Source organism: Lupinus angustifolius, chromosome LG15 (genome assembly GCF_001865875.1).
Source record: "Lupinus angustifolius cultivar Tanjil chromosome LG15, LupAngTanjil_v1.0, whole genome shotgun sequence".
NCBI classification, from domain to species: domain Eukaryota; kingdom Viridiplantae; phylum Streptophyta; class Magnoliopsida; order Fabales; family Fabaceae; genus Lupinus; species Lupinus angustifolius.
In genome coordinates this window covers 862,103-1,006,281 of record NC_032023.1, presented here as the reverse complement: position 1 = coordinate 1,006,281, position 144,179 = coordinate 862,103, and the positions used below count along the sequence as shown (strand labels likewise).

General features: G+C 31.1%; 11 protein-coding genes across 20 annotated transcripts; 3 read left to right on the top strand and 8 right to left on the bottom strand.

Moving 5' to 3' along the window:
• Nucleotides 6,240–21,416, bottom strand: LOC109328370 (calcium-transporting ATPase 8, plasma membrane-type-like). 2 transcript variants are annotated; one of them, XM_019561807.1, is made up of 33 exons: nucleotides 20,968–21,416; nucleotides 18,422–18,538; nucleotides 18,291–18,339; nucleotides 17,193–17,305; nucleotides 16,972–17,103; nucleotides 16,772–16,861; nucleotides 15,105–15,174; nucleotides 14,653–14,723; nucleotides 14,461–14,544; nucleotides 14,292–14,369; nucleotides 13,976–14,047; nucleotides 13,642–13,725; nucleotides 13,480–13,562; nucleotides 13,275–13,383; nucleotides 13,111–13,166; nucleotides 12,782–12,824; nucleotides 12,618–12,701; nucleotides 12,104–12,241; nucleotides 11,944–12,001; nucleotides 11,757–11,863; nucleotides 11,500–11,610; nucleotides 11,017–11,187; nucleotides 10,478–10,537; nucleotides 9,489–9,653; nucleotides 9,284–9,400; nucleotides 8,857–8,955; nucleotides 8,523–8,660; nucleotides 8,341–8,441; nucleotides 7,543–7,588; nucleotides 7,214–7,348; nucleotides 6,794–6,901; nucleotides 6,609–6,700; nucleotides 6,240–6,446 (listed from the first exon to the last, which is right to left on the bottom strand). In XM_019561807.1, exons 1-33 carry the CDS (start codon nucleotides 21,139–21,141, stop codon nucleotides 6,332–6,334), a joined length of 3,270 nt encoding a protein of 1,089 aa, XP_019417352.1. In that variant the 5' UTR covers nucleotides 21,142–21,416; the 3' UTR covers nucleotides 6,240–6,331. The 2 variants fall into 2 exon arrangements, with proteins under 2 accessions (XP_019417352.1, XP_019417350.1); XM_019561805.1 differs by having other exon boundaries at nucleotides 6,241–6,446; nucleotides 11,757–11,855; nucleotides 11,936–12,001; nucleotides 20,968–21,415.
• On the top strand, nucleotides 30,078–35,151 carry LOC109328472 (60S ribosomal protein L7-4-like). 2 transcript variants are annotated; one of them, XM_019561954.1, is made up of 6 exons: nucleotides 30,078–30,326; nucleotides 30,457–30,554; nucleotides 31,074–31,131; nucleotides 32,064–32,143; nucleotides 34,650–34,752; nucleotides 34,846–35,151. In XM_019561954.1, the coding sequence occupies exons 1-6, from the start codon at nucleotides 30,144–30,146 to the stop codon at nucleotides 35,059–35,061; spliced, it is 738 nt and encodes a 245-aa protein (XP_019417499.1). In that variant the 5' UTR covers nucleotides 30,078–30,143; the 3' UTR covers nucleotides 35,062–35,151. The 2 variants fall into 2 exon arrangements, with proteins under 2 accessions (XP_019417499.1, XP_019417498.1); XM_019561953.1 differs by lacking the exons at nucleotides 30,078–30,326; nucleotides 30,457–30,554; nucleotides 31,074–31,131; nucleotides 32,064–32,143 and adding exons at nucleotides 32,506–32,752; nucleotides 32,883–32,980; nucleotides 33,500–33,557; nucleotides 34,490–34,569.
• On the bottom strand, nucleotides 36,201–42,521 carry LOC109328471 (pentatricopeptide repeat-containing protein At5g39710-like). Of its 4 annotated transcripts, none has more exons than XM_019561949.1 (7): nucleotides 40,044–42,521; nucleotides 39,154–39,197; nucleotides 38,898–38,981; nucleotides 38,818–38,819; nucleotides 38,036–38,268; nucleotides 37,746–37,925; nucleotides 36,201–36,930 (listed from the first exon to the last, which is right to left on the bottom strand). In XM_019561949.1, exon 1 carries the CDS (start codon nucleotides 42,310–42,312, stop codon nucleotides 40,078–40,080), a length of 2,235 nt encoding a protein of 744 aa, XP_019417494.1. In that variant the 5' UTR covers nucleotides 42,313–42,521; the 3' UTR covers nucleotides 36,201–36,930; nucleotides 37,746–37,925; nucleotides 38,036–38,268; nucleotides 38,818–38,819; nucleotides 38,898–38,981; nucleotides 39,154–39,197; nucleotides 40,044–40,077. The 4 variants fall into 4 exon arrangements, with proteins under 4 accessions (XP_019417494.1, XP_019417496.1, XP_019417495.1 ...); XM_019561951.1 differs by having other exon boundaries at nucleotides 37,746–37,878; XM_019561950.1 differs by having other exon boundaries at nucleotides 38,898–38,976.
• On the bottom strand, nucleotides 48,409–52,681 carry LOC109327560 (protein SMAX1-LIKE 4-like). The gene is made up of 4 exons (XM_019560743.1): nucleotides 52,388–52,681; nucleotides 51,109–52,238; nucleotides 50,361–50,568; nucleotides 48,409–50,177 (listed from the first exon to the last, which is right to left on the bottom strand). The coding sequence occupies exons 1-4, from the start codon at nucleotides 52,487–52,489 to the stop codon at nucleotides 48,513–48,515; spliced, it is 3,105 nt and encodes a 1,034-aa protein (XP_019416288.1). The 5' UTR covers nucleotides 52,490–52,681; the 3' UTR covers nucleotides 48,409–48,512.
• Nucleotides 67,522–82,542, bottom strand: LOC109328274 (DNA ligase 4). 3 transcript variants are annotated; one of them, XM_019561668.1, is made up of 28 exons: nucleotides 82,127–82,542; nucleotides 80,673–80,764; nucleotides 79,870–79,955; nucleotides 79,657–79,793; nucleotides 79,138–79,212; nucleotides 78,601–78,692; nucleotides 78,294–78,365; nucleotides 77,059–77,138; nucleotides 76,939–76,976; nucleotides 76,852–76,858; nucleotides 76,528–76,683; nucleotides 76,224–76,299; nucleotides 74,778–74,902; nucleotides 74,652–74,686; nucleotides 74,504–74,562; nucleotides 73,587–73,670; nucleotides 73,321–73,416; nucleotides 73,192–73,240; nucleotides 73,000–73,087; nucleotides 72,710–72,913; nucleotides 71,993–72,118; nucleotides 71,816–71,915; nucleotides 71,607–71,712; nucleotides 70,705–70,835; nucleotides 70,402–70,563; nucleotides 68,529–68,684; nucleotides 68,072–68,379; nucleotides 67,522–67,999 (listed from the first exon to the last, which is right to left on the bottom strand). In XM_019561668.1, exons 1-28 carry the CDS (start codon nucleotides 82,457–82,459, stop codon nucleotides 67,641–67,643), a joined length of 3,432 nt encoding a protein of 1,143 aa, XP_019417213.1. In that variant the 5' UTR covers nucleotides 82,460–82,542; the 3' UTR covers nucleotides 67,522–67,640. The 3 variants fall into 3 exon arrangements, with proteins under 3 accessions (XP_019417213.1, XP_019417212.1, XP_019417214.1); XM_019561667.1 differs by having other exon boundaries at nucleotides 67,522–68,379; XM_019561669.1 differs by lacking the exons at nucleotides 79,870–79,955; nucleotides 80,673–80,764; nucleotides 82,127–82,542 and adding an exon at nucleotides 79,295–79,353 and having other exon boundaries at nucleotides 67,522–68,379; nucleotides 79,657–79,773.
• LOC109327629 (putative clathrin assembly protein At5g57200) lies at nucleotides 107,368–113,393 on the top strand. The gene is made up of 15 exons (XM_019560803.1): nucleotides 107,368–107,454; nucleotides 107,864–107,939; nucleotides 108,364–108,461; nucleotides 108,845–108,983; nucleotides 109,628–109,755; nucleotides 109,852–109,944; nucleotides 110,070–110,120; nucleotides 110,331–110,396; nucleotides 110,497–110,562; nucleotides 110,675–110,755; nucleotides 110,836–110,913; nucleotides 111,573–111,752; nucleotides 111,988–112,066; nucleotides 112,297–112,409; nucleotides 112,614–113,393. Exons 1-15 carry the CDS (start codon nucleotides 107,368–107,370, stop codon nucleotides 113,070–113,072), a joined length of 1,794 nt encoding a protein of 597 aa, XP_019416348.1. The 3' UTR covers nucleotides 113,073–113,393.
• On the bottom strand, nucleotides 113,736–116,544 carry LOC109328779. Of its 2 annotated transcripts, none has more exons than XM_019562397.1 (3): nucleotides 116,127–116,544; nucleotides 114,598–114,757; nucleotides 113,736–114,048 (listed from the first exon to the last, which is right to left on the bottom strand). In XM_019562397.1, exons 1-2 carry the CDS (start codon nucleotides 116,491–116,493, stop codon nucleotides 114,627–114,629), a joined length of 498 nt encoding a protein of 165 aa, XP_019417942.1. In that variant the 5' UTR covers nucleotides 116,494–116,544; the 3' UTR covers nucleotides 113,736–114,048; nucleotides 114,598–114,626. The 2 variants fall into 2 exon arrangements, with proteins under 2 accessions (XP_019417942.1, XP_019417941.1); XM_019562396.1 differs by having other exon boundaries at nucleotides 113,743–114,040.
• LOC109328761 (TBC1 domain family member 5 homolog A-like) lies at nucleotides 117,319–122,606 on the bottom strand. The gene is made up of 5 exons (XM_019562372.1): nucleotides 122,118–122,606; nucleotides 120,908–121,011; nucleotides 120,249–120,425; nucleotides 118,121–119,898; nucleotides 117,319–117,540 (listed from the first exon to the last, which is right to left on the bottom strand). The coding sequence occupies exons 1-5, from the start codon at nucleotides 122,312–122,314 to the stop codon at nucleotides 117,397–117,399; spliced, it is 2,400 nt and encodes a 799-aa protein (XP_019417917.1). The 5' UTR covers nucleotides 122,315–122,606; the 3' UTR covers nucleotides 117,319–117,396.
• On the top strand, nucleotides 132,571–138,279 carry LOC109327453 (oxysterol-binding protein-related protein 4C-like). Of its 2 annotated transcripts, XM_019560602.1 has the most exons (7): nucleotides 132,571–132,702; nucleotides 134,425–134,577; nucleotides 135,220–135,465; nucleotides 136,384–136,480; nucleotides 136,684–136,978; nucleotides 137,488–137,590; nucleotides 137,907–138,158. In XM_019560602.1, exons 1-7 carry the CDS (start codon nucleotides 132,700–132,702, stop codon nucleotides 138,156–138,158), a joined length of 1,149 nt encoding a protein of 382 aa, XP_019416147.1. In that variant the 5' UTR covers nucleotides 132,571–132,699. The 2 variants fall into 2 exon arrangements, with proteins under 2 accessions (XP_019416147.1, XP_019416146.1); XM_019560601.1 differs by lacking the exon at nucleotides 132,571–132,702 and having other exon boundaries at nucleotides 134,413–134,577; nucleotides 137,907–138,279.
• LOC109327839 lies at nucleotides 139,369–140,042 on the bottom strand. Its single transcript, XM_019561011.1, has one exon. It carries the CDS (start codon nucleotides 140,006–140,008, stop codon nucleotides 139,448–139,450), a length of 561 nt encoding a protein of 186 aa, XP_019416556.1. The 5' UTR covers nucleotides 140,009–140,042; the 3' UTR covers nucleotides 139,369–139,447.
• On the bottom strand, nucleotides 141,295–142,819 carry LOC109327872 (aspartic proteinase CDR1-like). The gene has a single exon (XM_019561046.1). The coding sequence runs from the start codon at nucleotides 142,778–142,780 to the stop codon at nucleotides 141,329–141,331; it is 1,452 nt and encodes a 483-aa protein (XP_019416591.1). The 5' UTR covers nucleotides 142,781–142,819; the 3' UTR covers nucleotides 141,295–141,328.

The window sequence follows — 144,179 nt, the reverse complement described above, 5'->3', positions numbered from 1 at the left end:
TTAAGTCAACTTTCTTAATAATGATAATACCAAATCTGTTAAAACCAAATATACTCTTGAATATCATCATGAACATGCCTATGGGTCATTCAAGATATACAAAATGGTGAACACATATAAGAATTTCATTAGATATAGAATCTAATAAAGTGCTCATATATCTATTGATATCTAGCTTTTCTTCAGAGATGAAACAAGAGCTTAACCACAACAATAGCTTAAACCTACTTCCAAGATGACGAGATATATTCTAATTTAAACCTACTTTCAACACTCTATCATGAACGTAATGTATTTCTGATATATCTCTTGAGAAAAACTATTCATATGGTATCAGTACTCATTTAGTATCAAGTCACATTAAAGATAGAAGACTTTGTAACACCCCAGTTCTGACATGCGACGTCTCAGACCCATGAATATACTAAGTGTGTCATCGGTAACACCTCAGTTCAGACATGCGACCTCTCCGACCCGACCCATGAATACACTGAGCGTACCACCCACTAGCTTAAATACCCCTGCAAGCCATAATCTTGGTTTTCATGCTAAAAGTCACCAATGATGATTTAAAGATGATAAGAATACTGAATGTTATACACAAATACTTATAATAGGTGTAGAAACAAATCAGTCCAAATAAAATACAGAGAGATACAAGTATGGGAAAATTCTACTTTAACATATGTGTATCTTTTGTACCCAGGTGAAGTGAACTATTATGAGGGAGTGTATAGACAAGTGCACCAACATAGATATGGGTAGTCGGACAAGGATCCTCTGTCCCAAAAAAACTATGTCCCCCTATCTCTATCCAATCATATTTCCCAAAATAATATAAAATATTAATTCATGTTTTTTATAAAAACAAATTCCAATAAAATAACCTATTTTGATTGGCTTGGTACACCATTGGAGACAACCAATAGGTGCAGGTGATCCTCCTCCATGGGTAGTCACTATAAAATTATTTGACTAACTAGGAATAATTTTATCTTTAATTTTAGAAATTCAAACAGATAAAAGTGTATTGTCTTTGTGCCCAACACAACTATAAAATCTCATATTGTTAAAAGGGAATCGAAAATGTTGAAGAATAATGCAAATTTTAGTTCTCATACTATTTTTCGGCATATTTAGAATGTTTTCAACTTCCCTTAGTCCTTCTTAGGCTATAGTATAGGCTAGAAATGATATGTAAAGGTAAGGGAGTATGATTGATGGAGTTGATATATACTCATAAATGAAGTATCATATGATATACTGCATGTATGAGCATACAACAACTTCATCAATCATACTCTTTGGATTGTTATTTTCTGCATCTTTCTGTTCTTAGCTTTGTATAAAAATGCTAGCTAAATTTTTCATTTATTGTAGTTGATTGTAATGTTTATTTGAAGTATATTTTTTAAAATGATTAATGTTGATTTTGAAGTATTTATTTGTATGAATTACCTTCTTGTGTTTAATATTTATTTGGTGAATTATGGTTCTCTTAAGTTGATTCTAGAAGTGAACTCTTGAAATTATGGTTCTATAGCATAAAACATATAATTCATCATTTTAGTGTAATACAAGCGTAGTGTTATGCTTACTTGTCACATATGTGCCTATATTTCTATGATTGCTAGACATATATTTATATGAGCATCAAATAATTCTCAAACTTCTTAACATAAACTACTAGACATAAAGGTGTGATTAACAGTTCATATAGCTTAATCTTGTAAACTTAGTTGCTAGATATAGATCTAGTTTAATAAGTTATAGTATGACCAAGACATTGACGATTAGTAAAATTGAGATTGCTTCCACTTAACTCAACTAAACATGTATAGACTACTAGACATAGAGATATGTTATGTGGGTTATAATGCTTAATCTTGTGCGTAAAGTTACTAAACATAGAGCATTATTACATAAGATTCTAAATTGATTAAGACATTAGCTTTTAATAATTTAAAGTCCATTGTCGTGTAAGAATCATTCTATAATTATTTGTGTGATCAATTGGTGAAAAGGAAATCAATCCCACATCGAAATTCAAACATCTTATGTTTCATAGTAGTTTTATGTTTCACCAATACAAACCATCAAACACCCTTTTGCAAATAGCTTAAGATACTAATTTACTTTTTGAAAGGTTAGATTTAATAAGTCTCTATGGATACAACAACCCCTTATTCTTTACTTATTTGTGACATCATTTGGTAATTTCTATGCTATTTTGTGGGTTAGCAACTCTTTAGTTGAAGGGTAGGAATATTCTCTTTGGTACTGAAGGACGGGAATATGACACATGGCAAAAAGAATCTTTATCGGTCATAATTTTAAGTTATTTTTCAACCAAAAAATAAAATAAAAATTGTTTCTCCTTATATTCCAACACTGGAGAGGAGTTAAACTAAAAAATGAGAGGGCACGAACGCGCACTATTTTCTTTTTGGCTAAGTTTTTCATGTGTTTTGCCTCATTTAAAATAAGAGTAAATTACACTACATTTTATACTTCTGCAAAAAAAGCCCTAATTTTTATACACACATCACACTGACTATCCCTCTGTAAGAAATATATGTGATTTTTTAAACAAAAATGAGTGATAAGTATAATTAAGTTAAAAAAATATGGTATATTGTGGAAACAATGACAAATATATACGAATCAATATATTTTTATTCGTTATAAGATAATATAAGAGTAATTTAAACAATATCTCCTTAGAATTATTGATATATTTTATAATGAACCAAAAATAATGAAAATGTATTGACTCGTATACTATTTGGACTTGTTTATACAATATATCATATTTTGTTTAACTTAATTACATTTACAGTCTTTTTGTTTAAAGGGATCACGATTATTTCTCATGCAAAGTAGTTGGTGTAATATATGTATAAAAATCAGGGGTTTCGTAGGTGTAAAAAATGGAAGGATGGTTTGTGTAATTCCATTAAAACTCATAGAATGACAATGTAATTTACTCGTCGTAAAATAATAATAGTATAAAACTTAGTAAATTTATTTTTAAATAAACCAACAACATCCGGAGTTATTAATATCCAACAAATATCCAATAGATAAAAGCATTATAATTGTACCGGCTGAATCACATAGGTCTAAATTCAAATATCACACTCAACAATAACAACACAATAGAAGGGACATGTGAGTATAACCTAATTTCAATGTGAGGACTTATTTTTTACGGAATAGTATCATGAGTATATTAAATATGTCTATTTTATTGGAAATACTTTGACTATGTTTTAATGTATTTTAATCTTAGATGATACTTATTTCCCTTTGCTTTAAAAGAATTCATGAGCTTGATGTATTTGATGTGCTTAATTATATTTTTGTATATTTTATATATTTAAACTTAATAAATCATCAATTTATATGATTATTTAATTGATATAATTTTACTATATATATTTGTGAATCAATTGTTTTTTGCTTTGTATGCTTGCATTTCTTCTATCTTTGAAGGTTCAAATTCAAGAGTTTGAATTTGAAGGGTTGATGATTGAGGAGTACACTTGTTGCTATAAAATAGCATGATTAGTTGATTGTATAAAATACTATGAGATCATGGTGTAGTAGGATCATGTGAAAAGAATCACACTTCAATACTTCATCCTCAAATATTGAAATAAACCAATAATCTTGCATCTTAAAAAACAACAAAAACTAAAACATGAATTGTAATAAGATTCAATAACCACACGTGATATATTCCTCTTTTCATTAAGTAGGATATATTGGACAAAAATATGCATGATTTATTATAGATTCTTGGGAAATCAAATAAACTATGTGTATAATATGAGATTTTCCATGATGACCTAGAATGATCAATTTGATGGTTTTTAAGAAAATAAGAGAGAAAAGATGTGAGAGTTTAGGAAATAATTTTCATGGATGAGGGCCATATTTATTTTGAATGACAAAGAATGAGAAAATAGTGTGCATGAGTTGTTTGACAAGCTAAGGTTGATTCCTTTAGGAGTGTTTATATGGATAATGATCAATTATCTTAAATTGTGTTCTAAACTATGCCCCAAACCAATGATATTGAAGTAAAAATAGAAAAAATAATGAATATTTAATTTTTTTTAATTAACATAACATGTTTTGTTTTATTTTCATTGGTATAGGATATGATTTATGATAGAATTTGGGATAGTAGACCTTGTCGGTATTTATATGCACATTTTGCTTAATAAATATAACTTATTTCCTTTTACAAATGTAAAACATGCATGAATATGTTTATTGAGTCTAGATCATTGCATTAATGAAATTGAAAATATTAGAAACTACCTAATTTTCCTAAACTCATTCCATTATTATTTTTAGAAAAGAAACTACTACTACCCTTATTTTAGATGATGGGATTCCTTATTTTCATGTTTTTAATAGGAAAATAAATAATTCAATAATTTTCACCGATGGGTAATTTTGACAGAAGAAAAAATAAACTTGTGTTTACCTTAGTAAAATTGTATTTCATGATCTCTAAAGTTTGCCACTGTAGAAACTAAGAATGAAAATATTATATCTAATACATTTAGGTGGAATGATATTATATTAACTTTATACATTATATTATTTTATGGTGTATGGTAAAAAACTTCCCTTTATTTCTATCATTATTTTTTTATGTTTTTTTTTTATTTGTGCAATAGCAAATGATTTAAGTCTACAACAATAAACAAATATTTGTTTATTAGGTTACATGTATATACATTTGGTTCATAAAACACTATCTTTAATTATCTTGTTAGTTATTATTTGGGTTGTTATTATCTTATTGCTTATAACAACTTTTGCCAATATAATAAATTGTTGAACTAACTCATATTGAAATTTGACCAAATTTTTACGATTCATAGACTCTATGTAGTATCAGGGTAGCTTCATCCTTCGTAAAAATTTGAAACTTCGATTAATTGTATCTCTTTCTCGTATCATTTTCTTGTTAGAGTGAATTCTTTTCTTTCAACCTCACAATTCTAAATTGCATACAATAATCATTCAAACAAATACTCTAGAATACAACAATTTACTTCATTTTATATATATTTGTTTATGTTCTCATGAATAATTTATCTTCAAGTGATGAGTTATATCAACATTATTTTTTTTCTCATTGACGAGTATATACTTATGATTATATCATTAAGTCTTCTTCCCACCGACAATCATTCTTGTGATACACCTTCATTCTTGTGATACACCTTTTTACTAATTGATGAAACATGTTAGTAGTGATCTTTTTTCATCGGCGATAATTCTGATGATGATTATACCATTGTATTCTATTACCACCGAAGATCATTTTGATGATACATTTTTCTCCAATTGAATAATTATGTCAATAATGACTTCTTTTCTGACAGATAATCATTCTAATGATAATTAGAATAATAATTTATATTGTCATTGATGATCATTTTAGCCATACTTTTTGTCACAATGATAAATTATATTAGTTTTGTTTCCCTTTGACATGATCATTCTATTATTGACTATATATGCTCATATCCTTCAAAATTCCTCGATAAGGTATTCCCCAACTACTTTGAAACATTATTATAGTTTTAATAAGTGTTTTAAATTATACTCCATACCTAATGTATATGTAGATTAATTTGTAATATTAAAAACAACTCCTAAGTTCTATAGAAAATTATTTGTCAAGATATTTGGTAACTCAGTAGTAAATGGTAACCATAACGGGGTTGAGGTTAAATGACAGAATGCACCATAACATAAAAAAATTACTTTCACATACTGAAGAATATTTGTAAGCCACTGAATTGTAATTAAACAGATTATTATGTCTTGAGATTAACTTCGGAGGGCATATTTTTCACAGAAGTAACTAAAACCCAAATTACATTAAAAAAATAAACGAGAACAAACACCAAAAATGAAATTAGCATTCGATATATTTTCAACCTCCCAATCCTACTAAAGTAGTAAACCAGCATGTGTCAAACTTACAAAAAACAAGACTACCTGAAATCTGGTATACACTTGTTAGAACCTATGTATAAACCAATTCGAAATTTGTCTTCAAACTAACATGTAAATAATTTTAGATCAGGAAAAAAATAAATAGAAGTTTTTGTGAGTAGACCCATATATCACTTCCCATTACCAGTTATAGACAAGAAATGGAACCAGTTATAGACAAGAAATGGAACAGAAGAACAGGTCCGGGAAGGCTTGAAAGTCACCTCATGAGTGTATTTCATTCATAGTTCTCAAGTCTTTCATTTCACCCATTACCTTCCAAAAATCAACTCGCAGACAGACCTTAAGAAGCCGTAGGTTCATCCTTCCTTCTTCCTCGACCAAGCAATCTCGAAAAAACATTATTAATGGCAGTTTCTGGAACTGGTATAAATTTTCCAACCACAGCAAGAGGCCAACTGAAAGTAAAAGGAGGAGAAATAATGTTAGCACTGGTGATAATAAAGCAACCCTTATATCCAGTGCAAAACGTGCCTTAATTCTATTTGAGGACATGACATTTCTCATTAAGGACGTTATCTTTAGACACTGAACATTCTAGTGCTGAAGATTTAACTGACCTGATCACTCCAATGATGATAGAAATGAGCCACTGCTGCCAATTAAGCCTGACAGTTGTAGTGAACTTGCCAAGAAATTCAATGATGATAATCTGATAAATAGTAGAAATTTTAATGGTGGTGACCTTAAGAATAGTTCATAAACAAAGCCAAACAACAAAAGAGAACATCAACTAAAGACAAACCTGAAGCACAACAGTTAATCCTACTATTCCCATAAAGAGAAAGTTTTTAGTGACTCCTTTGAATATGTTGAACTCATCTGGCTTCCGTGCATTAAATTCATTAAAGACCTGCAGTTTTGGAAGCATATTTATCATCATTTATATAAGAAAAGGAGAATATGTCAAATGGAGTTTAGTCTATTTTCTAGAGGCAGATGACCCAAGAAAAACCATAAGCAATAAGATCAAGGAAGATTTAGAGATCAAAGATTTGTCAATGAACATGATTTATAATTATGATATAGCATTATGGTCCATGTATTCCCCATTCCCACCCTAAATCCCTCAAAAACAGAAAATTAATATTTAATATGAAATTACATCCCTAAGCTCAGAATTATGTATTTTCCCATTAGTTAATGGGTGAAGACAAGGGCTTACTTGAGAGAAAACAAATGCATTGAAGATCAAAGTGTTTTTTACTTTGATCGCATGGTCATGCTTCTCATGACCCAATCCCAGAATGCTCACACCTCGGAAATTGAGAACAAGCAATACAGACACTTGGTACATAGCCTGAAAAGTTCCAATCATTGTTGATATTTCAGTCAGAAAAACAAAAACTTTATTCACAGTAGTAATGGTGACGCAAAACATTCTACGAGTAGTTTCAAAATCCTTTACTGGGCTGTTTCTGGGTAAGCCACCTGATAAACAAATCTATCTCAAGTACACAACAAGGGACTTAATAAATGAGGAACGGAAATCACCTGTATCAGTAAATTTCTCCACATGATATTTGTTATGAGAGGTTCTCTGAAAAGCATACAAGATACTGTCATTTCCATCTCATAAAAACCATCTATTTTCATAATAAAGCTTCAACCTAATGGTAAGAATATGCTCACCTAATGTGCATAATGTAAATAAAAGCTATGGTGTGTGAACGGTGCATATAAGCACATTCTCAACAAGTAACTACATGCATGCATACTCAAATTCAGCCTTCACTGGCATCTTTATGGTGGCTATTGGCAACTGCTTTTTTGGGAAGAATTTGAAGAGCTTGACTTAATAGTCCAAGTGAGTATACCCTTCTGTTTTATTATTCGTTGGTCTTGCAAATTTTGTTATATCTTCAAATTTATTTCTTCTATTAAAGGAACATGGATCTATGGTTTTGAAGATATTGGTGCAAACTAAACTGGCCCATATTCAATAACAAATTGTGTCAATTTAAGCACGCATACAGAAATTTAGCTTCACAAGCATATTTAAGGCTACTGATAATTCTTTTTTTGGCATCAGCTGAATTTCAATTTATTACACCCTACTATTTTTGTATTCCTTAAAGGTATCTCATCTCTGGTTTTGCACATTGCTCCTTTAATCTTTAAATCAATCTTCTACTAAAAGAACAAAAAAAATATAAAAAAAAAGGATTGGCTTTCCTAATTGTATTGTATCATCCTTCCTAATTATCCAAGAAATGCATAACACTAGAATAACAAATACAAATGTCATGACCCACAGTACAAAGTATAAATCATAAAATTGAAAATTCTGACCTTCGACCCACTGGAGGACGATCCATGAGGTGATCAGTTGGTGGTTCAGTAGCCAAGGCTAGTGCACCCAAAGTATCCATAATAAGGTTGACCCAAAGGAGCTGTAGAGGAAACAAGGAGATATAAGGATGTCCTCCTGAATAAACAAACGAGTGAGCACAAGCCAGAGAGAGAAAGCAGACCTGCACTGCATTCAGTGGGACATCACCAGAGGAAACAGCAGCAACAACATTTATAATAAGAGCTGCTACATTGACAGTAAGCTGAAACTGGATAAATTTCTGAATGTTAGCATATACCGACCGCCCCCATCTGACGACCTACATTGGTGGAGAAAAATGGATGTCATTGCCACCTATACTTCATATCTCAATTTATTGCCAGATCAGACAATATAATATCCAAAGCTAAGCAGTGCCAGAAATAGTTCTTCCAGTTGAATGTTAAACATGAAATATTCATTAAGAATGAACCACCTCTCCACTAATTAAAAAATTACAATTGAAGAGAACTAACCTTCACAACTGAAGCAAAATTGTCATCCAAAATAATGATATCAGAGCTCTCTTTGGCAACTTCTGTACCTTGAATACCCATTGCAAGACCAATATCTGCCTATATTCCAAATATGAAAGAATTTAGAAAACACAATCAGAAAATAAAAACTTGTGTACTTCACAATAATGAATATTATTGCATTGGAGTAATAGTAGATTCAAACTTTGAAATTACAAAACCATGATAGTATTCAACAGAATCATTTCACATAAGGACTTGTCATCATAACATTACATAATATCAACACACTATAAAAATATGATAGACAGCAGTTGCATAACCATACTCACCTATTGTACCATTAAAATATTGTCATCACTATAACAATACAAGCTCAAGCTCTCTCTCTCTCTCACACACACAAAACATGAAATGCTATTCAAACCTCATGTAGTGCAGGAGCATCATTTGTTCCATCCCCAGTTACAGCCACAACATGTCCCTTCCTCCTCAATGCTTGCACAAGCAATAGCTTGTCATTAGGAGATGATCGTCCCATAACCTATTATGCAGTATTGACACTCAAATGTTATTTGCCAAGTAATCACTATAAGATCATGAGTAAGGTTATCATAATAGTAACATTCTACCGATATCTGTTCAGCAATTTCTTCTCTCTGAGCATCTGACAATGCACGAAATGTTTTCCCTTCAATGATGTTTGGCTCAGTGGCATCAGCAATTGAAGCAAGTATTCCACATTCCACAGCAATAGCTTTCGCAGTTTTGACATTGTCACCAGTCACCATTTTTACCTAGGAATAGAAACCCAAACCAAAAACAAAAGTGAACACTTTTTGGAACATGCAAGGCATGTAGCATTTATTAACTTAAATGCTCATTTTGCATCTTACTTGCTGAAAATCAGATCAGATAAAGCTAATAATAGAACAAAATGGTAGTGCAAGTGAAGGTGTCCTCGCCACTATCTCAAAGCTGATCTTATATTTCTAATAATGTAAAGCTAAAATCACTAATTATGAGGATTTGTCTTCTAATTCGAAAGGGCAGATGGCATTGCTACTGTTGAATGAGACCAATAGAAGAAAGCGGACTATCAGTTAGTGTCTCTCCTATGGTAGTCTATTGATCCAAAACTTATGGTTCACTTCCGCAGCTACAAGACATGTTGTGACATATGCAACAAGGCTAAGACAGTTTACTCAAATGATGTTCAGAGACTCTATAATATTATCCACAAGTGGGCTACATTGTAGATGATAGATCATGACCTCCCTGCTTATCTGAATAAGGCACAATCTACAATTGAAGAAGTGAAGTGGATTCTGACAGGTGATGATCTTCAAACATGCAGAGTAAATTGATAATATGTGTATGGTGTATATCCTGCCCACTGCCCAGCCTTCACAAAGACATGGAATCTCAACAGGAATGTCATGGCAAGGCAGGTTTGCAATGGTGACGCCACAGATGCAGTGCTATTCAATGCTTTGGAGCGCATTTTTGATAGCCATGGTCATGGCCATCAACAACACTTTTGTGTTAAAACATACTATAATTCAACACACGTAACATGATAGTATCTTTATGGAACACCAAAATCAAAGGTTGAACATACCTTAACACCAGCTTTTTGGCAAAGCTGCACTGCATCCTTGACACCAGGTCGGCATGGATCCTACATTTCAATACAGAAATGATACAACAAAAATAACAATACACAACAAAGAAAGAAATTTAACATGTGGAAGCATATTTTAGAGCCAAATCATGTCATAAACTATAGTTTACAAAACCCTTAAAATTGTGAAGTCTAGATACAGAACCCTCCCATAAGATTTAGGTAGATCCATGTAAAATAGCAAGGTCAAGAGATAGAAAAAAACCCAATAAATAAAATACAGCAGCAACAACAACTAAGCCTTAATCCCACTAGGTGGGTTGCCTAAATCTTATTTAAGAACGAGACAAAATTAGGAATCAATTTAAGAATGAATAAGCAAATTGTAGACAAAATTGAAAACGACCTTCAACTTTATTTAGAGGAAAACAAAACCATAAGTATGTCGGTGGATATGACGAACATAGTGAGGATATAAAAAGTGCAAAATATAACAAAGATGAGTATGACAGGCATGTTTCAAGAGAAATAAATACCTTAATACCAACAATAGCAAGTAAAACAAGATTATCCTCTGGTAAAGACCAATGAGCAAGTTGTTCTTCACTAGTTGGAACACTCTCCTTTTCATATGGTCTATACGCAATGGCAACACAACGTAGACTATCACTAGCCATGTCTTCAATAGCTTTTTTGTAAAATGTCATCTGCAAGCCAGAAAGTTTCACTTATGAGAACTTACAAAAATCAACCAAAAATAATTAATAAGTATCAAAAGCCATCCAAATTCCAAACAGCTAATATGCTACTTCTTTTTATTAACAATCTTTTGAAATTCTATAATCATTAAGAAATTATAGATGTATAGATTTCCCAAAAGGACGAGACAGAAAGTGGGAGGGGAATGAGAAAGACAGGGTGTTTCTCAGATGATTTGAAGAGAGATAAAAATATAAACACCAATAAAAACAATGCTTTTATTTAATCATTGATCCTAATATGTAACATGTTTTTCAAACCTTCTCCTCATCCAGCTCCACCAACTGCTCAGTTGCATCAACATACGCTGTACAGCAGGCTAGGACTATCTCAGCAGCACCTTTCCAATGTATATGGACATCAGAGTTAGTCTGCAAATAAGTAAAAACTTATTGGTTTACAGAGCATATATAAAATATTGTTTTTTATAAGATTAGCTACCTAATAATGCATCAGATAATCTAGAGCAGAAGCAAAATATCCACACAAATGATTTAAAATGGCAATTAGAGAGTACCGTCTGTATTGCAACTCCACCTCGTTTTTTCTCTGAATTGAAAGGAAAGACATGAATAATAGATGATTCCGATCTGGCTGCCGCAAAATTCATCCCAAGCTGAAATTTGATAACAGACATAACTAGTAAGCAAGTCCCCCAAGAAAAGTATGGATAAAATTTGGAAGTTACAAACAGACCTTTAGTGCCCAATGTAAAATTGCCTTTTCTGTCGGAGATCCAGAAACCTCAACATCATTACCACCCTGTAGATGAAATTATGCAAAAAGTAGCTGATTTTATCTTTGTTTTTTATATTATACAATTTTTTTTGGGAGAGGAGGAGGGCTTATCAATTCAAAACATACCTCAGGTACATAAACACTGCCATTGGTGTTCTGTGCAACACCTTCAATGAGCAAAGAGTGAAGCATTGGAGAGAGCTCTGACTTGTTGTGAGGAGGATCAATCTTCTTCCCACCAGCATAAGCCTCAACCACTGTCATCTGTTTCAGAGCATTTATAAAATTAAGAGAAAAATGAAAACCTTTTGTATAGACAATTGTCTCAACCAACCAAAACAACAGATATGAAGCTCTCAAAATATTCTCCTAAATTCCATACTAAAGCCAACAGACATGAAGCTTCTCAAAATGTTCTCCTTAACCCCCTACTCAAAAATGTTTTATTGGATATCACATTGACAGGATAGTTGGAACTGTCAACTCCTAGATTAACTTCAAAGTTGAAAGGCATCTTACTTGACATAAACTAGCAAACACACATACCACTAGGATGAAATACATTTGCAAGAGATCCCTCCAAGATTGTATAACTTGCTATAAAAAATATAATTTAAATCAAATACTGCAGCAAATTAACCTGATTCATGGTCAATGTGCCAGTCTTATCACTGCAAATGGTTGTTGCGGAGCCCATTGTCTCACAGGCAGAAAGCCTCCTCACCTGCAACTCAATTGTTAAAATAGACTTTCCCATAAAGTCACGTAAAAAGCAATAAAGAGTATAGACATCAGTTAGCATACCAAAGCTTTATCGGCCATCATTTTTCTCATTGAGTAGGCCAGTCTGTAACATAGTTGAAGGGGAAAATGTGTAAGCACAGATAAATCAGATTAGAACATTAAGCAGCAGCCTTGGATTCTATGCTGGACCCATGTTGGGATCACTGACAGTTCTTTACCAAAATAAAGCCAATGAGAGAAATAAGAAATCAAACTTATAAGCCATTTTAAGAACAATGACAAATTCATCCACAATGTGCAATGGCAATGATATTAAAACACCCATTTATTACTAGGCAGCGCTAAAAAACAGTAAAACTAGAAGTTTAGATCAAAATTAGCATACTTACGTTAAGGTCACTGCTAAGGGAAGCCCTTCAGGAACTGCAACAACTACAATGGTGACCTGAATATATTCAATGGGTTACTATCACTGCATAAATAATAATTGTGAAGCGTACGAAATTCATAAATATAGAACAGTCTTTGATTGTATCATGCATGCTGCACATACCGCAACAGTTACTATCTTAATTGCTCCATCAATAGCATCACCAACTTTAGTCTTGCCTGCTTTAAATGGAACACTCCCATCTGGGTTTTTAGTATGCCCAGAGAAATATCTGCAAATAAGTTGCCATTAAAAACATGCATAACAAAAACTATTATTGAATTACACAGAGCAACATATAGCAACCATAAGCCAATAACGAAGTTACCTGGCCAGTAGCACAATCAGGACAATAGCAGCAACAGAAAGTCCAACTATACCAATGAAGGTGGCTACACCATTTAGGCGGACCTATATTGGGAACTTATATAGGTAAATAACCTGTAAGGAACAGAATCATTCAGTAAGAAACCACAGGTAAGAAGAGGACCTGCAAAGGTGTTTCTTCACCAGTGTCTTCTGAAATGCTAGCCATGAGAAGCCCCCATTCGGTATTAATACCAACACCAGTTACCTTGACAACGAAGAAACAAGTATAATTAATAGGTGAGTAATCAACATACATAACAAAAATAAAATTATAAGGAAACTTTCTCCAGCTAGTCCAGAATATTTTGGCCCTTGGGACAATTATCACCCACATTTAGTGCTAAGCAACAATTTCTCATTAACTACCTCCACAATCATTTGAAAATTCTTATTTGTTTAACCTAAATCAAGCCAGCATAAAATTACAAATGGAAGGGAAAAGTAAGTAAAATTACAAGCATGGTGCCACTGCCATCTGCAACTTTACATCCAGACATCAGAAAAGGGTCTTTAGAATCCTTATGAACCTGCACAAAGACAAATCATTACAGGAAGAGGGGAAAGTAGTTTTTTATTTCCCAAAATGGCCAAATGCATGAGGCTCCCGCCTAGTGGGGTCTAGAGAAGGTAGAAGTACACAGTCTTACCTCCGCAAGCGGAGTGTCCAGGATTTGAACATATGACCTCATGGTCATTAAGCAGCAACCTTACAGTTGTGTCAAGGCTCACCCCTAATATTCTATTTCCCATGAGCAAGAAATGAATACTTACAATTTTGCTCTCACCAGTCATACTTGATTCATCAATTGAAAGAGAGTGACCAATAATCAGGATTCCATCAGCAGGGACCTAGAAAGAGCAGATAAGAACTTAACAAGAAAAATGAAATGCAATTTTTAGGTATGATAAGCGAAAAATAGAAATAAAGAAGCACAGGTACCTGGTTACCAATATTAAGTGGTATAACATCACCAACAACAATATCATATATTGAGATCTCAACCCTTCTACCACCTCTAACAACCTTGAATCCACAAAGCCAAATTTAAGTTTAAAAAATGACAAGAAAATCACTATAAAATATCAGGTATCAAAATAAATAAGTTAGTCAAGCCCAAAAAAATCAACAAACCTCCAGGTGGATATTTCTCTTCTCTTCATTTAGGTCTTGAAATTGAAGTGACTGCTTGTAATCACTTATAGCTACAAAAAGAGAAGCACAAAAGAGTGTCAAGGACCCTTCAGAGGACAAATTACTAAACATATAATTGCTATAATAACTTCTGAAGTAAAAGATGAAGTGGAAAGGGAGAAATCCAAAATACAACCATCAACTATACCCATGAGCACATTAGTCCTTCGACTTTCAAAATGGCAATAAAAAACTACTTGCAAAATGTGCAAAGGTCCCTAAACTCCCAAAAGAAATTAATGACTGTCGCAATTTTGGACCACTTTTGGAAGTTTATACACTACACATTTTGAAAGTTGGAAGATGGAAGTTAAAGGGTGTAATTTACACTTTTCCCAAGAGACAAATAAATGCTTACTGCATGATAAACCTTACAAGACAAAATACAATACCAGTAACAACTATAACAAGAATAACTGCAAAAGCAATGCTTCCCCCATCATACCATCCTTCCTTAATACCCTGCAGCAGAAAAATATTTCTGAATTTAAATGCATAAAATTTATTCATTAAAAAGATATATCCTTCCATATACAATTTTATACAAGTCTCAAAGTACCAAGGGAAGGGAAAGAAGTATGTATATATCATTTGTTACGGTTCCATCTCAAAACCAATTGTCTTAATGAGGGAAATAGTCCAATGAGTATTTATACCATTCTCAATACAATAAGGCAGGTGATGTCAAACTTACTTCCCAACATGCCCCCTCCAAATAAGCATGTTAGACCAGGCGAAAGGTTACCTTTGACACATGACTAATGGACAATTTTTGGTCCATGACAATCACACAGAAGTTGGGTTCTGGCTTTGATACCAAGTTAAGGTTTCATATCAAAATCAATGGCAACAAGAGGAGTAGCCGAACAGGTATTTAAATCATTTCTCAAACAATGAGGCAGGTGTTGTGAGACTTACTTTCTGACAAGATTCAAGCGGGGTAGATGAAACGGCGAAGTGCTTCAGGTATCATATATAATAAAAAGGTGTCCTCAAATTTAACAGAAATTTTATCTCACAACTATAAGACTCGCAATGATATATAGGACTAGATTTTGGGTGGGAAAATGTCAAGAGCATACACTCTATGTAACAGAGATGAGAATATAGCGTTGGATGAGTGGACACACCAAAACAAAAAAATTAGAAATGAATGCATTTGGAATAAATTTAGAGTAGCTCCTATTGTAGAGAAGATGGTAAAATTGAGCCTTAGTTGCTATAGACATGTATGGATGAAACCATTAGAAACTCTGATAAGGAGAGTAGACCAAATAGAGGTTAGTCCAATTTCTAGAGGAAAAATGAGGCCAAGAAAATCCATAAGTGGTACGGTTAAGAAAGATTTAGAAATTAATATTTTGTCAACAAATATGATTTATGATAGAGCAATATGTAATTGATCTCACCTAGTAGGATTAAGGATTGTTGTTGCATACAATTTTATTTTAGCCTCCCATGAAGATATTTCATTAAGAATTTATGAGGTCTGGAAACTCCCCTAACATTATTAGCACAAAATTAAGTTCAAGAGCCATAAATAAACTCCAAAAGACCAATAAACTGAAAGATTGTCCTTCGGGGACTTATTAATGACATGCATAGTTCTGTCAAATTAAATATTTATGCAATGTATACTTAAAACCTATGCTGGTAATCTGGTATATAGATAATGGCTACTTATAGAAAAGCTACCAAGCTCACAAAAGGATTTTGCACTCACATATATTAAGGATTGAGCCAAAGTAAGACAACTAAATCACGTAAGCTGTGACAAAATCCAAGAATACCAACAAGGAAGAATTACAGAAGCAAGTGCAAATAAAAAAATCTTCATTTTTTTGGTATCATTTAGTTGATAATAGAAAGTAATGTAGAGAGCAGTGCAAAGTGGAGGATAAGTATTTGTTCAATGAAGATTGATTTTTTGTGTGGGGGTGTAATAGTCAAAAACTAGTGTGAGGTTTGGAAATTGTTATTTATAGGATGAAACAGGTCCATGACTTCACTCTTCACCAAACACAAAAAATTGAACCATAACTTCCACAGGCAATCTCACCTCAGATTTTATCCCTAGTGCCAACGAAGCTGCAGCAGCTACTATTAAAATAATCAAGGTCAGATCCTTGCAAGCATCCCACAAAAACATCTGTAAAACACCAAAAAAAAGTCAGTGCAATAATCCCTCAATAAATAAAAATATACTCTCACAACAAAACCATTAAGCACCCAGGGGAATCAAAGTGCACTAAAATTTACCAGAAAATTTCTTCCCTTCTTTCGGGGATAATTGTTAGAACCAAATGCGTTCCTCCGTTTCAGTAATTCAGTGTCATCATCAAGAACACCCTTCTCTAAATCGGTTTTCAACAAATTTGATATCCCTGCAACCTGATAGTGGTTCAGGAGAAACATGTGAAAACTTACTACTTTGATCAATACTAGTACCAGGTAGAAAAAGTTATTCAAGGCAAGCTTACCCCTCCATATTGTTGCAGAGCAGTTGTATCATGATCCCTTGAAATGGACGCAAGTTGCTCTTGTCCAATTGGAAATTCCCCAGTGGAGGTGGTCGAAGGAGGTTTTATGGTTTCTAATATTAAAATAAATAATCATGTGAATATTGAAAAGGAAACACACAAAAAATGAGTGAAGGCAAATGGAGGACCAAGCATCACTACATAAAAGCATATTTAATTTTGGTATTTAGTCCAGGAAAGTAACAATATAGGCCTGTGCAACAAGATTGTCTGAAATGATATTGGATATATCTTCGAACTGCTTAGAAATAAGATAGTGCTACATACACTACTTATCATGTATCATCACAAAAAAGGACAGTGATAAAACCCCCATGACCAAGTTGAAGAGAATGACAGTACTCTCATTTGGCACACATGACCATTATAAATTTCCAGTAAAAGCCCTTCAAATTCACTGGAGATTGATAGGCTATAGACACTTTAATGATGTTAAGTTGAACAGTTGATATGTAAATATATAGAACAGATTAAGTGGGTGTGAACTTGTGTTAAAATTACAGTTGAATTCTTAACAGAAAATCATCATTTTGATGCCATAAAGTGATAATTGGTCCATGTAAAACATGATGCAACACAAACAGATCACGCACAGATCTCTGAAGTACTGTACAAAATTAGAACATGAGGTTAGACCTTGATCCTAGAGGTTTTCCAGACTATATAGTTCATCATATGAATACAAGAGAAGTGACATGATAGATCAGTTACTATTTATGAAATATACGCAGACAAGGTTCCTCCCATTACCCAAGAATAATAGCAAACATCAACTGAGTTTGTTCCTAACCATTGGAACAGGTAACATGACTAGCCAAACATACCAAATACCTCATGGGTCACTTAATGAATAAAATTAAAAAGATAGCTAAAACCAGAGTAAATTAAGAAGATGCCTCACAGGTCACTTAAGCCAGAGTATTTTTTTTAAATAAGACTGCTAAAATCTAGTTACGTCAAAGGCACGTCTTACAAATCAGGAAATAGGAGTACAATTCAGTATCCACAAATAATAACACACATAACCAAATAACTCACCATTCACTTGCCCCACAGGTACAGCTGCTGCTTTAAACAGGTATGCTGCCTAATGTAACAAAATGAATAATTAGAACATGTCATATGTGTAACAGGGGCATAATAAATAAAGTACAATGGAAGGAACATGCCCTGATGGCTTGTGCATGTGCTCTTATCTTTCTCAATATTTGCTTCTTTTCCTCCTCTTTTTTCAAGTCCAGAGTGTAACGAAATCGACGAGAAGCATTAAGCACAAGAGCCGCTTGCTAAAAAAATTAAAAGAGATCTTCAGCAGTCATTGAAAAACTATTATCTTCCAAGCAACCAAATCACATACATATAGCCTCAAAAATAGCAAGGCATGATAGCATAATGATATAGCAACTGATCTTAACACAGTAAATAACAGGGTCACTCATCTTTGCCCAATTGTAAAGTTTCTTGTTTACTTTAGAATGATCTTACTGGATTATATTGATGTATGTTTCTCTTCAAGGAATGAGAAAAGGAGACAACAGTCAATTGAGAATAGCATGATAGGAATAATGTGGTATAAAATAGGAACTTTGCAGTTTTATTTATGAAATAACTAAACTTTTAAAGCCTAATTAAATAAAAAAAAATCAGGAAATGTTACAATAGAAATTGACATCCAAGATTATTTCCTTCATTAGATGTCTAATTGACTATACACTACAAATATTCTGAGAATTAACTAATATGTTCCAAAAAATCCAGTGAAGATACTATGAGCAATTTTCTAAATATTCTTAACTAACATTAAGAGAAGATTTGATTAGTGTTTCATATAAAATCTTTACACATCAAATTGTCCAATTTTATATTATCAACTGGCGTATTTTTCTCTTGCTCCTTCACCACCTTAACCCTTTAACTTCAACATGGTATCAACTCAGTATCATCCATCTTAAGAGGGTCTGTCTTTCTGCTGGATCAAGTTCTACTGAACTCCTTTGTATCTAGTCTCTCTTATTGTTATCACTGAAAACCAATTATTTCCTCTGTTTTCTCCTTAAATTTAAGGTAAAATCGTATCTCAAGTTGTGTGCTCCATTTTTTATTCTGTGAAGGTGTATGCAGCTCTTACTTCACGTGATTGTCATTTTGTTCTATTGTCTGTCCAGCTACAAGAATTGCTGTTTGTCACAACCTTTTGAAGTTTCTCTCTCTAACTGTTTCTGTTCCTTTATTCAGTGTCCTCTGTTCTTACCACACTTCAACTTTTCCATACCAATTCTGTATTTTTCCAGCTAATTTTCAGGCAACTATAACCAGCACCTAGAGACTTCCCCCATAAAATTTTGTTTAAAACAGGCCAGCTTGATCATTCTTGTTAAGCCCAGACATGATTGGAGCCCTTTTCTTGCAAGAATCTAAGCAACTCCCATTGCCGAAGAACTCATCTAATTGTCCTTGCAGTTTTACACTTTCAAGGTCACTTTTGTTGGCAATTATCACAGCCTTGGTCACCATTTAGTTTCCATAAAAGTGTGTTGCCTTTTTCCTTTGCTATTACCTTCCAGAGGTTGTGCAGTTACATGTATCTACTCTTGTTGGCTTCAATTTGACAGGTTAAGAGGAGATTGTTTTTACTTTCTTCTTTTTCTCTTCTCTGCTCATATACACAATACTGTTCAGAGCAATAACCCTTTAATCTAAATTACATTCTTGCTTTTTTGCAACCCTTGAAAGCTAACTATATCCCTGAACATTTTTTATAAGCATATTTATTAGACAAAATCGCTAAACCTCAAAGCTAGGTCTTCCTGAATCCTTCAGGGTCCAGTCAAGAAAAGAAAACAAATCTTTCTGAAATATAAAATTTTTGGAATGACAAGGTACACTTCAGATCAATAGTGAGTTAAACCAAAAGCAATAGACAAAAGATTTTACCTCTGACCCCTATATGTGGATGGATGCAACCGAATACTGACGTTTAACTAAAGCAAGGTAATATCTGTGTCATAGCTTCACGAATGCTAAAGCTTCTAGTCTTTGTACTCACACGAAGGAAACTTTTTCCGCATGAAAGTATAAACTGTTCCTCTCATGATTCATACAATTAAATATAAACCTCCAATTTCCATTCTTAATGCTCCAGAAACCTTCTCTCTCCACTTGCATGATAAGGCATATACAAATCTACCCTCCTCGGACCCCACCAGGTCAGAGCCTCGTAAATTCGTCCTTAATTTCCATTGCTATTCCTATATCAGATAACTAGCGAAATGTTGTAATAGTTTCTTTTCTAATCACTTTAGAGTGTCTCTCTTCTCTCCCAAATAGTTTGATGCAAGATATATAATATCAAGTAAAAGCAACAAAGAATCACAACAACTACAATAACTAGAGACATTATTCAAACAAAACTACACTACTCCATGTTTATGGCATTCCCGTTATAATTTTAATCCACAATAACAAAAATCCAAATAGTTCTCCACCACACAAAAACCCTATCAAAACAATCTTCCTCAAAAATCTACCCTCACGAACATCATATCAAGCTTTATTCTACAAAAACTACACATACACACTCAAAAACAAATCTATCTGCAAATTCAAAATTCAACTGAAAAGTGAAAACAAAACAATTTCAACAACAAAAACAATCCAAACAATGCAAAAACAGATGAACAAAAATAAACGAAGAAGACAAAAAGAGAAAACGTACTCTCCAACGCCTGAGGCGTTCAACGGAAGCGTTCTTAGTTCTGGTAATATCAAATGGATCATCCAAATCGGCGTCATCAAACTTACCGGAGCGGTTACTCGCATGGCCAGCTTCAATATCATTTTCCGGTCGCCGGCGTCGAGGTGAAGAACCATTCGCGAAACCGTTACTCATTTTCCGTCAGCGTTAGATTACTACTAATTACTACTTATTAGTAATAACTGCATAATAAGAAGAAGAAGAAGAAAAATCAGTTTCTCTCTACTGCTTTTATTAGTAACAGCTTTTTGTTCTTCACGGTTTTTAAGTGACTTCAACAACGGATAAAGATTTAAATAGAGTTTGTGTTTTGAAGAATCAGAATCAGAATCAGAATCAGATTTTGGAATAAGTTAAAGCGGTGAGGCATGTTTGGAAGAAAAGCATTTTGGTTCGGTTTTTTAAGTTCCGTAGTCTTTATCTTTCAAACAATATCCTTCACTTGCATTTTTTCATATATATAGTGAAGGGACTCAAGTATAGTATCTAAATAAAAGGAAATTGGTCAACAAGTGATAAAAAATGAAAATATATAAGTATACAAGTTCAAATATATAAGATATTGTGATGCATTAACACAAAAATGAGACCTAAACTCTGAAGTGTAATATAGCTTATTGAGATGTACATGTTAAGTGACCATGTCGGCACTTTTGGAAGGGTATAGGTCTGATATCCCACACTTTGTTTCATAGGCATGTAATTGGTCAGAAAAAATATATTTAAGTTAAAATTTAATTATTAAATATTTTTCTAACCAATTATAAGTACATGGAGCGACATAAAGTGTAGGACATCAGATGTACTCCCTTTTGGAAAGGGTGCAACGTGGGTTCATTTGTTATTCTTTATATTTTAATCTTTACTTTACCAATTAATTTGTTTATAATATGCTTTCGTGTCACTGTGATGAAGGAGACAGTTGTGCCACATGCAGGTAATGTGGTCGACGAGGAAAATTATCCAACCGAATCACTTCTTCAGCATCGAAAAAATCTATAAATAATTTTTGTGAAGACAAAATTATATAAAGATAATCAATAAGATCCTGAAAATATATTAATATCTATACTATTAATAAAGGGAAAATACAAAATAACCACCCATCATGGTGTAATTTGTGTTTTCCTATTTTGCCCTCAATATCTTTTTATTTCTACCAAAAAACCATATAATATTATTTTCTTATTTTATCTTTATTATCTTCTTATTTTAAAAGTGTATTTAAAAAATTGAATATTAGACCAATCGAATAAATTCAACCGTAAATTTAGCGAAAAATTTATATTTTAATTTATAAAATACAAACTACACATTACAAACGATAGGAAAGCGGGTTGACAGGCACGACAGTGCATGTCAACACACTAGTTTTAATTAAATGATTATCAAAAGTTATAAAATATATTTCTTTCCAAATGTGACATGTTACCTACGTTTACATCAAAAAAAATTCTCTGTTTTGGGTAAAGCTAAGAGTTATAGTACTTATTTTGCCATTCATTACCTCATTAAAAATTATTTTTAAGTTAATATGTGTCTAATGATGTGATTATTTTTTTGTTAAGTAATGTTAATCCTCCTACTATATCTTTATATTAATCTTCTTATTCACAAAAAGTGTGACATATATATGAAAATAAGAATTCACTTATTCCAAAAGTATATTTTTTAAATTTACTCTTCATTTTAAAATGTGAAATATATTTAAAAAACTTACTCGTAAACCATTATATGTCAACTCATATATGAATGGTCATTTTTTATAAGAACTAGTAATGTGAATGATGATTTTTGAGAAGAATGATTTATGAGATGGGATTGCTTTGGTAACAAGATACCCTAAAGTTTTGAGTGTTTTGAGAAATAAGTGTTTGATGTGATAAGAATAAATAGGGTGAGGTGAATAGTGGGGCAACCCCTGAATATACGTGGTGGGTCGTAAGTGACACGACGTGAATGAAATTGACTTAAAGAAATGTGTAGTACAAGTCAATTTGGAATGTATTTATTATATAAACTATAAAAATCAACAAAAGACACCTGATAAATGAAGTGGTGTGGGAGGAAAAAATGTTCATATTATATTTCCTTTAGAAAAAATAAATGTAGGGAACAAAAAAAAAGAAAACAATGATAATGGTAAAAGAGATTTGTATAAGTTATTTTCCAAATTAAGCCTGCACGTGGAATTATATATATATATATATATTCATATATTATTTCAGAGTAAAAAATCTTTAGTAGTTTAGATAAGTCCTACAAAAACAAAACAAAAATCAAACGACCCCATTTTCTCTTTATAAATGTGATGAAATACATTTTTATCATTAAAAGTAAAAAGAATTTGAAACACTCATCCCTGCAAAAATTGTTGAACTCTTAAGTTAACTACGATTAATATAAAAAATCATGGTTAAGCCTCTGAATTTAAGTTAGAGGATAGTGTTTTTTATTAATAAACAAATGGTCAGTGTATCATCTATCATTCATTTGGATTACTTTTTTTGAAAAGTCAATAATGTTTGAAAATAAATGGTGAATGATAAAGTTATAGTATAAAAACTCTTACATTGTCAGTGTATACATTTTTTTCTCTTTTTATTATTAAAAGATTATTTTGATACAAATTAAGTTCATGTCTAATTATTGTGTGTTTCACGGGGTAAGAAAAAACCTAAAGGCATCAAAGTTAATTGAAGATATTCATCTAAGTGTTGTTGGGGTTCAAGTAGCAGAAAATTTAACCTCAAAATTAAAACTTTGAAAGACCATATACTTCTAGTAGCCTTCAAGATTAAAATATATTTTACTTTGAAAAAAAAATATTGGTGAATAGTATTACTGCATATATGGAAAAAATTAAAGATATTAGCAAAACTATTGTAAGATAAACATTTCAAAATAAAAATCACATCATGGAAGATCAAATGAGTATGATAGAGACATCTTGTCATGTCTTATAAATTAATGAGTGATCCTCGTTCAACCCAACCAAGAAATGCATTATATTCATTACTAACATGCTCTTAAGAAATAAGTCAAGAAGGAGAAACCAACATTTTATGGATATGAAAAGATCCAAAAAGATATTGTTTGAAGAGTATATATATTTATCTATAAGCAAGACTTATTCCTCAAATTAAGTTCATAAGAAGTTAAGAATGATACACTTCCTCTTAAAATATTAAATTTTAGATTTTGTAATTAGTTTATTTACATATGAAAGTTTACTACTATGTGTCATACCAAAGTATCAAACAAATTGATGTATCCAAATATAATCAAATGAATATTAATTGATCTAAGTGTTCAAGATTAATGGTCGAAAAGAACATTTTTTGTCTAAATAATGGAGAAATATGTTGTAGGATGATAGTTATATATATATATATAGATTCTTAACTTGCAAGGAGAAATTAAGTAGATAATAAAGTTATAAACCTTTTTTGGCTTTTGAGCAATAGGATCAAGCAAAGAAAAGTAGGAGCAGAATATATTATTAGCTTATTTGAAAGGGAAAAAGTGGAAAGGAAAAGCAAAAATGTTCCGTAATTATTAGCTTATTTGTGAGTAGTATCTCATTAAAAATAGAATTTGAAGTTCACCTATAGCTAGAAGAAAAGGTAGAACCATAGAAGAAGAAAAGGTAGAAGAAAGTAATAGAATAGCTTTAAGTAAACACCAATGGTTAGTTTTACTATTTTCCTCTACATCTTTGTGTTTAAAGTGAATGTAAATTATATATCTTATTTTTGATGTCTGATTTATGTCACAATTCAATAAAATTGTGATATTTAATTAAAAAATTCATAAAATAGAAAATAATTTTTGATATTTCTTAATGAAATGTGATTGAATTAGAATATAGAGACATGAGTTTTTAGGATCTAATCTAAAGTCGGAACACGGAAATCTGACACATTGTAGAGCGATGTCAATTTATGTAATCGCCAAAAAATCCAATGTTTCAAAGTAAGATTATTATTTATTAGTTGCCAAAGATATCATTTAGTTATTTCAAAATGGGAGGATTTACTTACTTCAAGAATAAGTTTTTTAAATTTATTTTTCAACATAGTCATCAATTCTAGAAAAATGGTGTACCATTAAAACTTAACCGTCTTATTTGAAGAAAAAAACTTAAAAGAAGTGTATAATAACTTTAAAAATGATTTGTGGGAGTTGAGGTTTTTCCTATAAGATAAATATGAATGTGAGTATTAATAAAGTTATCTAACATGAATTTCATTGAAACTTGGGGTCTCTTTTGCTTTTAACTTTCTTGGGTTGGGCTGGTTCTATTGTGTTAGAGGATGAAGTAAGGTATAGAATTATACACAAGTTACCAATTAGGACATGAATGGAGCCTCTAAATAGAAAAGCAACGAAAACATATCCCAAATCATATCCTAGAGTATGTCTAAGTGTCATATACCAACGAAAATATGTTATATCAACTAAAAAATGGTATAATATATTAACAGTGTAAAGATTTGTACACAAGTCAGTGTAAATTTATACATAGGTAGTGCATCGTTCACTCTTCATTCAAAATACATTTTTAAATGAGTTTAAAATCTGTACAGTGTACGCTCACAGTGTAAAGTTTTTTGCACTGTCAGCGTATCATATTTGTATTACTTTTGTTTGAGAATCAATTGGGGCTAATAAATTAATTGTGGATGATTTGTTGTATTACACTATCGTGTATACATATTAAATCTTTTTAAATAGTCAATTATGATTGAAAATAAATTGTTAATGATACAATTAATAATGTATAAAACTCACACAATGACAATATATACATATTTTTCTCTTAAAAAGATTAACATTTATCATTTTTATATTTTTAATTTATTATCATTGGTTTGAGATATTCTCTCTCAGAAATAAACTTTATTTTTATTAGGGTTAGGTGAATATTTGTTATTGATCTTGTTGGTAAACATTGATATCACTGGTTGATATCATCTCTATATATGTAATAACATTGAATGTAGTACTAGTGTATTAACAAGAGTTATATCATATTTATGCTATATGTATAGTTCTGTCACAAATAAAGTTTATTTTTATATAACAAATATAGTTGAGAAGATTATAAAAGGAAATGCTTAAGGATTAGAGTGCATTTATAGAAGTTTAAACTCATATGTTAGTTGAATCTTTTTCTAATTTTTTTTCTTAGGCATGATTTAAGTTTATTATAACCTAATTAATAGGTCACATCTATAACACTATTATGTATTTGAAGAATTTTTGGGGATGTTCATCTACTCCAAATTCCATCATGAGTTATTATGGGAATTGGACTAGTACGGTGAGTAGATTAGTCTGATCATTTTTTATTAGTGATGAAAATTTTATTAATCAAAACGTAAAGAAATTAGGAGAATAATTGGTATTTATATCCACAAATCTCTATAATTAACAAAGTGAAAGACAATTTGAAGGGTATTTCACTCAATCAACAAAAAGATAAGAAAACAAGGGAAACCAAGTGTTTCGAAGATTCCAAGAATTCAGAAAAATAAGTTTCATCACATTATTTAGGTGAAACCTCTATCTATTAAAAATGACTTTGTTCCTGATGTGCCAAATGGTCCAAATAGTGACAAAGCAAAGAGATACTCACTAATGTTGTTTCTTGTTATCCAACTTTATGACATTTTAATGGAATGCAAATAAAGTATTGACATCATTAAGGATAATAGAGATTAACCCAAAGTAAGAATAAAGCTTTTGTTAAACAACATATGACATAGAACAGGAAAAAAACAAGTGACTAGAGGTTTCCTCAAACTCACCATAAAGATAACAAAGAATGTTGTCTTTGAGCATTTAAACCACCTTTATGAGCAATATTCACTTTAGATGGAACCCCATCCAAAATAATCTTCCAAACTAAGTACTTCATCTTTGTTGGAACGTTACAATACCAAAGCTTTTTTTGAAAAAGCAAGAGCACAACAAGCTTCCACCTTTTGTAGAGTTTGTAAGTATTCCTAACGGTGTATTGTCCACTTTTATCATGATTCCAAATCCAATAATCAACAATATGGTGTTTAGGCAAAGAACCGTTGATGTGTCTTAGGAGCTCACCAAGGTCCTCTTCCTCCCAAGCGAATAAGTTTCTTCTCCATCTCAGACTCCAAGTCCACGCAACATTCCTCCAAGCACCCAAGGACTCAATCAATGCATCTTTATCCAACGTCACCTAAAATAATCTAGCAAATGAACTTTTGAGGATATCTCTCTCCACTCATAAATCAGTCCAAAATTTAACAGAAGAACCACTATCCAAAGACCTACAAATACCATCATTTACTCACCCACAACCTATTCTCTCCCTGGGCTGACTAAGACTACCTAATTCTCTCCACCAAGAAGAACCCCTCCTAAAACACTCTAAGCACTCTCCCTCCACACCTCAAAAACCCATCCCCATACCTCGATTTTAAGACTTTCACTAGCAAAGAATCTCCCTCACGTAACAATCTCAATCTCCATTTTCCTAGCATATCTTGTTTATTTTGCTCCAAAAATGAAGAGATAACTCTAATATAATCATACATAATTACTAATTATACATTTATATATAATTACATATTTATACATAATTATTAATTATAAGATACCAATAACGCACTTTAACTGATTAAATGATTAAACCTAATAGGATATGACCTCGTATGTTCAGCTCATATTTGATAATATTGATTATGATCTCAATTTCAAACTCCTCTTCATTTTATTGTAATTATCTTTTGGATCCTGTGCCTATAAATAGGGCATCACAGGTTGTACAAGACAATTATATTATGATGATTACTGCATAATGCGAGTGCTCAAATCATTTTACATTAGAATCCAACAAACACTTTTATTACTAATTATTATTTATATATTGTACTATTAAGGTTTTATGTTTAAAAAAAAACCAATTAACAAACAGAGAAATAATTTAATTGGAACCATTTAAAAATATACAAAAATGACATTGTTTTCCTAAAATGTTTAACCAAGACCAAAACCTAACTTTTATCAAATCCAACATATTAGAACTAATGTCAAAGCATAATCCTTAAAATCCATATAGACTAAACCACTACATTTCAAAGCATAATTCTTAAACGCTTCTTTCTTTCTTCAATCTCACAAATAATAACTTATGAAGTATAAAATGATCCACAATAGGTGTTCCACTTGTTGTAGTTCAACCAAGCCGAGGGGAGTCATAAGGTGGTCTGATGGTGAATAGAGTGGTCGTAAGGAATGGATTGCAGAAGGTTATGGGTTCGAGTCCCACCATCAACAAAAAAGGGACTTATACTTATAAAGTGATTAGACGGTAGGGTGTAGGAGGTTGAGGGTGGAGTCTCACCCACAACCTGTCCAAGACATCAAGAAAAAACATAGACCTTGAAATAGACATGGATAAAGAATTAGAGACAACCAATAAAGATGTTGCATTGAGTGGAACAAGCTAAGGAATGTGAAGTCTATCTAATATAAAAGAATAGATTATAGAACCCTTTTGTAAGACACATGTTACAAGAGCTTTGGGTTTGGGGTTTGTATAAATGGATTGTTATTGTCTTTTTGGGTTAGTTTGTTTTGGTTTAGTAATGGGAACCACTTGGGATTAGGTTGCATCATTTAAGAGATGATTCACAAACCTCAATGATTAAACAATAAGAACCAAAACAATGTTTCTAATATTTAAGGAGGGTAAGGAAAATGAGACTAATACCAAAAGTTCAAATATTTAATGTTTAGAGTGAGTTAGAAGAAGTCATATTTTTTTAATTATTTATATGGTTTTTATTTCATAGTTTTTTAATTTTGATATCCAATCATGTCATGGATATCAAAATGAGAGATTCTTCTCTCCTCTTCTAGCACTCTTCTCATATTAGATTAAGGCTTTTAAGCTGAAAATGCTTCTTCCCCAGTGAATATGAACGAGAGACAAATGCTTGTTTTTATTCATATTTTTAATAACAAAAATGTGATTTCATAGTAAACAAAAGGATAAAAGTGTTATTAAATGTTATCTTTTATGTGTTACTGTGTGGTATTTGTCTCTCAATTAATGAAGAGGATCCTTACTCATTGTATATATGTTGTCCCACTTTTTTGTATCATGCTGTGTGTCGGGAGAGATGATTGACCAAAAAATAGATTTAATAATTGAAATTTTAACTTAAATAATTTTTTCAACCAATTAGAGATGATGATACATGAAGTAGTACAAAAAGTGGATTACACATCTGCTGTCTCACACTTTGTGTCACTCCATGTGTCATGGACTTGTGATTGATTACAAAAAAAATATTTAAGTTAAAATTTAATTTTATTAAATATTTTTCTGACCAATCACAAGTTCATGATACATGAAATGACACAAAGTGTGAGACAATAGATGTGTACCCAAAAAGTGGAACAACAGATGTACTCCCCATTCCTCCCACAATGACACTCAATAGTTCACAGGAAAGAAGCTTTTAAATCACTTGTTTACAATATAAAAACGTGCCCACTCTCATGTTGTGATTGGGGAACTATAAGTCTATAACTATATATCTCTAGTACTTAATAAAGGGAAAACATAAAATAATCATTTCATTATGGTGTAATTCCCTATTTTGCCTTAATTATCTTCTTAATTTTACAAAAAAAAACCACATAACATTATCTTCTTATTTTATCTTTATTATCTTCTTATTTTAAAAGTGTATTTAAAAAGTTCAACATTACAACAATCAAATAAATTCAATTGCAAATTACAAATATTTAACCCAAAATATTATATTTGTCATTTATAACATATAAACTACACGTTACAAACGACAGAAAAACGGGTTGACAGACACGGCAGTGACCGTCAATATGCTAGTATATATAATAAAAGTTTACTCCTATATTTGAAGGTACATTTTTGTTTACCAAATATTAAGATATCTTTAAAAAAACATTTACAAAAGAAAAACAATATGGGCCGAACCTAAGACAGAACAAAAACAAGCCCAATTAATGAAAGGCCATAAAACAGAACATAGTCACTCTTTCATAAAACCCTAAATTGAGTGAATTTCTCTCTCTCTCTCTCTCTCTCTCTCTCTCTGAAAATGGGTGAAGAGGAAGTGAAAAGTAGTGTAGTTCCTGAATCTGTTTTGAAAAAGCAGAAAAGAAATGAAGAATTGGCATTAACTAAAACGCAGGAACTTGAAGCTGCGAAGAAAAAGAGGGTTCTTTCACGCAAATTGATTTTCAACAGAGCCAAACTCTACGCTAAAGAATATGAAAACCAGGTATCAAAATTATTCAATCTTCATTCCAAAAATCATTCATTTTTGCATTGCATTGAAGTAGTAGTGATAAGTTTTTATTGAATATTGAATATTAATCATTTTTGTTTATATTTGAAATTTGTGTTTTTAGGATAAGGAACTGATTAGGTTGAAGCGTGAAGCCAAGCTTAGGGGTGGGTTTTATGTTGATCCTGAAGCTAAGCTCTTGTTCATTATCAGGATTCGTGGGTAATTTTTCATATATTGTACTTGCCTTGCTTTTAAAAATTGATTCTACTTAAGTGATTTTGTCATAACTAGTTTTTTTAGAACATGAACAATATTGTTTCTAAAAAAAGGTTTATTTTAGATTATTTTGCTGATTCTGCATTTTTTGTTAAATCCAAACCAGTAAATAGATATGCAAATGTCATAAGTGTTTTTTCTAATCAAAATAACCATTTTTTGGGGTGAGAAAGGCGTCAACATGGGGCCTTTGGCTTAGGGAAAGTAGATATGCAAATGTAATAGGAAAACTCCTTTCGAACACACGAAACATGACAGCCATATAGCCACCGCTTACACCATCGATTGATGTTAGTTTGACTGATCATTGATATTATGTCATATTTCAAGCTGGGGTAGACATACCCTTATTAGAATATCAGCTCGGGTATACTGCTATTCGTATATCAATTTTAGCTGTACAAACAAAAATAATGAAGTTAATTATGATATTGCTTATTCATGGAATTTCTTTGATGCCAGTATCAATGCTATGGACCCAAAGTCAAGGAAGATTTTGCAACTTCTGCGTTTGAGACGGGTAATGTTCAAATAAAATTTTAGATTTGTTTTTTGTTGGTCATTCAATGATTTTTTGTATCAGAGAATTCAAATTTTCTATGTAATGTGCTGCATTTAATTTCTGTGGAATGAAATTAAATTGAAGGAATTTGTAGAAGCTTCTTCTAAATTGACTAAGTTGCTTAAAAGAGAGTCACTGATAATATTTTCTGAATGAGTTTTTGTTGATTCAAACTTCAAAGTGTGTCTTGAAATGATTAATTATGCCGAAGAACATATTAATTTTGGATAAAAGTATGTTGTGATGAACCGATATGTTTGTGTAAAAGTGGTTGAAACTTGAAAGTGATAAAAAAGATATGTGAAAACTTTTTTCCTTATCAGCAGTTTAATTAGGTTCCATACATAAAGTACATTTGGAATTAGGAACAGGATAGGTTTATGATTCATTTCTGTTGAAAGATTATTGTCATCAGAACTCATTTTACTGGTCTGAGAACAGTTTCTTTTCATGGAATTGTCATTGATCCCATGTTTCATCCGCTTAGTTGAAAAACTTTGCCATGAAGACTGATTATTAAAAAAATTGATTATTGGTTGAGTCCTTCATAAACATGGGCTGCCTTTTCCTGGTTTTCTTGTATTTATCGAGAACTGAGAAGTACATTCTGTATCGTGCCATTGTCTCAAGGTCACATGATTGTTATGGTAGTTGGTCCGATTATTACAACATAAAACTCAATAAGTTTCAGACCAAAATATTTCATTCTGTTCATATAATGAGCTTAATCTATCTGTAAACATATTATTGCATTTCTATTTTTCCTCACCTTACTGTCTTCATTTTCCCATATCTGTATGCTCTTAATGTTTGGCATCTTGTCTTTATACTGTTTGTGTATGTGATATTAACTATATAGCCTTCTGATCATGTTTCTTTTCTGGTGGCAGATCTTCGGTGGTGTCTTTCTCAAAGTTAACAAAGCAACTGTGAACATGCTCCGCAGGGTTGAGCCATATGTTACCTATGGGTATGCAAATAAAAAAATCGGTTAATATACAGTGTCAGATTACGTTCAACATTACAACAATCAAATAAATTCAATTGCAAATTACAAATATTTAACCCAAAATATTATATTTGTCATTTATAACATATAAACTACACGTTACAAACGACAGAAAAACGGGTTGACAGACACGGCAGTGACCGTCAATATGCTAGTATATATAATAAAAGTTTACTCCTATATTTGAAGGTACATTTTTGTTTACCAAATATTAAGATATCTTTAAAAAAACATTTACAAAAGAAAAACAATATGGGCCGAACCTAAGACAGAACAAAAACAAGCCCAATTAATGAAAGGCCATAAAACAGAACATAGTCACTCTTTCATAAAACCCTAAATTGAGTGAATTTCTCTCTCTCTCTCTCTCTCTCTCTCTCTCTGAAAATGGGTGAAGAGGAAGTGAAAAGTAGTGTAGTTCCTGAATCTGTTTTGAAAAAGCAGAAAAGAAATGAAGAATTGGCATTAACTAAAACGCAGGAACTTGAAGCTGCGAAGAAAAAGAGGGTTCTTTCACGCAAATTGATTTTCAACAGAGCCAAACTCTACGCTAAAGAATATGAAAACCAGGTATCAAAATTATTCAATCTTCATTCCAAAAATCATTCATTTTTGCATTGCATTGAAGTAGTAGTGATAAGTTTTTATTGAATATTGAATATTAATCATTTTTGTTTATATTTGAAATTTGTGTTTTTAGGATAAGGAACTGATTAGGTTGAAGCGTGAAGCCAAGCTTAGGGGTGGGTTTTATGTTGATCCTGAAGCTAAGCTCTTGTTCATTATCAGGATTCGTGGGTAATTTTTCATATATTGTACTTGCCTTGCTTTTAAAAATTGATTCTACTTAAGTGATTTTGTCATAACTAGTTTTTTTAGAACATGAACAATATTGTTTCTAAAAAAAGGTTTATTTTAGATTATTTTGCTGATTCTGCATTTTTTGTTAAATCCAAACCAGTAAATAGATATGCAAATGTCATAAGTGTTTTTTCTAATCAAAATAACCATTTTTTGGGGTGAGAAAGGCGTCAACATGGGGCCTTTGGCTTAGGGAAAGTAGATATGCAAATGTAATAGGAAAACTCCTTTCGAACACACGAAACATGACAGCCATATAGCCACCGCTTACACCATCGATTGATGTTAGTTTGACTGATCATTGATATTATGTCATATTTCAAGCTGGGGTAGACATACCCTTATTAGAATATCAGCTCGGGTATACTGCTATTCGTATATCAATTTTAGCTGTACAAACAAAAATAATGAAGTTAATTATGATATTGCTTATTCATGGAATTTCTTTGATGCCAGTATCAATGCTATGGACCCAAAGTCAAGGAAGATTTTGCAACTTCTGCGTTTGAGACGGGTAATGTTCAAATAAAATTTTAGATTTGTTTTTTGTTGGTCATTCAATGATTTTTTGTATCAGAGAATTCAAATTTTCTATGTAATGTGCTGCATTTAATTTCTGTGGAATGAAATTAAATTGAAGGAATTTGTAGAAGCTTCTTCTAAATTGACTAAGTTGCTTAAAAGAGAGTCACTGATAATATTTTCTGAATGAGTTTTTGTTGATTCAAACTTCAAAGTGTGTCTTGAAATGATTAATTATGCCGAAGAACATATTAATTTTGGATAAAAGTATGTTGTGATGAACCGATATGTTTGTGTAAAAGTGGTTGAAACTTGAAAGTGATAAAAAAGATATGTGAAAACTTTTTTCCTTATCAGCAGTTTAATTAGGTTCCATACATAAAGTACATTTGGAATTAGGAACAGGATAGGTTTATGATTCATTTCTGTTGAAAGATTATTGTCATCAGAACTCATTTTACTGGTCTGAGAACAGTTTCTTTTCATGGAATTGTCATTGATCCCATGTTTCATCCGCTTAGTTGAAAAACTTTGCCATGAAGACTGATTATTAAAAAAATTGATTATTGGTTGAGTCCTTCATAAACATGGGCTGCCTTTTCCTGGTTTTCTTGTATTTATCGAGAACTGAGAAGTACATTCTGTATCGTGCCATTGTCTCAAGGTCACATGATTGTTATGGTAGTTGGTCCGATTATTACAACATAAAACTCAATAAGTTTCAGACCAAAATATTTCATTCTGTTCATATAATGAGCTTAATCTATCTGTAAACATATTATTGCATTTCTATTTTTCCTCACCTTACTGTCTTCATTTTCCCATATCTGTATGCTCTTAATGTTTGGCATCTTGTCTTTATACTGTTTGTGTATGTGATATTAACTATATAGCCTTCTGATCATGTTTCTTTTCTGGTGGCAGATCTTCGGTGGTGTCTTTCTCAAAGTTAACAAAGCAACTGTGAACATGCTCCGCAGGGTTGAGCCATATGTTACCTATGGGTATGCAAATAAAAAAATCGGTTAATATACAGTGTCAGATTACCTTGATTGAGTTCTTAATATATGCAAATTGACTTCAGGTACCCAAATTTGAAGAGTGTCAGAGAATTGATCTACAAGAGGGGCTATGGAAAAGTTAACAAACAGAGAATCGCTTTGACCGACAACTCTGTTATCGAACAGGTATATCTGGTTATGTAGTTATTATTAATGTTCTTATTGCATGCTTGTTTGTTAACTCAATTTTTTGACATTAACATAAATATTTAAATGCAGACTTTGGGTAAGTATGGGATTGTTTGCATTGAAGATCTGATACATGAGATTTTGAGTGTTGGACCTCACTTCAAGGAGGTCAACAATTTTCTGTGGCCTTTCAAGCTGAAAGCTCCATTGGGTGGTTTGAAGAAGAAAAGGAATCATTATGTTGAAGGCGGCGACGCCGGCAACAGGGAAGTTTACATAAATGAGCTTATTAGAAGGATGAATTAGTTTTTGTTGTGCACCTAGTATAAAATTATTGAGGCTGAGATATTACTCTCTTTTATTCCAGAGTTGTTTTGGAAGTTTTTTTTATCTTGCATTTTTTATGATGATGGAGCTAATGGTGATACTTTTATAGTAAGCTTTACTTATCGCTTAAATCAAAGCTTAGTCCATGGACATTGAACTTACCTGTGAAAATATGGTGGGTAATGAGCTAAAAATCTAGCTTAATTAAAAAAGTATTTATTAACAGTTGTGTCAAGAATGGTGGGTAATTAATTAAAACAATAATTTTTTATTTGGAAACTTCCACTCATGATAAATATTTATAGAGATCACTGATTAGGAGACCCATGCATTCATACGGATGATAATCTACTTTGTATGAATGTATATAAACAAAGAATAAATTGTTAATTTAAAAGTTATTGATGATTACTTTGATAGCTAAAATATAGATGTTGATCACTGACATTAAATTTGTTGTTGAATTCTTGATCTTGTATAATTTATTCCTTTCTATTGTAAAGCACACTTTCTTTTATTTCAGGCAATTGCAGCACAAAATTTCTCATTATTAAAGTCCATACCTGATCCCATAAATAATTATGATTATTAGAGTAATAAAATAGGAGTAAAGTTTCTGTATAAGAATATGCATATGTGCAAATTTATTAAGGCTCAATTGATCCATACTTTGTTTGTATTCCAATTTTTTTACTCTTTAAACCCAAAGACACTAATTAACATTGTTTAGTTTCATATGTGGAAGAGTTGTTATTGGTCAACTAAAATAAAATCTATTAGATTTTATGTTCAAATATTTTTTGGTTATTAATCATAAAGGAGAGTGGTGGTAATCCTTTATATTAAATATTAATCCACTATTTAGTGATGGGGAAGGAAGCACAAGGGGATATGATCCATAATCAGAACAATTAGTAAAATGGAACACCATAGGTAGGGATGGCAAAAAAAACCCGTACCCGTGGGTAAAACCCGTACGGGCACGAGTACGGGTCACAAACGGGTACCCATACGGGTACGGGCAAGTATGGGTATTACTCTTCTATTCTGAAACGGATAGTGGGTAGCTACTACCCGTGCCCGTTGCCATCCCTAACCATATGATGTATTTATTTTTTTTCTGTGATGTATTTTTTTAGTCTAAATATAAAGAATAAAGTGACAAATACAGACAAAATATTAACAGTGTCAAATACCATGTTGAAAAATTTATGTTCAATTAACATAACTTCAATAATTATATCAGATTTCAACCTATAATCCAATACTAATCCAAGTTTCTCCATATATCTACTACTAATTGGCAAAATTCTGGATATCTAACCCATTTGACAGTGCCATCCAAGTACATTCTCCAAACATGGTATAATTGATTTGTATAATACTAATAATACACAACTTCTTCAAATATTGTGCTTCAACTATATACATAGAATACATCTCTGAACATATTTCATTCCACAAAAAATAGTTTGGATGAGATATGCAATTAGTCTTTCATAAAGTCATTGGAAGTGGCCATTTGTAAAGTCACTGGATCTTTTTCTCTACTTGTTAATGCTGGCCAAAAACACTAAGTTAAGGAATCTGCAAGCTTATAGTTAAAGCATTTCCGAGTTTGTACCATCAATGTATTGTTCGTCGAGCTGCTCTATGCTTTGTCATTGCATGCATCGATTTGGAGACTTGCTCTATTGTTCTCTCCCAATGATCGATGCAGAGTTAATAACACATTCATCTCAGTTGGCAGACTCCTTAGTCTGGTATTTTTAGCCATCAATGGCAACTAGAGAAAGAGATCGAATGAAGTTATGAATGGCAACTTCCACATCCTGCCAAAATGCTGTTCTTGCAAAAGAAGAAGATCCAAAACATATAAAATGCAGTTAATCCTGCCGCGGAACAAGCTATTATTGCGAAAATTGGTGAATACAACCAACTATCATTAAGAAAAATTGAATACTGTAAGTAGTAAAGGTGGAGTACAATGGCATCAGAATCAACAAATGTCTTGTAAGGCAGCTAATATCATATCTGCCTTAGACTGCCTTTCCCCAAAATCCAAACTTCACCTGTCATGGTGCCAAAGAGTAGTCAAGTAACAGCAGAATTCAGAAGAAAAAATAGTAATCGGAATCTAAACTTGATTTTCGCATCCACCATGGAAAAAGTACCGATTTTTATGTTTAGAAATGCTAAATTTTTTTTCAATGTAAAAAAAAATGAAGATTCAAACTGAGTTGAGAAATCAATTATACAAAACTCACTTTTCATATTATTAGCATCTAGCTTCAAGATAAAACACACATTGTTATCTATGATCTTAATTTCGCCTATTCACGAGGGTGCAAAGTAAATTTCATCAAATAAGTGGAAACACTACACATGAACAGGTCAACTAAGGGTGCACTGAAAATGGAAGCATTGAAGGGAGAATAATATAAAATTGATAGTATCTAAACATCAAGACCTGTATTTTTGGATACTTTGCCAATTCCCCCACCTCCTCATTTCATTCATAATAAGCACACATGGCATCTCTTTAAAGAGATAAAATGATCAAATATAATGCTACTGAGAAAAAGAAGTAAAATATATATGGCCCATAAAATAGCATTTCTTTTCATAGAATGAAGAAAGTGAAGTTTGTTGCAGAATCTAACCAGGAAAGTAGTTCCGGTAGCCCAGGAAAATGAAATTTAATTGGCCAAATGGCATCTTCAAGTAGTGAATGGAAATCTTCAAATTTCTGTGCTGTACCGATCACCCTTCCTCTTTTGTCGTCACATATGAAGCCTTCATAATATCAATTTCAAGAGAAAAAAAGCCAAATCAATTGGTCTCTAACCATTGAAATAGGAGCCATATTACACAAATGAACAGGTTTTTCATAGTTCAGAGCAGAAATACATTTATGTGCCCTTTATATTGTAGAGGTAAAATGATAACATACCAATTATTATGGTGCCAAGGCCATGGCCAAGCAAGCTGAAGATGAGACCTCCCAAGTTGAAAGTCTGAGAGATGAAACTTGCTTCCAAAAAATGCAAAGCATGATTGTTACTTGAATACACATCTTGAAATGCCGATCACAATTCTTCAGGAATAACTTATTGACATCAAGGCGCACTTCTCCTGAGGCACCAGGCTAAGAGCCCAAATGCAGATAATGGTTGTCAATCCTACCTGCAGAATGTTCCGCAATAGCTTCATAAATACTTTATGGTGAATATTGTACCATAACCAAAGTATTAATATTTATCAGAAATCATGTTCTAAAGTTGCTCAGAAATGTGGAAGCTTAGGTTGCTTCACAAAGAAAATGCAAACTTTGGTGCTCTTTCAAGCAAGTTTGAATAGTCAAAATGGTTTCTTATATCAATCAACCAATGTAAACCAAAAAGGCATTGGTCTAGTGGTGTAAGACCCTGCTAGATCCGTAGCATGACCAAAAGGTCAAATGTTCGATTTATGGGAGCGAGACATGTTGGGAGAGGCAACCACACATCCCAAAAGAGATTAATTTCTTACCTATAGGGTGAGGGATACCCTTGGTAGTACCAAAAGAAAATCATCCAATGTAAATTGCCTCTTCATAGTAAGTACAAAAGACACACCAAAAAGAAAAATGAAATCAAGGGCTAGCTTCGCCCCAATAATAATGCAAGAGCAAGAGCTTCATAAACAAAAAGACATACAACATAGTCATTTCAAGCTTTACCCGTCACCCTTAACTTCTTTAATGTTTCATATCCCTAATTAATAATTATGCAGTTTTTGACTTTAGATGTTTATAAATATGAACAGAGAACTACCTCCATTTTTGCAATGATTACAACTTCTGGACTTTCTGCCTGATGATTCATGACTTTCCTAAAAAGTCAATCCATCTTGCTATCCTAATTTAAAAATAATGTGAGCTACATCACAATATGACAATGAATATACAGATAAGAATTAAATAGGGAATAGGATACCAAATTAATCTATTTAAATAAATAAAAAATTACAGCATAGTACTGTCACAGTATTGGAAGTGCCACAGGGGCATGAGCATCGCATTTAACTTACCAAGTTTGACTCTCTTAACCACCCAATATGTCTTCCTTGGATCACTGCATTAGAAATTAAACATTCAACCTTATTTTGTGATACACAAGGCTATCAAGGATGAGGAAGATGATAACAATTATAATAATAAGTTAATAAACTAACTTCTATCAACACTTTCGGTACTGTAATATCATTACTAAAACAACAATATTCTATTTCATTATAACCAGCATATGTAGATCATGTCAACTCGACGATATAAAGTTGGTTCACTTAGAATTGGAAAATGTAAAGATAATTGGCAATTCATCAATTAAAGCAAGCAAGGCAACCAGTGATGGACACTATAAGTTTGCTTAGTGGGGAATTTTTTTACACTAATATACAAAAAAAAAAAAAGAATTCTTAATGAGTCATACATGTAAAAATATACGATCTCTTGAAATTTACATTCAATAAAGTTTAGGATGATGACTAGGAGTGCAAGTGAACATTTAAACTAGTAGTACCTAGTCTATTTTGGAAAATGTTATTCAAACTAGCATAAACAAAAATCTAATGGTATAGATAGATATGTAAACTCTCATGCTTACTAAATATTTCATATGTAGCATTATTCGTCTCATTTTATTGACTTAAAATGATAGTTCCAATACTTGTCACAAATAATTAGCTACTGGGGACACTTGTATACAAACTAGTGGGATGATAATATATAACTACTTCATAATTACTGGGGGAAATTAACCACACAATAAGTGGATATCATCGAGTGAAACAGCTACCGAGCAACAAAGATTTTATTATGATCAGACTGTTTCAAATGGAATATCAATTGGTAAACAAGGTTACTAAACTGGCATACAATAATAGATGTCGAATACACGAAGCTATGTCAGAATACATACCAGCTGGATATCATGGAAGCTTTGTTACAACCTCCTAACCTTCATGAATGATACCATCTTGCAAACCTAGAACCTCATGAGTTCTAGCATCTGGCAAAATACCCTTTGCCTTCATTTCATCATACAGTCTATGTGCCTGATCAACGCAAGCATGCTTATGGTACCAAGAAATGAGGACAGTGTAAGTTACAACATCAGGAGTAACTGCGTCTCTGTTCATTTGATCAAACAGAGAGGAAGCTAGATCTATCCGGTTTGACTTACAAAATCCATCGATCAAACATGTATAAGTAACTACATTTGGCAAATGCCCTTCCCTCGACATTTCTTCAAATAATGCCCAGGCCTTTTTCATTTCACCAGTTTTACAAAATGCTGATATTAAAGATGTATAACAAATCTGATCCGGACGCATATCCCTTTTCTTCATTTCCTTAAAAATACCATATGCTTCATGCACTTTGCAATTACTGCTAAATACGTTAATAAGAATTGTATATGTGATGTTGTTGAAAGTGATCCCTGCTTTTACCATTCTTGTGAATAACCTCACAGCCTTTTTTAAACTTAACTGTTTGGCAAAGCCAGATATAAGAGTGCTATAATTAACAACACCAGGAAGAACATTCCCCTTAAACATTCGTGGCAGGAGTTCCAATGCTCTTTCTGGATAACTTTCTCTCGAAAGCCTGTAGATGATTGCATTATATGAATGTGTGTTAAGGTCAATTCCATGGCATCGGAATTCCTCCAACAGCGTCAAGGCTTCTTTCAGGTAACCTGCCCTGCAGTACCCATCAAGAATAAAATTGCAAGTGATAGTATCTGGCTGGATACCATTTTGTAGCATGATATTGAAAACTTCCAAGGCCTTATCGTATAGTCCCAGTTTGTGGAATCCCCTAATTAGACTGTGGCAACTAAACGCAGTAGGTAGCAAATTATTGCTGATCATTTCGTCCAAAAATTTAATGGCTGAATCCATATCACCTTTCATGCAAAATCCATGGATTAAAGTTTCATAAATAGCCTGATCATATTTGAAACCAGAAGCACCAATACTACGAAAAATATCCACTGCGCTTTGCATCAGCTTACTCTTGCCTAGACCGTGGATGAGGGAGGTATAGGTAACAATGGATGGTTTTATCTGGTGGAGTTCCATTTCACTCATCAAACAAAGACTTCTCTCTACATCCCCTTTCTCGCAAAATGCATTCATTAAAATGCTATAGCTATAAACATCAGGCAATACTCCAAAGCTCTTCATTTCTTCCATAACTTCCAAAGCTTCATCAACTGCACCTCTTTGACAAAATCCATAAATTAAAGAATTAAAACAATGGTTATTGAGAGGCTGGTTTTTATAGCACAAATTACGAACTAAATTCAGAGCAAGGTCAACAGAACCAACTTTACAAAGCCCATGAATATAAGCACTAAAAGTAACAACAGTTGGGTTTAGCCCACTAGTATATATTTTCCCTAAAATCTCATTAGCCCTTGTAATATCTGTATCCTTCCGAAGATCTCCTCCACAATAAAAGTCCATCATAATAGTATATGTGTAGATATTTGGTGATGGACCAGAGCTTTTCAACTCCTCAAAAAACCGTCTAACAAATTTCACTCTATTTGCTTCTACCAAGCATTTCAACAAGAAGTTGCAAGACCTCACATCAGGTTCAATCCCAACATGCTTAGCATTAAAAAACACATCAAGGGCATTCTCAAGCATGGAGTTAGATGCAAAGACTTTTATGAGCATATCAAACACAACAGCTGATCTTTCCACATGGCGGGGTGAATCTAACAAATCCGAAAACAACTCGAACGTGTCATATTTAGCCTCATTATAGTATCCAACAACATCTCTCAACAAAGCAAACACTTCCAAACGCATCCTCACTAAAGCAAACGTGTGAATGATGATTCTAAAACAATTGATTGAATGAGAAAGGCCATGACTCTCAACCCAACTCCCAAATCTTATTTCACTTGCAACCCTCCAATTTAATGACTTAAACACCCTAACTACTAAAGGAAATAACTCACGCCTCGTTCCCTCGAACATGGCACTTGTCCTATTTACCACAAAATTGGAACCAAGTTTTGGACTTTCATCAAACACATGGTAGTCAATCATTAATGCAGAAGAAGCAGAAGAACAAAGTCTAAAGAAGCATTGATTTTTGGAATTCAAATTGGTTTGGAGCAAACCCAGAAGACGTAAACATAATAACTTATTAAGAATAACATTGGCACCCATGAATTATAATGAAAACCAAATTGGCAGTGGCAACATGTGAAAAAAACGCACTAAAAAACAGAAGAATAAACTAATGGAGTTGTTGTAAGGTGGAAAAGGAAGGGGTTTGGTTTTTGTGAAGTTAAAGTGTATATATGTGTGTGTATATATATATATGTATCAATGTGTGTATGTGAGAGAGGCTTTTTTGGGCGCAGTTTGGGTTGAAGAACAAGTTGGGGAACTCGTTGCCTATGAAACTAAATGCAACAGGTCCAAAATCCTCCTCAAGAGTTTTGAAACATAAAACCCGACACTCATATCAAACTTCAAATAAGGTTTAAGAGAATAATGTATAACTTATCTCTTCTATCCAATAAAATTATGATATATGTGTTATTTTATTTATTTTTTAAAATATTTTTATTGAAAATGATGAAATATGACACATGTCATAATTTCACTGGCAGGAGGAGATAACTTATCTTTACTCCATTCCCTAGGTTTAATCAGTTTTAAGTACACAACATAATATTAGGGATGATTATATCTGTCATTAAACTAATGAGAGAGTATTGCTATAATACTTTAATGAAGTTATATATATATATATTATGCAAATATTATTGTTGGAAAAATAATATAAAAAAAACGATAACAATTTTTATTTATAATATTTGTTGAAACAAAAAAATTCAAAGCTTAGGTCTGACCTACTTAAAAGTATGGTATGACGTGTTAGTTTAAATGTCTGTTATACTATATTATCTTGAAATAGATCATCATATCTATATTTAAATAGGCTAATATTTTTAACTAGACTTTATAACCCTAAGAATTTAATTATATTTTTATATTAAAATTATATATATTGGCATTATTTATATTAAAATTATATAATATGAATATTATTACATAATATAGCTAAATAGGCAAACCTGTTAGGTTTAATAAACCTTTTGGATGGCTAAAGTTTGACTTGTTAAATTAAATAGGCTTTTCAAAAAGTCTGAGTCTGACCTGTTTACGAAAAAAACTTAGCTTGACCTAGCCTGTTATAGACTAAGTAATATACCCCTAATAAGCGACTTGACCTGTTTCTATCCCTACCTATAGTACCGAAACCATGATTAACGTATGAATGAAAGAAGAATGATAAATAAAAAAGTGTAAAAAAAACTCTTACATAAATCTTTTATCTCAATTTAATGGTTCTTCATGTCATTTAATCTTTACAAAGACAAAAGCACTAAACAATCACATTAAATATATTTATGTATAAAAATAATATGACAAACACACCAAGTTCTACAACAAAATAAAGATATTTTTTTCATATATAAACCTAGCACTTAAAGACTATTAACACTTCTAAAATTTGTCCTACTGCAATAAATCTGAAAACTAAAAAATATATGCAACTGTTTGGTTAGGAGAAGAATGATGATATAGCTCAAATATTTTTCTATTGGTGATAGAATCTTCATGATTAAAAACTGAATTTTGTTTATTGAATTTCTTTTAGCTTTGACCAATTTCTTTGCATTATTTTCGTTATAAAAGTCCTTGAAAGAGATATCATTTTATTCTACTTCAAAGGTATTCATGTGTTATGAATCATTGTACTATTAAACGGTAAATTGATAAAATATTATCTTAAATAAAATTTAGTTAACTTCATTTATTTTATTAATTATTATTTGAATTGTTATTATTTTATTGTTTATAACAACTTTTGCCTATGAAATAAATTATTTGGACTACATCATATATGAGTTTGACCAATTTTTACCATTCTAAATTCCAATATAATATCGAAGTGGCTTCATCCTCCGTGACCCGTTTGGACACTATTTTGTTGTTGAAATATCAAAAATTTGGAACTCCGATTAATCATATCCTTTTGTTTCATCACCTTATTTTTACTATTTAAAGTTAACTAAATCTTATATAATATAATATTTTATCAATTCAACTATATCAACAAAACTATAGATATTTCGAGAAATATATACGGTAAGATTGCTTAAGAGAACATATAATATACATGAAAAGCCTATAACACTGGTGGATCATGATTGATGAATGGGCTAATCCATGAAACAAAGGGGATTATTGTTGGGCTCATGTTTCAGAACAAGGTACATCAATATCCAAGTGTGTTTTGATATTTATTTTAGGTCCATGTTTTATTAGAGAAATTTAAATTAGGTTGTTCAACTAAAAGTGTTATGCAATTTAATTAAACCATTTAAAATTGTTAAAGCATTCATTTTTATGTTATTATGGCTAAAAAAGTGAGTGCAGCAAGCTGTAATTTTGAAGGTATATTATATCCCTTCTTCAAATTTATTAAAGCCATAATGATTTTAAACACTCTTAGAATTCATATTTAATATTTTTTCTTTGTGTTTTGAATATTCATTAAATTAGAAAATACTACTTCAAATTTTCATTTCAAATACCAACGAGTGTGATTCAAGTGATACATGTTTGATTCACCTTAAACAAGAACCTGAGTTCGAGTCTTGTAGATGAAAAAATATCCATTGAGAAAGTTAGCCCCACGTATCTGTAGATTTTCATAGGAAAAACTTTTTTCACCTTATCTAGGTTTTAACTTAAGTGTACTTGACACTCTTTCTATTTCAAAAGTTATAAGGAAGAACATTTTAATTTTAACCGTCTTCTCTTTAAGAAAAGTCAATGCGATGATAAAAATAATAATAAATTTTAATGGAAGTGAGTGTATCTTAGAAACAAAATAGATGAAAAATATAATTAAGTTGTCTGAAAGAAAAACAATGTAATTTTATGTATTTATATATTTTTACATACAAGTAAAAATGGAAACATTATATATTAATAGTTTTTAACATGTATTTTTTTTTAGTTTGGATGTATCTTCTATCCCTCAACTTTTGCTTATATATCTAGGTTTGCTCCTTAAACATTTTTCATTTTGTTTTAGTCATCAAACTTTTTTGCAACCTTAGTTGCTCTAATAAGTAGCTAGTAATCTTGCTTGCCATTAGCTAGGAAGGCTTCTTTTACAGATATATATCTGTTGTCTCATTCTTTTGTGTCACTTTGTATACTAGGAGATATGATTGGTCGGAAAAATATTTAATAATTACAATTTTAACGTAAATAGTTTTTTTAACCAATTAGAAATGATAGTATATAGAGTGATACAAAAAGTAGGAGAACAAATATGCTCCCTTCTTTTACTAGTGTTTGGATGAAAAACTTAGTAAAGTTTAGCATTATTGCATAATTGAGTGACAAACTCCCCACATGAAAAAAAATTGAGTGAGAAAAAAATACAATATAATTAACATTTTTTCTCTTAATGTTCCTCACATACAAGTAAATATTTTCTCTTATCTCTATTGAGAAGTACTATCTATTTTCAGCTTAGAATGTAAATTATGAATCACAATCAAATAGAAGGGCACTACCATTTTCATTTTATTTAAACATGATTCTACTTTGATGGTCACTTTCTTGCAAATCTAACTTCCACTATGCTTAAATATAAAATTATGTGCTTGGGTGGAGTTTTTCCAAAAAAGGTGTATCTCTTATTAGGGTTTCATCATGACAAACTCCATTTTAGTGTCTTTTTATGATGCTGGGGTACCTTCATTCTAAGGGGTCCCTCACTTTCTGATTGAATTAGTGCTCTAAAAGATTTATCAATGGCCTTTACTTGGAAATAAAATTAAAGTTAGCAATGATAGAGTTGTTGTACCCAATCATCATTGTTGATAATGCAATTAATTAATTAAAAGCTTTTAAAAAGAATATATAAGTTAAATAACCTAAAAATATATTAGAGCAATAAGGTTGAGATCATTATGATTATAGTGTTGGCATGCTTTATTTTAAGTGTTTAGAATGAAAAAAGTGATGAATATATGTTGTTGATAAATTCTAGAAAGTTATGTTTATGAGAAAAGCTGCCCATTGCACATATCAATGGCTATAAGAATGTTTTGGTTTTGACAAAAGGAATAATAATGTAGTATAAACTAATCCACTAGTCTTGAATGTTGGTCCTTTTTGTAAAAAAAAGTATAAGCCACATTTTAAGATTAAAAAACATCACATAGAGAATTAGATAAAGTATTTGTGAATTATTCAACTTTTTTCAAGTATTATCTCGGAGCACATCTCTATCTTATAAAGTTGTGTCACTCCATATGTCACGACTTGCGATTAATTGAAAAAATATATTTAAATTAAAAATTAAATAATTGAATCGTAAAGTAATACATTTTTTGGACTATTTTTCACCCTCTTATCAAATTGGAAACTAATTTTATTGAGATTGATAATGAGAAGTGACTATCCCTTTTAATAAAGTTTTCTCTTGGAATTAAAACCCAACCACATCAACACATGACGAATGGGTTGAAGTTAATTATACTAATTTAAACGAATAAATATCAAATTTTGAAGATTTAACATTAAGAGTATACCACTAGCTAGCATGTGCATATTACATATTATCTAGTAATTAAGTTATAATTTCTACTTTTTGTTCCTTACACTGAGCTTCAATTATGAAGAGGATTATATATATATATATATATATATATATATATTATCAATCCTCTATTATAGATTAACTTTACATAATTAAACAACAAGACACTCAAGTGCTTTTTCCTAAAGCAAAATATAAAATTTAAGGAATCATATCTCAATAAAAGGCATGATGGTGTTCTAAGATGGGAAGACAAGACCCAAATATGCCTTTCAATCATGCAAACCTTTAAGGTCAAAACAATGATAAAGTGTCAATGTCTTGTAGTCAAGTCTAATTTTTATTTTATCATCATTTTGGTTTTTATTGTGGTGGTGCATATATATTTGTGCATGATCCAAGATAAACATGGATGATATGAGTGATTATTTAGGTAAGTGACTCAAATTATAACATTTTTCATAGAAGTAAAATAATAATAAATTTGAGTTATACAATTGTTATAAATGATTAAGATAAAAAATTATTTAATAATCACACATTATCACTTGAAACATTTTATATGTATTTATCTTTTAATCATGCACGATATTCAAAACTCTAGCTTTATTCTCTTGTATTGAACTTTACCCTTTAACTTTTAAGATACTCGAAACTTCCATCTTAATAAATGTTGCTCAACATCTTTCAAACAATCCTAATATTTTTAAATTTGTTCAAAAAATTGTGTTTGGTATCTTAGTTTATATCTAAAAATAAATACAAATAATTTTCAATATTCTCAAATGGCCATAAATTTATTTATTTTATAACAAGTTTAAGAGACACATTAATCTTTATTAAATTTTTTTAAGGAGCTATTGAAATGTTTAACTTTAATTAAAAGTAAAGATTAGATTAGGGAGCACTTTTTTCCTCAAGTAGAATTTCGGTATTATTACACTTCCCTCCTTTTAATAGTCTCTCTAACCTAATTCGACGAGGGGTATTCATGAGATGAATTGTGACATGTTAATTAGTCCAATATAATGATTAAGTCATAATTTTATATAATCAATTATTTGCACTCAAACTCAACCAGTATAAGCAATATTTATTATGACTAGACTCATTCGGGTGCAACAAGTTGCAATCTATAAACAATATAACAGTGTCATTATTATTAATTCTTCCATCTATACTATATATATAAAGCCAATACATAGTGCAATCACCACTATAGTATAATTTATATATTCCTATTTTTTCTTCCATTTTTTAATTTTTACAAAAAAAAACCATATAATCTTAGAGAATCACTTCAAACAAGTAATTACAAGTTGTATATTCTAATAAAGACAAACAATTATTATATAAAGTATGTACAATATAAAAAAGATATACAACGTAAAATGTATAAAAATTAGTTACTTAGTACCTTAAAATAAGAATGTGGACCGACAGACATTAGTAAAAATAATACAAATGAATGGTAGATAATAAAATAAGTGTATATAAATCTTTATACTAACAGTACATAGATATTACACTCCTATAATACTATAATATTTCTACTCTTTAACCCAATCGTAAAAACATGCACTTGTCTCTCGAATACGGAAAATTATCCTTACTCCATTAAAACATAATTCTATAATGAAAATCAGCATTTACACAAAAGCTATTACCATTTTACAGATTTTTGGACAATTTTACAATAAACCTGTCCATAATATATACCCAAAGTGACTCAATCCATGAAGTAGTTAACTTGAATATTCTTGGGAAGACATGAACTCATGAAGCCACTATGACATTTTTTGTCACCTTTACCACCCCAACAAAGTGTAAAAACTATACCCTCATTTTCCTTTTCCTTCCCACCAAAGTTAACTATCCTTAAACTTGTTTGAAAAATGTCTTTGAGCCATTTCTCAAACATGCTATTAGTAAAAGAACCACAACTTACACCAATTTCCTCTATCACCTTATTCTCTACACTAAAGTTCATTACACCATAAACTTCCTCAAAAGAACCTTTGATTTTGAACAGAAACATGTCTTTCATTTTCCTCTCCCTAGATGGACTTTGGTTTAACTCAAATCTGTTCTTAATTGAGTTAACAAACCCATTTGAGTTCAGATTATCAGCTATGATTTCTCTAGTTGAATCACTTGAATTTGAACTACTTTTTTCATAATCCTCTTCTTCTTCTTCTTCATTATCATGAGCTTTTATGTTCAAGTCAAGAGTGTTAAAGCTTGATTGTGTAGAAAACTCTTTCTTTGTTTCACAAACCAAAACACCTTCTTGTTCTTTCTCTTCAATCCTTGCCTTCTTGATCTTGGTAAAGAAATCAAGTTGAGATAGATTTCTCTTGTGGCTCAAGCAAGGTGATGATGATGGCTCCAATGAAGACTTGGTTTCACTAACTTGCAACACAAGTTTCATCACAAAGTCCTTGTTATGCTTTTCATTATAGGTTCTTTTAGTGCAACCATCATTACTCAATATGAATATTGCATTGCATGAATTCTCCTCATTGTTACATAAATTTCCAAGCTTTAATGTCTCAAATTCATCTGCAAGGAACTTCTTGAAATGGGCATCAGCAGAATCAACATTTTCTATCAAAATCACTAGTTGTTCATGTGTTTTCAGTGCTCCATTCAGAATTTCAGAAAATTGAGTTTCTGTTCCTAAGTCATCACATGTTTTGATCATCATGTCCAAGTGAAGGAACTTATCATCATTCACTGAGCCGAAAAATGATTCTGCAATTGCGCGCGCCAACCTCGTTTTCCCAACATAGTCATTGCCATGCATGAATAACCATGTAGCACTTTTTTGCATTGCTGATTTGGAACAACCAAGAACCAATGCTTCTGATATTGAAGAAACTTTCTCAGAGTGCCATGGCACATTCTCCTGCAACATTTTACAAATATGAGCTTGTTGCACAAGTCTTGTATTATCACTTATACTTTCCACCTTTTCCCTTGAACCATCACTATATGTTGAATTTCCAAGAGCAAGAGTAACCTTTACTTCCTTATCTTCAACAATGCCCTTAACTGAATCCAACATTGTTGTTTCTTCCTTTTTCTCATCAGTTACATCATTGATGAAACTGAACTCAATGGTGCATGATTGTTGATGCTTGAAGTGAGGGACAAGGTTGGAGCTATAAGCTGGTCTTGCTGCAGCAGAATCAGCAAAAGATATAGAACTTGAATCAGTGAAGACACTAGTTTGGCTTGGCCACCAGGGGTATGATGAATTATAAGGGTAGATCTTAGCATTTGAACTATGATTTTCATATAAACTATTGCTCCAATGGCTTTGAGGTTGTTTTCTTTGGTGGAGACAATGGCCTAGTCCATTCCATTTTCTTTTCAGCTGAGTTATTTCATCCTATAAATATTGAAATTGAATTGTCCTTAAGCCACTAATAGTAGAAACAAATGCATATATAGAAGAAACAATTTGTGTCACAACAATAAATACAATTCAAATATCAAATAACTTAATATTTTTTAGTATCATAGATTCATATCTTGTACTATAAGGAAGGAAAAAAGGCTGAGATTTTTGTACCTTATGATGGACTTCAGTGCTGTGAGACTGAAGCCATGAAGGTAATAGTTTCTTATGGCTTGGTTTGAACAAAACAGCTTCTTTTTCATAATTTGAGTCACATTCTTCACAACAATTGAGTTTATCATGCTCCTCCTTGATACTGAACAGTTTTGTTTCCAGAATTTGAGATGGGTTATGAGAGTTGGTCATCTTTGAATCATAGACACTGCATATTGAGTGCAGAAATTCCAATTATCATGCAAAATTAAGCAAATAATTAAGTATATAGTGTTGAGTTTTTAATATATTCTGTATCAGAAGCTAATGTTTCAATTCTGATCTATTATTAATTCCTTCCAAAATGTTAATGTGAATCATATTTGAGATAATAAATTGTCTACAATATATATAAAGTGTAAGCGAGTGAGTTTGACGCAACAATAAAGTTATTGTTTCGTGACCATAAAGTTATGGGTTTAAATCCTGAAAATAACTTCTTTGGTAGCGAAAATAAATCTGTATACATCTATCCTTCCCAAACCTTACTAAATGGAGTTTCGTGCATTGGGCTGCTTTTATATATATATATATATATATATATGACGCAGCTACAGTATTCTGGTTGTTGTAACCGCCACAACTGTATTACACGCAATTGCGGTGACACCGAGTTATAATGATACTGACGTATTGAGCTACAATGCAATCATATTAGACCACATTTGGGGCGTATCAGGCTGTAACAGACATCGAAGAGATTAATTACCTGGGAGCATGAAGAGTCAATCCAAGTCCACCAGATGGAACAGGAACAACCTGAAGATTCCAGTGAGTCTCAAGAGGAGGTTGTCTCATTTGACATCTCATGTATGTTTGATAACTTGCTGTCCCCATAACACAAACCTTACTAGTGTTTGAATCTCTCAACTCAGAAAACAATTTCCCTATTTCTTCAACTACAACATCAACACTCTCATAACTAATTCCCTCTACTATCCACTTCAAATCTCCAACATAAAATATAGCACCCCTTCCACTTGATATAACAGAATCTACCTTCTTTTTCAGAGATGAAAGGTTCATTTTCACTTCATCTTTATTCATGAAACTCAAAGAAGAAAATTGAAACTTTATGAAATTTGTTGTCTTTAACTCATTAGGTACTTCTCTTCTTTCAAATTTTCTCATTATCTCATCCACAAGACCTTCATTTAATGATAAAGAATCACCAACTATAACACTGTTCTTTTTCTTATTCTTACCTAAAAGAATATCTAAAACCACTTTCATATCTTCTTCATGAGTGATGGGAAACATCAATGGTGTACTATACTCATGAGAATTGGTGTAAGAACCCAAAAAATGCTGCTTTTTTTGGTTTTCACTAGGTGAACAAGGAGAAGAGAAAACACCACCACAAGAATTGTTGTAAAAAACAGAACTTGTTAATGTTGTTGTTGTTGTTGAAGTTTTGTTGTCTTCTATGTTGTTCTTCACATCAGTGCTAGAGAAACCAGCTTCTCTCATAACCCTACTAACACTAGGGTCATCTAGAATAGATATGATGAGTTGTTCTAACTCCACTTTTACAATGAGAAGTGGTTGTTGTTGTTGGTGGTGGTGGTGTTGTTCTATGCACCCTCTTCTATGGTGTGCTTGTGCTCTTTTGAGTGCAGCAATGAGAGCATTAGAAAGAGAAGGTTGGTTTTGTAGAAAACTAGGACCTTGTGTTGTTGGAAGCCTGTTGAGTGCAACATTGAAGCAAAGTTCAAGAGCTTTGCAATGAAGAGGGTGTGATGAAGTTTGAAACTGTGGCTGAGATTTCAGACATGCCCTCTTGAAGGGACTACTTGCCCTTAAGCTCAGCAATGTGGCTGCAACATGCAGAGGGGTGACCTGTAAAAAAAAAGGACTTCAATAAGCAAAAAAATAAAATACTTATTCACTTAATTCGACTTGCGAATAAGACTAAGATTAAGGCCTGATTGTTGTCGTAAATCGAGTCACGACAGGAGATCGATAAAAAGAGTGAGAGTGGTGTTAACCTGTGCATGGCCCCTACGGCGCGCCAACACAAGAGAGTGCTTCAAGATTGAAGCAGCCTCAGCTGTGAGGGTCTGCTGCAATGTACAAACTCCTGAGCGCATTACTTGGCTAAAACCACCCTACACCACCCTTTTTGTTTCACTAACTTTTTCTTCACAAACCACAATTTTTCTTTTGTTTTTCACTCCAAACACCACCACCCCAACACTGATATCTTTCTAAGATTAGATGAACTTAGAAAGTTTGTGTTAATTCCTCTTGTGATCAGAAGAACCTGGAACTAAGGTAAGAGTTTGAAATATAAGGCTAGGCCTCACTGCTTCTTTATACTTCTTGTCACTGAATTTTGTTACCTTTTCCTTTTGTTTAATTCTTTGTTGGTTTTAGTTTAAAGTTATCATTGTAATGGTCGATTCTAATCTAAACCAAGTATATTAATAAGGTGTTCTTTGATTTCTAATATTTGTTTATTTTACATTAGAATAAAGTCCTTTTTTTTAATAATCATTCTTATCTTTTGGAGTTTATTTAAAAATGCAAATGGCCCAATGCACACATTATTAGAGAATTTGAATAAAATCATGCATTATTATCATATTGCAAAGGAGGAAAGAAAACTATAGGCACATGCAGCCTATAGTTCAAGGTATGTTTTAAATAGCATTCTGAAATCTTAATGTTTCGGACAATTATAGACATATGCAATCACAATTATAGTCGCGATAATATTATTGGTCGGAAATATTTTAGAGTTGTGAGTATGTTTGGAATAGTGTAATATACAAATAAGTAGAATATTATCTAAATCTCATCTTCTAAATATTCAACTATTAATAATATTTTTTAACTAATTTTTCCCGGGTTAGTGACTTCCACATTATCCTTTGAATAGACACAAGGTCATCAAAAATTAAAAAAGAATTAAAAAAGGTGGAAAAAATAATTCAGTATGACCAAAGACTAAAAAATATGATCTAAGAGACTCTCATTTAGAAAAATCTAAGAAGGGTATATAACCTTATTCCTCATAATAGAGATTGTTTCTAAAATTTGATTATGTGATCTTCATGTTGACTAAAAAACAATTTTACATTTGCGCCAAACAAAAATATAAAATAAAAATCAAACTGGTTCATTCAGTATATTTTCAATCCTTTTTACCTACAAAATGAATATCTACAACTAAAAAAATCATGGGTACACATCTGCTGTCTTACTCATTTGTATCACTCTATGTGTCAAGAGATATGATTGGCCAAAAAAATATTTAATAATTATAATTTTAACTTAAATAAAAAAATTTCAACCAATCATAATAGTACATAGAGTTGTACAAAAAAGTTTGACAATAATATACTCCCAAAAATTATCTTGTGAAGAAAGATAAAAAAAGGAGTGTGATAGAGAGACATGATTTTATTCCCCAACAAGTACCCAAAAAAATAACCTTGTGTCTGCCATGTTTTCCTATAAATTAGCATTAGTGGCTCTTTTTCTTCTCTCTCTCCAATCTTCATACACCTTTCCTATAAATTTCTCCTATCATTTCCAATTTCCAACTACCCACTTGGAAAATATTAGTTTCTTTATAAATGTCTACCAAAATTATGTTATAAAAAATGAAATTAATAATTTTTTTAACTCTTCTCAATTCATCTTCCTACTTTACTTCATCATTGTTTGTTCTCTCACCACAACAATCAATGTGAAATGATATATCAAAAAATATATCACTCTAAATGTTAGTTGTCATGATTGATTAAAAAATTTGAGTTTAAATTAATAGATTAATAATTAAATATTATTATGATCAACAATAACTAATAACACATGAAATATATTATTCTGGTATTTCTTATTACATTTAACAAGTTAAGTAAACAATTTTTTTGATTGAAGGGTGTGCTTAAATCATTGGAACATTATATTCAAAAGTTTGAAAGGTGAGGAAACAATAGGATTTCTTTCCTTTGAAGAAAAGGATCCCTTTATGCATTAATTGTGAAAATGTTAAGTTTTTATATTCAATATATCTTGGTTACATTTTTGGACATGATGGAATGATTTGGTTTACATATTCCTTAACAAGTTTTCAACAAAGCACGAAAGTGAAAATTAGAGGCTTCATTAAATGCAACATATAAGGCCCCACATGTGTAATTCAACATTTTAACCTTTACCATCATATATAAGACAAATATGAAAGCAATTCAACATCTAATTTGGAACTTAGAATTCACAACATTAATAGTGTGAAAGTGATCATCATTCCCATTTTTCGAAAAAGGAAGTAAAATAAATGTGTGAAGACCTTTAGTACTGATTTACAGCTTCTAAGATTATCTTATAGCATTATAGAAAGAAATTAAATCTGATTGAGTAAAGATTTATATACAATCAGTACATTATTTATCATTTATTTTGATTACTTTTTTTGAAAAGTCAATAATAATTAAAAATAAATGATAGATGATGTTATGTTAGTATAAAAATTGTTACACAGTTAATGTATACCTAATTTTCTTTTATAGAAATTAGAAAGGAGTATTTACTTAACCAAATGATGGGAACATTTTGAGATGGTGTTTGGTTGGAGCAACGTTATTACATTTGAATTTCTTTTAGGAATATGAGATTCTCATATTTGGAAGAATATTAGAAAAAGGATGCTTATACAATTCATTTGGTTAGAGGCCAGTATATGTCTTGGGGTATATACCCACTAAAATGTCAATTTTTTATTATGAAATGAGTCATGTATCATATACTTACTAAACTCTTATTTTTTAGTGAAATAATTTTTTGTTAATGGGCTGAAAAACATTTTTGAAACCAAACATTAGTCTATGAGTTAAATTTTGGAGGAAAAAGAAAAAGAAAAAATGAATGTTATGGGCGTACCTCATGACTTCTAACTTCTAAGTATTCCATTTTATTCGTTCATCAACGTTTAATTCACAAACATACTTTTAAGGAATAAAATAAGTATTGAATAAAATTGTAGTTTTAAATTTAATAAACATTTTACTTTTATTTAATCTTTTCTAAATGTTGACTCTTTCACAAGCTACAGTGTTCCTATAAAACACCATTAAATTTATGTGGTGTTTGATTTTTGATATGATTTATGAAGAATATTTTGTTGAGAGAAAAATTATTGTAATAATTTCTCCAGTTAAGATAACTTAACTATTGGTTTAGAAGATGAATAATATGATTGGTCCAAAAGCAGCTACTAGCAAAAGGAGAGATATTTGTTGAGAGAACTCCATTCATGAGTTATAGTATTCTTTTTAAAAATATAATTATGTTTTATATCATATCTTGATCTAAAACCTTAAGGTATTAAATTTATGAGTTTACCCAATTATGTATTCTTCTACTCATTTAGTTCTACACAATGTGAGACTTCTCTTTTATACTTCTAATATCCAACATACTTCAATTATTGAACATACAAAAAAAAGTGTTACGAGGAAGCTTATGACAAATCCATAATTAAACTTTGTTAGATTACTTAACTAAACCTGGATTCGATGAGATTTATGCCAAAAAAGTCCAAGTTTACAAGTGATGATATAATCACCTAAAACATCCATTATAATCAATTGGTGGATTCATTCTTTATTAAATAAATTGATACTAGATAATCTTTAAATCATCATAGTCAAGGACACAAATCTTATAAAAAAGAAAGATATAGAGAAGCTCACATATAAAGAGCATATATATATATATATATAAAAGGAAAAGGAAAGTTAGAATTCTTATATTAGGTTTTCATGTATTTTATAAGGTTCTAAATCCATTATAAGGGGAGGTAGGTGTTGAACTTATTCAAAGCATTTTATCTAGTTAAATAGGAATCTAATTCAACATAAAAATAAGGAAAATAAATAATTAAATAAAAAGCTTATATGGTAACATGACACAAATTCAATGAAGCTTTTCGTTCTATTCTCCTTTGAATGAGGTCATAGCCGCCATGGCTTCCCTTATGTAGTGATGGAATGAATGTTTTTATTACATTATCAATATAAATTAATTAATTAATGTCAAGAGTCTATATATTTAAGCAATTTTTTATTTAAAATATTTTTACATACTATTTAGATCCAAAACTAATCTTCACTTTGAAATTGAACAATGTTGAGGTTGTCCATTGATTAATTTCTGTGTATGGAATGGAATACAGTGAAAGTGAAAGGGAATAGAAGACATATTATTTTTATTTGTGGTATAATCAAGAATATCTCTCACTTTCTTCTTGATGATGAGTATCGTCTTACTTTATGGACAATAAATTAACACATTTTGGGATGTGTGATTATCTCTCTTAATAAATGTAGTTTCTAGAAATCAAACATTTGATCTTTTGATCTACTTGTGGATTTAGCGAAATTTTATATCACTTAACCAACATATTGTTGGAATAAGACTTGTTGTTTAATACTCCCTCCTCGGTGTAAAAAATGATAAATATTTGTAAAAAGATGTTTCAAATCAAAGTCATATTAATAAATAAAATACTATAAATTGTAATTTGGTAATCAACAACAAAAATATATTAAATTATTGATTGAATATTGATTAATTTATGGATTAGCTAGACAAAACATTATAAATATGTATCCTACTTGTAATATTTTAACAAATGTTATAATGCAATGAAAATTTGACATTCTCATTTTCATTCCTCAAAAAGTTTCAAGTTGGAATGAATCCAATAAAATTAAACATACAAATAATAGGAATATGGCTCCTCATCTATTCCATGCATTCTCTTTCTTTTGCATTCCATGATTGTTATAATCTATTTTTTCGAATTCCAAACTCCTTATATATTATATGATTTTGAGTTATCCTAACTATTACTAACTCAACTTTAAGATAAACAAATATTAAGTGAACATGACATGATTAGAACTATTCAATCTTCTAAATTACAACATGATAGAACATACAATCATTCTCTTATCATATCCACCAAACTAACCCTTAACATAAACCTCTAAGTGCCATGCATCTTCATGATTGTAGTAATCTATTAGTAGATCCACATAACCCACATTACAATTTATATTGGAGTAGTTAATCCTTAATTAATATTTTAATTTGGAAACAATCCACATCAAACTCTTGATTTTATTCTCTTATTTCTGGGCAACCCTTTTGAAACCTTTTTGTCTGACACTTATAAAAAGAAACATACAGCACAAAGATGGTCACAAAAATAATTGATAATTGTTGGAAATATTAGTAGCACAACAATAGCAAGTATATATATGAGAAAACAGAAGAAAACAAAGCCAAGCCATGCTATATATATAAAGTACCATAAAATAGGTCAGAAGTCTACTTAGAAAAAAACAAATTATGCATGTGCTTTTGCTCAGATGAAAATAGACCTTTCAAAATAAAATGGTGAAGTTAGATATTGGAGTAGATTCTTCAGAAATTATGTTCATTCAATTCTGGTCTTAGAATAGACCAATCGTATTTGTTTTCTTATCTAGACATATAAAACATGTCATATTTGAAGAAAAATGTATTTATATTTTTTGTGCTATCATTAGTGATTAAATTTTAATTAAAATTAAATATTTAATGTGTTATCAAGATTTTGTTGATTGTCTTCACCTACATATGTTTTCATATAAATGTTTCTCTAACTTGGATTCATTAAAACTAAATCAACACTCATTATCACAACCTTTGCTCTATTTATAAATTCATACAGATTAGTCTTTCATTTTTCTTTAATAGAAAAGTTTCAACAATTAGATAATTTATGACATGATTTTTTCTTTTGTAAGCAAAGATATTTTTGTATCCATCATTATTAGAGAACGCCACAAATTCGATGGATAAGTAAAAAAATAGTGTTTCTTTTCAATCACTTTCACATGTATCAAAATCAAATTGTGAAATTTCATTTCTATACTCATTAAATATATGGGATCCAATTATTGAAATTAAAAAAAACATAATTAACTCAATATTATATAAAGTTTTAAAAAATGTTAGAAAATAGGAATTAGTGATATATGGGCAAGGATTAGGTAATCAATGGAATCTTAAGAGTAAAGGAATCGCTGAGTTAAGACTAATAACCACATTGCACTAAACCTCCACTTTAAACTCTCTTAACACTATAGATATGGAACAAGGATCACGTGTCTCATAACTTTGTCTATTGTTTATGTCTTGACCATTCAAATGTTGACACGTCGAAAATGATATATAATTTTATTTCATAACTTTAATATCCTCACTCACATTCCTTTTTTTCTCTCACGTATCAACATTTGAATGATCAGAATAGGAACATGGTCATGAGACAACTGATCCTATTGATGAATATGGATATTGTGATCTTAATTGATATATCATTCCTAGGGATAACAATGAGGTGTGAAATTAAAATATCCCCGAGAAAAGAGAACCTTTTGAATGATAAAAAATGGATAGGTTATAATTGGTAAATAATAATTTGTAAATTTTTTCTTTCATTTCAAGCCTAAGGAAGGTGGGGTATGCAGAATAAGAATAGTATACAATTACAAAACAAAAGAAATGATGAAATTTTCTAAAGATTGCATATATCATTAACTTTGATTCAAGATAATTGATACGACAGAGAGAATAAGAATATGTATAGAATGGTACAAATGAATGTTTTGAATTATTTGATCTCACTGAAACATGTTCCATACATATGGGACAATTTGGGATGACATAGACAACAATTGAGATCAATTGATGTCTATAGTTTTCAATCTGTCTCTCTCTTTTGTCACCATTCTAACTCAATCATGTTGCTGCTAAAAAAAATTATTTATTTATTTCAACCATGAAGAACATGCATGTATAATGTTAAGAGATAAGTTTACAGAATAAATTAATTAAGTTAAAAACTGTCAAAGTGGAAAAATGTTTCAAAGAAATTAAAAATTTGTAAAACTCTAATTATTTTTTGTATGCCTTCAATTATTAAATTAAATTATAAGAAAAATAGCACCATGAATTTTATGAACCCCTTTACACTTTTATTTTTTTTTGTCCCTTTTTCTGATAAAATGGATAAGGAAAAGGTAGAAATTATTGCATAGTGGGGCAATTATTAACATCACCCTTAATATTTGTCATGCAAGTCTATGCTTCATTGATTCATCCCTCATTTATTATATGTGTCATGTTGTCATTGACATAAATTAATCAGAGGGATAGATCGAGAAACTAATAGAGTACAATACATCTTTAAAATTTACCTTATTTAGAAGTTAGGGTTTATCATTTAGAGACGCCTCACATTTTAGTATTAAACTTTTTAGTATTAGAGAGGAATCAAATCTAATACTGAAAAGAGTTGAACTCGATAAACATGTACTATCTCATATCATACAATAAATTTCCTGAACTCAAATTTAACTTTCATATGCTATTCTCTATCACAAAGTGTAATACAAGCAAATTCCCTAGATATATGACAAAGACATGCAATTCCTCTTATAAGATTGAAAAGATCAATTCATTGTGCCTAGGAGTTTAGTTACTGTTGATTTGAAGTTCCAATCTTCTCACTACTTTAGATGACTATATATCATAAAAGCACATGGATTCAAAAAGTATAGTGTAGTGTAGCCATAGACTTAGGATATAACAATATAAAATGTCATTTGATTCGTTATGGAACTCATCAATATACAGTGTACTTTTATGTACCCAATATAATAACTTGGAGGCAAAAGCATATAGCATTCACAAAATTAAATTAAGACTTAAAAGTTGATAATGTACACACCACTATTAATTATAGTAAAAAAAGCTTCATTTATCTTTTATATATATACCTTGTTTATATCTGCTTTATTCAGTAATAAAATAAGAAATGGATCAATATATGTATTTAAATCATTGGGTTGAGGATCAAATCAGAAAAGAGCTTTTTTTGTATATTTTATTTTGATGTATTTAATGCTCTAGTAAGTAACCAACTTAGCTCTCTACCCTTTTTCATACGCATGCATTTTATGCACAAAACCAAAGAATTACCAACAATTTTTAGTGTCAGAGATTTTTTATTTATCATCAAACAAGTTTTCGTGTCATTGAATTGAGTGTTAATATACCCTCCAAGATTGGACGAGGATCTGCTATTCAAAACCCTGTCCTAGACCAATCATATTATGTCATGTCAATTAAAAAAAATTAAATATTCATAACTTTATCAGTTTTGCTTCATTGTAATTGGCCAGAGACGTGGTTGGAAATATGGTTAGGGACAACAGATCCCCATCCTCCAAGATTGCATGTAAAATAATTTTGAAAATAGAAAGAACAAAGATGAGAATATGGTCTTAACATGGGAAAACGCCAAAGGGAACGAAGCCAATGTTCACCACCAACTACAATTGGGAAAAAAAATTAAATTTATTTTATTATATAATATTAAATATTAATTGCTCTATAAATTTTATGAGTTTTTATCATCTTGCAAGCTTGAATAAGTTTCTTATCCATGTAATACAATATTTCTTTTTCTAATCCTATTTAAGTATTGTTTAAAGACCTATTTAGGTCCTTTAAATTTTTTCCAAGTACCAATTTAATATGTAGAAAATTGAAAACTCAAAATGGTCCAAAGAATATTCAATATGGGTCAAATTAGTATTGTTTAACATTTTTATTATTCCTCGTGGGGACTATTTTGATTCGTATTTGCAATCTTCGAGTAATAGTTTGAATTTTTGCTTTTTTGAGATCAAAATGATATACGCGAAAATTTATAAGGACAAAAATTATACCCAAACACGTCAATAGAATAAAAAATAATTAGTAAAAACACACTATTTTAGTATATTTTGATTTTTTATCAGGGTATTACAAAATTTAATTAATTACCAAACCCATAAAACATGATATTTACATGAATAAAAACTTATTTGAATGATATAGAAAAATAAAATATGTTACTTTAAAATGCACATAAAAATCTGGTGTGAAACAAATAGTTCCTTAGAAATTTGAAGAACGCGTGCCCTATGAAGCTGACACACTAACATGGCTCACCTTTTCAAGTTCTCTTCCAACATTGATTTTCTTTGCAGTCTAAATCTCATCACTTTTCTCAACTCATACTACTTCAATTTAATAACCATTAATATATATGAGCTATTTCATTGAGAATTATCCTCATATAAAAATTGTGAGAACAATAAATATGGGTATGACAACCAATCATAGATGGTTATGATTAAAAATTATTTATTGGTCACATGATATTCATCTGCATGTATTTTTTAATCTTAACCGTTCAATCAAGATCCAATGATATATATTAAGTGTTCTCATTTCTAACAATAGTGCATTGTTCTCACATCCCTATATTATATAGATATATTAACAGTGTAAAGATTTATGTACGGTCAATACATCATCAACCATGTGGTAAGACTCTTACACCATTAATGTATACATTTTTTTTTTCAATTTTTTATTATAATTATGTTTCTAATACTCAGATTTATTGTTAAATAACTCCCTATATATGAATGTGTAGCTACAAATTTGCATGGAAATTTTAAGAAAGTATACTATATGATGAGTAATCTTTTTCTGTCATTAAAATTGTTGTTAAGCTTTTTCCCTTCAAAAGACTCCACTTACACTCTTAGTGTCATCATTGCAGTTGAATTGGTGGGGATGCATCATTTTGCTTTAAACCTTTAATATCGACTTTGTTTATACTTTTTTGGTTGGAATGAACGAATGTACCTTAGCTTCAACTTCTAAATTTCCTCTTTTATTAATTTATTCATATCCTTTGTGCCACTACTTTTTCACACTTTGGTTTTGGATTAGCAATTTTGTTAATGCTTAATTACAAATAGGACTAAGTAAAAAAGTTTCATGTTCATTTAAGTTTAAGAAATATTATTATGGCCAACGTTTTAAATTATGATTTTGATCATGGTTGTAATTATGATATGTATATCCCAATTGAGAATTATTACATAAAAATGTACCATAATTGTAATCACAATATCATTAAACTTAACTTTTCAATTGAGAATTATGATATGTATACTATAGAAATGATGGCAACATACTTAACTTTTCATGTTCTATTAAACTTTGAGATGGGAAGTTATTCAAGACCCATCCTCATTCTTTTAAATTGTAATTGTAATTATGTTGTATTTACTGAATGTGCAGGAAAATATGGTCGATGAATCACACCTCTTGTTATGATACTTTTGTGAAGTCTCCCAACACCATAATATTAAGGTTGTAATTGCGGTTGTGGAGTACAATTAAAACATCGGAAAAATATTCTAATTTTATGTTTCCTTTTTCTGGCAGGATCGTTTCTGTTGTATCTTTCATTTGTTGGTTAGGTGATTATATGTAGAATTGGAAACAAGTCTAACCAGAATTCAGCTCGATAAGAATTGATTTAACTCAAAACTCGACTTGAGTTTGATACAAGTTATTTGTTTAGCTCGAGTTTGACTTAATTAAAATTTGCGAACTGTTCGGTTCAGTTCAAATTGATTCATTTAATCAACTCCAATAAATAATTCATTTTTAAAAGCACTACAAAAGGTTATATATAAATATAACTTTGTTTATGTACATCAAACTAACTCATGAACCTAACAAGTCGAACTATATCCAACTTAAGTTCAGTTCATTTATTTAACGAACTGAAATTTCAACTCAAGTTCGTCTCGTTTGGTTCATGAACCAAGTTTATCGAACTAAATAACGAGTCAAGTTTTAAACGAATATCGAGTTGGTTTGATTGTCCTAATTATATGTAATGGTGGGTTATTTTAGCTTGGATCATTAGTTCTTTGTCTCACATGAAAGATAGTTCTCAAACAAATTTCTTTTTAATAATTTTTACTTCAAAAAAAATCTCAGCGGGAAGGAGAATAAGGAATTATTCTATAATTCTATTTGTGTTTATAAATGTTTGATAGGTTTTTTTATAAGCAAAGATGTATTAGAAAGAATGTAAGGGGTACTAACTCAATACAAGAAAGATTAACTAGGGATCTTTTTAGAAGACAGGTCATTGTACCAATTGACAAACAAAAGAGAAGACGAACCACATTTTGAGAGAAACCAACTTTAAGACCCAGCTTGGATCAAACCAAAATATGCACAAAACTAGCTTCCTTGGACAAAAAAATGACATTATTCCTCATAATTCAAAGGAACCACATCACCCCAAACCATACCATCCTACATAAATTCGAACCGTTGAAACTTCTACCAATATCATCATGCAAAGACAATGACTCAAATAAGTAAGATTAATAGTAAAAACTTGCAACCAAGAATAAACTCATTTCCACACAGACGATGCAAAATCACAGTGGATGAATAAATGATCCACATATTCCTCATTATTCAGACAAATAGCACAATTAATATCATTAGGAGATGATAAAGCATTTCTCTTAAGCAATTGCTTCATTACTGGAAGTCTCCCTTTAATTAGTTTCCAAATAAAACAATAGATTTTAGACGGAACAAAATTAAGCCAACCTTTAGATTGTTAGGTACTTGAAATCAGAGGGTTCTAATCAATCTAACAAAGAAAAGCAGATTTCACAAAATAAGAGCCCAAAGAATTTGCACTCCAAATCCAAGTATCCTCCATTTTTCTTTTACACAAGTGATTCTGCAACAGATGAAGCAAATCACCAGCCCACATCTTTTCTTTGTCAAAAAGCTCCCTACAGTATTTAATGTCCCACACCCAAGTATCATTCAACTAATAACCGCACTCGATAACAAAAGATTGTCTATTCTCAGCAAGAGCAAATAACCTTGGAAACAACTCCTTTAAATTTTGATTCCCTATCCAAGTATCCAACCAAAACAAAGTTTGAACACCATCCCCTAGCTCCCTCCAAGTGTTATCCACAAACTAGTTACCAAAAGGTCCAGAACCCAAGCTAATCTTACTCAAATCCTTCCACCACGAAGAAGCCCAAGATTGAAGCAAAGACGAAGGAGAATTAAACCCATACTTTGAATCAACCACTTTAACCCATAATGCATCTTTATCCTGCAATCTACGCCATTTCCATTTTCCTAAAAAGGCCTCAATAAAGTGAGATAGATCACGAACACCTAAACCACCCAATAATTTTGGCTTACAAACCTCCGACCAAGCCACCCAAGTAATATCTTTTCCACCCCCTTCATTGCCCCATAAAAACTTCTTGCAGCGAAACAATTTTAGCTAACACTCATTTTGGAGCTTTATAAAGAGCGAATAAGTAAGTGGGAATATTTGAAAGAATCGAATTGATAAGAACCAACAACGTACCTTCAAAGGAGATGTGCTTGCACTTCCAAGAAGCAATTTTCTTAGCCTCCAAGTCAATAACAAATTGCCATGTTTCTAATCTCCTAGGATTAGCTCCCACCGAGATGCCCATATAAAGAAAAGGGATAAAACCAAACTTCAACCCTGACAATAGTTCAAAACATCGAATGATGGACTTAATACACCAAAGATTTGAATTCGATGGTTTATAGACAATCATCGTATTGTCACCAAATTGAAGATCACAGACCTCCACCCCATTGCTACCAATTTTATAACCTTCCAACAAGCCTAGGCTTCTAACTTTCCGCATCAAGCCTGCAAGACCTTCTACAACCAAAAGGAAAAGGAAAAGGGCCATGGGTTCCTCATGTCTAATGCCTCTTGAAATAGAGAACTATCCATAGGAGAACCATTAATTAAAATTGACATACAATTAGATGAAAGACAACCATTTATCCAACATCTCCATCTATCCGAGAAACCAAATATGAATAACATATAATCAAGGAAATTCCAGTATACAGAGTCATAAGCTTTCTAAAAATCTACTTTCAACAAAAAAAACAACCATCTTTAACTCTTTTGGCGGAATGGATAGTTTCATTAATAATCACAGTAGCATCCAGAATAGTCCTATCCTAAACAAACGCTGATTGAGAAGAGTTGATCAAGGAATTCATTACCAATTTTAGTCTCTCTACTAATATCTTTTATAGAATCTTATAAGGGGACCCAACGAGAGAGATCGATCTAAAGTCTTGGATTTTACTCGGACACTTTATCTTGGGAATTAATGTGATGAAAGACGAACTAAGACCCCTCGACAGCCTCTCATGCAAATAGAACTCCTGAACAAAAAGAACAATATTCTTCTTAACAACTTCTCAACAAGCTTTAAAGAAATTGAAGTTAAAACCATCAGGCCCAGACTTCTATCCCCAACACAACTCCACACCGCCGCTTTGATTTCCTCCTCCGAGAAACTACCATCCAGATCAGCAACTTGAGAGGTTGAAAGACAACTAAAATCCACTCCATCCAATGTTGGTTTTTTTGACAAATCAGCAGAGAACAAACCTTTAAAGTATCTAGTAACCCCACTCCTTATATTTATGATATCATCGCACCAAGAGTTATCAACTCAAACCCCTATAATCTGATTTCTATGCCTCATGCTCTTGATACAAGCATGGAAATAGGAAGAAATAGCATCTCCCTCCTTTACCCACTTACTTTATGATTTTTGTCTCAATAAATTATCTTTCCAAGAAGTCGTCTTCCACCACTCCGCTACTAGATTCTTTCTTTCAACAATCTGATTAACATCCAGATTAGTTGATTCGCTCAAAATATCAAAGAATAGAATATTCATAGCCAAAGAACCAAGTTTTGAGTTAAGGCAGCCAAATACATCATTGTTCCACGATTTAAGGGTCCTTTCAACAATTTCAACTTTTCTTTAACAATGAAAGTCATTTTACCCACAACATCAAACTCACCCCAGGATTTAGAAACTATATATAGAAACTTTGACGCTGCAACCAATAACACTATTAAATTTATAAGGGGTGGGACCTAACACCACATTCAAGTGATGCAGAAAAATTGGACAATGATCAGAAACTTCCCTATTCAAAGCCTATTGAGAAATATTCGGCCAATCATTCATCCACTCCGATGAAGAAGAAACCTATCCAATCTACTCCTCGAGCCATTAGAAGAATGATACCAAGTGAAGCTCCTTCCAATTAAAGGAAGGTCAATTAGTTCCATATCTCCTACCCAAACATTAAATAAATTAGCCTCCCTCCTACAGAACAAAGCAGCAGCACCCTTCTTTTCGGACACACTCCGCACAACACCCTTCTACTTGATAGGTTAATTAATAATTTGAGATTGAATTTGTAATATAATCCCCATCTTACAGTCTTATATATCCTTAAGAGTTTTTTTTTGTACTACCAACCAAGGGTACCCTTTAAAATAAGGAACTAATCTCTTTTGGGGTGTGTGATTACTCCTTCCAACAAGTATCGTTCTCAATAAACGAACTATTGACCTTTTGGCCATCCCAAAGATCTAACATGACCTTACACCATTAAACTAACACCTTATTAGTATATCCTTAACAGTTAAGACCATATATTTAATTTTTATGACTTTAATTTTAATAAACAGGTGGTGAAAAACCTACTCGAGATACTTGACCCAACTCAGAGTTATTGGGTTGCTCTCTCTATCTAATTAGATTGGGTAAAACTCAATATACCATGGAGGTGGATCATTTTCACAATCTTATATTTTACTAAACAGGGTAATACTTATATACTTTTGGCAAAAGATTTATACATCATCTGTCTTTCTCATAATCATTGTGCCTACTACTTTCATTGATTTACTTATACAAGTGACTGTATAAGGCTGACTCATTTCCTAGATTGTTGAAGTAGCTTTTTCACCCGCACTAGCTCATACAAATGCGAGAATCATCTTATTTTTCACTATATTCAGGCGGCTATGTTACTGATCTTACTCAATTGACATTAAAATCCGACGATACATAGTGTTACTTCTAGGCAACAACCTAACATTAACATTATCATATCGTTTATCTAAATCATAGACCAATTTAAGCAAAATATTCGAAATTTAATACCCAAACCTACCTTTTTGGCCCGTTCCCACAATTCTATCTACTTATTGTTGGCAATGAAATTGGTTCATAAGAATGTCATGCTTGCTTAACATGTGAAGAGTCTATTACTAGAGTCCGACTATTAGTTGTAGTAGAAGCGTACTAATTATAAACTAAGTAGCCATAAGAATAGTATTTGGTGATGGAGAAGGATTAGAAGCATTACATTTTGTAGTGGTACATAACATTCTGATAAGAGGATCCTCTACCCATCCTTGAGAAAGTCATTAACAACATCCTTATAGCTAACTTTCTTCTTCTTTGTAGTTGTTGAAGGCTCTGCATTGATGATTTCTGATGGCTTCTCTTCTCCAATATTATGATTCTTAGGTTCCTCAACTTTCTTTGTAGCAAGGCTAGGAATCATGTCAAATAACATTGACTGCACTGGATCAGTCAATATTTCAAGTTTGTCAGTCACTTCACTGCTTTGGTCATTGTTGTTGTTAGTCATTTCAATTTCCGGAACAAACATTCTTCTGGGTTCACTGTCCTTCAAATCCTCACACATAACTTCCTTGTTTCGCTCGAGACTTTCTCTTGTTTCACTAACTTCAGAAGTTGTGTGCTTCTCAGTCTCTTGGGGTTCTGAATGTCTCCGGTAAAAATCAACACTTCCTTTGGCAGTGTCAATCTCCTCGCATGGTTTTTTGTCATGAGAATCATTTTCGTCTGATTCATGTTCACATATTTTAGCACGCTTTCTCACAGTTCGCGGTCGTGCTCTTTGAGCTTGGTTGCCAGCTGGTTTTGCATTTTTACTGCCTCTGCCTGGAGGTCTTCCTCTTTTCCTTTGGCCACCCTTCTCTTGGGACATGAAGGCCTTACCTTCACCATGAGCAGTTTTCACAGTTCTCTGTTTAACTTCCTTGTCAGAGACAGATATATTTTGGTCTGTTACATTATCTTCACCCATATGAGCCTCTAGCGCCAAGTCAGGTTCGCTAAAAAAGGATAGCAAGAAATCTCTTGAAATAATAACTCCGCAAAATACCATAATTACAGGTTACAGCACTTGCGAGGAACATATAATATATTAAAAATTAAAGCAAGTAATTCATAAAATTCAGCATGTTTCTCAACGCGAACTTACATATCTTCATCTGTTGACTCCTCTGTTCCAAGGGGCTTCAAGCTATAAGTTTCTTCTGGTAATCTTTGGCCATGGTCCAAACAATCTTCTAACCACTGGGATTTAACTATATTCAACTTCTTGCTCTGGAGAAATTTCCTCTCTACTGAAGTGAAACTACATAGTTGAAGTCCCCCCACCCAAAATGGAAAGAAAAAAGAGGGAGAATTATGTGAGGATATAAATAAATGACATACACACATATCATTATCATAAACCTAACCTTTCAAGGGAAGCTGGAATATGAAATTTTTGATTGATTATACAATATATAACATTTGAGGGAGGGGGTAAATATACACCAAAGAATGATTCAAGAAAAGATGTGAGGGGAGACATGCCATGTAGAAACACTATTGTAGACGATTCGATTTTACGAGAATATTATTTTTGTCCTTTGTCATCGCTGGCAACATACACTAATGAAAAGCCGAGAATATAAATAACCATGTAGTTTTGTCTGCATGATGATGAGCCCATACTGCTACTCTCAACTCTGGTAGATAACATGGTCACCGTCTTTCAATTCAAGCAAGACTTTTCTGGCATGTGTCTGTATCTTTCCAGTTACATTCCTGCTGCTATTCAGTTTTATGGTGGCATAAAACTCAAGATTGGATAGCAACAACACCGGAACGACCTCCATACTCCATCCGAAACAGCAGCTTCAGATAACCCTAATGGAACAGGACTTCTGGTCTCTTTTGTTCCACCCTTTTTTAGTGTAACCAAAATGTTCTCTACGTTTCAGTCTGTCCTATTATGTTGTGTATACATAATACACCAAACATAGAACATAACCCAAATGTTATGTTTCATCCTGTTTTGACATGCCTGACAAACACTAACTTAGACTAAGCCTTGTAAGAAAGGAAAGTACACTCGAGGATTGTTTCCATTTTGTTTTGTCAACTAAAGATATAACTCACCTTTTCCTCTTGTTTGTTTTCATATATAGGGCCTGCATTGTGTTAGTTCTAGTTTAGGCTCTTACATTTTATTATTATTTGGTAATTTGTCTGTAAAAAATCATATTTCTTGGTTATGCCTCTGGTGAAAGGTAACAAATCTGACAAAGGAGGTTGGTATGTAAAAAAGGATCACGATGTTAGCAAGCAGGCAAGGCTTCATTGTGATCAACTAAGGGAAGTACAAGAAGCTACTAATATGCCAAAGGCAAGGTTTTGGAGCCGAATCGTGTCAGTTCTAGTTTAGGCTTTTAGTATTTTATTCTGATATTTGGTCGGTCTCCAACAACTACAAAGATGCATACTTCTTTGTTATGCTTATGCTTCTGGTGAAAGGAAAAAAATCTGACGAAGGATGTTGGAAATGCAAGAATGGATGACAGTGTAAGCAAGCAGGTGGGGCTTGAATTTGAACTTCCAAAGGAAATAAAACAAGCTACTGATCAGCCAAAGGAAAGGTATTGGCCTTTTCAGTACTGTCAGACATTCAGCATGACTGATAGTGAAGCTCATCATTCAGTTTACAATTGACATCAATCTCTGGATCAGTGCATCCACCTTATTTATGTGGATACACCATCATTTTGTCATCATTTGAAATGATCAAGTGGGCATTGAACAATGAAAATAGCAATACTTCAATTTAGCATATTTTGGTTTGACCGAGTTGGCAATTTAGTAGTAGCATATGTTAATATGAAAATGAGCAACTAGCATAGAAGAAAATTGTAAAGAAAATGGCCTACAAGAAACTTGAACAAAAAAAGTAACCATTATCATACTGTAATTAACATATTAACACATTGCACGCCAGTGAACAATGCATGCAGTTCACATGACAAGTTGCCAATAGAGAGATCACTTACCTTCTCTGTATTTCTTCAATGTCGGTATGATATCTTGGCACTGACAAAACCACTAAATGGGTTGCACGAGTAAGATTATCAGTAACTTTTCCACCACCCATGAGAATTTCAAGCCTGAATCTTCTCAAAGAAATTCCCAATAGAACTTCCCAATCTCCTTTTCTGTACGAAAATGTTGAATATAGGAGAGGTACTAAGCAAGTTTGGTGGAAATGAATATCATAATCAAAATCATAGATCCCACAATGTAAACTTTATATGCTCAAGTTAAAAGGTTCGTGATTTAACATTACTATATCTTACAATGATGGTATTGCAGTGTGGAAATAAATAGAGCATCCATAAAAGAAGCACCACTTATCCTTTGGGCAATATTTTTTCTTGTAATGATCTATAGTACTGATATCTTCTGGCCTATGAATATTGCTTAAGAGCTGAAAAGGCAAAAGAAAGCTAAGTCAATTTACTGAAGCATGACCGTTGACATTAAAGCCAAGGGGGAAAATAGGCACATAAACCAGGTAACAACCAGTTATGATAAATAATCCATCTTACAACAAAAGGCCCACACTAAATGAAAAGAAGATATCAATCAGATACTTAAAAAAAATACAATACGGACCTAAAGACAAAACAAATGAAACAGGTGTAAATGTGCTACAATCGAAGGAAAGAGGCATTCACTGAAGTTTGACTTATTGAAAACATTAGAAAAAACTATACTTTCCATGCATGAACTCTTTTCTAATTGGGTCTGATACATTCTGATTAAAAAAGTAAATATTCTCAGATGAGAAGAGAAAAGTACAAAGGATTAAGGCATCCTTTCAAGAAACAGAAAAGACAACAGAAACCTAAGAAACAGAGCCATGCAACAAAGAATGTCAGTCCCTCTGCATGTCTAAAAAAGAAACACCACTAAAAAACCAATGCAGAGCGCCACAAGTGATGCCAGAAGAGTAACTCTATCTCAAACGTAGTCTAGAGATGAAAAAGAGTCATAGAAAATTATGCCTCTACTTTTTTTGACAATAATATGTCTTCTTTCTTAAAGCATTCCATGTCATACCTTTCTAATTCTTATAAGCATGGAAGACACAAATGGACATCAAAAGAAAATAGAGAAGACCAATAAGCATCTTTAAATCCTTCTCAATACTTTCGCTTATAGTTTTTTTTGTCTCCTTCAGTAGTAATGTTGTTACCTGTATCATGTCTTTAAGAGAAAGATCCAAGTAGTAAGAGTCTGAGAACTGGTCGATTTCTTCTTGTAACTTATTCTTTGTTTGCTCAGATAGGAAGAGGAAGTACCTTTTAAAAAGCAATGTACAATACATCCAAAAAAAGTTGAAAGCCATTTACAATTACAACTTTACAGGATGTAAATAAGTTCAAATCCGATCATGAAACTCACTTTGGCTGAAGAGGGACAAGCTTCTTTTGTTCATAGCAAGCTAATACCCAAGTACAATGAATTATATCACCATGACGTTTAGCTGCTTCGAATTTAAACCCTACAGACAACTGTCTTCATTAGATATTGACACAACAAACAATATAAGTCGCAAAGAAAGAGGAGGGGGGAGAGAACCCTTGCTATCTGCTGCAACACAATGGGTGACTGAGTTATTCAAATTCATCGAGAAAGTTCCTCCATTTTCAGCAACCATCTTGTGCAAGGACTCGAGAGAATAAGATGGTGGCACATTAACAAAGTCTGTAAATGTCAAGGGAAATTACATTGCACCTTTAAAGAGTTCCAAATCAGCCAGGATGGTTGATATGATATTATAATGAAATGTTTCTCTAATTCTCTTACTGTCAATTAATAAAAGTTTTCGGCAAATTGTTGGGGAAGTGTAAAACACCAGTTGGAATTTAAGGATTTAGGTATAAAATAAGGAAAAGAGAAAAGAAATACCTAAATAAAACTATTGATATGGTGAGTAATGATATGTTATAAAATAAACCAACCCAAAGGTCCTATTTATATGAATAATTAGGTTGAGTACTACTGAATAAGGAAACAACTAAGAAAGGGGTTGTCATTACTTAAGTACAACGGGCCTGAAGGGATTGTCCTTACATCTGTGCATATGCAGCTGCTTAATTTTGACATGGCATGTATTTGGGTGTGTGGAGTAAGAAAACTGAATGAATGCATTGAAGCAGTTCCAGGCTTCCAGCTAAAAATAAAAAAACATGTAGAAAATAGATTTAAGAAATATTTAAAACAATATAAATAGAAGAACTTTCAGCACTCAGTTAACAAGACAGATGACAGGTAGCTAAAAAGACTCCAGGATACAAAACATCATATTCGAAAATATTAAGGAGCCCCCTTTAACATTGGAAACATCAGTCTGAATTAAATGAGATGGAACAATGGACAATATTTTCTTCTGTCCCCTTGTAGAAGATTTCATTTTTTTTGGTTCACTATCCTGTTCCTTGCCAAATCCTGTATTCCACTGTGTGGTGCCATTGCTAGAATGCACTAGTTCTATAAATGCTGCCAAGGGGGAAAGGAATCAACCTTAAATCAACATCATTAGTGAAGGATTTAAGTACCAAAACTATTTTTGTATTTTCCCTTACATTGTACATCAAGGCATTCACTCCAGGGTTTGTCGTACCTCACCCTGTCAATCCGAGGAAATCTCAGGCTGTAAGGTGCAGCAAATACCTGGAAAACCAATGAAATTAAAGCTTGCAAGTCAGGAGACAAGAAAGATTATGTAGACCACGTTCTTTCAGTGTCAGGTAGACAGTGCGTTTGTAAGGACACACCTCAGAATCTATAGTTCGGATATCACTGGTTATAGAAAGAATAACTGATCTGCATGAGAAGGGTAAATATTGAGAAACATAAAAAATACAAGAAAGACGTGCTTCGGTCTTTGAGGTTAAAATACTTACTTCTCTGGGCTATCAACCCACACATCAGGTCTTTCTTTTGAATGATTAGTAACTTGATAAAAACTTGGTGGCCTCTTCTTGGGATATTCATACTTACTGAAAGGGAGAGGTGGGCATAAATAAAACTAAGACTTCAAGATATTTGAAAAATTATACCATTCAAATCTTTGAGCTTCAATCCCAAAAAAATGAAAACAACTAAAACACAAACAAAACCCATCACAAAATTTTACCACATCAAAAAAATTAACCCATCAATAACTTACCTGAAGTAAGGTTTTAGTTTGGTAACTAAAGCATCAAGTTCATCATCAGAAAGTCCAGTACCAACTCTGCAAAAGGAGACAAATCTGCAACATAGAGAAACACCTGTTGGTAGAAAAGTAGAACTGTCCAAATACAATATGCATATACGTTAAAACAAGCTAATTTTAAGTATGACTCTAAACTTTATCCCAAGAGAGGTACAAAAACCACATGGAAACTTTGCAATGGTTCATCAACATCAAATTCAATGTGTAGTCCACGTACTTAGGGTAAGTGGATATAGATTTAAATTCCAGTGTCTGTAGAAAATAAAGTTCAGCTAAAGCCAAATATATAACTTGGGCATGTTTGCAATATTGAAAAATTCAGTATCAATAAAAAACTGAAGCACTGGATTTGTAATAAAAAAATTCATTCTTAGAACATAAACTATGTTCAAAGGAAACTATTTTGTTAAGTGATTTAGATAAGGAAATGGTTGCTGCTGAAACTTGGTGAGCTTCCATGTGTTCAATCATTGATACTCCTGAAAAAACCTCAATGCTAAACCTTAATTTCTTTTTTAGAATGTTTTTAGACAGATACTCCTGAAAAAACCTCAATGCTAAACCTTTTCATTTCGGCACTTAATGATTTTCAAACAAACTCTTTAACCTTTTAGACAAGACAGCCAGCAAGCCAATTCTAAGCTATCATTCAGAAGACCTTTTTCTCTGACATAAGAAGAAGTGCATGTGAAATGAAGAAATGAAAATTACAGAGACAAGGGGGGATAAGGAATCCTCCTCACAGAAAGAACAAAATAAAAACAACCAAAATGGTCCAAGAATGCAATCAGAATATATCCTAAGCAAGCAGAACGACAGCCAGACAACATCAAACATCATAAAGAAGTTATATACTAAACCATTCATACCGCTTGGGATGTGTATTTGGGGATGGACGTTCTGCAAGGCCCACCAAGAATTGGGCAACCTGAAATGAAAAACATGACACTGCATGTTCATTTGTAAAACGAAATAATATTCGCTAACAAGCCAAATAGTAAGGATAAATGACCAAACCTCTCCTCCATGTCGTCCAGATCCATAGTAGCCTCCTACAAATAGTCAGAAGCAGCTAAGTCAAAAATACCATTTTAAACAAGCTGCTTTAGGATGTATATAAATTTAAGAACACAAATCATTTACCTATGACAAGTACGTCCAGATCAGAACTAGGATGAACATATTCAGGCTTTAACTTTAGCCACTTTCCACTACGATCACTAGGTTCCCATTTGGAACTGAGGTCTTTCACAACAATACCCTCATCTCTAAATAAGGGAGAAAAATAAAAATTATTAAGAATTAGTGCAATTTCTTCTTTTTCATACTTGCAATAAATAGTAAATATATCATATTATAATAAAAAAATTATGTTCTTCAGATGGACCAATCATCCAAAATCAAATGTAGCATTCTGAAGTCTGAACTATACAGCCAACATGGTAGATATAGAGCATAACACATGTGAAATACTCATGAATGCAATGTGATACATCTTGTCTAGGACAAATCTCCCAAAAGCTTGCGATTAGGTGGAGGGCCATGAATAGTTTTTATATCTTTCTGCATCTCTTTGGTGATCTGCACATGGGTTTCTTAGTGTTGTTTCTCTGATAGATATTCATAGCGATATCCTTGCTCTATTGCTTAGTTTATAGGTGATACATTTTGGGGAGGGTGAGTCTCGACCCAACTATAAGGTGACTTGTTTTGTGACCGGGAGGTTATGGGTTTAAAACATTGAAACACAATTCAATCATTTTGGTAGAGAACCGCAAATTGGTTCTTGCATATCAATTTGTGGTTCTTTTGCGAATTTCTCTTTCCTTCCAGACTCATCAAGATACTGAATCTCCAGTTTCCCATCTCACCCGGTTTTGGGTCTCAACTTCTCACCAGGAGACATTGGCTTCCTATGTAAGTGTCAACATTGATCATATATACTTTCTTACATATACTTATTTATTTAAAATTTATATTGACTTACCTGAATCTTAGATTTTCAAAAAATGTTGTATCCTGTATCCAAACCAAATATCGGTACTGTACTCATGTCTAAGCAACACAGCTCCTACATTCCAAATTCAATTTTGTGAAACCCATTACTCTCCCTTGCCCCCCCTCTCCATGGTTCCCACTTCTTTCATCCAACTGATTCCTTCACTCTTTCTCTACCTTCATGCATAATTGTTCCTCCTTTCCCTTCTCACATTCCTTTTTATTTTGACGGGATTACAGGCCCATTAACATTCTAAAGATATTATACAATATTCTAAGATGCACTAAACAACTTATGAGACATCTTTTAGATATTCTAGCATACGTAATTAAGCAGACATAGAAAAGATTTAAAAAAAACAAACAAACACTAGCATGCATATAGAGTACGCAGGTGTTTGTGCACAAACATTTGATCACATGTGCCTTTAACAACTATGATCATCCTCGATGATCTATTCAACTCTAAGAAAGAACAGAGAGGGGGGTAACTCCAAGAAATGAGTGAGGAAAACAATTTATAGATTAATGCTTTCAAATATCCACATTTAGCTTGGGTTTCAAAATGAATCGGAGGTTTTTTATCCTGACCTATTCTCTATGGTGGCTTTGAAAAATCTCTCCACTTCATCCACATTATGAGCAATAAATGACCAACATGGTTCACCTGCATAACAGCATGGCTTAGAGGCCTGAACAAATGTGGATACTGACAGTATAAAAGAAGTATAAAAAATGGCATATTGCTAGTGGAAATGTTGACGCACACACCCATCAAAATGAAAATATATTAATAAATTGGAATGACACAGCAACATGGCAAGAAACAACAGGTGGTCAGAGAAAGGGTATCATTATCATTCATTACTGTAAATTGCTCCTGAGAAAATCATACCAGCAGAACGATGGCTATTGAGACCATCATTAGGTATTAAAATTTCCAATCGACCCTTCACTGGCCTCAAAACTTTACGGAGAATCTCATGCCTTTCCTTCAAAGTTTGATGAATTACACTAGTATCTCCAAAATAAAGGATATCAAATGCGACATCTAGTCACTCTCAAGTCAAGGTATATATATCAAATCCAAAATTTTCTTGCACTAGAAAATTTTCATAAAATAAAGAGTTAGATTACTAATACTTCCATTGAAACCAAAACCACACCGAAGTTCTTTATAGCATGAATTAATGGTTGAACTGTTCACGGAGAAGGATACAGCATAACTGCGCCAAGAAAAGAGCTATAAAATATCAAAACTGAACTTCAGAGTTTTTCATACAAAACAAAAATAAACAAAAAATACCTGTCTATCACCGTCAAGTCCATCCCTTGCTGCCTTTGCTGCCAAGGAAAAAAGTTTTAAATGGTAAATGCTACTGGTAATAAAAGCTTTTAGCAAACTGAGCAAAATCAAAGTACGTGCCTATTTCCTGATTTGAGCCAAACTCGGCAAAACGATTCGAGAATGTGTCCCAGACCAACATTTCACCATCAAGTATGCACCTAAATAAGATCACAAGGCAAACAAGAATAGTAGATTAGCTTTTTAAGGAAAACAATTGGTCACTTTAACACTAGTATTTCTCAAGGATGTGCTTAATGTTTAGGAACTTGTAATTCAAGTATCCATGCAGTCGGAATATTGGACATTTAGGGAATTTAAAAATATATCAGGCTTTCTAAAATATATTTGTCTCCCTTTTTGTATACACGAGGAAATGAAAATGGCAAAGTACAATGCTAGACAATAACATACCCCGAAATGAAAAGCAAAATCAGAAACAAAGAAAGTAAAGGAAAATAACACAGATATGCAATCGAGGTTGAAATCCTAGCCTCCTACATTACCTATCTTTTCTGTGTAACTGATATGTTTTTTCTCCAAAGAGCAAATGATATCCCAATGATATAATAAGAACAAGAAAAGGTGTGCATCTCTACCAAAACACCAACTCAGCTATCAGTGTTCTATGCTGCCTTTACTGGGTGCAATTGTAATTTGTAAACAATATATAATAACGGATTCAACAAACTTGTGTGTGTAAGCAAGTTCTACATCCAGTAGGACTTTGAAGTTCAGAGAACAATTATTACATCCTTCAGTCTAAAGATACTGAACTGCGGCAAGTGGATTTGGTTAAGTGAGTATAAAAATGTTTGGTGATAAAAAGGAAAAGAGAGCTGGAAATTTGTCCGAATGAAAAGGTAAGCACAGTCTCTGCCCACTTTCATCGCATAGAACAGAAGAAAAGATTTTTCTATTTCTCCCCTTAACCAAACAGGAAAAGGGAAACTCTCCAATTTCCTCGTTCCTTTATTTCCTCCCTAAATCACCTATACCAAACACAGTGTAAGTGATATTTGGTCTTATCCTCATTCTCTTTATTTGTTGCATCGCTTAGTTTGTGTGTTGGTCTTGGGAGGTGTGTTATTTACCAATTGGTAACGTTTTGCTGTATACGTTTGTCTTAGGCCTAAACAAATTAGCTTCAATGTCACTCTTGGTGATGTATTATATATCCTTGACTTTTCTTGATTCATACCCCTCATTACTCAGTTTTACATATCTATCAATCTATTACAGTTTTGTATTATCTATGATTCATCCCTACCAAATTATAATTCCACGTGTCCTGCCCATCCACAATAATAGTTTACCTATCAACAATAATGTTCTGTGTTATGATTTCTGACATTGCATGTGCATATTCAGAATGATCAAGAAAGTTCCTGCAATAGTCAATGAATATTCAAATAACAGAAATCTTATCTGGAAAATATATGTAAATAACAAATAAAGTGCTTAAAAGTATACCACTTAAAAAAAATACAAAATAGAGAAACCAAAGAGAGAGAATGGGAAGGCAGGAAGAAAGCAAGAATCCCCCTCATGAATGAAAGGAATATGATCTGAAATCTGAAGTAAAGAATTACATTTGGTTACAAAATTCACCTATGTACTTACCTGGAGAAGTAGTGTATCTCCGTTCCATTTTTATGAATTTGAATGCGATCACCATCAAATTTGCATTCAACAACTACCTCCTTCCCATGTAGCTAAGTAAAAGAGGAAACATACAAGAAAGAAAAGTGAGCTGAAAATATAAAACTAATGGCTTCACCATGCATGAAATCATGCATTTTGATTTTGATCTGTCAAAAAGTTTTAAATATAATTCTCTCATACTTCTGGTGTGGAACTAATTGGTGATTTTTATAGTAATGTGGTTCTCCCACCGTTCATATAACTTAGCTATCTATGAGAAAAGAACAGGGAATAAATCAGTTTTACTCTGTACAGACTCAAAAATCATGAGTTAGCCATGTTAGAGTTTGATGGTCAAGGCCACTGCATGGGTGGGAGGTCCAACTAATGATTTCAAACCATGACTATGGCAAAACCTCTCATGTCTCCAAATGATGTTGACAAAAAAGGGATAAGCATGATAGGTGATTTGGTTGTGGCATAGATGACATGATTAAAAGGCTTAGTGAAGCAAACCTTCTTCCATGCGTCAGTTGCATTAGCAACTCTCTTAGCCAATTGAGGGCGTACAGCTTTTCCAACTTCAATATCCTACAAAAGAATAAAAGATTTATGAATGTTTATACAAAGCATGAATAAGTAGCAACCTCCAGTTAAGAGCCTTTCTGTTTACATGTCTATCTATATTCTCCATGGCAATATTTAAGCAAAAGCCACCACAGTAGAATCCACCTGCTTAACCAACACGCAGGAGGTTTGCAATGATTTCAGTGCTATAATGGAGATTGAAGTAAAATGGCTGCAGTTAATAGTTACTAAACAGTGAAGTAAAATAGGCATGTAAATCTTAATTTTGGACTAAGCACAAATTGTAGTTGATTAAAGCTCAGGCTCAGTATATTTCAATTTAACAAGTTTGGGAATGGTAGTGTTCAGCTCAGCTTGACTAGTTTAGAGCGGAACATAAATAACGCAAATAATTAATGTCATCAACAATATATAGAGCTCCAAAACTAATTTATTTATCACACTAACCTGACGCTTATGACGTTGGTTCCGATCCCTCAGCTTTTCACAAACCAATTTTAAGTCACATGTCACATTAAACAAATCTTCAGCATCTGGATGGAATTCATGAAAAATGCTTTTTTCACTAAATCCAAGCTTTAGATCTGCAACAAAATTTAGTTACATGCTTGATGTTCATATTAGGTGTAATATTTCACACGACACAAGTAAATAAAAAACCTTTGAGGATTATCATGATGATCCACTTCATTTCCTGTGCATTTGTCTTTTGGATAAGGGTAGAAAATACCAAAGTCTTCTCAGCCCTGTAACCATGGTAATGCCATACATAAATGACATTAAAAACTATCATAAAGAGCAGTAAATCCCATCATTAAGAAACAGTACAGTACTTGAACATCAGCACAAAAACTTAAGCAAGATGGCAACATATTACATGGGAATTCATGGAGATGAGGCCCTGACAAGCAACCGATAGGCACCAACAAAAAGTGAAAACAGTAATGGTCAATTTGCTTCTGAAGGTTATGTTATGTTTAGTATGTAAATAAACAGTGACCCATTTTACATTGCTTGTATATATAAACACACAACTGACTCCACCAATAAACCCAAACACATTTCTTATTCTTGCCCACTCTATTGATCAATTAGTTTTGTTTTTCATTCACCTCTTTTCTCATGTTTTCTTTTATCAAAGGAATAAACTTTTTGAAAATCTTCTGACTTTTCTCTATCATATTTTAGCGTTCTTGGTGTATGTTGGTAATTGATATATCTAAGAATCTGCTTCCTATACCATTGCCAACAACAGATAGAGATTGAGAAGTATCTTTCACTTCTAACTTATTGCATTGCTTTTCCTGAATTTTACATTATTATTATATATAGGGTTGCTTGTTGTGAAATAGTCACTGTTTAGTTCATTCTTTTTCTTTTATTTTTATTTCAAATTGGGCATGCTTTTCCTTTTTGTATACATTTTGTGGTTCCTATATATGAATATGTAGTCAATTGGGCACCTGTTTTCACTCGAAGACAACTGATCAAGCAAGTCATTCAGCTCCTTTATTGTCAATCCACCTGAAGCTGTCCCTTGCCTACGCTGCAGCACCTGTTTCACAATGAATAAAATGATTTCATTTATACTAACATCTTAAATTTTTCCTCTTTTATTTTAACAAGAAATCAAACACATCATTCAATACTTTCTATTATCAGCTACATTTGTGTGTCACATTCGAAATAAAGCAGGTTTGGCTCCAAAACAACTGTTACCTAAAAAATATTCCACATTCATAAAAGGCTTCAAAAAACGATGGCATTACAGCAATTAGAGAAATTGCTGCCACTTCTAGGAAAACGCAGATGTGTTGCTTTAAAACCACAATATTGCAAGACCAACTTAAACCTACCTCACAATATAAAACCTTAAAGGGTAAAATATAGAAATTCAACTTACACCTCAAGGTTTCCTTTAAAACCCATAAATTATATTGACTTCCCTTGAGATTTATCTTAATTACACTTGTTATCTTCTTGCTTCAAAAGTTACACTCTCCTCTTCTTACATTAGTGTAATTTCAACCACCACTCTCATTCGAGACTTGTCTTAATTGCACTCATCATCCTTTTGTTTCAAAAGTTGCACTCATGTTTCCTATCTATGTAATTTCTATATTCATATGTCACCTTCAATTAGAGATTTCAAATAATTAGAGTCATCATCCCTTTGTTTCAAAAGTTACACTCGTCACTTCTCTCTAATTACAATTATCACCCTCACGAGGGATTTGGCATAATTACACTTGTCATCCTCTTGTTTCAAAAGTTAAAAATACCTTTCCAATCAATTTAATTTCTATAATCACCCTCCGTTAGAGATTCGACTTAATTTGCTATCCCTTTGTTTCAAAAGTTAACTAGCCTATTTATGTAATTAAGTCAAACCTTCAAAAACTCGGTGTAATTTAGTCAAACCTCCATAAAATCGATGTAATTAAGTCAAACTCCAGAAACTCATGTAATTAAGTCAAACCTTCATAAACTCAATGTGATTAAGTCAAACCTTCATAAACTCAATGTGATTAAGTCAAACCTCCACAAACTCGATGTGATTAAGTCAAGCCTCCATAAACTCGATGTGATTAAGTCAAACCTCCATAAACAAGATTTAATTAAGTCAAACCTCCAGAAACTCGATGTAATTAAGTCAAACCTCCAAAAGCTCGATGTAATTAAGTCAAACCTCCAAAAGCTCGATGAAATTAAGTCAAACCTCCACAAACTCGATGTAATTAAGTCAAACCTCCAAAAACTCAATTTAATTAAGTCAAACCTCCATAAGCTCGATGTAATTAAGTCAAACCTCCACAAAATCGATGTAATTTTCGCTAAAACTTACTGTTAAATCCAAAAATAAAGCAGTAAAAAATCAATAAATTATAAAAGAAGGGTAATAAGCAGAGAAGAGAACCTCGGTGGCAACAAGGGCAAAGTTACCAACATTGGAACCGGTTTTGGCGCCACCTTTACGCCAATTAATGAGTCGAACGGCGTCGTCGGAGTCTTTAGAAATGGCAAGGGCATCAATAAGGCACGTGGCGAGCACGTGCTCCTTGAGGCCATAGGTGCCTCGTTCGCGATCAAGGTTAGGGAGAATCAAGCGAATAGCGGGGAAGAAGTTACCATCGGTGCAAAATGAATCGAGGAATTTGCGAAACTTGGAACGTTTCTTGAACGAAGACTTTGTTCTCTGTGTCCATGTGAAGAGACTGCACAGAACGCTGAACTTTGTTTGTTCTGTCATTTTCCACACACCACTTGTTTGATGAAATGCCGATGAAGAAAATTCAAATGAATTGGATTAGGTTTTATATTGCATGATGAAAAACCTCACTTTTGGTTTCAGCTAGTGTTATATAACATGATTATTAACTGAATTAAAAAAAAATAGAGAAGATGATTTGATTAATAATAAATAATACTATAATTAGAAAGTAAGTATAAAATGCCTATGGTTTAAATATAAAAAATAAAACAGAAAAAATATAAATTGAATTATATTATAAATAATAAAAACAACTAATTCAAAGTTGAAACTTCTTTAAACCATAATAAGTATCACTTTCTTTTTAAAATTAAATTTTTAAATATGAACTCATGGTTTCAACAGTCACAAGACAAACAATTTTATTATTATTTTGAGACTCACCTTTACATGGATAATACCCCAATAAAAAGCACATCGGTATACGAGGCTTTCAGAATTTAGGAAAAATAATAGATGTACATAGTTTTAACCCACAAGTGAATATCATTTAACATGGATAAAGAATAAAAAATGATTGTATGAGAAAGTATTTATAAACTTCCAAGGATGCATCATTTCATTGTACAATATAAGTCTAGTTTCAAATATAGAATTTACCCTCCTTTTCATTTCTTTCATCAGTTTCTTCAAGCAAACATCACCATTGATAAGGAATAAGATATTAAGAATATGGTATAAGTAATTAACTTAATTGTACAAATAAGGAAACCCAAAAGAAAACTGCTACTTGTTGATTAGTAAATTTGAGATCTTGAGGGTACATTTGTATCTTTGTTATTAAAAAAACATGATTACAAATTGATGACACATAGAGTAACACAAATCGTGGAACAAAAGATATGCTCCAGATGAACGCACCTGGAAAAAAATTGAGTCCAAATACTCATATTTCATGTATCATGATTTAATCATCTGAATTGACCCAAGAGAGAAATCAAAGTTTCATTATTTCAAGTTTTAGTTTCTAAAAAATATTAACCCAACCATCACCACCACCACCTCCTCTATCACAAGTTCACCACAACCACCACACCTTGCAGCCATTATCACCCGGTTACGGGGTTTATGACACAAGAGTAAGTTTTTCTGTGAAATCAACATAAAAGAAAGGTTGGAATAATTTTATGACAAGCGAAATTCTGGATCATATCATTGTTGAATACGATATGTATGATACACTAATGATTTAAAATTGCTATCTGCAACCACGATTGTGAAAGTGGCTTTCGCAATCGTGAAGCTGCAATTGTCTTTGCATGATTGTTTGAGATACTAAACATATCATACTATGATTTGCAGCAGCAAGTTACTGCACCAAATTCAGGCAATAGAACCAAACCAAATGTTCTTTCACACATTTAACTGCAAGAAAAATGAGTATTGTATCAATTAGAACTTATTTTATCATCTAAATGCTGAAATACAGAGCACAGTATCATTCTGCCTTGGTTTTTTCCGATTATAAAACAAAAGGATAAAAAAGAACTTCTCCGATTCAACAACCAGTACCTGCAAACAATTAGAAAAAATTAAAATATATAAAACAGATAAAAACAAATGAATGAAAATGGTGAGGTAAGAAGCACTAAGCAATGGATTATGAAAGAATAACTAAGAAAGTTTTTATCACTGGGAATGGTAACAAAAACTAATGTGGGGAAAGTTATTTTGCAATATGAATCGAATTATCCCAAAAAAAAAAGAGGTTTTGGTGGCTGCATTATATGGTCATGTTCATAAAATTGAATTTCTATAGGTTAGCCGACACAAACTACTTTGGAACTATCAGTATGTTAATTATGCCCCACAGTCCTTTTGGAACACCTTAGAGATACAAGAAGTAATTTTTGGAGGACAGAGGAAGGTGACATATCCCTTTCGGGATGTGTGAGTGTCCCTCTCAATAAGTATAACTTCCATAAATCAAACATTTGACTTTTTGATCTATCCGTAAATCTAGAGGAGGTGGTCTGAATTCTCCCAACCAAAAATGAATTCTAACTTCTATGACATATTTTTCAATTTGGGCATTTAGTCCTAAATTTAAGATCCATGAATCTTACACTGACCCATTAAAAAATAAAAAATAAAAAACGAAACTTTACATAACAAAATGATGAGAAATCAAACCTGATGAGAATTGAAACAACGGAATCAATGAGGTTGTTGATGCGCGTGGTGGCGACGCTCTTGTGGAAGAGCAACAAGATAAGAAAAGATCAAGCCTCCAAAGCAGAGATGGTAAAGAGGTTCAGCGGAATTGGTTTGAATATACTTGATGTGGTAATTGTGTAACCCTTTTTCAATGGAATTTTTGATGAAATTGATTGAAAAATATGGCTTCATGTGGTGTGGAACTTCTTTCACTTTCAATCCTTTGATCTCGTTCATAAATTTACGAGATGCCATTGTTGCTTAATCACCAACACAAATTGTTCCTATTCTATTGAATGATACTGTTGCGTTTTGTTCCTATTTCGGACACTTGTTGATATATGGGCATTCGTATAGTGGGTATGGGACACCAAGAAGGTTGGGATCTAGTAGAATAAGCTTCAAGATCCACAAATACATCAAGTGAAAAATATGATTAATAGCAATATTGTCCGAATAGGCTTGGATCGGTCTAATCGTTAATCGGACTTGAAAACAATTTTGGTATGTAGTCTTAACCGAATGACCACTTTGAACCGGGGAAAATTCGGTCTCTGATTAAATCAGATTAATCCGGGAAGTAATAAATTAATAGAATAAGTTTGGGATCTAGTAGAATAAGCTTCTAGATCCAGGAATAAATCAAGTGAAAAATATCATTAATAGCAATATTCTTCGAATAGGCTTGGATCGGTCTGATTGCTGATCGGACTTGAAAATGATTTTGGTTTGTAGTCTAAACCAAATGACCGCTTTGAACCAGGGAAAATTCAACCCGACTGTGTTAAACCTGATTAAATCAGATTAACCCGAGAAGTAATAAATTAATAGAATAAGTTTGGGATCCAGTAGAATAAGTTTATTGATCCACCTAAATTTTTGGATGGGTCCTTCCTATGTACCACACTTAAATGATAACAATTATTATTTTAAGAAATGATATCAATTACTACATACTATTGAATCATAATAGAATGATTCACATTTAAAGATAAATATACATTATTTTTAAGTAATTATTAACTTTTTTTTAATCTTAATCACCATACATTTGTATGACTTATTGTTCACAATTATCATATTAGAAATATTCAAAGTTTAGTGACTCCTTAAATCCATAATTTAATGCATCTTCTAATATTGATATTGAATAGTTCTAATTTATTCAAAAAATTTATTTTTAATATATTTATGTAGTTTTAATTTATATATTATTATTAATGGTTTTTTTATAATACTAATGTATCTTCTCATTCTATAGGTAAGAACTAATTCCTTTTAGAATATGTGACTGTATTTTTTAATAAATGTTGTTCATAAAAATCAAATATTTAACCTTCTAGTTTTTCTAGAATCTAATGAGACTTTACGTTATGTTTTTTTGGGATGTTTTTTGTGATCAAAGAAAATTTCACTCAGTTTAGAGAAAGAGAGAAATTTTGCCTTGGGAATTATTTTTTTGGTTTCCTACAAATATGTTTACACTGGAGGCAATTCTGTCCGAGCCAAGAAAGATATGTTGCATTAACTTTCCCAACGAGTATTTTTTTATCCATAAAACTCAAACTCAAAACCTTACTTAAAAGGAATCAAACATTACATGCTTGAACCAATACCCGTTAGATTTTTGCCTTGGGAATTAATGTCATTAATGCATGAATTATATAAAAGAAATTTCTTAATGGAAACTTAGTTAAAATGTATTATTGCATATACACCTTAAAAAAACTAATGCCAAAACTCTAATAACATCTCCAACAACAAATATAATTTGTATTCTTATTTAGATTTCACACATTATTTTATAATTTATTATAATCCCATGAAATAAGAACAATATATAATTTTTTCTCGCAATGGTAAACATCATTCTTATTCTAATTTAGATCTCACAATATCTGCCTTTTTCCCACAATATCATCTCTCTCTTCTCTTTCCCTTTGCTAAGAATAACTCATAATTGTTCTTATTTAAAAACAAAAATCAGAAAATAAGAATGACACAATAAACATGATATGAATATTCTTATTTCATTAACAACAACTTTAAGAACTTAAGAATAACCACTATGGTTGCTCTAAGGGTATGTTTGGGAATTATGATGGAAATGAAATGAGAGGAATCAAATGGCTAGGAAGGGGAGGAAGGGAAGATAAAAGGAATGTAATTCTCTCCCTTATTTGGGAGTATGAAATTTAGTCAGAGTTAACTAATCATTATGTAAGAATATTTTTTTATTTTCCTTTAAAATTTTAATTAACAATGAGAAATAGACAATAATATAAAAAATTTATGTAATTTTACTAAAAATATTTAGGTATTTTGGCATTTTGTCTATATAAACACACCTAAATTGAGGAAACTATAAAAATAGGCACACGAAGGCAATGGTTCTAGGGGGTTTGAGAAACCCTCCAAAACATACTCATCTTCTTCATCTAACTCCCAAACAAGTGAAGGTTTTCCAAAGTCATTCATTTCCCCCCTCTAAAACCATACTCTCAAACACAGCCTAAAAGTGTTGTTATTATCAATGACAATTCGCCGCACATTTTGGGTGGGCAAGGCATGAAAATTTTGCCCATCCGCCCTAAAATGCCTGCCCAACATGTTGTTTTCACTCACATGCATTTCAAACAGGCGAGCAAGACTACCCATGGGCATCAATGAATATTATGATAATAAATTTGATGGGTCAAGTATGACAAGAGTAATTCATGTTTTCACTACTCGAGTACAATATAACAATTTACCAAAATATAATATCTTACTAATTAAGTACATATTCGATTTTATAAAAATAATATGTTATATTTTGTGACATGAATATTGCAATGTTTCAACAATAAAATAAAAAATAAGAAACAATATATAATAACTTACAATGTTTCATGTACTAGATCATTCTTAGTTTTTTTTTAATTTAGAGCGGCCTACAAGCTTACTCAGTCCATGTTTAGAGCGAACATGATATGATATTGCATGTCCTATTTAAAAAATGGGTATGTCCATACTCACCCTAATTTTGATGGGCATTATGTGAACATAGGCAGGGCGGCCCTAATTCCCAAGTTAATTGTTATCATTGGGCCTGAATTAATAACTTTTACAAAAATATTACACCCTTTAGATTCCAAAACTACTAATTTATGATTTAATTTAAAAATTTAATAATTTCATGTGAAATGTCTTTGGTGAGCTTGAACATATCCATGAAAACATAGTAAAAATAACATACCTCTTAGTTTTAGTGAAATTAATAAATCACTGCTCACTTTTTAAACTTATATAAACTATCTCTAATTATATATACATTACACTGTGACTACTAACATGTAAAAAAGATAAATGTAATTTCTTAAATAGAAAATGATGACAAGTCTAATTAAGTTATTCAAAATATGGTATATTTTAAAAAATAAGTCCAAATAGTATAAGATGCAATGTCTTAGTTTGGTTAGTTATAATATAGTATAAGAAATTTCACTTATCTCTTATGGTGTAATCAAATGTAATGTATGTATACAATTAAAGGTGATTTGTATAGATTCAAAAAATGGGTAGTTTATATAATTTTACTAAAATGCAGAAGAGTATAAATAATGTCTATTGACTAGTTGGACCACTAAAGTAATATGATTAATAATTTAAGAGAGAAAGATGTATGCATTGCTAGCGTAAGATTTTTTTACACTATCAATGTATCATCCACCATTTATTTTCAATCATGATTGACTTTTCAAGAAAAATATTCAAATGAACGATAGATGATGTATTGACTATGTATAAATTTTTACACTGTAAGTGCATAGATATTATACTCATAATTTAATGAATAAGATGAAAATATTGAGAGCATTCGCTTATTTTGAACTCCTTTATTTGAGGACTACTTGGCTCAATAGCTAGGAAAATCTTCCCTTTCTATTAATAGTCCAAACTTATACTACTCAACTAGTCAACTTTGCATTTGTGATAGTCAACACTCTTAGTTACAGCATAAGAGTGACTATTGTGTTGTGCTGCTTAATAATTCGGAGCACGACAATAAATCAAGGTCCTTGATAGCAATTGAGGTCACAACACAAACATCAAAGAGATAAAGATAGTGATGACAATGGCATAACAAACCACGGTCATCATTCAATAGTGCTTGCTAGAACAACGATATTAAAAATGAGATGGAATGAACATCAATAACGTTCATTCAAGCAAACGCTGACAATTTGGATTGGCAAATATAACTTCAATAGCGCAATCGTGAACGAGCACTATTGAACATCATCCTTTTCTCTCCACATACTCATCTTCATTTCCAACTTCTTGGTCATCCATTGTCACATTCACATGCAAGTATCCAACAATGTGTTTCACATATATATCTCAATCTACTACACAAGACCCCTCTTCTTATCTCCAAGCATTCTTCCACAAAATTACTCCAATTATGCAATTATGCTTCTATGTTTTTACCATCTCTGTTTACGAGTTGAGTTTTCGATGAAAATAAATAAAAATGAAAGACTTGAGAGTCATAAAATATGCTGATGAGATATAACTCCAAAGCCTCTCATTTCCCTTCCAAAATCCAACTCGCAAACAAAGTTGGTATTTTGGTTCTTTACATATGTCTTGTGTGCAAATCACATCCCATTATTATTTAAAAAGGAAAGTCCTCTATGTTATTTTTCTAATCAACCAATCCAAAAGAAGACTAAAAGAAAAGCCAGTTACAACCCCTTAGGGAAAATATGACAAACAGTTTTTCACAAGAAAATGTACAAAATGATATTGTTCTTCTTTTATTTACTGTTTCTTAATGTTGAAAGAGTCCAAAGCAACCTTTTATTACTTCCTTCTGCAGCCAGTAATTTCATTTTGCAACTCCTTTTGTTCCACAAATATAACTGCCTGTAATGTATTGATTAGTCAAAATGCAAGGTTAGATAAGATACTACAAATTTCATAGTGTTTAAGTGTCATAGAATTTGATTAAAGAGAGTCTCATGTTCCCCATATCACATATCGAGTTTTATATATAGAAGAATTTTTTCTAATAATAATATAAAAAGTGACAAATTACTTAGAATCTGATATCATTTAGCCGAATCGGTATTATGAGTCATGTAAGATAAAACAATAAGTAATATGAAATAATATTAGAAATATAACTCACCTGTGGGAAAATTATTCCAACATACAAGAATTCATTTTCAGTTGGAGATAAGATTAAGGTCTGTGAAGGCAAGTCAATTTTTGCACACTGCACACACACACATATATCTAACTTCAGAAACATTCTTAGCTTCCAAATTCAAAGACAAAGATTCTTGCATATTCATACACAAAATAACCAACAACTAAATATATCCATTCACACGTACAAGAAAATAAGAAGGGAAAGAATTATAAAAAGGGGTGTAGAAACCATGACATGCAAGTTATGTTCTTAAGCATATATATATATATATATATATATATATATATGTATAAGTCACGATTTGTGTACTCTATTATTTGGAAGAGGACATATTCAACATTGTAATGGTACATGCTGCACCCACATATTATTAGAATATAATAAGTAATCATGTTAGAGAAATTGTAGAACAAAAATCTAGTAGAATAACTGGACATAGTTGATACATATTAGTTCATATTCAAGTTTAACCTAGAGAGAGTTAAGTAAGTAAAATCACTTAAATAGAATCATGGGTTAGCTGAGAAACTGTTGTAATGATATAAGGAAATGAATTAATGAAGAAAATATTAATTAAAATAGGCAGCATTAATCATATTCCTATCACATTAATGAAAAAAGGATGAACTTCTTAAGAGGAATATTATTGCGAGGGCAGAAGATATGGTTTGTATTTTTTGCAATAATCATATTGAAACTATTGACCACTTGTTTATATCTTGTGACTTTGTTGCAAGTGTTTGGTAAGGTTTTTACACTTGGCTTCAAATTCCTATTACAATACCTTCAACAATTATGGATTTTTTCAAGCTTCATGATACTTTTAAAAGAGGTACTTGTGTAAAGATGTGGAGAATGCTTTGGTTCGCAGTGGTTTGGTCAGTGTGGATTATGAGAAATGAAGTTATCTTTCAGGAAAAGACTCCGAGCTATGTGCATCTAATTGACTTGATTCAAACTAGATCGTGGATTTGATTTATTTCTTTTGTTTCTCATAAATCTTTGTCGTTTGCTAATTGGTATATGGATCCTAATCTTTGTATTAAGTTAAGTGCGACTTAGTTGTGATTGTTTCATTCTTGTATTGGTAGGCACCCCTTGTGCTCCTTTAATACAATTTTTCTTTATAAAAAAAAAATAGGCAGCATTATTGTGCCATTAAAATTACCTCTGTGTATGGTTAATAGCCCTTTGTGGCATGTAGTATGTTACATCCAACCTACCCAACCATTGTGTAAGCCTGAAAAAAAAGAGGGGTGAGGATCTCTCCACTACGGGAGAGACGGAAGTACATCGAAAAGCAAACGAAAAAACAATATGATGTGATACTTTTACCCTTTAAATATAATAATAATGACATTTATCTACTTAAAATCAAGAGTAAAATTAATAATTTATCTCTCTGGTATAGAAGATTAATCTGATTGAAAAAAGAGTAATTTTAATGTTGATAATCATGACTCTGTTTAGATACATTATACTTGTTTTGTGTACTAAATAGGACACATTAACGTTAGGGTATATAATGTAATGCTTCATATTAGACATATTCATAACACTTCATATTTGAGGTATTTTGGTGTATGTGACAACTAAATATATGTGTCTTAAAAATAAGACTATACTAGTTAAATTCAAATGGTATGAACTATGTAGCATTGTTTTATAACATTAATTATTGAGTAGAAGCAAATAATAAAACGGTGTATTTATTTCATAAATATAACCCCAAGAATTGCACATTATTTTGTTAGAAAACTTGGGATAGGGCAATAAGATAAGGATCACTTACATTGATGCTGACGTAGCTTTCTTGAAACCCTGTACCATGGTGAGGGACAAGCAAAAAAATATTAAGCAATTTTGGTGTCAATCCAATAATTTGGTTTCTCAAAAATTTTATTTAACATATTTTTATTAATACGAGATAAGATCGGAGACATAATAATTAATTTATATTTTAAAAAACACTGTTCAAACAAATTGACACCTTACAAATTGATACTATTGTGTACCTTTGCACTATTAAAGAACATGTTGCCTGATTGAATGCTTCCACATAAGTATCCCTACATGCAAGAAAAGAAAATATTCATAATATATAAACCAATTATTTGTAAGCATAAACAAACTAACATATATAGTATTATATACCAAATCAAATGCTTATTAAACATATATATTCACTTATCTTCTTATTATGGCTTGAATGTAAACTATTATTTTATGTAATGTAATTTATTGTTTAAGATATTTTATATATGCACTTAGTTAATTCATGTAGGTAGATTTTATATGCAGTTTGCATGGGTTTAAAATTCATTAAATGAATAAAACTAATAAGCTAAAGCTGAAGTAAGGGTTTACAACTCAAACAAAGATTAGTCCAACAAGTTTTTATCCATAAACATGCAAAGACACATGTGATTTTTCTCTTAAACTTTCTCTACTTCTCTATCAGAGACTCAAACATATATTGTGCAGTGTTTCAAATTATAGACTACATCACACGATGCGGCCGCAATATTATAGTTATGGTGACTGCCATAACTGTATCACATTGTAATTATGGTGTGACATTAAATCATAATAGCGCGACCGTAATGCAACTGCATCAGATAATATTTGGGTTGTATCAGGATGCAACACAATCTCATCGGGCTGCATCAAAGTGCATTGATATCCAAATATTATTTTACTTACAAAATAATTCACACTGCAACGGCCGTAATCCACATCGCAATGACCGCAATTATAATAATCACAACCAAAACCATAATTTAAAACACTGATTATACATACGTATGACATGGATACTATTCAATTGTTGCAATTATATCATAGAATTATATTGGTGATTTATGAAATATATATTGAACATAGTAAATTACCTCCCATGCTTGCACATAGTCACTAAAATCCATAACAGATGGTGGTGGAGGCAAAAGTGGTTCCCATTGAGTTAATTGAGGAATTCCTGACATAGTAGGAACCCAAGTAGTAGTGTTTGTTCCAATTCCTTGTTGCACATCATGTAAAGGATACTGTGATGAAAAGGGTACCATTGATATTCCACCAACTTGAGTACTACTAACATCATTATACACATTATTATTGAGTGTTGCTGATGTGAATGGTTGAAACTCATTGATGACTGAGTTTTGAGTTGAATGTTGGAGTAAATAATTACCAAACCCATTCTCAGCCTGGTTTTCAGATTCTGTTTGACCATAATTCCCTGACCTAATTGGTGGGATTACATTACCTAGGAAACATAAGATATCCATAAGCGACTCAGATACAGCACGATACAAATAAGTGATAAAAGATTCTTAAAATAGTTAAAGATATATAGACAAGTATAAGATATCTGATATAAACACGACAACTATTTTGAAGTATCAGTATTACATAGTACATTACCATATTGCAATCCTCTATACCATGATGGTTGTGTTGTAGACCATAAAGTAGAAGAATTTTGATGAGTTAAGAAAGCTGAAGAACTTGAATTGTTCACTAAGCTGAAGTCCAATGCCCATGGATTATTGCCTCTTGGTTCATCAACTAGTAGTCCATTTGGAGACCTTATTCCTGAAGTGATGGTGGTTGTGGTGGTGGTAGTGATGGCGGCCGAGGATACTTCGGGTAATGCCTCCCGTGGCACTTCCACTTCCTCATCATCATCATTTGTCAAGTCAATTAAGTAATTTTCATTTCCTGATGCAGCTTGTGAACTACTACTACCCTCCAATGTTTTACCAAGTTCAGTTTCAACTGTTTTAAGGGCTTCCATTGAAACCATTTTTATAGTAGAGTTTGTTTGGTCTTGTCCAAGAGAATATTGAACATCATCAAAGGTGGGTTGAGCTGGAACATCAAATAGGTTACTTAAAGGGTTCTCAACAAATTCTAAAGAAGTATCAGATTTTTCAGATGGTAGAACATTATCATGCACAGCATCCATTTCAGCCATTATATCTTCATACACATTCACTGGGAAAAAAAGAGCAAGAGGAAGATACAGAAGTGACATAAGTGGCCAAAGATTAAAAAAGTAATACTAAAATTTCATATAAGACTCTTATAACTTAGATCTTTATTAATAATAACTTCATAGCTAATTAACAAGTGTAATATAAAATTATGACTAACAATAAATGTTAGGGTAAGCTTTCATGATTTTTTATTTATCAAAAGAATGTTCATCACTGAATTTTAGTTATAGGTTATAGGTTCCTAGCTATAATATAATTATTAATCAACCATCTTTAATATCTACTTGAAATAGAAGATTTTCATAAAAAAGATATATGAATTTGAAAATAACCTTGAAAATCAGTATTGAAAATTTCTGTATGATTAATATCAGAAGTTCTCATTGATTGTAGATTTCTTATTTGTGATGAATCCTCTACTCTTTTCTCATGAATGGCTTCACGTGCTTCCTTGAAGTTCCTTGATAACATGACAGAAAATTGATCAACCTTGTAGTTACAAAGAGCAGCATATGCCATTTCAGTAATATTGTTACCCTACAAAAGAAGAAAAGCAATGTTATGAGAAAATTAATACATATATATATATATATAGATCAACATGGAGCTAGTTTTGATTGTGATATAATTATTTGGTTTTCAATCATTTCAATTTGCCTCAAAATATTTGAGGTTATACCTAGCATATTTGGGAATGCACATATACATATACATATATATAAACTTTCCTCTAAAATCATAAAGACAATAACTCTATGTGTCTTTTCCATTAATATAATATTTACTGAACTCATAATATACCACTTGAATTATTCATACTTGAATTTCCAACATCAATATTAGTGTTAGGTCTGCGAAATAAACACTTACCAAATTGAATATTTCTCCAAAAATGGCATGTTGATTAGGGGTTATGACAGAAAGAGAAACTGCAAGCTGCATTTTGTTACATTAATTATGCAATAAGTAATAATAGAGTTAAAAAAATAATAGGGAAAACCAGTCAAAAAATTTACACATTATTAAAATAAAATTTTAAAGAACATAAGTAAACCCTAATGGATTCGATTCAAATTAGATCTTGGTTGTGATTTGAATCGAATCCATAATTCAAACCAGTCAAAAAATTTACACATTATTAAAATATAGGATTTGATTCGATTGAGATTATGGATTCGATTCAAATTAGATCTTGGTTGTGGATTTCTAAAAATATAGGATCTAAGTTGTATACTTTTGCCCAATGGTGTATTGATCCTTACACTTGTATTGATCTTCTTTGTAAGTTGTAATTGGGTTGGCACCCCTTGTGCCCGATTCTAATTTATTTGCTTATAAAAAAAAAAGTAAACCCTAATGCACATGATATTTTTGATTGATTATTCCTAATAGAGATTGTATTTATAATAAGATATATTTTGGAAGATATTACCTGGGTAAACAATTGAGTCACTTCAAGAAAATCAGCCTCAATATTCTGTTGCAACCTACCAAGAACAAGTTTTCCATCTAGAACCCTAGGCACAGTCACTAACATTTTCAATGGAACAGGGTTACCAGCAGCAACAAGAATACAATGTTTTTCTCCATCATAGTAATCTTCTGTGGTAGAACTTCCATTGAAGGGCTTTGTATACATCTGCATAGGCCAAGGTTAAAAAATTCTTTTCATTTTTTAACTATTGCATGAACATTAATTTCATATTAATTAAATGTTGTGTGTGTTGAAATCAGCACTTGGAAATAGTGGACACTATTTATTTGTGAATTGCTCATTTGCCTCAAGTGTATAGAATGGAAGCTATAATTGGGTAGGCATGGCTATGATTTTACCTAAGGTTTTAAATTTGGATCCCAAACTATGACAGAAGTCTATATGTTAAAGTTTTGGGAGTCACTAAAATCATATTGTAATAAAAATTAGCCACATCAATCATAAATTCCTACAATTGTTCAAGACATTAAGTTTTTTAAAGTTTTCTCAAACTACTATTTGTTTTATTTGATAGTATTTCGGCCCTTTTTGAGCACCACAATGATTTAGTAAATCATAGAAAGTTTGGCAAACATCATATGATGTTGTGGTATGTCTCTAGCTTACGAGGAATGAAAGTGTGTTACTTAATATGATTGGTTGAAAAATATATATTTAAGTTAAAATTTTAATAAATAAGTATTTTCTGATTAATTTCATCAAGTGACATATAAAATAACAGAATATTAACCCTCTTATTTAGACCATTTTTGCTTTGGTTATTTCCAATAAGGCATTTATCCTATTTCTTGTGTGTAAGATTTTTTATTCTTCTTATAACTAGGCTAGGTAAATCCATTGATTGTATATGGAGAATTGAACAACCATTGTGGCCTTATTTATTTATTTTTGTTTACCTCTCTCTTCCAACTTTATTGTCCTTCAATCAAATTTTTACAACTTACTAAAAAATAATAATAAAGAGAAGTGATTAGCAACAATTTTTTTTTCTAGGTTCCTATTATTTAATCAAGTCAAATCAATACTTGCATCATTAAAAAAATAAAGGAATATTATCCCTTGATCATGCTTTTTTTTAGCTCCTCTTAATTTAGAGTGTTGTTCTCAAGACTTCTAATAATTTCAATAATATTTTTGCTTTAAAAAAAGAATATGTATTCATATTTACCATCAACGCCTCAGCAAGACCTTCAGCCATTGCATATTGACTAAGATTGTCTCCATTAAATGCTAAACATGATAGTGTTCCCATAAAAGTATCTACATCTCTTGTCCAATTGATAGATTGGAGGTCAAAGCCTACACATAAATAACACAAAACAACCATATTTAGGATTTATACCCTTCAAACTATATATATATATATATAGACCTTCCATGTGAATAAATTAAACCCGACAAGTCATTGATCTAGTCGTATAAGTTTTTGTTAGATCTCCTGAAAGATCAAAAAGTCCAGAGTTTGATTTATGGGAGAAACACTTGTTGGGTGAGACAACCATGCACCCGAAGGTGATTATTAGTTCCTTACTAAAAAAGGTGAATGAAAACGTTTGATAGTAACAAAAAATTAAACCTACGTGCATATAATGTGTGCTTCCAAAAGAAATGCATGGTTCAAATAATTGATATAATGTATCAATAAAAAAGTCTTAGATTTGACAACTGAAAAAATAATATAGAAAGGTATAGATGACATGCCTAGCTGAGAATTGGCATTGTACATAACTAATCCAAGCTCGCAAGTTACATTATTAGCTTCCTGTAGAGAACACACAAGTGATGCTTGGATGATAAGGAAAAATAAGTAACATATATGATATATCTATATGCTATATAAAACACATCATTAATGTTAACATGATAATATTTATATGGTTGTGAGCCATGAAGAATAAACATTAATATGAACATTTTTTCGCTATAAAAACAGAAAGACACACCAAACTCTATAATTACAACATATACCATACGGACCCTATATATCAAAAGTATTTATTTGTAGTGAAGTATTGAATAGTTGATATTGCATAACCAAACACATTGATAATGAAAGAGTTTTATACACTATCAGTTTATTATTAATCATTCATTTTCAGTTATTAATGATTCTTAAAAAATACAAATAAATGATAGATAATATACTGATTATGTATAAATATTTACACTTATAGTGTATAGATATTATACTCTAACAAAATTTTGGAATAAATTTATTAAGTAGCACATACAAGTTTATTATAGAAATGCCGTAGGATTTAAATTTAAAATACTAAAATGTTGTTTGTTAAAGATAAAATTTTACCTGTTCTCCAGATTTGTCATAGAAGAGCCTGCATATTTAACAAGAAGAAAAAAAGCTTCAATAACCATGAATTGCATGTTCCAATATCTTAAGATTGAGCTAATTAAATCATTTGCATACAATGTGTGTCTAGCATGTAAAGAATAGTAAATAAACTACTAAAAGGGGAGTCTTAATACTGTTAATACGTTTGAAGTTATTACTAACTGGTTTATAATAAGGTAGCTTCACTATTTACTACACAAAACTCACATCTTTAAACAAAAATATTATATACTCATTATTTATGTATTATAATTGATAATTGATGGAATCAAACTTGAGGTAAATGTTGTTTGACTCGTTAATTTTATTAGTTTGCTTGAAAGATTGTGAACTTGAACTTAGTTGATTATGAGTTGAAAAAATAGTTGATATCCAACTTGGTTCAAAACTTAATTCGAGTCAATCCTTAATTAGTAGAGCTGAGTCAAACTCGACTCAACTCATTTTCACCTCTACTTCGTACACTTCCTTTACTACCTATAAGAAACAATCACTTTTCATATATTATTGTTAAGTGCAGAAATTACCTTAAATAATAAGGATAATTGAACGTACACCTTTTAACCCTAAAAATGTATATAAATGTAATTTATAATATATATCAAGTTAAGTATTTGCACCAAATATTATTATGTGTTATGTTATTTTAGGTGGTTAGAGGCTAAAATGAGCAAAAGTTGTCAAAAGTGTGAGAATCAATCACCTAATTCTAATCAGAATATTTGAAGATAAAGACTCAATCATCTAATCCTAATCAAAATATTTGAATATAGGGATTCAAGCACCTAATTCTAATCATAATATTTGAAGATAATGACTCAATAACCTAATTCTAATCAATATCCTGGATATAGGAGCAAATCCTATGGACGATTGGAATAAATTAGGAGAGTAGCTATGAGTTGAAATCATTATTGATTGTCACTAATAACCACTTATCACCATTATCATTGAGAGGAAAAAATATTATGATTGAGACAACAACCACTATGGGAAGCTTGGAAATGAGAAGATGTCAACAAACCAGCTGGCTAAAGCTTCCATGGGAATAGCTAAATTCTTCTGCCTGTCTGATGTTAAATGTAATTATTTGAACTCGATGTGTCCAATATGACTATTTAATTGTTTAATATTATTCTATTAGTTTTCCTTGATTATTTTTATTCTTAATGTTTGTTTTGGTTTGTTCACTCAATGCATTTTAAGGATGAGCAATGAGAATTTTCATGTTTAAACTAGATCTAGAATACATCAACTAGTAACATATTGATGCCTAGGAATAGGCACTACGCCAGAGTTGCCGTTCAACAATGTTTATTTTAGACGTATAACAACGCTTTCATGCGCTTTTTGTTTAACCGTAGTAGTATATGGTCATCATTAACAGCGCTTTACAAACGCTGTTGTATCGATTATATAAGCGCAACACACAAAAAATGTTGTATCGTGCATCAATACAACAACGCATTGTCCACAAAGTGTTGTCATATAGGTCTTACATAAATAACGCATTTGAAGATAATTGAATTAGTCATTCTAACACCCATATTATTATAATTAGATGATCAATTTGTCAAGAAATTGAGAATTAGTTTATTTAGTCATTTGATTTGTTTACTCAAGGAAATTGATAAATAGATAAGAACTGATATTGAGGAAATCATAGGAATAATCATCTATGAATGTCATTATTGGATACTAGAAGACTATTTATCTAATCATAGGTTCTTCATCTCTCACTATTTAGAACAACGTCGTTAAAAACAAGGCGAAAAATGATCAACAACACTCATTAAAGCAAACACTTAATTTGGATAGGCGGATATAACTCAACAATACATGCATGAACGAGTGTTGCTCAATGAGTTCTGTTTAACAGCGCATCTTTAAGACAAAGTTGTTAATTTACATCTATTCAACAACGCTAGATTAAAAGAACATTGTTGAAGATTACATATAATGTTGTTGATATATTATGACAATGAGATGTCAAATAATGGATTCACCTCCTCACTATTTCACTATGATTATCAACCTCCTAGATTCAAGCATTAGATTAATTTTAATAATTTCACTAAATCCAAACCCTTTTCAATCCAAATTCAATTGGTTTTCTAATTAAAAGAATATCAAGTAAGTGCTTGTGTATTTGACAATCTTATATACTTATTTATGATAATTCTTTTGATTAAAAATAAGAACTAATTTATCGATTAGCAATCATATGAATTAGCAACAAGAGTTATCAAACCTGATGATCTTTTGAATACATTCTGAAAGAATCTTTGACCAATATGGGCTCAATTCTGTAGTGCCATCAACTACGATAATCAACCTCCTATGTGATGCCATTGATATTTCTTCTACTAGAAATGTGATCAAAATGAATTGAATATAAAAAGAAAAGAAACTGAAGAAAGGAATTGACTCAGAAAAAGGGAGGAGGAATGAACAATAATAAGAGTAGGAAGAAATTAACAACACTTCTTCATATATAACTTATTTTATTCTCAAAAGTTTTCACATTATGGGTTGCCAGGTGGCTAGTTTTGGATACATTTCTTCTACTTTTAGGGACACACTTTAATTGGCTTTGGTTTTTGGATACATTCCTTCAACATTTTGATGAATATATGATCAAACTTACTAGTATCTAGAGGGAGAAATTTATTGTTCTTTTGGTTTAGGGTTATGCCAAATAAAGCAGTATAAGCTCTAGAGAGAACTATTACTGAGTTAAATTGAGTTCACAATGTATGAACTTGGAGTAATAACTTACATTTGGATATATTATCTAATATCTTATCTAATTTTGACCATGTACCTTATTGCTTTCATTTATTCAAACTACAATTAAAATTGTTCCATAAATAAATTTATGTGTCCAAATGTATATTTTTAATGAGCAATCAAGTTTTCAAAGTTCAAGAAGATTTTCCGAATTAATATTAAGAAAAATAAAATATTTCCTCATATGAAAAGATAAGTTATTTCACTTAGCCACTAAAATCATGATAAGCGTCATATTTAATCATTTTCTACAAAAATATTTCTAAAAACTAAAGAAATAAGATACACGTCATGATTTTAGTAATCATATAAGATAATTATCTCCTTATGAGATTTTTATTCTATAATATTAATGAGAATGAGTTGTTTGTAGTTGTTCTTCACATAATACATAATATCCTCTCATGAAAGTATCTTTTTATTTTACACAAACCACTGTCATCATTAATTTTTTTTATTTTTAATAAAATTGTTTTTGTTTTTTCTTATTATATCATTCTTAACTTTTCTCTTCACTTTACTTTGCTATTATGGTTTTTCTCCCACAATAATCAGTACAAAAGTATATAATTAATAGAAATAAGTAATATTATCTTAGACTTTGAGTATAACATCTAACTAGCTTGTTGAAAAGGGCAGCTAAAATCAACATTGGTAATATAACTTGAACTGAAAGTTCATTTGCATTTTTTCATTCATTTTTTAGTTGAAACTGTTTCCTTTTTCTCTCTCTCTTTTACAAGTCAAACATATTTTCTTTGTTTTTAAATATAGTCAAACAAGTTCGAAAAAGAATCTTTTTTTTCCTTTTAAGTTTTAGCATGTTTTGCTGGATTCTTTCAACTTTTAAATTATGTCTCATCCTAAAAAATAATGCTAACATATATTATAAGATGATATTTTATTTATCAATAATTGATCTATAAGAGAGACATGTATCACCTTTACATGTTAGAGGATTTGTAAAATAATAATTTGTATCATAACTCTACTTAAAGTAAGTTTATAATGAATGAATTTGTATTATGCTCAGGTTTTACTTTATTCTATTTTTAAAAATCAATATTTACTGTTTAGAGATAATAAAATCTAACTTAGAAAAACAAAAAAATACTTTTGGTTTAAAACTTAACGAGTTAGTTGTAAAAAACTTAACAAGTAAGTGCAACATGTCCTTCACAAATATATGTCATTTATAATCACAATCTAGTGGCATGAATAAAAATATTTGGATTTGAGTTAAAATCCTAAAAAAACATATAAATTTAGCTTCCTCCCATTAAAAAATATTGTCTATAAACTAAAATAGTAAAAGGTTATATATAGTGCATGTTCAACCTAACTTTACTTGGTCAGAGTCATTTATTATCTCTTAATTACTACAATTAATAAGATAAGGGTAAAGACATAATAATAGTAAAAAATGTTACATTTTAACATGTGAATCATATTAGATGAATATGATATCTATCTAGTGTGATGTACGGAATATATAACAGTGGTGGAGTGTTAGAGTATTTTTATTGATATGTCATGTTATATAGATTGGAGTCGAACGTCCAATTGGTTCGACTTAAATTACATTATTTCAATTTTAGTGAAATTATACAAGTCACACATCCTTTTTTAAACCTACATAAATCACTTCTAATTATATACTTATATTACACTAACTATCCTTTAAGAGATAAAAGTGTAATTTCTTAAAAAAATGATGACGAGTGTAATTAAGTCAAACAAAATATAATATATTGTAAAGACGGGTCCAAATAATATAAGAGTCAGTGTTTATTCAATGTTTTTTGTTCGTTACAAACTGCATCAATAATTCTACAAAAATGTTTATTAAATTACTCTTATACTATATTGTAGCTAACCAAAATAACGAATATACATTGACTATTATACTATTTTGGATTTGTTTTCGCAATATACCGTATTTTGTTTAACTTAATTATACTCGTCACCATTTTTTATTTAAGAAATTACACTTATCTCTCCTACATATATTGGTAGTCAATATAATATATGTATATAATTAATGATGTTTTGTGTAGGTTTAAAAAATGAAAGAATAATTTTTATAATTTTATTAAAACTCAGAGAATATCAGTATAATTTATTCTTATAGCACAAAAATTTCTTTTGTACTTCAAAAATGGACGTAATATAAGAATATGTTGAAATTAAGTGAGTTTGGTATACTTTTTCTTTTGCTCCATATGGGTACAACTACGCACAAATTTTCATTGATTAAATAAAGTAAAGATAGAGGTTGAGCGAGAAATCTGATCACAAACACCATATATCTAATGAAACCTATAATTAAGCAGTCCATATCTATTACTAAAGTAATCAACATTGATGAACTCTAAAATTAAATTCCACCAAGAATTAGTCTTGGAAAACATTCCGAAAAAAGCAAGTTTGTCGGTACAATTATTTCCTTCCGTGTAAATGTGAGTAACTTTAAGATCCATATATCCAAAGTGAGATGGTGCACTCGAATCTTAATTCAACCTAAAAAGGCTTGGACCACTAATTGAGAACTTGTTTCAACCTCTACTATGAGCTATTTCCATAGTTATTATGGCAAAAAAAAAACTTTGCATAGAAGGAGTCTTAATTATGATATAATTCTACAAAATAACATAGAATAGCTCGACTTCTATTCCTAAAAATATCACCTCCCCCTAGTTCCGAGTTACCTTTTGCAGCACCATCTATGTTTACTTTAATTTGGATACTCCGAGAAAGGATCCAATCAACTTGCACCATCAAAGGAGACTTTCTTTGGTTAATAGTGACTTTGAAAACTAAAATTGTTTAATTTCCTATCTACTATATGTAAGTCATGTTTTAAAATATTTATTTGATGATTCTAGATATTTCATACTTTTAATGCAATAGTTAATTATTCCCTAATTTATCATTATTAATTAGTTGTTCAAAGTCTGGAATAAACTCATTTGCACTATACTTTAGTGTAGTGTTTTAGATTGTCAAAGAATAACAATCTCTTCTCTTAAAGTGAAAATTTGTAGTCCAAACAAGCTTTTCAGCAAAGTGAGATATGAATTATAATGGGAATGATGAAAATATGATAATGGAATTAAATGAACAATGTAGAGGCAATTAAAAAGTTGATAATATATCATAAAGTTACTTTCTTTTTAAAAAAATATAAAAATCTAAATATTGCAATAATTTTTTAAAATAAGGAAAAGACTAGCTTTAACTACTTTCCTTAGTATATGTAATTTGATTACAAACAAATTATAAATAGTACCATAGAAAATAATATTGAGCTTCAAACTATTTTGAGACCAATAGATATTGGTTTAAGTGGTACATGTTTGATTCTCTTAAGTAATATCTCGAGTTCGAGAACTATTTTGAAATTAATATATCATAAAGTTACTTTCTTTTAAAAAAATATAAAAATCTAAATATTGCAATAATTTTTTAAAATAAGGAAAAGACTAGCTTTAACTACTTTCCTTAGTATATGTAATTTGATTACAAACAAATTATAAATAGTACCATAGAAAATAATATTGAGCTTCAAACTATTTTGAGACCAATAGATATTGGTTTAAGTGGTACATGTTTGATTCTCTTAAGTAATATCCCGGGTTCAAAAACTATTTTGAAATTAATATATCATAAAGTTACTTCCTTTTTATAAAATATAAAAATCTAAATATTGCAATAATTTTTTAAAATGAGGAAAAGACTAGCTTTAACTACTTTCCTTAGTATATGTAATTTGATTACAAACAAATTATAAATAGTAAGATAGAAAATAATATTGAGCTTCAAACTATTTTGAGACCAATGAATATTGGTTTAAGTGATACATGTTTGATTCTCTTAAGTAATATCTCGGGTTCGAGAACTATTTTGAAATTAATATAAGTTACTTTCTTTTTATAAAATATAAAAATCTAAATATTGCAATAATTTTTTAAAATAAGGAAAAGACTAGCTTTAACTACTTTCCTTAGTATATGTAATTTGATTACAAACAAATTATAAATAGTACCATAGAAAATAATATTGAGCTTCAAACTATTTTGAGACCAATGAATATTGTTTAAGTGGTACATGTTTGATTCTCTTAAGTAATATCCCGGGTTCAAAAACTATTTTGAAATTAATATATCATAAAGTTACTTTCTTTTTATAAAATATAAAAATCTAAATATTGCAATAATTTTTTAAAATAAGGGAAAGACTAGCTTTAACTACTTTCCTTAGTATATGTAATTTGATTACAAACAAATTATAAATAGTACCATAGAAAATAATATTGAGCTTCAAACTATTTTGAGACCAATGAATATTGTTTAAGTGGTACATATTTGATTCTCTTAAGTAATATCTCGGGTTCAAGAACTATTTTGAAATTAATATATCATAAAGTTACTTTCTTTTTATAAAATATAAAAATCTAAATATTGCAATAATTTTTTAAAATAAGGAAAAGACTAGCTTTAACTACTTTCCTTAGTATATGTAATTTGATTACAAACAAATTATAAATAGTACCATAGAAAATAATATTGAGCTTCAAACTATTTTAAGACCAATGGATATTAATTTAAGTGGTACATGTTTGATTCCCTTAAGTAATATCTCGGGTTCGAGAACTATTTTGAAATTTATATTGTGCGGTTTCATAATCTGAAGACTCTTTAGCACTTTAACTATTTGATTGGGTTTGCTTTCTTAAGCTCAATTAGACTTTTTAATAACCTATTTTCTCTAAGAATTATATTTGAATACTTATAAGTTTTTTAATATAAAATTGCTTATTTTCATATTTTGAATGTATTTAACAAATATTTATAAGTTCAATTTTTTTCTGGAACATATTTTCTTCTTCTTAAGCATTGAGGAAATTATTGAAAGTAACATGCTTGAAAGTGTAAAGTGTATGAAAATAAAAGAAATTTGAGGGAATTTGATTTATATATATATATATATATATATATAATATATCGAGTATAAAAGTTCCTTTATGTAATTTTCCTTTTATTTTTTCTTTTGTTTTTAAAATATTGTTTATGAGTATTAAGTTCCAAAAAAATACCACAAGAACTAGAATTTCTAGGGGTACAATTGATTCTATTTTAAACTATAAACTCAATGGAATAAACTGAACCAAAAAATATAGTTCAGTTTCACGGTTAGGTTCAAAGTTCCAGAGATTCAATCGTTACTCGAATTGAACCAAATCACATATTTAACAAACAAATATTTTCATTATTTTATATTAGAAGTAGGAGTTGGATGCATAATTGTTTTCTTTACTTGTTTTCAAGGTTGTTGAGGTATGCTTCTTTTTAATAGAACTAGATGAATATTTGTTTGTATTAGTCTTTTGTTAAGTTTTAAGATATGTATGACTTGTTTTAATTTACGTTATGTAATTATAAAAATGAATTTTGTTTTAAATTCAAGTCTTGATGTAAGTTTGTTATCTAAACTTGTAATTGAATTGAACAAAGAGTAATTTATGAAATACACTTTGAAGCACTGTAATTAAAATCGTATCAGTTATCAAACCGAAATATTGGTATAGTGGTTCAACCAGTTGTTCAGTAATTAAACCATATATCGGTTAAACTTGACATATGTACTTATATTTATAATAAACAAATTCAAATAAGTCAATAGTCAAATTTATAATTCATATTTATAATCTACTTAAACTTCACATAAACAAACAACTTTAAGAATATTTTTATATAAAGAATTATTTATTTTTTATTAAATTATTTAAAGACCTTGATAAAAAAAGTTAAACTTTAAAATTACTTAATTAATTATACATAATTATTTTACTTCGGTCTAAAAAAAGGATAAATATTACTTCAATATAATTATACATAATTATTTATTATATAAAATTTTGCATTTATATATAATTATATATTATAGATAATTATTAATTATATATAAAATCATGGGGTCTAACCAGACGGTTTAACCACTTAAATCGATTAGATTTAATACGAGATCTCTTCTAGTTTGATGTTAGGCTTAAATTTTACAATGAACAAGACTTGGACCTACCCGCTCATCCGGTTTGACTCGATCATGACTATGTCTAAATAAGGTCGTGTTTTATCGGGTCTAGGGTCAGGTCCGAATTCAAAAATTAGACCCATACCATGTTTAGGGTCAAGTAGGGGACAAACATGACTCATCCCAACACATCTCATAGTAACTCACTTATCATGTTTCTATGTTATTCATATATGTCTCTATTCAATTGTGTAGAATAATGACATCTCTTTTGTCGAAAGTACCATCAATTCTCTAATTTTTTATCATATATACATGATTAACAATATAATACATATATCATTTTATATGTCAAATTGCATATCCATAGTAACAAGTAAAATAGTGAGAAAACTTTATCTAAAAAATGTATGCATTATATTTAATAGCTCTAGAGTCGCGTTCAAGTTTAAAAGTTATCAAGATCGATATTTGGGGTCGGGTTAGTTTCAGATTAATGACAAGTCTTAAGGAAGAGTAACTGAGTAAGGGACAAGTCTTACCCGACCCATGCTCATCAGTAGTTTCTTCTACCAAAGGTGAAAATTTGCATTCTGGTAACTTCGATCATCACCAAACAGAACCAGCCTTTTTCTATTCTAAAAAAACATCCAACTAATTAAACAGAAACTTTGGTCATATGTAAAGTTGTAAACCCAATTATCTCATCATAATTTACAAATTAGTTACGTCCAGCACATATTAAAATACCAAACTACCCCCATCTATATAATGAACATTAAGAAGAAAAAGTAACCACATTGTTTCCTTCTTTCTCTCTTTCCTTCAACAAAATCATAAATAAATAAAAACCATTGTTATTGCATGGGAACGTTTAGCTTCAAAAAAGCCTATGATGCTTTGAAGGACTCCACTAAAGTTGGCCTTGCCAAAGTCAATAGTGAATACAAGGTGATTTGATTCCTTAATTCTTATACATATATATATATATATATTTACTTCGTCCCAGTAGTGTGTTATGTATTACAAATTTAATTGAGAAAAAATATACATACTTTAAGAGTTTATTACATTATCAATATATTATCAATTATAATATATATATATATATATATATATATATATAAATATTGATCCACTATGCATGTTGCTACATATTTGAAGTGTTCTCTAATTCTTCCACATTGGTTTGTTACATTTTATATGTTTATATGTTTTAGTTGTATGGACTATCTATATTATATAAGTTAGTGAGAAAGGTTTTAGATGTTAGTATTTGTTTATAAACATTATAACGTCATTTGATCCATGATTGATTCGGCTCGTACCCTTGTTGTTGTTTGATTATGTGTAATTGTTTTTGAAGGGGTTGGACATTGCAATTGTAAAGGCTACTAATCACGTGGAATATCCTCCTAAGGAGCGCCATGTTCGAAGTGAGTTCATATACCACATTTTCATGATCATGATTTTTTGTTGTTGAATATGAATATGATGCTTTTTTTTTTCATTTTTCATATCATATATATGTAACTTCATGAAATTTGTTCCACTTATACTTTGGATCATAATCACTATTCATTTTCCTTAGCTTCCCTCTCTAAATCAATGCATGAATGTTAATTTTCCTTTATAATATAAAAGGCTGACTCAGTACACGAGACTCTCACTTAATGGGGTTTGAGGAAGTTAGATAAATTTATACAGTCTTACCCCATAAGCGAATAGGTTGGTTTCAGAATTTGAACTCTCGTAATGTCATGGTTACTAAACAACAATCTTACTACTGTTGTGTCAAGCTCACGCTTTTATGCTTATGCATTTTTTTTAACATATGATTCTCCTTTAAATTGTTTGCAGAAATATTCCATGCAACATCAGCATATCAACCAAGAGCAGATGTAGCATACTGCATTCATAAACTTTCCAAGAGACTTACCAAGACACGAAGTTGGATAGTAAAAATCCTTCTCAAACTTTGTGATTTTGAGTTTTGACATGTTTTATAGCACTTCAAATCTTTAACAACATAAAGAACTCAAAGTCTTTAATATGATATGTTAGACTATTATATAATTTACAAGTCCTTGAACATTGCTGGTAAAGATTTTGTTATATTTGATTTCCTCTATATAAAAATGAACAGATATTTGTTGTTTCAAACCATGTCCCAAAATCTTGTATCAATATAAAAAGTCGAACATTCATTATTATTTTGTTTGTCGTTAATGTGGGGTAGTACCTGGGACAAGAGATCTTTGTTGCGTAGAAATCGGATATGATATAGGAAATGTGTTTGTTCTTCACTTGACATGATTTTAATTGAATGATGAATTTGCAGGTTGCTGTAAAGACATTGATAGTGATACATAGGACATTGAGGGAGGGTGATCCTACTTTCAGGGAAGAGCTTCTAAACTACTCACAAAGGGGTCATATTTTCCAAATATCCAATTTCAAAGATGACTCAAGCCCTATGGGTAAATTATTTTTTTATTATAACTCCCTAGCCGTGACATGTGACCCCTCTGGCCTAAGAGGGAGCCTTCGCGACTCGAATCCATAATCTCAGAGACTTGTAGTCATTGTTTACATTGAGTTGCTACCTTTAAGCTACTGCAGATTATTTGTTACAGCCAAGAAAAAAAGGAACATTTTATTATTATTTCCTTTTCATGTTTCTTTTAAGTTTGGTTCTTAAATTTAGAATCATCAACCAATGTGGTAGATCAAGTGTCTATCACTAAATCAAAAGTTGTAACTGTTAGTTAAGGCATAATTCTTTTTGCTTAAGCCTATCAACAATTGACTTGGTTCGATTTGATCGTCGATCCTACCTGGCCTTGCCGAGGCTGAATGCTGGATCACAACTAATATAGTCGCTATGGTAGACCATATTGCTTAACCATTCCAAACTTAACTTACCGAAAAAGGGTAACCTACTGTACGAGGCTTCCACTTAATGGATTCTGAGAGTGGTAGAAGTATGCAGCCTTATCCTCGCATTAACTAACCAAATCGACCGAAAAAATAAAAGTTGTGGACCAAATTAGAAATTAAGAATAAAACATTAAAAGACTTGAACATTGTTGCATTTCTTGCCTAATAAGATTTCTCTATGCAGCTTGGGATTGTTCTGCGTGGGTTCGAACCTATGCACTATTTTTAGAAGAAAGACTTGAATGTTATAGAATCCTTAAATATGACATCGAATCTGAGCGTCTAACAAAATCAACATCAGCTGCTACTAAAGTGTGTACTTTGCCTTATTTTATGTACACAAGTATATTTTTTCCAAGCATCTTATTGCTATCTTCAGAACATATCAGTAACTTCTAGCTTTGACAGGCACATAGCAGATCACGGTCGTTGGCGAACGACGATTTGTTGGAGCAGCTACCTGCTCTACAACAACTTTTATACCGCCTCATTGGTTGTCAGGTACGACGAGTTAATGAGACGAAAATGTGGTTTGGTATCGGCATGTTATTGTGTCATATCTCTTACTATTGAAAATTTACAGAATTTTCTTAGGACGACATTTAATTTGCTTCGACATCTTGCAGCCTGAAGGAAGTGCTTATGGCAATTTCTTAATACAATATGCATCAGCCCTGGTATGCATGTTTGGTGAATCACACTGTACTATTGCTACTCTCATGGATTTTCATTTCCTGTTATGAAAAATTGTTGCAGCCTAATATATCCAGAGCACAAATATTACTTCAATGAAAAGAATTTAGTTGAAGTTATTTTTATGAGTATATCTTTACTTACCCTTGTGCCTTTTTCTCACTGTTTTTCGGCTTTTTGGCAATGTCATTTAGGTGTTGAAAGAAAGTTTCAAAATATATTGTGCACTCAATGATGGAATCATCAATCTTGTGGACATGGTAGAAACCATCTCAGTTTAATTTCATACTTGGGTCATCTTATTAACTTGTACTAACATTAGCACCCAAAAAAACAGTACTAATTAACGAAAAATTGCAGTTCTTCGATATGTCGAGACATGACGCGGTGAAGGCGCTAAATATTTATAAAAGAGCTGGCAAGCAGGTTTTACAATGATACCTTTCTGTCCAAATATGGATTGAGTTTTGTGCTCTATGAAGTTTTCTAAAGAACCATACAAGTTCTGCTAATGTTTTTTCTTGTTAACACTATGCAGGCCGAATATCTTGCTGACTACTACGAGTACTGCAAAGGCTTGGACCTTGCTCGGAATTTCCAATTTCCGACACTACGACAGGTTCTTTTTACATCTTAGACTATATTCTTAATTTGACATCAGGAACAGAAACTCATGAAGATGTTTCCTTCAATAAACAGCCACCTCCCTCTTTCCTTGCAACAATGGAAGAATACATTAAAGAAGCGCCGCAGACAGGCTCGGTTAATAAGAGACTGGTAAGAAAAAGTGATGTACATATAACATTGAGAAAGCATGTTCATTTATATATGAACTTCAAAGAAACAGTAGGCATCACTTTCTAATCTAATACAATCGTAAGCCTGATGAGTCGAATCCAAATTCAACTTTCATATATTACAGATTACATGATTTGTGATATGAAATATGGCATACGGCAAACAAGGCTTAAGCCCGAGGAAGAGCCTATGGTAAACATATCGAAACAGGATGGAGTAGAACATGAGTTATGTTCTGTGTTTAGTGTATACTTTATAAATAGAATACAATAACATTGGAGGCTACTACTTAGAACAATTTGGTTCCATTGTAGAACAAAACAAGACATATGTCATGTTCCGTCTTGTTCTTTTCACGCGCCCAACGCTGAGTGAGGCCGAGAATCCACCGACAATCTGGATTATATTGTGCTTATGTATATCAAAATGAAGGAGTGGCAAAAATACAAAATATCTTAGCTAGCAATAGAAAACTTTAGAGTTGATAACTGGCATCATGGAGAAACCATTCTAAAAGGAAGAAAATGCTAATTTTTCATAAGAAAAGTTGCTCCTATGCATTCAACTTTAGGTACCTTTCATATGCTCACAATGTATTTATATATTAAAGTTCATTAATTAATGTCATTCAACACTAGGAGTATAAGGAAAATGATCAATCAACTACTTCAGAAGAGTCATCTCCCAAAGAACCTGAAAAGCCTCAAGAAAAAGAGCTGCAAGTTGAAGAAGTAAAAGTAGCAGATGAAGAAAAACAGCCGAAACAGGACGAGGTTGAGCCTCCTCCTTTGATATCGATCGATACAGTTGATCTGCTGGTATGTTTTATTTATTTGGTAATGATATGAAGTTTGAACAGAGATCTGTTGTCCAAGTTCTTGTCCCATACGTTGCCCCGTGCAAATGATAATGAAGCAAAAACATTAATAATAATGAATGACTTGTGCTCATTGACGCGAGACAGCGTATGAGACAAGATCTGAGATAATAGATCTCTGTTCATGAAGTTTGTGATATTAGTTTGACAGAATAAGTGTTTCTCAAACTTTGCAGGGTCTGAATGAGATAAATCCAAAAGCTCTAGAACTGGAAGATAGCAATGCTTTGGCACTTGCAATTGTACCACCTGGTGGTAAGTCTTAGATTAAATGATAATTGATTAAGCAATGTAAATTGTTTTTGTGCATAAGAGATAAACACAAGAGTTATAAATGAAATTTCACAAATCTTGACTCTGCACACTATACTTGTATCAACTCTTTTCTTTTATTTTCTTATTTTTCTTCCTTCATATCTCAATCATGCTAACCATTTAATTTAACTATACTTTGTTCAATTCTAAGACTTTGCACATTTATGCAGGAAACAATCCAAGCAATCTTGCTTTGTGTAACATTGATGGGACAATCGGTTGGGAACTTGCCCTCGTTACGACACCAAGTAACCATACCAGCCAAGCGCTTGATCGAAAATTGGTTAGTTTCTAATTATTAATCATTTGATATTTAAATGAACATATCGATCAGAATCTATATAACACATGATTGTGACACGATTTATGGAACACAATATGTTGTTGTCTCTTGTTACATCCGAGCCTTTACATACTTAACTCGATAAGGTTATACTATAGGTTAGCCCATATAATCACATTCCAAGCCTTATTTTTGTTGAAACAGGGTGGTGGATTTGACAAGCTATTACTAGATAGTTTGTATGAAGATGACACTGCAAGGAGACAACTTCAACTTCAAAATGCAGGTTATGGGCATGGAGGAATTCCTATACAGAATAACCCATTTGATCAATATAATCATCATGATCCATTTGCAGTTTCCAACAACATAGCACCTCCACCAAATGTGCAAATGGCATTAATGTCTCATCAACAAATGATGTTTCAACAACAACAGCAACAGAATCAAATGATGTTTCAACAACAACAGCAACATAATCCAATGATGTTCCAACAAACACAACACAACATGATGATGGTACCTCAACAACAACAACATAGTCAATACTATCCTCAACATATGCAAATAATGGGCACACATAATCCATTTGGAGATCCTTTACCAGCACCTACCTATCCTCATAGCTCAATGCCCCAACAAGGGAATTACAGTTTAATATAGAGTATAAGCTTCTTTACCATATAACTTAACCCTCTATCACCTTACCACAACATCTTTGTTCTTAATGAAATTCTTGTATTCATTGTGAGCTAGTAACTGTGAAATGTAAATTTTCTTGTTTGTAATTATCAATGACACTATTTAGACTAATAATTTTTATTTTGTAATCTTCTATATTTCTTGTGGTATTTATGTGTCTGCATGGTATTGTATTCATGTTTTGTTATCCATACTGCACTGATTCTTTCTTTTGGAACTTGAAAATACTGCAATATGTGATTTAATTTATAACCTTTTGGCTCAAAAAGATCTTATCAACATTTACACTTGTAAGCTAATCTTATCAAATGTTGTTTTTCCACTATATATACAATCTTTGGATTGCAACAATTATGCTGAGAAACAAAGGTAAGTTATTGAAGCCCCACTTGATTCTCAGGTAAACCAACAAGTTGAGTTCGATTCTTAAGAGCAACACTTGTTGGAAGGTATAGCTACGCACCCAAAAATGGATTAGTTCCTTAATATATGATGAGCAGATACCATTGGTTATACAAAAAAAGGTAAACTATTAAGGTGGTGAAATGCAGACAGTGGACAAGACCAATTGTGGGATGGGAGTTAAGAATGTATTCAGAAGAAAAAGGAAACAGAGAAACAAAGATCCAAATCCAATGAAACTTAACTTGTTCCCCATTATCAATTATATTACAGTTTATATATATATATATATAAGGAATAAGTAAAGATGCTTATTGTTTATTAGTTGGATAATAATTACATACATTCACCCTACAAGGGGATTCAACATGACAACAACATTGCTAATATTCTGTTGAGACCAAGTAGAATGAAACAACAAGTACTGCTTCTGTCAGAATTTCCATGTGTGTGCATTGTCCTTTTCAATATCATTAGTGCTTCTTTTTTTGGCTTTCTCAGTGAGATCAGATTGCACCATGAAAACCCTACATAATTGAAAGTTAGCTAGGTATTATTACAAGACAGTGGATATGTGTACAAATCCAAAGACAATGCTCAAAATATATCATTCAAGGTTGGCAACAAAAGATTCTTACTCTTTCATTTTGTGATTTCACTGGTTCCCCAAACAAAATATTAGGGGTTAAAAAAATGTTAAATGAACTATGTAGGGGTTCAACATTAAGCATTCGATATTACGGACATTAAGAAACATGCTAGCCACATTCGATATTATGGACATCCAACGGCGACATAACTATTTGGCCGAGTAAAACTGAAAAGAAAGAACACACAATTATTGAAGAGAACAAAAGGCTAAGGTCCTTCCAGATAACTTTCTTTTCTTTTGAAAACCAAAAATGCTTTTAATTTTAATCCCAAATCTCTGCACATTAACCCCCACCCCTTTTGGCACGACCCGCATTTCCATTTCTCATGTTCAGTAAGCAACAGCAAATGGTTTTCCATTATAACAGTAATATCAATAAATGAAGGCACAAGCGCACAAGAAACTTCTGAGCTAAAAAGGAAGCATGCTCACCACAGAAACGGTATCAGCTAGATTGTGGATCATCCTTCCTCGTCTTCTGAATGAGCTGCACTTCCTGGAATTGTCGGAACCTTCACTTTCACAGTATCCTCCGTCCCTTCTGGAATATTTAGCTCCATATCAGTATCCCCATCACGAGCTGATTCTAACTCTGAAGTCAGAAAGACAAGCACATACAATTGTTAGAGCACTCAGAAAGACAAGCAAACATACACATAATTACCAGAGGTCAAAATAAAATGTCACTGTTACTTTTCAATAAGACACACGTAATTATTCTGCATAAAGTATCATGCTACTATGTATTGCTTATGCAAATTTAACCCAATAACTGCATTTTCTGGTGCCTCCTAAAAATCATAAATGGTAAACGATTTAAGGCTCAGCAAACATACTTTTCTCGAACAATAAAACAGATCACAAACTGAAAGTTATGAAGTCTGAAACAATAAACTGAATGACAACAGTATTTCACTTTTCCTTCTTACCACTGTTGAGTACTATTTGTATGTGCTATAAAACAATACGCTGCATTGAATCTACACCTTTCTTTTCAGTTTTCAGAATAAAAAAATGTGTTCTTTTGAGTCAAATTCTTAAGAAAGAAGGAAAACATGAAAGAAGAGCATTTCAGAAGACATCTTGACCTATGTCATCCTTGGTTTCATTCTCATCCTCTTAGATTGAACTATTTGAATCGTGTTACTGTCCTATGTCATGGTTTGTGTTACAACTTCCACAGGACCAGCATCAAAATCAATTTTATCTCATCCTTTCCTTCTTAAAATCATCATCTCTCACCCTACTCATCCTCACATTCCTAGGCTCCAATTGAAGATAATTATCAATCAATATAACAAAGAACAACAATATCCTTTTCGCTACAGCAATTTCTAGGAATAAGGGCTGCAGTAATTTGTGAATGATAACATTCAGATTTCTGAAATCTTAACAAGTATTCCACCCATCTTAAAAGGGTGGAAGATGAAGAAGAAGAAAAGGCTAAACTATTTCTATAAACTCGTCCTTCTTTTTCCATAATTCCCACATTTAAACTCCAATAAAAACCAAAACCTAACTATAAAGACACATTTTTTTGTTCTCCCATTTCATAATAAACCGAAAATTAGAAATATGTATGAATTTCATTCCCCTCACGAAACTAATCCTTATCAGGGTGCGTGACTGCCCCTCCCAACAACTGTGGCTCATGATAATCGAAACCTTGACTTTTTGGTCATCGGATCTAGCCGGGCCTTACACTGCTGGACCAACACCACCTCATTGGTAGAAATATGTATGAATTTCATTTGTGTAAAACTGATCCTCCTTTTTTCCTAAGATTACCAAATGAAAACTCCAATACAAAACCAAATAACAAAAATAAAAAGCACAAATTTTTCCATTCACCCACTACATAAAAACCCAAAAAATTAAAAGCAAGTATGAATTTTGATCGAAAATCTAGAATAAACAAAACAAAATATAAAAAGGGTTGATCAATATTTGAATGATGAAACCTTGCATGAAGAATTTAGAAGATGGGCATCCCTGAAGAGTAACAAGTGAAAGAGTCTCTTCATCAGACAAATTCTGAACCAAATCAACAACGTTAGAAGGTGTAGTCCTAGGTGGTACCCAGAAAGAAGAACCAGGAACAAAAGGAAGCCAATCTGGTGTAGATTTCTTAACAAGGATTCGTTGAATGAGTTGGTCGAATAATTTGAGAGTAACATCATGTTCACCACAAAGGTCAACTTCTATGAGTTGATTTTGTGGTGGTTTAGATGATCGGTGACGGAGGAAGAGGGTGGTGGTGGTGGTGGAGAGGGAGTGTGAAACGGTGGCGTTTCGGAAGAAGAGTTTCTTTGAGATGAGGCGAGACATGTTTTTTGGTGAATGATGAGAATGAAAGTAGGAAAAGGATGGTTCTAATATAATATTTATTAGAGGTTCTAATATAAATGTATACATATTAATTCACTACCAACCAACGAGAGTGTTGGTTCAAGTAGTATATGTTTAATTTTCCTTAAGCAAGAATCCGGTTCGACTTTTGTGAATAGAAAAATGCTCGAGTGAATAAATGGTTGAAAATTTGAAGTGTAATTTGATTTCCCAAAAAAGTAAAAAATCTAAACTAATATCTAAGGATTGACAATGTGAGTTCGATTAGAGATCACAGAAAATAATAAAAATGATTAAATTGGATCATTGTTAGAAAGAGAAATCTTTTGCACAAAGATCCCTATGCCTAATGACTACTTGATCAAAAATTGGTTTTGGGTATAACAATTTATTTTTTGATAAAATTATTTTTCAAAAAGAATATTTACAAAATTTCTAATATGATAAGAATAATTTTTTAACTTCAAAAATTACAAGAATACCCTTTTAGATAAAAGCTATTAATATCTTTATAAAATCCCAAAAATTTATATAATACTATAGATGGCCAAAATGTCATTTTCATTTTTTAATTGTTTTTTATTTTGTATATTTAAATTATGTAAAAAAATTTAGATATTCACAAATTAAATTAGGAGAAGAAAGAAGATTTAAGGGGAAAACCATTAGAACTCTCAAATCTAGTATTTTCATAAGATTTAACGAAAGTTTTGCTTGTATTTATTATGTAACCCGAATAGAAAGTATTTACATAATTATTTCTCTCAAAATCTGCAAAACTTTGTTGGAATACTTGAAATGAAGTTGAAGAAACTCATTTTTATTATTTCACTAAAGAATGGTAATTTATAACATCTATATAAATGTTATACAATATTGACCTCACATCTCAGATAAAATATTGCTAATTTTCTGAAGCTCCTTCAGAGCTGATATGGCATGGCCTTTACCAACAACAACATTTTTAGATAAATTCTCTATTAAGGCTCTTTGGCCTTGGTCTTGTTGAAAAATAGATTCAATTACCTGCATGACAAAAACACTCATTAGGGTAACAAGCAGTGTAGTAAAACCCGGTTCGTGCTGGCCGGTTCAACTAGAAAACCAGTGAACAGGTTCCAATAGCAGTATGATACAACAATTATACTGGTCATACCGCCCGGTTCTTAGTTAAACCTTCCAGTCATACCAGCCGATTTTTATTTAAAATTATTTTTTAATGAAAATAAAAGTAAACTATTATCTTCTCTATTGATTTCTCAACATTAATGTTAGTATATATATATATATCTAACTTCATCGGTATGCATTTTAATTATTGAATCACCGGTTGAACCATGGTATCATCATACCAGTCACCTGGCCAGTTTGATGCCTTAATAGGAGTGGTAACAGGTATGAATCAAAAGTTGAAACCAAAACCAAGACAAAGGAACATACATCAGCTTGATTTCTAAACCATTTCATGTAAAAATCAAATTTTTCATTCAACCACTTTTCATAATTATAGATAAAAATTAAGGGTGGGCAACAACTTCAAATTGTAGGTATCTTCACTCAATAGCTTGTCATTGAGTTTTAGAGTGATTTTCAAAAAGAATATTACCTGAATTTGGTCATGCATAGACTGTCCAATATTCTTCAAACTACCCTTCATATCCTGGTCTACAGAATCTCCATTGCAGCTAACAAAACTATCATCCGCATTTGCGGTAGAAGATGTCGGTGATGGAGTATTATTTTGGTTACTAGAGCTGTTGGCTGATTTTGCAGCCTTCGCAGCACCGCCTACTTTATCGAAGATATAGTCAACAGTATTCCGTCCGAACTTCAATAACCACTGGATTTTATTCTGTTTTCTTTCCTTAGGATCCGAGGCTGAATTTCCTTCATCGTTGTCATTGGACCCTGATGTCTCAGGTATGTTTTCAGGAGGAACAGAGGTTGGCACACGTGGATCACTGAGGCTGGTTTGTGAAGTTTCATTGCATTCAGAGAATACAGAAGAGTTGTCCTCACTGCCTGTACTTCCACTTGGAGATCTATCATCAGACGAGTAATTGCTGTCGCCTTTACAGTCACCATCTTGTTGCTCCTCTTCAACTACTTCAGAAAGATTATCCTGCAGGCACAGGATTTCGCGACAATTTGTTTGTTCTGCATCTTCCTCCAAGCCAAGGGTATTACGAAGATCTTCTAACAAACTGCGCCTAACAGATGCCTTAGGTAACCTTTTGCCACTCTGAATCCTCGATGGAGGTGGATCAGATTCTGTTCTTCTCAAACTGATCTTGACCTTTTCTGTCCATCCCTTTTTCCGAGTTGGAACCGATATTTGTACCTCTTGCTTACTTTCTTCAGTACTGTGGGCAACTCTCCACTTATCTTCCCAATAGCTATCAGGTAACGAAGTCAGAGGCATTGTTGGAGATGCAGATTCAGATTGAAGGGTCACAGATCTTGAAAGCATTGATTTACTTCGGTGATGAAACCCTAGAAACAGTGGTGAAGACGATGAAATATCAACACTTAATGCAAGAGCCTGCAAGGATTTAGCCTTTTCTAGTAGTTTTTCAAGATTAATGCTTTCAGGGAAGTTTAATAGTCTCTGGAGACAGGTTGTAGTATTTTCAGTTGCAAGGAGTGAAGATCTTAAATGAAGTAACATTGCTACAGCAATAGCTGAGATAAATGCTCCACGAGGTGAACGTAAGATTCGGAACCCCCACTCTATGTCGTCATCGGCATTTTTTTCCACTTTACTATTATTATCTGATGCAAAGATCTCATCCCAGATGATCAAGAGGTTGTCGAGTGAAAATTCTCGTCCAAATAAAACTCGCAACCATCGGAGAGAGAAGTACTGAGGTTCAACCCCAAGATCCAAAAGATGGTTATGTAGAGATGAATCCACGAGAGACAACAAATGATATAATGCAGTAGAAGCTTCAATCACCGGAGAGAGGCCACTAAGGGATGCTGCTGCAGGAGAGGAAGAGAAGAAATTGGCCGTTGCAACTGAACCGTGGGTCATTAAAGCATCAAACATACAGTAAGCATCATGTTCCATAAATTTCTCTGATAAAACAATACCCAGTTCACCTTCCGCGCCATAAGAATCACTTAGCAATACAAAGGTCTGTATCTCAGGATCAAGCTCATCAAGACTATTGACTTTCATTGCCTTTCCATGGGAGTCAGTTTCATCGTCCAACGAGTCTTGAGATTTTCGAAATTCAAAGCTGTAGCAAAGATCATTCTCTTGACATAAAAGTTCATCAAATCTGTCGGTGAAGAGATCTTCATAATGCTTTCGAACTTCGGAAAGACACTCCAGATCAACTTGGAGAACATAAAGCAGAGGAGCAAGTAATTCGTGCATTCCTATAAAATAAGGGAATGAAAGGAATTCATTAATGTAAAATCAACTATTTTCATAACATAATACCAAAGCAAAACTAGTTATCTGAAAGCCTAGAAGCTGAACAAATGGAATTTAATTTTACCAAATATTAGATTTCTCAACAATTTAATCACCTAATTTTTCAGTTCTCTGCTTGAAAAACTAGAAGGTTTACTCGATTGGTAAAGTAAAGGTTTACTCGATTGGAATTGTACATGGTTGGGTGGAAAAATTAGACAACCATCACAAAACTAGAAGGCTTATTCCTAATGAACATTAATTTACTTTAAGTTATATATTATTTGCCACAATTGCTTGGTGAGAAATTTACCTTGCCTATAACCACATTCTGGGTGCTTGAGACTCCAAAGTAATAAAATTCGTCTCAACATGCCTTGGCATCCCGGTGTCTGGAAATAACTGCCATGCTCTGGGTATAAACGTGATAAATCCTGAACAACAATTCTCTCTAGCTCTACACTGTGAAAAAAGCGACTCCATGAACTATCTGCATATAAAAGCCACATTATATTTATCACAGATGAAGTACAATTCATACCAACAAGAAACAGAGATGGTTAATTGTAAGATATCTACTTCATAGAATTCCAACACAAGGACATCGCACGCAACAATTTAGTTTTTCTGTTATATATCTTCTGCCGTTTATACCATATTTTTTATTGCCACTAATTTTTAGTTTAATCTTCTCATGGATTTAACTTCCGTTAAAATTGTCGGGAGCATGACTAAATTCATCAATAACAAATTAAATTTTCACTAATGAAACCTTGGAAAACAGCATGATAAGGATCTAGTTAAGGCAACTGAGGAAAAGTCGAAGACAGTACACATTAACATTGCAGATATCTAGTATGCTCTCTACCTTGTAGGAAAGGAAAGTATAATGGCTGAATAAGGGATCGGTAACTAGATATACATATCTGTGTGTGAGAAACTGGCATGACGGAGTAATAAAAGATAGTTTACCTGGATTTTGTGAAAGGGGGTTGTCCATGACAACATCGTCTGAACTACTTCCATCCTTTGCTATATGCGGTTCAGCCAGGAGTTGCCTTCTTAAACTGGCATACCTGACAAGATAAGTCATGGTTCATGAATACTACACATGTAGTGTATACAAATACGATAAAAAATACCTGTATCAAACAACTTGTCTCTAAAATGAAACAAAAACACCGAAATCATAAATTAAGCAATCGTGACAATCTAGACTACAGACAGACACTGAAACAAGAGGGAAAACAAAACATATATATTATTTTGACTTTGGCTTTAACCGAAGGAATGCATCCCGAATTCACAAGGCAGCATTCTGTCAAATGAAAAGGCTAAAAAGTTCCTGTTTTCTGCATGATTTTGTAACTGCATTCAAGCAAAATCAGCATACTACATGTTGTTATGCTCATTGGCGCCATGCCTTTTAGAGTCCATGTAATCTGAGTAAAACAAGAACAAACATCAAAGAGAACAGAGCTCCCCCAACACCTATCAACCAAACCCAAACCAATGATGACCTTACTCAAATGAAACAAAGTCTCCCAACCACTCAAACCAATAGCTGTTGAATTAAAGGATTTTTCTGGTATAACCAACAATATCTCAGCACCATATGCCATGGGTAAGGAACTAATCTATTTCGAGATGCGTGAATATCTCTTCCAACAAGTGTAACTCTCAGGACCTTCTGGTCATTCTATGGTATAGTGGGTCTTACACCATTATACTAACATCTCATTGGTTGTTGAATTTAAGGAATACAAAGACAACATAATATTAAAGGCAAAGAACTAATCTCTTTCGGGATGCATGAATGTCCCTCCCAACAAGTGTAGCTCTCGGGACCTTCTAGTCATTATATGGTATAGTGGGCCTTACACCATTATACCAACGTCTCATTGGTTGTTGAATTTAAGGAATGCAAAGACATCATAAAATTAAGGGTAAGGAACTAATCGGGATACATGAAAGTCCTTCCCAACAAGTGTAGCTTCTCAGAACCTAACTTCTGGTCATTCTGCGTGGTATAGTGGGCCTTACACCATTATACCAACGTCTTATTGGTTGTTGAATTTAAGGAATACAAAGACAACATAAAATTAAGGAAATTCACATCATCATTATTAAAATAAAAAATAAAAAAAAAATCAGTAAAAACATTATCACTGAGATGATTTACCTCCTTCTAGAATCAGCTGTAGCCCTACGAAGATAATCAATTGAAGATGAAGATGGCAAGACCCCAAGATTTATTCTCCATTTCAACCCTCTTAGATCACCGAATCGCTGATCCTTGGAACTGCGGGGAACAATGTCAGAGCTCAACGGTGGAAGTGACGGTGGAAGCAACAAAGGATCCACCACAGATGGCGGCATGACTTTCCAGCAGTTACCCACAAACCCCAATTGAGAAAAGACTAGAACTTTCCAAAAGAAAAGTTAAAAATCAACAAAAAATATTTAGGCACTTGAAAAACCCTAATTTCTTTGAAAGTAATAAGGATAAAGAAAAATCACTAAATTGTTGAGTTTGAAGGTTAAAAGAGAAGAAGGAGGAAGAAAATTCATAGAGTGAATAAATTGAAGTGATTAAAATTTGTGAAGATAATTTCATGATTTCAACATTTCAGTGTTTTTTTCTCACTCTCACTGTTTATTATGCTTGCTTTTAAGAGCACACAGAGAATAACAAATTTGTTTGTTCAGGTTTGGTGGGATTTGGATCCACTAATACAGTTGTTGTTACATTAATGATCAATCACAGATGGAGATTCCTTTTTTCAATCTAACACTTTTTTTTTTTTTGGTAAATCGGAAACAAAAAAACAACTTTACCAACGATAAAATGTCGATATTGAAAATATGAACTATATCTAGAGGAATATAATCTCAAATTCTAACCCTACAATTATTATTTTGAATAAGTTTATCTAGAGGAAATGAATCTCAAATTCTAACACTTCAATTATTATTTTGACTAAGTTTATCATGTCATATTAAAAAGATATAGAAAGCATTTATATATATCATGGTTATATGACATGAAAAGAGATACAACTATGTGTGATGTGCTGTATTTGTATTGGTTTATTTATGATGATGGTTATGGTAAGTTTTCTTATTCTGCTAAAATTCTAACATCATTTTGAGGCATTTCTCTTACTACCATTATTTTGTCAGATTGGTAATATTATCTTCTATAAGATTGGTAGTTGTTTATAGGGGGAAATGTATAGGTTGACGCAATGAATGAGTTTTATGTATTATTGTTATATTATTTTATCCAATATTTATATTTTATTATTATTGACGCTTTAAAAAGTAACACAAATTAATAGTTGACGATATTTACACTAACAATGTATATATATATTATAATTGATCATGAAAGTTGATAATATTATTGTGTCACTTGATATCCAATTTGATTTCCCTTTTGTGATGGGTTTGTTTCTTTTAACTCTAGATTTGGTTTTTAAAAGGACAAAATTTTACTCTTAGATGGTGAATAACCAATTCCGTTCAATTGAATGGATCCATATTGGATCAAGATAAGTGATATATGATTATTATTATTTTATATTTTTCTTCATGCATGGTATGGTTAGATTCCTAAATATTGCATTGGGTAAAATGTTTTATTTATATAAATGACATTTGTTAAAAAGATAATTACACATCCCATACATAATTAGTTCTTTATTGAGGGATATCATTGGTTATATCAAAAATATGTATATAGAATTTTGAGAGATTTTAAAAAAAAAATTGTACTACTAATGGTATCTTCTCATATTTTGGACAAATAATTAATCTTTTTTTAAGTACATGATTCACTCACACAAGTATTCATTTCAAATGCAATAAATAAGCAATTATTTTCTTTCTCCTAAAAGCAAGTTAAATAAAAAAAAATAATTGATAAAAAAATGTTGAGGAAGATAGGTTATAATTTTTTTAAAATAAAAGTTTTGTTTTTTTATAAACAATCAATATATTATCTGTGATTCATGTTTATTAATTTTTATAAGAGTCAATTATGATTAAATATGAATAATAGTTTTCACTCAATTGAATAGATTGGATCAAGATATGTGATATATGATTATATTTTTTATATATTTTTCTTAATGCATCCACATGTTTCTAGAAATATCAAGTAAAAGTTGGTCTAATGTTGTAAAGTCTTGTAGGATTCCTAAATATTGTATTAGGTTAAATATTTGATTTATGTGAGCGATATTTGTTAAAAGAGATAATTACGCACCTTGTAAGATATTAATTTCTTATTGAGGGATATCATTGATTATACCAAAAATATGTATATAGAATTATGAGAGATTTTCAACTTTTTCATATTGATTTAGTTTCCTTTCAAATGCAATAAGATATCATTTTCTTTCTGATAAAAGCAAGTTCACTAACAAGGTAAATGTCTAGTGGTGTAAGATCTCGTTATTCCCAGAATGACCAAAAAGTTAAGAGTCCGATTCCTGGAAGACACTTGTTGAAAAGGACAGTCACACATCTTGAAAATGATTAGTTCTTCATCCAAAAGGGTAAGGGATACCATTGGTAATATAAAAAAACAAGTTCAAATATGCTACTAGGCAATTTTTGGCTTTTTCTAAATAAAATAGGTAAACGAGAAAAAAAATTGATACAAAAATGTTGAGGAATATAGGTTATAATTTTCTTAAATAAAAGTTTTGTTTTTATAAACAGACAGTATATTATATATGATTCATGTATATTATTTTTTATAAGAGTCAATTATGATTAAATATAAATAACAGATGATGTAATGAAGATATATAAAACTCTTATGTGGTTGGTGTATATATTTTCTCTCTTCTTTTCTATATATAAAATATAGATTTCATTAATAAAATTTAGTTATATTAAAGTAAATACTGTTCGAGATCATTTTGAATATAAAACATGAAAGATATTGATTTATAGTCATTTTGAATGAAATAAGTAAGAGATCATTGTCTTTTCTTAAAAGCAATTTAAAGATATGCTACTAGTCAAATTTAGACTTTTCTAAATAAAATAGGTAAAGTAGTGAAAAATTAATAAAAAATGTTGAGGAGACAGGTTATAAACAAAATTAAATAAGAAATCTTTGTTGTTCTTTTTTTAGTGTAAAAATTTATACATAGTTAGTATATTATATATCATTCATTTGTATTATATTTTACCTTTTATTCAAGAAAGTCAATGATAATTAAGAATATATAAAACATTTTTTTATATATAAAATATGGATTCGTTCATAAATTTAGTTATATTATTAAAGTAAATTGTGGTCTGAGTGTCCATTTGCAAACTACAAGATATATATGTGAAAGATAAATAAGTCCGAAGAACCAACGGACGTTGGTTCAAGTGGTACATGATTGATTCCCCTTAAGCAAGAACCCGGGTTCGAGTCTTGTGGATGGAAAAAATGTCCGTTGGGAGAGTTAGCCCCACTTACCTGTGGATGTGCCCGGCTCGAACAGGATTGCCTCCAGTACGAGATACCTGTGGGAAACCAAAAAAAAAAATAAGTTCGAAGAATGATTTACTATTCAATATGTATTATTATCAATGTTTGATCATTTAACAATAATATCACTAGCAATTGATGAAGAATATCAAAACAATTGTATGTTTATAGTTTATTCGAATAATGATAAGCCCACCCGAAGATTATTAATTGATCAAAAATTCAAACATACCTATAATAATAAATATGGGAATTATCAAAGTTTTGATGTGATTAATAAATTTGTCCAAAGAAAGACTTATTGTTAAAAAGTATTGATCATTAATATTTGATTAATGTATTGAGTGTACCATTTATATGATAATATTTTATCCAAATGGTGAATATTAATGTTGTACTAGCTAAGTTGTAATAGATTCGACTATTATTTGAATTATAGGTTAAAGTTGATTATGAGATTACTTACAAGAATAATCGAATATGTTTTTTTCGTTGTTTTATTAATTCATTTGCTTGTATAACATATGTAAATGTTCAATTTATGATCTTCCTAAATAACACTAATTCTAGGACTTGAGGAGAGAAATAGTATGTTTATTCCATAATGCATAGATCTAGACCTAGCATTTTAGAAATGAGTGGCTGATTAATCTTAAGGAAGTTTTGTTAGGGATAAAAAGAACTATAAGAAATAAGAATGATCTTATAGCATGAGTTTTATGATCATCAAGTGTCAATAACCAATTTTGTCTGATCCAAAAAGATTTTAAATAAATGTTACAAAAAAAAACAAAGTTATTCAAATATCTCTTAAATAAAAACTTTAATTGAGCAATTATTTGGCTCATCAGTAGAGAGATTCAATTTCTTAATGTTAACAACACAAAATTTCATTTTCCATAGAAAAAATAAAAAAGTTCTAAAAAATTTAATCGATAATTATTGACTCAATAATAGCCAAATATTATTCCACTTTCATTTTTTGACAGGATTTATAAAATATTTTAAGTGATTTAATGGTTACTTATCATCCTAATTATTAAAGGATTCTAATTTTTAAAATTCACATCATAAAATCCTTTTAATTTTCGTATTATATTTTATTATAAAATAAAAATTGAACATAAAATATATTTTTGTGATTTTATAAAATTAAAAAACAAATTCCTATTCATAGGTAATGTAATTTTTTTAGGATTTTTAGAGTAACAATAACATCTTTATAAAAAAAAGGATTTCAACTAATTTTAATTTTTTAGATCAATTACCCATTTAAAAATACCACAATAATTCTTTGGCTCGACGAAAATTGTTGGGATGCTTTTAGAGCAAAAAAAAGTATTTTCTAAAGTGTTTCAGAATATCTCATTCAAAATTTTAAATTGGAAGGAAACGGTAATTGGAATTTTAATTTAAATAGCATTGATGTGATAAAAATAGAATAAATCTAATTTAATTAGAAAAGGGAACATATCCTCTTAACTTTGAAAGGCAATTATTTCTTTTAAATACATGCCTAATTCACACTATAAATTGGAGAGTTTCATCCTTTGTCGTCCTTTTTTTAAATTGTTTAGGATTAACTCAAATTGAGTTTGACCAAGTTTTATCACTTTAAAATTTCTATATGATATCATAATAGTTTCATCCTCCGTGATCATGTTCGGTCACTATTCCGCTGCCGAGATGTTAAAAAATTCAAAACTCCAATTAGTCGTGTCAGTTTTCATTCGTTTTTTCCTTCAACCTAATAATTCCAAATTTCATGCAAAAATCATTCAAATAAACAAATACTAACATGCTCTAATACAAAAATATGTTTTATTCGTTTTATATATTGGGTTATCCTCCCATTGAAGATCATTTTGATAATATTTTATCTTAAAATGATAAATTATATGAGTACTAACTTCTTTTCCAACCAACACTTGATTATTATTTCATTAAGTTTTCTTCCATCGACGATCATTCCTTTTAATGATGCATTTTCACTCATTAGCAAATTATATTAGTATTGATTTCTTTTTCCATTGACTGTCATTCTGATGGTGATTATACCACTGATTTTTTTTTTCATCGATAATCATTCTGGTGATGCCTTTTTTCCCCTTTTCTCATTGACGAATTATGTTAGTGATTATTTCTTTCTCATCAACGATTATTCTAATGGTGATTATACCAATGATTTCTCTTCCTACTCATGATCATTCTTGTAGTGTCTCTTTTATCTCACTGATGAATTATATTAACAATAATTTCTTTTCACATCGATGATCATTCTCATGTTAATTATATATGAAGATTTTGGCGTTCACAATATTGTTCAATAATTTTTATGTGGAGTCCGTATATTTATTTGGTTATTTTCATATTTAAGAAATTATTTGTAACAAGTTTAAAGCTTACTAAACTTTAGTTTAGGGGACGTGTTAAATGATATTTAGATTCATAGGAATTAACATATCTATGATTTAGTCCATCTCACTTTATTTCAGTTTATTTATAGTTTTCGTTTTTTTAGTTATTATTTGAATTTATCATATTATTATCTGCAAAAATTTCTACTTATATAATAAATTGTTTGAGACTAATTCAAATTGAGTTTGACCAATCTTTATCATCATTAATTTCTACATGATCCATGTAGTTGGCTTCACTCACTGCAACATCGTGCCCATAATTAATGTCACCCCTAATATTTTTTGCATATAAAATTAATATTATCTTTATATGACAAATATGTTGTTGTTTTTATTTTTTAAAATGTTGTCTTATTAATTATTATTACTCTAAGCATAAATTGGTCAATACATTGTTAGCCATAAATTGGTTAATACATTGTGGAGTGTTCTTTCTTTCTCTCTTTATCTTTTTGTTTCTTGCATTGATACACTGAATATATACTTGAGAATTTGGATATCTATTTAATGCTATATCATTAAAACTTGTATGCAACAATATCTGTTTAAAGTGTATCTTATTGAAAGTGTAAATTGTTTGTTCTGTTCTATAACTGTGTTAAGCGATTAAGCCCTTCTGTTAATCAATTAACTTGACAGTTTTTCCAGTATTTGGGTTGTTGTTAAAAATGGTAGTTTGTAACAGTCACACCTATTCAACCCCTTCAGGTGTTCATAGACCACTGATACCTAACATATTTATGTTATTACTTTTTTGAGGAGTTAACATTTTAGGCAATTTTCATTTAAACCATATTAGTTATATCACCAAATTTTCATTTAAAATTGAAAAAAGGTTGTATAAAAGTGACTTAACTTTTTACAAAAATGGTTAGAAAGTGACTTAATTTTTACCAAAGTGTTATTATGGATAATGAAATATACAATTATTATTTTTGTTTATACTTCTAATACTTAATCTACTACAAAGTCATACATTTTATTTTAACAAATTATATAAATATAAATATTTATCGCATTCTTAACTAATTTTTCAATACTAATATTAATATTATATATATATATATATATATATAATTTCACGAGTGTATGTTTTAATTAATATACCATTGAACTATTATATTACAATACGATTACCTTGATTGGTTTAATATAGCTTGTACACTATGAACAGGCTAATATCTATGCATTTTTTTGTGTTAAAATTTATATACATTCAATATATTATCTATGCTTATTTATGTTATTACTTTTTTAAAGAGTCAACAATAATTAAACATAAAATATGATAATGCAATAATAATATATCAACTCATACACTATCCAAACACATATTTTTCCCTCATTTTTTTTTATAAATTAGAATATAAGACAGGCACATGGAAGGACCCTTATTATTCCAATTATTGTGATTAGGAATATAGTGTGGAGAAAGTGTGAAAAACGTTTAGACTTTTTTATTGTAACAAGGAGCGCGTTGAATGAGGCGTGACCAGCACACCCGCGTTGACTGTGACCTGTGCGTTTATATTCCAAAATTTTAGGATTCCCCTAACAATTAAATTTGAGTTAATCTCTTCATCTTTAACCTACATCTTTTCAAATTATTCATTTTTTATTCATCATTTATTTCTATTAGTTTTATTAAAAATTTAATTAGTGAACTTTTTGTATAAAAAATGACTAGGTAAAAAAGGTTTATACTATCAACCAACGCGTATATATTAAATTCATTTAAAATTAGTATGAGTAAAACATGAGAGTTGTAACCATTTGCTTAAAAAAAAGATGAATTTAGCACCTAAATATTGCATTTGTATACATTATTTACTTGATTTTTTTTAGGAATGTAAGTAGTATTGGTTTAAAGTTTAAACAATGAAATCTTTAGGATTGTACCAAAATGTAACGCAAAATTTGGTTTGGTTTAGTTATTTAAAAGGAACTGTTTAAGATCGATTTAGTTTGCAATTCTAAAGATTAAGGAATTGTTTGAACCAAACTGAATAACATATTTAAAAAACATTTTTCCTATTTCATATAAGATAAAAAAATAAAAGAAATATTATATTCTCTATAATGTATTTTGTATTTGGAGCTTCAATCTTTTAAATATATTGAATTTATTATTAGTGCACTATATAAATATTTTATTTATTTCTAGTTAGTTTTGTTATAAAAACTGAATTTGTTATCACATTTTTAATTGCATGCTACTCCTTTCTTAAGTAATTTTTTTCTTGTGAGAATTTGAGAATTTTAATTTTTCTAAAATAAATATGTTCATAAGTTTGCCTACTTCATAAAGAAATAGTCATGATTGATTTAATATATTACATAACTTTTTTTCGATAATGCAAGAATGATTAGCCTTTTTTATTTTTCATGGATAATTGTTGATTTGATTTGAAATTATGATATTCGAAATCTTAAATAAAAATGTTTAGTATAAGTAGAATTGATATACACTCATATCATATTATGAAGCATCATAGCCAAGTGTATTAATAATTCATGTACATTGCAACAATAGTCTACTAATTAAATTAATAATTTGTATCCAAAAAATTAAATTAATAATTAAAGGTTATGTATTATTACTATGAAATCTTGATGATTCTTCCAAAAAAAAGTTTCAACTAATGTTAGGTATCAAAATTACCTTAAATTATAAGGATAATTTAACACATTTTAACTCTAAATACTTACTTTATATAATTATAATTGAAATTTTGATGATAAATTATACTAATCCTAATATTCAAATTTCCATAATGTTTCAGGATTGAAAAAGGACAACATGTGCTGAGAATGGGCTTAATGGCATAAAGAATGCAAAAGCCACATATCAGCTGACTTGAGCTCAGCTCAGTGCGTAATGCACCAAGCATGGAAGACACGTTAAGCGCAGAAGAAGCTAGACAAAGGGTCTAATTCGAAATGGTGTGCTAAGCACACCGCCATTGTGCTCAGTGTCGGAACTAAAATCCAGAAATATAAAAGGAGATCCAAGACATAAAAAATGATATATTGGGTCATATATTCAGTATATAGGAAGTTAAGAATCTATTTTGACTTACCTATTAGGACAGTTTCTAGTCTTCTTAGTTTTTAGTTTATGAAATTGGAAATATGATGTAAATATTAGGAAGTAGGAATAGTGAAGTCCTTGTGTGTTCATGGAGAAGCGGTTCTTAATGTTTAATTATATCATTATAGTTACTAGACATAAGCTATTTTAGTAAAATGTTAGTATAAACCAAGACATTGACAGCTAAAAATATTGAGATGTGCACTAAACTCAATTCACATGCATATGTTGCTAGAAATAGAGGTGTGTGTCAATCATAATTACTGATCTTGTGTGTAAGATTTTTACTTTATTTCATGAGTTACTAAATAGACTAAAGTATTAGCTTTTATTGTGATTGAGGTCCAATATTGTGTAGAGTCATACTTGTTTTATTGCTTGATTGTTTGCCCGTAATATTGAAATGAATAGTGATTCAATCCCACATCTAAATTTCAACATGATTTATCATTGATTTTTCACAGCCGAAACAACAACTTGTAAACCATTTGTAAAAACTAGCTTAGAGTAGTAATTTGATTATTGAAAGACTAAGTTTAGCTAGTCCTTATAGATACGACAACCTCTTACGTCTTTTACTTGTTTACGACACCGTAGAAATTTTTATACTCCTTTGCCAGCCGGTTTAGCAACTACAGATACATGCAAACTCTATATTACTTCTTTAGTATTAGTTTCTTCACAAAACATATATTTATCCTCATAAAAGATCTCCAACGATACCACACCTTGAGATAAAGTATAAGTGGTATGCCATTTTTTTTTATTTTAGACAATTTAAAAGCAAGAACATGTTACTAATCAAATGATGTTATTATGATAATCAAGAATATAAGAACATCATATTCACATTTTAACATTATTTCATCATTTTCATTGTATTAGTCTTTTATCAAGTTTACTAATATGACATGTTTTGATTTGTGTTATGTAATTATGCATTGAATTGTGTTTTAAATTTTGGAGTATATATGTTAGTTTATTAGCTAAAATGATAGTTGAAATGAACAAAGAGTGCCATATGAAATATAATTTGAAATACAACATGATTTATTTTAAAAAAACAAAAAACCAATCTCCTTTTATTCAATTTGGCTCATGAATTGCACAAAAAACCAAGTCAAACCATCAAGCTGCTAATTCCTTTATTATTCTTATTATTTCATACTTATTATATTTGGTCTTTTTTATAAGAATTGTTAGGATAATATCACACGAATTTAAAAAATGTGATTATTAATGTTAATTTATTAAATTTGTTATTGACTAAATTAAGTTTTTTAAATCCACGAGATTAGTCTATTTTATCATTCCTTTCAATCAATTAATATTTTTCTCTTTATGATAATTTAGTATAAAATTATTTTGGCAACATAATTAATTAATTAAATAAAAATTTGAAAATAATTCTATAAAAAAAGACAAAAAGGAAAACCCAAACAATCTTATAAATATGAATGATTTATTACTAAAAAATACACACTTACCTTCCCCATAAAAAGTTTAGTTTTATTGATTCCTTAACTATGCCATCACACATATTTCATGATTGAGTCATTTCAACCAAATAGTACCACTTACTTTGTGCATGCCTATATATACCCTCATTGAGCTTTGGTCAATGCCCCAACATTAGAGTTCATTTCCTTTTCTTATTCTCATCACCAAAAACAAAGCTCATCTAAATTTCTGTATTCTACACACTCCTTTTTCTATTATCTACTCCTTCTTCAGTTCCTTTTCAAGTTTAAGTAAAATGGTATGTTCTCTCTTTAATTTTCTTTTTTCTCTCTATGTTTTCATCTCTTCCATCTTCTATGTGTATCTTAACCCATATACTTGATATGATATATCTCTTGTTCTTCTTTCATATGCATTATTTTATGATCTTTATGTGTTAATTTTTCTCTCTAATGGATGGTTGTTATTTCCAGCAAATACTCACATACATTCTCAGATCCTATGCTTTTATCTTCTTTTAATTTCTTTTTTTATATGGTAACATGTATCATTAACGGTGTAATGTTCCATTTGAAAGATCTACATTATAGTTAGGTTAGCTCTGGTTTTCGATGTAGTTGAATAATCACTATCATAATATAATATAATATAGTATAATATAATATAATATACTATAATATATTTCTGGTTTGTGTGAATGGAATATACACTTTATTACAATATTGATTCTCTTGCCAAGGCTTGCAAAAGCAAAAGTAGAAGAAAATGTTGATGTTCTTTTTACTCTAGAGTTCACATGCACAATGCCTTAGAATATTTTATAATAGACACGACATTAACTTGTTTTGATTAGTGGTATCTTTTAATTTGGTCCAATTGCTATTAACAATTGACATTGTTTTTGGTTTTTGTGGTAGTATAGGACACGGTTTGACCTTAATTTTGTTTTTATTAATTTGTTTGGTGTTGATAACATTACTCTATACATGGGTTGGTTTTATAGGCAATTTTTGTCCATTTGAATATTGTTGGGAGGATTCTATTTTATGTACAATTTGCATGTCAATAAGGCAAAATTTGTCCTCCCCATTTTACTTTAATTAAAAAAATACTTCCTCAATTTTTTATTTTTGTTGTTGTAGTTTTAGGTTTTTCTAAAATTATATACTTTTATATATTTTCAAAGCTCATTAAATTAAATAATTGCATTTTCATCTTTTTATATCATAAATTAATTAAAGAATTAAGTTTTTCAATTTTAAAAAGAATGATATGGACATTTTACTAAAAATACTATAAAATAACAACCAAATTATTAATTTCATAATTCCTAGGTCAATAGCTTAAACTAAAAAAAAAGATAAGAAATAAGATGATATAAAATAAGATTTCACAAAATTTGAAACACTGTGAAATATTATTTACTATATCTTTCATTTTTTTTACCTTATCTTAATTAGCATCATAACATCTAGATTGAGCTAGGGCTAGTAGTATTTTTTTTATTTGAATATCAACTCATAATAAATTTATGACCATAATCATCAAAGTTATTCATGCATTATCTCTTTCAGGTGGTGTTTCTATGTGTATCCACTCCTCTAAAAAATTCATTATTGCTCATGTATATTATAACCCATAAGTAACTTATATGTAATGAAAGCAAAATCCAACTAATCATAGTTATGATTATTTGTAATCAACAAGTATTGATTGATAGAATATTTTTTTGGGTAGAAGATTGATAGAATATTTGATTGAAGTATAATTAATTTATCAAATCAAATAATTATGACTATTTGTAAAGACATTACATTCAATAATGGAGAACATTAAACTAAGTACCCAATAATGCTATCATTATTATAAATGAACAGCTAATCAATTAGCATATGATAAAATACTACTAGTTGATTAACTCTTTAAGGTTTGACTTGTTGAGAATATATGCTTTACAAAAATAGTATAATATATTGCATTTTTTTTAATAAATATAATAAAATATTACATGGTGGTGCAGGTAAAGGAAGAGAAGAAAATTATTCTAACTAAGCCATTGTTATTAGAAGGTGAATCAAATTCAGATACCTCTTATACAGCCCCTAATCTTTTGCAACGAATACTAAGTTTATTTAAAAATGTACGGCCAGGATCTGATCTCACTCGTTTTCAGGTAATAAATTTTCTTCATTCCCAATTATTTTCATAAAAACAAAATCTCTTAGATATCAACCTGCATGCATATTCCTACTTATGATGTGCCACAAATGAAAAGAATTTGGTAGCTAAAACTTAAAATTAAGTAGAGAAATTGGGTTACTTAAATCGTTATTTTTTAGTAGAAAACTTTTAGTGAGAAAGGAATTATCCATCCTATTATCTTAGTAAAAAACATAATAAATCTGGTTCTAAATTAAGTTATAAATAAATAAAATATCTTAAAAATAACATACTATGATTATTTTTGAATAATTAAAGGAATACATACTATGTTATTAGGAAAGAGAATATTTGACCCATTAATATTGAAACAAAATAATGGTGAAAATTTGTGTAATATTAATGAGTAAATCATGCACTAAATGTACTAATTATGCACTACACTAATACTTATATTTTTTTTGACTTATTTAACTTTTAAAAGAATAATGAACAATATTTTTAAAATTGATTCCAATAGCTACTAATTAACCAAAGTAAGCCATCACTATTCTATATATGTACCTCAAATTTGTACACTTGTTTTGCACATATAATTGATCAAATAGGCATTGAAATAAAAATAATAGTAATATGATTTGTGTAATACTTGCAGCTACCACCACTATTTAACTTTCCAAAGTCTCAACTTCAATGCTATGGTGAATCAGTGTACTGCACAGGTTTGGACATGTTAAGCATGTGCAATAAGGGTCATAGTCCTCAAGAGAGGTTCATTTCTGTGGTAGCATGGTGTATTTCTACCACACGTCCTGCAACATTTGGTGTTGCTCCATTTAATCCTATACTTGGTGAGACACACCATGTTTCTAAGGGAAACCTTAATGTGTTACTTGAGCAGGTACATGCTTCTTAATTCTTTATTTATTTGCATACTTTTATATTCTACTTTATAGGGAAGTGCTTAGTTTGGTCTTAAAGTGATAAAATGGTGTGGTTTTCTGAGCTAGTATTTATTGCCTATACTCTATTATATAATGTGTTTGGTAACACCATCAAATATAGCTTAGTAGCTAGTTAACTTTTTCCATACTATATCTTTTGTTCAAAAAATATGTTACTCAACATGTCATTTATTATGATTGAGGAAAAAAAATATTAAAATTATTTTTCGGACTAATCATAAATAATGTTACATAAAATAATACACTTTGTGGGACATAATAAATGACTCATGTTTCTATAACAAATAAGATTTGTTTGTATCTGAAAATTTTGTTTATTTCAATAAGTTATTTGGATTGAAGTCAACTACATGCATAGAATGCATGAAAAAAATCTCTAGGCATTTGTAAGTTTTGATTGCATTTGAATTTTTTTTGGTTATTTCAATAAGCTATTTGAAGTAATTAATCATTAATAAGTAAGAGCCTTATGTTATTTGGATTGGAGTCAACTCTATGCATAAAATTCCTAAAAAAATGGGTGATGTGAATCTCTAGGCACTTGCTATGTGTATTGAAATAAAATTCAATATGTTTTAAACCATTAATCTTGAACCATACAATACTTTCTTATTTATATCATCCTTCTCACGTATAATTTCAAGAAGAAACATATTCAATCATCGGATTTTTAAATATAAGTAACACAAATTAATAATAAATGATATATTAAGTGTCTGTAAATTTTTAAGTGTAGAAATATTGCCCTCTAACTTTAATCACCTAACTTATTAGCTAATTATTTAATATAATTTTTGAGTTGGTAAATTTAATTTGTATGATAGTAATTACATTATTGTTTTACATGTCTACAGGTTTCACACCACCCTCCAGTAACTGCACTCCATGCTACAGATGAGAAGGAAAACATAGAAATGATATGGTCCCAACAACCTGTCCCAAAGTTTAATGGTATCATTCCCTTTTATTTTAGGATCATTAAGTAATTCAATTTCACTTATCCATAAATCATAACAAGAAATAAAAAAAGTCAACAACTTAATATCTATGTTAAAAAGCTTTTTAGACGATCAGTACGTTATACATCGTTGATTTGTATTACTTTTGTTTAAGAGTCAACAATAATTAGCATATGAATGATGAATGACGTGCAGGCACATCGGTTGAAGCTAAAGTCCATGGCAAAAGGAAGTTGAAGCTTTTAAATCATGGAGAAACATATGAAATGAATTGTCCTCATCTTTCATTCAAAATTCTTCCAATTCCTGGTGTTAATTGGGTTGGAAATGTTAACATAAGGTGCCAAGAAACAGGACTAGTAGCTGAGTTATCTTATAGGTCAAGTCATTCATTTTTAGGACTTGGTGGAAATCATAAAGTGATCAAAGGGAAGATTTTTGACTCATCATCATTGAAAGTCTTATATGAAGTTGATGGTCATTGGGATAGGTATTTTCATTCTATACCTCAACTTTCATTTTTGTTTCATTTCATATACACATTAATTATGAAAGCTTATGATATGCATGATAGTATAGGGTATACAAAATTATTGAAGTGAAGCTAAGCAAATCAATCTTGTTAACTGAATCCTACTTATGAATGTAGAATTGCCCAAAAAGTTATTGTAACACTTCTGTCTTGTCATGTGATTCTTTTGGGCCTATGAATTGAGTATGTTATCCTTTAAGCTTAAATACATTCTCTACACTATTTTATTGTCACAAGAGAGAGCTTCATCGACTCAATGGAATCGATGACTATAAGTTCCTGAGATCATGGGTTCGCGGAGACTCTCTCTTGGAGGAATAAAATACTTCATGCAGTATTTAACTTTTAAGGGTGACACTTTCAATAAATATATGGGCTCATAAGAATCACATGTCAAGACTAATGTGTTACGGTTATAATGAATCATAAACTATGGAGCCACATGTTTACACTATTTCTCTATGCAGCATTGTGAAACTGAAGGATACAAATAATGCAACAATGAAAGTGATATATGATGCAAAAGAAGTCATTTCTGGGCTCAAAGCTCCTATTGTCAAGGATGCAGAGGTAATATATGCTCGCAACTAATCCGACTATAATTACGATCGTAATACATAATGAACAACAATTTTAAATTTGATACAGTCTGATACAACTCGATGCGGCTCAATATATATATTGAGTGTATACTAATATTAAAAATAATAAACGGGGTTCTAGTATATTTTATGATTACTTAGAATATTACATGTATCATTTACAAAACACATTTAGGTGTACTTACATAGTTACATTCACATAAAAAAAACTACATTTTTTCTGCCCTAGTAAACTAGTATAATGTTTTACTAAATGTGACATGAAATTCTCTTGTTCATATCAGAGTGTGTGGCCAACAGAATCAGCCTATGTTTGGGGTGAAACAAGCCAAGAAATTATGAACAAAAACTGGGAAAAAGCAAGAGAAGCAAAGCAAGTAGTAGAGGAAGAACAAAGGGAACTCTTAAGAGAAAGAGAATCAAAAGGAGAAAGTTGGAACCCTAAGCATTTTACTATTTCTTATAGCAAAGAAGAAGGGTGGGATTGTTCACCAATTCATAAATGGGTTTTAGATGCTCCTATTATAGCACAATAATTTATTCTTATTAACTTATGTAGCATGAGTGTATCATATCTTTATTCTTTAGTCGTTGAATCCTCTATTTTCAACATGTAAGCAAATTTTGCTGTTCATTGTACTAATATGCTATTAGTAACACACAATTATGTTTGATATCTGAAAAAGCTTTTCTTTTTTGATTGAATAACAATTCTCTCATTTTGGTAGCCAACTGTTAATTAGTTTTCTCCTACCAATTCGTGGTTCTTTTGCGAACTGATTCCCTTTAAGGAACGAACTGAATTTTTACTGACATTTGAAGTACAAGAAAATAAGAATAATTGGTAATGTACGCTCAATTACATGAATGAGTACAACAAATAAGAACTTTTTATCCTTGAACATTTCTCCTATGATGTTGATTCAAACCTACAAGAAGCAACACTAAAAACGACTATATAGAAAGCTATAGAAACCCTACTGAATATACTCTAACGTAATGGTATTTGACATAGTAACCTACCGCATACTACGTACCTGCACCCGTATCAAAGAGAACAATGTATCATGTCAGTATGTTTTTTCTTCTCAGTATAACTAAAAATAAAAGCCATCAACATGATCTAGTTACACAATAGATTATGTTTGCAGGAAAGCTTGTGAATTGATTTACTATTTTAATAAACAACAAACTTCAAATTTATGCTAAAATGATTATAAATTTTACTTTTGAGGTGTATGCTGTTCTTACAATCTAAAGATGACAAGAACAAGTTACAGATTTCACAAGCAGGAATTTCAATTGAACTGTTTATTCCATTAATTTGTTATAATGCACACACTTTCAATAAGTAGAAGATTGCATGGCCCCCAAAGATTGTGAGGACTTACATGAGTTATTTCTGATTCTACTATGATTTTATCATGCAATCTTCAAAATGAAATATTAAGGACTAGAATAGATAAGACATCTTCATCTATGAACTAAAGTATTATGGTGTAAAGTATATGGAAATATAGACCTAACCAGTTAAAGTTTAGGCCTAAGATGTGTTGTTAACTTTACTTAGCTAGCCCATGAAAGAATACTTTAGCCTATGAATAAAATGTCTTATTGTTTCGACTCCCCAATTGGAATACCTAACAATTTGAATCACATTACTAAAAATATTAAAGTACAAAATATGAGAATATATAGAAGAAATATTTAAAACATGATAATCTGGTATAGGGAAAACATCGGAAAATAAAAATAATTATCACAAAATATGATGGCACCATCTACTAAGTATAACTCATATTCTTTTTGCTTTCTCCTCAATCTATCAATGATTTTCATGCAAATCTGATTCACTTCTTCTATTGAATGACCTCTCTCTTATAGTATCCAATAAAGGCTTCCAAGGCTGCATTCTCAAAGAGTTTCTTGCTCCATAAGTCACACCACTTTCCTTATCCACTACCCCTAATCTACCTTCACTCCTACAAGGTGAATTTCTACATTCACTTTGTCTTAACAAGGAGGAACTATCTTTAAGGATCTTTTTGCTACCACATCTTGTTTTGGCTATAGTTGTGAGCCTCTTTGCAAGGGAAGCTAAGTCCATAGGAGAAACATCAACTTGTAGAATTGAGAATGGTAGCATGAAGTAAACATTCCCAAGTTGGAGTTGTGTGTCTCCTTTAAGTGGCTGAGAAGAAGAACAAAGAGAAGAAGAAGAAGAAGAAAGAAGCTGAATTGAGGTGCAAATAAAGTACTTAGAGGAATTTCCAATGACTTGGTTCACTGAAATTGGTTGATCAAAATCTTCTACATAACCACTTAGATGAACCAAACGGATATTGTTGCTTGTGGAATATGATCTAGAAGAAAAGCAACCTCCCATCTTGGCTTTTCTTTAGGCAAATAATATGAATGAAAGATTAGTACTTATATATATATATATATATATATAAATATATGCCTATGGTAATGTATAGTAGATATATAATATACAATAGGGGTTTGACTATTGATACATAGCTTGTTTTTTAATGAAACCAAGATCAGAAGCCTTTTTGTAATTAACTCTGCTTTAAGTGTATATATCTCTTCTTTTTATTGAAGCTACAAATTTACTTTTAAACCTTATTAAGTGAAAATCTCTGCACCGAACCTTTTTCTTTTATACATACATATATATGTATATATGAATTCAGATCATCTTTAGTGCTAGATAATCCAATACGTATATTGAATGAGATTGTGATATATGCCCTTTAGCAAAAAAAATAATGAATGATATAAATTTTAAATTGTTTTTAATTAAGAAGTAAATAAAAATTATTACCATTATTGGAGAATATCCAGAACTTTCTATATATATATATATATATGTGGTTTTTTGAGATGAGAAATTTTGCAGTGGAGGAGTCACTGATTTGAAGTAAATTTAGAAAGTCTTCTTTTCTTTCAAGTAACAATTTTTCTAATCAAATCGTAAGGAAAGGGTTACTGACCAAGTAATTAAGGTACTAGTCCTTTTCATGTGCCAACTAGCCAATACTTTGAAGAAGTCAAAAGATGAATAACTATATATAATTTTTTTCTTCAATAATTAGACATTAATAAAATTCAATTAACCAATCTAGTTCTTGGATTTTTGAGTTTTTTTGGATGAACTTGCAATGGCTTCTGCCGTGTGACTTAGGACAATAACATTAATAATGTTAAATTTACACATCACTATGATGTGGTATTATTATAATATAAATGTGTAGAAAATGATATGGACTATAGTAAAATAGTGTGAATTATATAAATTTAATATAGTGTAAAGTATATGTGTGTATTAATAACATAATCTTAATAGTTCATTTGAATGTTGACTTAGAACACGTGGTCTTCATTGAAGTATAGAAAACGAAAAATTAATACTTTCTCGTCATAGTGGTTGACCCTAACCTTCATTTTTTTATGCTAATCTAACTACTATCAACTAAATGCTCAAAATTTGTAATTTATTTGCAAATTGCAAAGCTATGAATAACTTTGTATATGAGAAAGTGACATATATCATTTATAAACTAATATTAGCGTGATGGGCATGATGGTATTATTCGATCCATGTAGTCGACTCACTTAGTGGGATGGTTGTTGTTTTATACGAAATGAGAAATAGACCACCTTGCTTATACATTTAGGATAACTCTGAATGATGCATATATCAGGCACTGAGAAGTTCACAATCAATTCTTTGGAAGTAAATAAATTGATCAATGAGATCATATCCCACATTATAACTCTGTTGAGCTAATAACCCAATAACAGAAGGTTTACTTGTTATGCCAGCAACACTTATTGGAGCAATAGTCATGCAAAATATGTTATCCCCTGCCTGTTGAAAAAAGCTTCCTGTGTCTAAAGCCAATTCTGCACCTTCAGCAAAATGGAATGTAACCACTGGAAAACCAACCAAATCTCGGCTTATCGAACCCGCGTAGCAAAGCATCCATGGAACCTTTTCAAATCTAATTTCTGTAGATGAAGAACCAATAAGATTTCTAACTTCATCATATAGTAAGTTATACACATCATCAACTAGGTAGGTTAGTGTACATCCTGTGTCTATGATGACTCCACCCGACCCGTTCGCTTTCATCTCGAAAGATTCTGGCACTATGTCTAGCCTCTTTTCTCCTATACTTATTCCTTCCATGGAAAGGTAGTAATTGTCGTAAAGTGGTTGGAAGCTTGTAAAATCGCCTTCGAGATATGCTCCTTCGCCTAATACTAATTGGTTGTAATTGTAGTTTTTGTCAGTTATGCTGCCTATGCAGTAAGAAAACTTTTGGCCAATTTGTGAAGCCAAAGAATGAGGTGCATTGTTTAGTGATAGTATTCCATTGTACCCTGGATCTTTATTATACACAATGTCGTGGCTGCACCCGAATTCGATATTTGGTACTTGAATCGTACCTTCATCAGATGTCTCAAAAACTAGCATGTCTAGGCCAATGGTTCCTGATGCAGCAGATTGATCTGCATATGTGATACGGTATGTTAATTGATCATTGAGGCTGCATTCGCAGCGGCCGTAGTTACAAGGTGTTTTGCATAGTGGAGAAAAGCTGGAAGATTTCGACGGATCGAAAAGTTGACCTATATGGTTGTCACAATTTGAGCAAGGGTTGCACATAATCCAAAAGATGTCACTTGCAGTGTCTACAATAACTAGCTGTGGGATGGGAGGCTGGCCTATCGAGATATTCGCGAGTATGGTTCGACCGGTTGATGAAGGAAAAAGCTTACTCCTGTGATCATCATAGGCCAAAGTACCATCAATCCTTGCTTGTAAGTAGGCTAAACGCGCAATCGAGTGTTCAATATCATTTTCCATATGATCTTTAGTTGTTTCGTTCGGGTTGTAGAGTGGATGAAGAACCGAACGACGGTGTATAAGTTTTGACACCAATCTTTGAGGTTTAGCTAGAGAATTGATGCTAATTGATGAGAAACTGAAAGTTGAGAAGGTGAATAACAGAAGAAAATGCATATTTTCATGCACAAATGCCATTGACCTTGTGTGTTTCTGAATTAATGAGTACTTTGAGTATAGGTAAGTTATAGATATACCTTCCAAGAACAGTAATATATAGTAAGAAAGGTACCCTTTCATTCATATCAAATGATTTGGTCTTATGATTAGATAATTAAGCAAATAAATTTATGGAATATATGCTTTCTATTATTTCACTATTTTTGTCTTCACACAAACATAACCAAATGGATATGCTAACAAAACAAGAGCATGAGAAGCTTCTTGAAAATTTAGAATCCAGTTCACACATTTGAAGCTACTTATTATACAAACAGTTCATTCAAACTTCTGTGCAATCATATAGCATTAAATTTCTCATTCCTTTGTCTATAAAAGAAGAATTTTGATGTTAGATAATCATAGGAAAATATCACATGTAATGTACTTAATACATTGAAGGACTTCTATGAACAATGAACCTTTCCAATGAGTTATTGATAAACTATTACTAGCAAGAATTGAACCTAAAATCACCATGATGAGTGACTTTTAAACTTACTCCCCGTCCTATCAATCAATTCTAGGGAAATTCAATGGTTTGAATTAATAATTAGATTTAAACCATTAGATTTCCCTAAAATTGATGGATAGGATGAGGAGTAAGCTTAAAAAACTTACTATTGGAGTAAGTGAATCCTCGCTCTTTCTCAATCATTATGCTAGAGGTCATAAGATATTATTATCTATGTTCTGAGATATGACTTTTATCACTACTAATGGGTCGATTTTCGTGTCTGTCGACTTTCATTTTTCTGATATCAAGTGTGTGCATACACAAAGTTTATGTAAATTTCTCAACTTGCGTCTCTGATAATGATTAGTGTGTCATTGGATGTTTTTTCGTATGGGTCAAAGTTGCTCTTCTTGTCGCGAAGAAGAGAGAAAATATAAGTATGAAAATGTGCAAAATAGTAGTGATACATTGATGGAAAAGAATAAAAGAACATGTAGAAATTTTTCTTGTAGTTATAATTGAGATGTTACAAAAGGATAAAATTGGAATATAAAAATTATGGAATTGAACGAAATTATACAGGTTCAATTACCTGAGTGTCTTTTAGGCATAATTTACATTTATATAATAATAAGTATAAAGTTAGAATATAGAAATTATGTCTATTCAATTACCTAAATACCCTTTAGACATGTTTTACCTTTCTATAGTAGTATAGATAAACTTGTTTCCAATTAAAAATATGGAAAAGTACATAAAACCCGTAAATTTTTTGCCTCTTGCAAGTAACTATCATAAACAATTTTTTCATCTTAATAATTACACCTTAGGTTTTATTAGTTAGTGGAATTAGTTCGTGTATAAATATATTATTAAATTATTAATAGGCTAATAAAAAAGTTGTTACAATCAGAATCACAATAGTTATAATGGCATATTGCAGGTAGGTAGCATTGATATTTATTGGAAATCACTATCAAATACAAAATTGCTTGAGAAGATGATAAATTAATAAATTTCAAA

Bases quoted from the DNA above. Each gene is read 5' to 3' on its own strand.
- LOC109328370 (XM_019561807.1), bottom strand. From the start codon at position 21,141: ATGAGTAACGGTTTCGCGAATGGTTCTTCACCTCGACGCCGGCGACCG. The intron at 18,340-18,421 runs GCATGTTCCTTC...TTGTTACATTAG, and splicing joins CACATGCACAAGCCATCAGG to GCAGCATACCTGTTTAAAGC. The intron at 9,401-9,488 runs GTAGAATGTTAC...ACTGCATAATAG, and splicing joins AAATTGCTGAACAGATATCG to GTTATGGGACGATCATCTCC.
- LOC109328472 (XM_019561954.1), top strand. From the start codon at position 30,144: ATGGGTGAAGAGGAAGTGAAAAGTAGTGTAGTTCCTGAATCTGTTTTG. The intron at 31,132-32,063 runs GTAATGTTCAAA...TTCTGGTGGCAG, and splicing joins AACTTCTGCGTTTGAGACGG to ATCTTCGGTGGTGTCTTTCT. The intron at 32,144-34,649 runs GTATGCAAATAA...AATTGACTTCAG, and splicing joins GAGCCATATGTTACCTATGG to GTACCCAAATTTGAAGAGTG.
- LOC109328471 (XM_019561952.1), bottom strand. From the start codon at position 42,312: ATGGGTGCCAATGTTATTCTTAATAAGTTATTATGTTTACGTCTTCTG.
- LOC109327560 (XM_019560743.1), bottom strand. From the start codon at position 52,489: ATGCGCTCAGGAGTTTGTACATTGCAGCAGACCCTCACAGCTGAGGCT. The intron at 52,239-52,387 runs GTTAACACCACT...TTTTTTTTACAG, and splicing joins GCCGTAGGGGCCATGCACAG to GTCACCCCTCTGCATGTTGC. The intron at 50,178-50,360 runs GTACAAAAATCT...CAATATTTATAG, and splicing joins GCACTGAAGTCCATCATAAG to GATGAAATAACTCAGCTGAA.
- LOC109328274 (XM_019561667.1), bottom strand. From the start codon at position 82,459: ATGACAGAACAAACAAAGTTCAGCGTTCTGTGCAGTCTCTTCACATGG. The intron at 73,671-74,503 runs GTATGAATGGTT...TCTATGTTGCAG, and splicing joins CCAAATACACATCCCAAGCG to ATTTGTCTCCTTTTGCAGAG. The intron at 72,119-72,709 runs GTATCCTGGAGT...TGACATTTACAG, and splicing joins ATTTTCGAATATGATGTTTT to ACTTTGTTAATGTGCCACCA.
- LOC109327629 (XM_019560803.1), top strand. From the start codon at position 107,368: ATGGGAACGTTTAGCTTCAAAAAAGCCTATGATGCTTTGAAGGACTCC. The intron at 110,121-110,330 runs GTATGCATGTTT...AATGTCATTTAG, and splicing joins TACAATATGCATCAGCCCTG to GTGTTGAAAGAAAGTTTCAA. The intron at 110,397-110,496 runs GTAGAAACCATC...GAAAAATTGCAG, and splicing joins TCATCAATCTTGTGGACATG to TTCTTCGATATGTCGAGACA.
- LOC109328779 (XM_019562397.1), bottom strand. From the start codon at position 116,493: ATGTCTCGCCTCATCTCAAAGAAACTCTTCTTCCGAAACGCCACCGTT. The intron at 114,758-116,126 runs GTTTCATCATTC...TTCTGACTTCAG, and splicing joins TTCTAAATTCTTCATGCAAG to AGTTAGAATCAGCTCGTGAT.
- LOC109328761 (XM_019562372.1), bottom strand. From the start codon at position 122,314: ATGCCGCCATCTGTGGTGGATCCTTTGTTGCTTCCACCGTCACTTCCA. The intron at 119,899-120,248 runs GTAAATTTCTCA...CTTATTTTATAG, and splicing joins AGAATGTGGTTATAGGCAAG to GAATGCACGAATTACTTGCT. The intron at 117,541-118,120 runs GTAATATTCTTT...TTTGTCATGCAG, and splicing joins CTATGCATGACCAAATTCAG to GTAATTGAATCTATTTTTCA.
- LOC109327453 (XM_019560601.1), top strand. From the start codon at position 134,413: ATGGTGGTGCAGGTAAAGGAAGAGAAGAAAATTATTCTAACTAAGCCA. The intron at 135,466-136,383 runs GTACATGCTTCT...ACATGTCTACAG, and splicing joins TTAATGTGTTACTTGAGCAG to GTTTCACACCACCCTCCAGT. The intron at 137,591-137,906 runs GTAATATATGCT...TGTTCATATCAG, and splicing joins CTATTGTCAAGGATGCAGAG to AGTGTGTGGCCAACAGAATC.
- LOC109327839 (XM_019561011.1), bottom strand. From the start codon at position 140,008: ATGGGAGGTTGCTTTTCTTCTAGATCATATTCCACAAGCAACAATATC.
- LOC109327872 (XM_019561046.1), bottom strand. From the start codon at position 142,780: ATGAAAGGGTACCTTTCTTACTATATATTACTGTTCTTGGAAGGTATA.